At 40.8% G+C, this 144,179-nt stretch overlaps 4 protein-coding genes across 6 annotated transcripts; 1 reads left to right on the top strand and 3 right to left on the bottom strand.

Moving 5' to 3' along the window:
• Nucleotides 1-94: 94 nt before the first annotated feature.
• Nucleotides 95-5,131, bottom strand: dusp6 (dual specificity phosphatase 6). The gene is made up of 3 exons (XM_012863678.3): nucleotides 4,201-5,131; nucleotides 3,521-3,982; nucleotides 95-1,735 (listed from the first exon to the last, which is right to left on the bottom strand). The coding sequence occupies exons 1-3, from the start codon at nucleotides 4,601-4,603 to the stop codon at nucleotides 1,422-1,424; spliced, it is 1,179 nt and encodes a 392-aa protein (XP_012719132.2). The 5' UTR covers nucleotides 4,604-5,131; the 3' UTR covers nucleotides 95-1,421.
• Nucleotides 5,132-50,373: 45,242 nt separating this feature from the next.
• Nucleotides 50,374-117,017, bottom strand: poc1b (POC1 centriolar protein B). Its single transcript, XM_012863679.3, has 12 exons — nucleotides 116,895-117,017; nucleotides 115,676-115,760; nucleotides 114,098-114,269; nucleotides 113,774-113,953; nucleotides 109,783-109,890; nucleotides 109,438-109,553; nucleotides 108,283-108,416; nucleotides 105,416-105,484; nucleotides 103,875-104,027; nucleotides 103,347-103,424; nucleotides 53,592-53,831; nucleotides 50,374-50,959 (listed from the first exon to the last, which is right to left on the bottom strand). The coding sequence occupies exons 1-12, from the start codon at nucleotides 116,907-116,909 to the stop codon at nucleotides 50,834-50,836; spliced, it is 1,476 nt and encodes a 491-aa protein (XP_012719133.2). The 5' UTR covers nucleotides 116,910-117,017; the 3' UTR covers nucleotides 50,374-50,833.
• On the top strand, nucleotides 116,912-131,583 carry cep41 (centrosomal protein 41). 3 transcript variants are annotated; one of them, XM_021317068.2, is made up of 11 exons: nucleotides 116,912-117,077; nucleotides 124,222-124,285; nucleotides 124,841-124,888; nucleotides 125,190-125,251; nucleotides 125,427-125,499; nucleotides 125,581-125,725; nucleotides 127,604-127,764; nucleotides 127,844-127,911; nucleotides 127,985-128,099; nucleotides 130,594-130,809; nucleotides 131,047-131,583. In XM_021317068.2, the coding sequence occupies exons 1-11, from the start codon at nucleotides 116,937-116,939 to the stop codon at nucleotides 131,163-131,165; spliced, it is 1,212 nt and encodes a 403-aa protein (XP_021172743.2). In that variant the 5' UTR covers nucleotides 116,912-116,936; the 3' UTR covers nucleotides 131,166-131,583. The 3 variants fall into 3 exon arrangements, with proteins under 3 accessions (XP_021172743.2, XP_012719083.2, XP_021172744.2); XM_012863629.3 differs by lacking the exon at nucleotides 116,912-117,077 and adding an exon at nucleotides 123,803-123,945; XM_021317069.2 differs by lacking the exon at nucleotides 116,912-117,077 and adding an exon at nucleotides 123,980-124,067.
• Nucleotides 131,584-134,663: 3,080 nt separating this feature from the next.
• LOC105927040 (carboxypeptidase A1) lies at nucleotides 134,664-143,554 on the bottom strand. Its single transcript, XM_012863628.3, has 11 exons — nucleotides 143,345-143,554; nucleotides 138,812-138,893; nucleotides 138,598-138,720; nucleotides 138,388-138,483; nucleotides 138,145-138,246; nucleotides 137,879-137,980; nucleotides 137,673-137,783; nucleotides 137,424-137,514; nucleotides 135,476-135,675; nucleotides 135,284-135,368; nucleotides 134,664-134,937 (listed from the first exon to the last, which is right to left on the bottom strand). Exons 1-11 carry the CDS (start codon nucleotides 143,407-143,409, stop codon nucleotides 134,750-134,752), a joined length of 1,245 nt encoding a protein of 414 aa, XP_012719082.2. The 5' UTR covers nucleotides 143,410-143,554; the 3' UTR covers nucleotides 134,664-134,749.
• Nucleotides 143,555-144,179: the final 625 nt, after the last annotated feature.

Below are 144,179 nucleotides of genomic sequence, written 5' to 3'. Positions count from 1 at the left end.
ATGAAACACTTACATAAAAGTGTGACTGTGCTGTGCGAGCAGCAGAAACACCAACCAGCATGTCGGTGGAGAAAACAGACAGAGCAGGCAGAAACTGTAGACAAAATAGCAATTTATTAATAACTTATCTTTCCTTTACAATCAGAAGAGAGGAGTGTGGATGGGGGAGCAGAGATCACCAACATGGCGACGTCGTCCATCTTTCTTATTTTAGGCCACTTCTCTCATCTTGACAAATTCAAAACTGCATTTCAAGGAGTTTCCCCCCCGAAGAAGCTTTGACCACCCGCCCGATATAACTTGTGCACGGGGCGAGGTCGCCCGCATCAACCCCCAGAGATACAGACCATGTGGGTCTGTGTCATGGTCGGCCATCACGTAGCTCAGGATATCATTAACAATGGTGCCAGATGAAGAAAAAAATCTGACCCGTTTAGTCACGGCTTGGAGGATCGTAAGATATAAAGCAGAAAAAAGGAACTTCTCTGAAGGATAAAGTGAAACAAACCCCTGTGAGAGTAAGGCAGACGACCACTGTTTCGTGAAAGGGAGAGTGCAAAAAAAGACCCAAAAAAAAAAAAAAAAGGCCGGTTGGCTGAATTGATACATAAAGCAAATGTACATGTGTCTGCACAAGTCTTGGAAAGCCTATTGATTTTTGGCATAATCAACGTATGAATAATGATTAATATGCAGAGATGGTTTGCTTACACAAAACTAGAATATGAAACACAGATTCTTCAGTACCTACTTCCAAAGGTACTCTCTCTCTTATATTAAGATATATACACAATGTACAGTATAAATGTTTGAAAAGTGTAAAAATGAGTCCGGTATACGTTGTGCCTTCTAAAGCTGGGGTGCTTCAACCCCACACAGGCGATTCTTCACAGAAGATGAAGGGGGCATTGTGCCCTTAAGTCATGGGGAAGGTGACCCCAAAACCAACCTACAAAACGTTTTCGGTCCACTTTGAACACTCGGGTCTCTTTGGCACACCAGCCTAGAATCTTTGAAGCGGAACACACCGCTCTCTAAATCACTGCTCAGTTTCCTCGGATACAAGAAAAACAGAGGACACACCCGGAGAGTTGAACAGAAATATGATTGTAGAAAGTATCTGCAGTCTTTAAACGAGTCTCTTGCCTCAACTGTCCGTCCTCTTTCAGTCAGCAGCAGCTGTGTGCTGGCCGGGCTGCTCTGGCACCTCCAGTAAGCCCGCTCGGCAGCTGTCGCCCCCACCCAGACAAAAAAAAAAAAAAAAGCCCAGCTGCATCAGGATCGTCCCAGAGCCAGGTCCGCACACCAGATGACGGAAAAATGTAGAACTTCTTAGCAACTTTTTCAATAAGTAGAGGAGAATTTGGGGGGTGGAAACCCTACAACCCCCCAGCAACAAGAGAGGCACTCATGGGCAGACCTCACGTGGACTGCAGGGGGTCCAGCTGGAAGACGTTGTGGTTGGTGGGGGTGGTGAAGTAGAGCTGCTGGCTCGGCGGCGCCATGCGGTTGTCGCATGGGCTCTTCAGGCCCAGCGTGCGCTCAAAGTCCAGGAGCTGGCCCATGAAGTTGAAGTTGGGGGAGATGTTGGACTTCTTCATCTTGACGATGTCGTAGGCGTCGTTCATGGACAGGTTGAGCTTCTGCATCAGGTAGGCCACCGTCACGGTCACCGAGCGGCTGATGCCCGCCAAGCAGTGGACCAGGACGCCACACTTCTGACCCCGGGCTTCATCTGGTTACAACGAAAAAGAGGAGAAGAAATTCAGTCACGGTCTGGCAAATCTGTGCTTGAACTGCTACTCAAAACCAAGACCGGTTCAAATTGTACGGCTATGAAACTCCTGTACAACATCTCAAATGGCAGTTGCCATTGCAACATCGGTGTACGCAACTATCCCCATTGCCAATGATTTGCAATCTTTGACTGAGATGCGATTCAGTCACACTTTGCATGCTCAGGTGGAATCTCACAGCCCTGGATGCTTCCACCTGGCATAGCATTTTAATGACCAAGACGCATAAACTCACAGAGTGTTGAGGACAACATGATGATGGAAAAGAATACAAAGTGTGAATAACACCTGGGTTAATTTCAACCGATATTGTCCCTTTCCATGTTTTCCTGACATCTTGCCACCCTGGTCATTGGCTGCTCTGCTCTTCTTGCATCATGACTCCCAAAGTCATCTACCCACGCCCAGAAGAACTTGCGATAAACATCCACACTGTGCTAGAAGCTGGCTTGCATCCAGGGGTGGGGGGGATCTATCCCGACTATCTGTCAGCGGTGTCCATCAGCAACCAGGAGCGGCCGCACAGAAACCGAATCAACATTCCCCCTTGTTTTGTCCTGGAATAGCTGGCTGGGAAATTGACTATTACAGTCTATTAAAGCATTCTTCCGCTCGCCCAGGGTTGGTGTGACAATGGTGCCATTTGAGCGTGTAAATGTAGGAGTCATGAGGGCACCCTGTCAAGGCAAACAGGATGTCAACAGGCCCTGTAAATGGCTCCTTTTGTTATGCGGAGGAAGAAGAGGGATAGGGAGGGGGTGCAGGGGAGGGGGGTTGGCGATGCCGTGTCCTAGATTACTTTCAATGCCACTTCCTTCCTGTTGCGCTCAAATTACCGCCCTCCCTTTGCTCCCCCTCTCGCCCTCCCCCCACCACCCCCTATTCTCCTGTTTCAACGCTGCTCTTTGTGCCGCAATTACACAAGCCCCAGGACAGCAGATAGGCCAGGACGCCTCCCATTCAAGTCAAATCATTTGTGCACAGTGCATTTTAGCCCCATCGGAGGCACACTTGTGCTCCCGTGCTTCAGCACGTTGGCCTTAATCTGCCCGCTCTGCGTGTTCCTGCCTGATTGCCTGACAAGACCACGGCTAGGGACACCTCGTCTAATCTAAATTGCACAATAAGGGCCTCCAGACGGTGATAAGACATATCACAGTAATAAGATTACCCCCCGTTTGCTGTCTATTCCTTCCTCCTCCATTGTCCTCATATCTATTGTCTATTAATCGGTAGGTCTTCTCTCCAGGTTTTTTTCCTGTGTTGCCGTTTAGCAGACAAGAATTTTCTTCTTCCCTCCAATCCATGGACATTGTTTTATAGAGATTTAGGTTTGGCCGGTTACCAATGACAATGCTTCTAAATAAAAGCAAATGCATCGCTTTGTAAGCGTCTGATTTTAGGTTAATCAATTAATACCATTAAACGCCACATTTGGAAGGCCGCGAAAGCCTTTTTTTAGGGCTTCTTTTTGAGGGACAACATGGTGTTTAGACCGGAGGCCTTGTCAGTCTGGTCAGAAAAGTTTTGCTCATAAAGTTAGTTGGTGGATGAGGCAAACCCCCTGACACGAGCTTGGAGGGCTTTGATTATTTTCACCAACAGACACCCTAGCTCTGCAGCTTCTTGCCCCCTGGTCTATGTTTCTGACTCTTTCACCCTGCATCACCCAGCGCCCTGAACTGAGAGATCAAGGAAAGAAGCCGAGAAGCCGGATTACCCACCGATGAAGCTGATGGCCTCGGGGAAGAACTGCGAGAGGTTCTGGCTCCAGTGATCCGAGATGGGGATCTGCTTGTACTTAAACTCCCCCGCGTTCTCGAACAGGTTGGGCAGGTTGGGCGTCACGTTGAGGATGTACTTGATGCCGTACTCCTCCAGCACGTCCAGGTTGGTGGAGTCTTTGGCGCAGCCCAGGTAAAGGTGCGGGAGGATCTCCACGGGGAAGGAGGGCTGCGGGTTGGACAGCGGGCTGCCGTCCGAGTCCGTGGCGCTGCTCGGGTCGCGGTCGATGTCCGACTCGATGTCGGAGGAGTCGGAGCTGATGCGCAGGCCGCCGAGGCCCAGCACCTGGGTGGTGGTGGTGGGGGAGCTGCTGCTGCTGCTGTTGCCGCTGCTGTTGAACGAGCCGTCCAGGTTGGTCTCGCACAGGGCCGGGAACTCTGCCTGGAATTTGCTGAAGCCGCCTGGAGAACGGAGCAGAGTTACAATGAGTACGAGCCGGGGACGCGTCCCCAAGTATCCATACCGGCGCGTTTTACGCGCGTTGCTGAATGCACAACATACAGAATGTATGTTTGCGCACGAGTAAAAAACTGGATGCTCAACAAATAATAATAATAAAAAAAGTTAATGAAACATGACAGAGGCCCGAGGGTGAAAATCATGAATGAAGCCCACTCACCCTCCAGATAGAAGGCCTTGTAGCCCTCGTCCTTCATCTTCCTCAGCAGTAAGCCCAGCACCGAGCCCCCGTCCACGTTCTCGTTCCACTCGCGGCTGTACTCGTCGTACAGCACGATGGTGTCCGTCTTGCAGCGGCGCACGAACCTCTCGCGGTCCTCGCCGTCGGTGAGCAGCGAGCGCACGGGCAGGTTGCCCTTCTTGAGCCGGCGCAGCATCAGGCTCGGTATGGCCACGTTGATGGCCGTCTCGACGTGCGACGACTCGTACAGCTCCAGGGCCCGGCAGTCCATGACCAGCAGGCCGTCCCTGCGCGTCTCCAGCTGCTCCCGGAGCCAGCCCACCGTCTTGCTGATCGCCATGACCGAGTCGAGCTGGACGACGGGCTTGAGCTTGTCGAGCATTTATACGCAGGAGTAAGAAACGCGGCTTTCTTTTTTTGTCAGTCCGAGCTGCTGCTCAAAGGAATTAAAAAATATATATATATGTGATGTTCAATAATAAAAAAAAAAAATCGCAGAATAGCTTTAAATCAACTCTCCCCCGTAGATATTCCTGCGATCAAATACAACGCGGTGTTCTTCACGGATTTCCCGACTGCCAGTTGCCTTCAGCGGCGCTCATTCATGCGTCTGCCTGGAGAGCCCGAGTAATTTATCAATGAGTCACAGCGGCCCCTGCAACCCGGCTGCCGTTCCCTCTGCTCTTATATAACTCCACAGTTCCAGGCGCAGCTGCTTTCCCCCCACACACCTCCGTCTTTCTTTGCTGAAAATCCAAAGTGAAACTACGGCTGACCGGGAAGAGGGCTTTGTGTCCGGCGGATGCGGCTCGCTTCCTCTCGCTGCTTCGCTTTCTCAGCTCGGTGTGAATAAACCGCTCCGCAGGCTCCGGACTCACTGAGCTGACTGCGGCGCCGGGCTGCTGAATGGCTACAGACACGAGGCGTCCTCATTGGCTACGCTGCGCCGGCGCACCAATCAGAGGAGGCTCGGCGGCGGTCGCCCTGGAGACGGAGGCCGGAAGGAGCGGCCAGCGTTGATGAATTGTTAATGAGTTTGTCATTCACAAAAACGGAGAGGAATTTGGGCTCCGGATGGAGCGAGTACAAACAAACAGCAGCGCTGCAGGGAGAAGGAAGGAAGAGGGGGAGGGAGGGAGGTATAGAGGGGGGAGGGAGGGAGGGAGACAGGCCCGAAGCCGGACCGAGAGGAGGAGGAGGAAAGAATAGTGTTGTCTTTATAGGTGGCATGCCCTGGACTCTGGGCTATGGAGTCAGCTTTAGGGCCAGAAGGTTCATAGCTAGGTTCAAATCAACTTTGTGTGTGTGTGTTTGCCTACATGCAAATAGATTTTGTACCCCCAAAGCGAATTATTGTTTGTCCTTTCCAAAAAACTTTGTGTATAAATATAACCACCATGCAAAAAGCATACTGTAACAATGCCATCTTCAGGTGGAGATGTAAGGTTGTCACTGGAATACAACCGAAGGTGACTTGAGTTACATGACTAGGGCTCGAGTCAGACTCCAGTCGTTGATTTTATGACTTTAGACTTGATTTGAAAAAGTGTTCAGAGACTTGTGACTTGACTTGACTTGGGCTTTAATACCAATGACTGGAGACTTGGATTGGACTTGAACCTGTTTGCTTGAAAAGACTTGATATTTTACCCAAAACCTAAAGCTTAAGACATCTATGATCTAAAAAGTGCGCACCGTTAACTCATTTCACTCAATCAGTATCTACAAACGCAGACCGTCTCTCGCTTTCCCCTCTCTGTACGTATGTGTGCATGAGATGCAGCACAGCCAATCAGATTAACCAGATTCTAAAAAAAGGAAAAGGAAAAAAGCTAAGGACAAAAATGCTCCCAAGAGTAATTTAGTTTGGGTGTGAATATGAAGTTCTGTTGTTGCATTTTCCACTGAATATTCTGGAATATGGTTCAAAGGAGCACTATTCTTAAAGCTAAATTTAATTTTACTGTTTTGTAAGGTCAGCTGTTCTGATTTCATCACATTTTGAGATAAATACTGATTTAAAAAGAACACATGCTCTGTTGTTTACATTTAACATGTATATCAACACTGTTAAAGACTTGAAACGACTTGGAATTAGAAGCTTCATACTTGGGACTTGACTTGAGAAATATCTGTTTTGACTTCAGACTCGACTCAGGACTTGAGGATAAAAACTTGAAATTTACTTGGGAATTGTGACACAGTGACTTGGTCCCACCTCTGCATACAACCCATTTAAAGAAATCAGAGTGAGCACTGAATATGAATGTGAATATTGAATATGGTACATTACTGTGCTTTTCCAGGACTCAGAGTTAATCACAAATTTCCCTGGCCGATCAGACGTACTAACACAGCCGGCAGAATCCTCTGCCAGTGTACCTTTAATATTGTTCAGATGAATGAAAAGTAAGAACTTAATTACAGCCTCCTATCATAATGTATTTTCACCATTTATTTCTACATTCTGTTTTTGTGTTTATCACATTCTAAGTGTTCCTTGGTTTGCGCTGATGCATTTTGAATTTAACCCCCATGTTTATAACACTTACCTTTCCATCTGGAATTTAGCACTGCTTCAGATTTCATAATAAATGAAATGTAATTGCATACTTTATCTCTATTTGTCTTGTGGATTAACGTTTTAAGTGTTTGTAGAAGTCCAGTTTATTTCTGTCTGCTGTTCTAAAGTCTTACATGTCAATCTATTACAGTTGTCTAAAATGTATAATTTCATGTACTTGATTTAGGTGTGATTGTTAATGGTGGTTTGCATTCTTTTCTCTTTTATTACTCCAATTAAAGCCCTTCCTGTAACGTTGGACCGTATGAAAAGAGCTTTACAAATGAAGCCTGACTCATTGTCTGATCCCTCACATATCCAGTGGTCCAGGTGGGGTAAAGATAACTTTTAGAGCAGCTATGGTGCAACAGCTGGATTCATGCATCTTCATTTGACTTGCATCAATGTTTGATGCACATCATGATGAAACTAATGGCTAGATTAACACACCAAATTTAAATTAAAGAGTGAGCCGCTCTGGTAAACAGCTTAGCTCTACTGTTATGCAGGTTGGTGCAGTTTTTTTTTTTTTTTTTAAAGAACAGCAGCCAGTCTAAGCACAGCTCTGGAGCTATTTGTGTCTGTGTAACCTTCAGAGGCTCAGCTGTGTGGGTGCTGTCTCTATCTCCGCTCTCTCTTGCTAGTGAAAGGGCATTTGAAAAAAAAAAGAAATGAAAGAAATCATCTTTCAAAGGTATTACCTTCTATTTTCAATGTGCTTGTTTTTACAAGATAGAAACCTCATAATAATCCTGAATTAACCCAAAGGTGCTGATTAGTTTGGCTGGAGAACACTGTTGGATCTACTCGATGCTGTTGTGGTATATTTGTTTTGCATTAGCATCAACATGAGTGGTGTGGCCTTTTGTGCTGCTTCTTCAGACACGCTGCACTCGATGCAGTTCTCCTTTCAAGCAGTAGATCATACTGCTGAGAAAAGTTGTGCAAAGAGTTGCAAGTTCACGTTATAATACATAAACATCTCATTAAGCCATCAAACACAAACCACGAGGATAAGTCAAGGGGCAGCAGGAGCACCTGACCTTTCACGTGTCTTCGACCAGATGCTTTTGTGTTGTGTACACACGAAAATTCAACATGTTCTTAAAGTGCAAATCACTTTCAACTAATAACGAGTCTGACAACTAAACGTATAGCATTTTACCCCCAACAAATAAAAGGAGCATTTAGTACAGCTGAGTGTGCAGAACTTTGTCTGTGTTTGAATCCCTCCACTAAAATCTTTATGAACTGGAGGTCTGGATAGGGGATGTTGGCTAATTTAAGTACATTGTATTTAAACCAAAAGCTTATACTAAAGTATTCGACATAGTATACTTGCTTTTAGTTGAAACAGAAAATCAACAATTATTTTCACCAAAACCTTGTCTTTTTTTGTTTTTGTGTACCAGCGCCCTTTATTTGACAGTAAGCTGAGAGGACATGGGAGTTGAGAGAGAGTGGCAAAGGTCCACGGGCCGGTACTCAAACCCAGGATGGCATCGTCAAGGACTGGGGCCTCTGAGCATGGGTCCGTGCCACCGCCGTGTTCCTACCCAGGCCTTTTACTTGGCTCCCCCCCACTGTCCCTGCACTGCATGATCTCCACTGAGTCTTTTAAGAAGCAGTTAAAGACATTCTTATACAATTACTACATTTTGCTACATTTATTTCTAAGTATGTTGTTGTTTTTATGTTATTGTTATTGTGAAGCACTTTGTGATTTTAATGTCTGTGAACGGTGCTACAAGAATAAACTTTATTTACTTTTGGCTCTAATAAGATTATCTATACTATGCATACATTCATTTTTTATTATGATATATAAATGTAAAAGAAAACACATAGAATGAGCACCTGCTATCTTTAGTAGCAGTTTTCAAATGTTTATTGTGCAGAGTAATTTATCTTTTCTATAACATACACATAAACCACAAAAAATCATTAATGCAGTCTATAAGAGCTGTTGTTAGCTGGTTATTTAGTCAGACTATCAGCTAGGGCAGCCAAACTGCAGTCAGCTGTTGGGCCTAGATATGCGTGCTGGAAACCAGCTGCTGTTTTAAAACAGAATTATCTTCATAAGAGTATTAGGTGGTGCTTTTAGTAAAAAACTCAAAGAAGAAGAGGTCCTTATATTGGGGATTCACCAATTATTCTTGAGACATCTGCAGCATGTAGACCAATGCGGAGCATCTGGAAATCATCCCTTTTAAGCTTTTAGACTTTTTGCTATACTAACAAACCCAGACACCCGAATATAAAGATGTATAATCTGATTTTGAGTGACTGTTTTTACTTCAAACGTCACCTAAATTGTTGTACTTCAGGTGTAAGCACGAGCTGCAGGTCAGAATGAGGCGTTACTGTTGGCATCAGGAAGGGGAAAAAACATGTGATTTAAAACAAAGACTGAAGGGTGTTTACTGTGAGTCTACAACCAGTCGACTGTTGTCTGAAAGTCTTAATCTCCGTGAAGGAGTCATGTGCAGCTTGCTAAATAGTGAAATGTGAGCCCTTCGCTGACAGTTTAATTCCATTCCAGTCTTTCAGCAAACACTACCAATAACAGCTTTTGAAAGTAGAAAACAGTGATGATTAAATCATTTCTGCTGCTTCCAAAGTATTTAAGATTAAACGTAGGAACCAGGGGCTGTGATCAATGTACCTGATTACCAACAATCAGCAAGTGTGAACACCTCTATGTGGTTATAATGAACAGTTCCATGTTTGGTGAAAAACTAAAAGCCGCAGCTTCCATTTTCATCCATTTGTAGTTTTGGTCACTTTGTACGCAAATAAGTCAGGTACTAAAAAGTCTGCCACCAGTCGTTCTCTCTAATGGGATGTTTTGCAATTGCTTTGACAATTTACAACTAAAAGTAATTTTCCATTATATGCTCAACAGAATATGTGGCTATATGACACTGATAAATAATATGTACCACAGGAAGCTGTTCAGGATTATTTTGGTTTGATCAGGGGCTCCAAATCTCTCATTTCACACGAGTGCCCTGGTCTGACCAGGGATCAGAGCCAAAATAAATGGAAATATAGGTTAATAGAAACCCTTTAGAAAGTCATATTCAATTAGATTAAACTATTTATCTCCATAATTTATAAAAATGGTATAAGATAGACGTACAATGGGATGAAACGGCTATGTGCGGGTACAAAGTGGAAATGCCAATGGACAAAGAGCTAAACTGACCTGGAAACAGATAAAATATCAGCACAAAGACCTTATAGGCCGGTGTCAGGCATAGTGGTGGAGGGATTTGAGCTGGTTTTGCAGATATAGGTCAATTTGCATCAACCGTGACCCCATCTGCATACCAAAGTACACCTGAGCCAAATATAAGGCTGTCTGTCTGGCATCTGAAGCGTGGTTCCAACTGGGTCATGTAACAAAACAATTATATCTAATACAGCAGGAAATTCACAACAAATTGTCTGGAAATGAATCAAGGTGCGATGGAATGCTGCAGTGGGGCTTCAGACCCATTAAAAATGAAGTGAGAGGCTGACATAGTTGGACAGAGAAATTCATGTTATTGCTGACAGAGGTGGCTGCACAAGGTGCAACCACAAAACGTACTTACTTGTTTCCCGTACATTTTTTTAAATTTTGTATGACAATGTGCAACTGTGTAAAATAAAGCAAACATATAGGACACTGAAAAAGGAAAGATAATTGCCTGGACTGTTGGAAGCACTAAGTTGCAGCAAAACAAAACTGAAAAGGACACGGAAAAATGTCAACTAAGAGACCAATTCCAAATGTTAAAACTCTAAAACGTTCTACATCATATCTGGACAACAGCTTCCTTTTCAGCCTGAACTGGTGTGTGACTGCTGGGTGTTTTTTTTTTTTTTTTTTTTGGCATCCCCATCCGGAGGCTTTGTCGTTTGTTAGCATATGAAGCGTGTAGCGGCTCCACAGTTAACATTGGCCTCTGGCCCCCAAGCTGCCCCCACCACTGCCAGCTCCTCAGGCATGACAGAAGTCGCTGTGAAAGAAATCAAGCTGGTTCTATTCACCTTCAAATGAATTCTGGTCTCTTTCAGCACCCTGGCTCCCCCTCACTCTCTGCCTTTCACCCTTCTTTCCACCTCTCCCTCCTCCCTGCTGCTCCCCCTATTCTTCTGCATCTGCCCGTCTTGTTTTGCCCTCTGCCCCCTCTTTCTCTTCCTCTTTCATCCTTTGTGTGTTGTCCCCCCCCCCCCCCTCCTCTGGGCCCCAACTTAGAAATCTGGTGCCTCTATATTCATCATGAAAGTCTGATGCTGTCCAAATGCAACACCTGCCGCATTGTACAGATCATCCTCTTTGGGTGGGAAGATCAAAATACTAAGTTAAAAATAAACTTCACCATGACCTTATCTATCAGCCAAGTAAGATGAGTGTTGAGTCAATAACCCTTTCATTAACTGTGGTTATTTTATTGTGTTTAAACCATTACCAATTTAGTGCCATCTTTACATCTATTATTATGTCAAATGTCATATTAGTTTTTTTCCTAGAAGTAAACACAGAATATCTTTGAAACAAATGCAGCATCATGTGTAGTCTGATGTGTACACAATGTATTAAAGTTCCTTGTATCCGGACATAAAAAAATAATAGTTAAAACATTCTAAAAAAATATTTAAAATATTTCCAACTAAAGCTTAGCAGTCAGCGGTTGCAGATCATCTTCATCCAAGAAAAACTTCGGAAACTTCAGCCAGAATTGGCCCTTTAGAAAAAACATCAGACACCTTGAGCGTAATATACATGATGAAAGATTAATGGTGAGTTCTACCAGTACTTTGAGGTAGTATCTTTTGAAATTCCATTTTGAAATAAACGCCCTGAAGTCAGAATTAAAAGAAATAAAAGTAACAGGTGAAGGTGTAATCTATTTATTTGCCCTTCTGATGGTTTGTGGGTCATTGAACCAGTGGAAAAGTAAAATAAATATGTTATCATATGATACTGATAACAGTATGTAACGGAACATACAAGCGACGAATCATTGTAGTTTTCCACCTTACCTAGAGATTTGAGGTCTGATTCAAAGACAACTCAAACTCAGCAGAAGTTACAGGATCAACAATTGGTTGATTCCCACCTTAGACCTTTGGTGGACTAAGGTAATCTTTGGCTTCTGTCACCTTGCCCAACTTCGCGTACTAAACTGCTTGTTTGGGTTGAGAATTAAATGAGATCAAATGTAATATTACTTATGTAGCATCGCCAGCAGAACTCCTATGAATGCATTTCACACTTATTCATGATACACATACACAACATACATTTCCATTTAGATGAAATTTCCAAGCTATGGATCAGGCAAAGATTATAGCTGAACCAAAATCTTTCACAAAATTTCTGTCAGAATCTTTTTACTGGCAAGTGCTGCTTATTTCAGACCATCTCCATTTCTTACCTTTGCAGTTTGATCATTTTGTCCCAGACTTTGTGGGTATCAAAAGGAGTAATCTTAAACAGGACATTTCGAACTGACCATCGGTGAAATCGTACCCGTCAGCTTTGAAAAGTGATGACTCATTTTCTGTAATCTGTGCATAGTCGTCTGACTAGGTTTCTCCAAGAAATAGCTAGCAGCAAGAGAATAATTCACTCACCTTTACTCCAGCAAAACGAAATGTTGTGCTTTTAGCTGCTAAGATTTAATACTCAAAGAGAGATCACATCTTCTTTTTTAGGATTAGGAAAAAATCATGGCTAAACCAAACTCTTAAATGTAAGAAAACATGATGACGCTGGTAGTTGCTGGGTAACCATTCCACGTTCCTGTTGTGGTTATTTTGCAAGAACATGTAATCGCATTTACTTATACCGTATGTGAAGTTTGAGTATTTGTGTGCATTCTTATTCCCATGTTTCATCCAAAATACCTAATTATTCCCAGACGTAAACCGATATTGGGTTGGGTGGTGGGCGTTGTTTGCATCTGACTGTGGAAAAATGTTGGAAAAGGCTAAATAAAACAAAAGACACGTCAAATCTTCGCTGATGAGATTCTAATAGGAGAGTTGAGGAGTGACATCGTGACATACTCTAAACAAAATCCATCCGTTTGCACCGTCTACTTTTGCCATATTGTTCTGCTTCCCGTGAACTCTCAACATTTCTTACTCCAGCCCACCCTTGGTCACAGCACCAGCTGTGAAAGTGCTCGTCCAGAGCATAAACTCCTGCTGTGTAATGCATGTGTAAAGAAAAGAACTGAAATAGTCCAAATCAAATAGTTCCACAATTTTCTAAACAAGGGGGAAGGTTTTGAAAAGGTGAAGTTGTAATGATCCGTTGTTTTTTACAAGGATATAAACAATGTTGGCTGGTGGTAACCCATTATCAGGTCCTAATACCTTAGTGTTTTATTCCTAAACTCAATCTCTAGTCTAAAGTAACCTATAGTGCCTCTGAGTTTTTTCACATTTTGTTAAAACTGTAAATTGTATGTATTGTATTAAAATTCCAAAAAAAGTAAAAAACAAAGCAACTGGACTTTTTACTTTTTTTTACTTTTTTCGGAATGACCATGACCTGGATGACCGAGAATCTTCACCAGCATATTGTATTAAAACTTTTTGTGCTACACCAACTCAAAGCAGTGCATAATTGGGAAGTGGAATAAAAAGAATACATTTTATGTTTTTTTACAAATAAGTCTAAATAAGGTGTGGCAAGGTTTCTGTCTGCACTGGATTTTATTTGGTGTATCAAATTAAAAGGGTTTCCCTTCTCAGTTATGCACTACTACGGGATGGTTTAATCACAGAAAATCCCAGTTAAATAAACTGAAGGTTATTGTTGCTGTGTGTCAAAATGTGAAAAAGTTTAAGAGTGGTTTTGCAAGGCACTGTAACTTAACTAATGCCTGCTGCTGTTACATGTCATAGCCTAATACACTTTTTAATTACAGATTCCTGTGAAGACCGTCACCCATTGTCCTTCATTTTTCATCCTCGATCCAGCCAACACTTTACCCCTGAAGAGCTCTGCTCAACCCTTTGACCCCCCACCCTCTCCTGTCCTCCGTGCTTCCTTGCTAACAGCTGCTCGTTTCAAATGGGAAAACCTTTTGTCCTCAAACAAAGGCTCCCGATTGTGCACTAATCAGGTCTGGAGCTAGATCTTCCAGTGGGAGCGTTTGTGTGTGTGTGTCTGTGTCATGATGCACATGACACACTCTCAGGAAGTGAATCTGGCTTCTCGTGGTGTTTCTTGTCTGCGAGTAACCCAGAGACGGACAGAGGCGGACAATGAGAGAGCGTCTGGATACGTGGACAGGTTTTGAAACACAAGGATGTGGGTTAGCGCATGAGACACGGGAAGTCTGTGTTTAAACTTGAAAGAGGAACTAGGTAGTAAGTCTACTTACAGGGCAAAAGGAGAAGGAAAAGCAATTGCAAAACCCCAGCACTTTAGGCGCCAGGCAGGAACTTGTTTTTTTTTTTTTTGTGGAAAGTCACCCAGACTTGCTGGAACAGTTAGTTCATTTGTAGATCAAAGCCCAGAATAAGGAAGACGAGAGCAAACTATGCCTGGAATGTAATCACAAGTAGGTCTTTATCCGTCACAGCCCGCACCGTTCCGAGGAAGATGGCTCCTTTTTGTAAAAATATGTTGTTTTTTTTAAACTGCTATATTGATCAGGTAAACCTTGACAGGAATATCACACAATGATTAGATAATTTTTGAAAGACTGTCGTGATTCTGAACCTTTACACCATTTGCGAATACCATAAAATTAGGATTCTTGATTTTCCCCTAAATACTCCTGAACTCTTTGCTTGTTCCCACAAACCCGACATCGTAGATCGAGCTGAGCATATCTTTACACCCTTCCAATGTAGAAATTTCAATAATGTAAAAGTGGTTATATAGTGTACTGGGTGTGATTAATCACATTTTAGGTTCAGTTTCTTTAGCCAAGGGGGCTTACCACCAGACCTCTGGATTTAAGAAACCTCCTTAATAGAACCTGACCGACAAGATGAAGTGGGGTTGACAGTCTCACAAAGCAATCAGAACAAAATAGTGAAGTAGACATGAATCTGTGTAAAATGGAAGTACTTCTAAAATTACCAAGACCACATTAATGACTTATACATGTGGGTCAAAAAATAACCCAGAATAAATCATCTTAAGCTCTACAGACTTCACGTGTCTCAGTTCAGGATTCAGCAATAAGAAAAGACTGTGGAAATAGTATTCACAGGTGAGTTTTAAGGTAAAAAGCACAGCAGATCAAAAACAACACAAAGACCAGCTTAAGATTCCCAAAAACCATTTTGATGATCCTCAAACCATTGTTTTCCTCACCTTCTGTATAAATGGTGCCACCCCCTTGCCGAGGTTATAATGGTCCCTAAGGGTACACAGATATCTGCAAAAATCGATTTTTTTTATTAAAGTTACACCACACGGGCTTTGCAGTTGTATAATGTATACCATAGCAGACTAGGAAGTATGAAAAAGGCTTAACAGTTTAAAACAGTCAAACAAAATCTTTCAATGTTTCTGAATTAAAATAACGGACAATAAAATAATGGACAGGAGAGCTGACAATAGTCCTCTCTCTGTAATGTAAAAAGAACTCAATAGTACCGATCTGAACAAAAAATTATATCACGTAAACAAGCCAATTGGAATACTGTGATCAGGTTAATCTCAATCGGAATGAAATTGTAATCTGAATGAGATTCAGATTTCAATTTATGCCAATTGAAAATCCAGTCAACATGCATGGAAGGAAACCCATGTCAGGATCAAGTTTTGTTTGATCGTGGCAAACTGACCCATGTGTGCATTGTCTGCTAATTGTTTAAAGCAGACATTGAAAGCAATAAAGAGAGATTCTTTAAAGTCTCCCATAAGCAGGGCCAACACAGGAGCAGCTTCCAGGCTCCTGCTCCAAGATAACAAGTGCATGGATGCTTTTTTATCTCCTCCATTTTATCTGTACAGGGCATCAGAGCGACACACACACACACTGAGCAGCACAAGACCTGTGATAACTTATTCCTCAGCCTGGGGTCTTGCTTTGGCGTGCACTGCACAGACACAGACATTTCAACACGTGCAGAAGCAGGGACAGGAGTGGGAGCAGACTTTTTTATGCTTTGCAGTGGTCTTACTTGTGGACAAAAATACCGACTTCCATCACGGTAAAGCGTGGTTGTCATAGCGTGAATACAATCTTCCACGAACAGAGCTTCACTGTTTGAATTGTAAGAAGCAAAACAGACACAAAGCTTGGTTTTGAAGGAGGCTCCTTCAAGCTGTTTCGTGACAACGGCAGACACACACACACACACACACACACACACACACACACACACACACACACCAGCTCAAACCAGACTCAGCCCCGCGAAGACAATGGCGGCTCCAGTGTTATCACCTCCATCGCTTTGTCTCTGGTCTGGATCTCCTCACTGCAAGCCTGCCACTGTATCTGTGTGTGTGTGTGGGAGACCGAGAACAGACAGGAGGGGTCAGGGATTGTTGCAAGGGCCCACTCAGCTTCATTAAAGAGCCACACAGGCATTCTTCATTTGTCTGACACCCACAGAGAGGACTTCCCCCCTCAATGGGTGTCCGCATCCCTCCCACACTCATCCACTCTCACGTAGACAGACTTCTCTGCTCATACTCTTTTAGAATGCCATTTCAATACCACTTTAGATGATCTAAGTTGCTGAGAAGTTAAGAAGCTATCCAAACATCTATAATTAAGTGAAAAAATTTGGACATAGAATATTTAGGTCCTAAGAATCTTTGGAAAAAATGCAGAGATCCAAAAGTTTCTGGCACAAAGTTTCACCAACCTTCAAGGTTCATGAAAAGGGTAAACAAAGAGGGTCATAAATGCTCCTCAACCTTCAAGTGTTGCTGACGTTTTCATCTACCATATTTTTGAAAAAGAAGTTGATTTTAAGCCAAACATTCTAACATTGTTATAAGCATTAAACAACAGATATTGATAGATAGGTAACAGAAACATGTCAAGTTCAGGTTTCTGGCCCACATGCATAGAGAACGAAGTCACCGGCTTAGTTTAACAGAAACAGGTGGGTTCAGGTTGCTCGGTATTTGGGACAGGAAGTTCAGGGGTTGCCTGTCTGTCTGTCTGTCTGTCTGTCTGTCTGTCTGTCTGTCTGTCTATATATATATATATATATATATATATATATATATATATATATATATATATATATATATATATATATATATATATATATATAGTTAAGTTGGGTGAAGGTTGCTATGAAGAGAAAAAAATACAGTCTGGGTTTCAGATGAGGTGCAGGGTGTTATAGACCAGTTCATTGTTATTGTTTTGATGCGGGGTTTTCGCGGGTTTTCCGGACTGGTTGGCAAAAGACGAACACAATGGCGAACGCAAACAGCGAAACTGACGAGTTCTCCACGTATTTTTTTTCTTTAGATAACGTATCACAAGATCGTTTTAAGAGTAAATTGATGGTTGATGGTATCAGATTACCAGATCCACACAGCAAAAGCCTGAAGGGACGGAGCGAGTCTGTGAAATGCTGACCAAGTGCTCCGTACCGCGACATACAGCTGCCTTATAAACACGGCAGGCCAGTACAGACGAGAGAGCATGGAAACATGAAACCACTGGACGGCTACAATTATTTTATATCGGGAAAAAGGCTCCAGCAACGCCCGCGACGCCATGAGAGATTAAGCGGGTCAGAAAATGGATGGATGGATGTTCAGACATGTTTGTGCAACAGCACAAAGCGCCGTCGGACACATGCCGCGTCTCAGCAGAGGAAGACCCGCCCGGTAGGATAAAAAAACATGGTTTACTATGGATTATTTTGGTGTTTTTGTCTTGTTAAAATGGGTGGGGGTGTCGGCGACAATGCAGCGTAAACACAGAAGTACTAGCGCGCGTGAACCGGGGCGTAATGGAGCAGCAGCAGCTGCTATCTGAAGCTGCTGCTGCGGCTGTAGCTATCACTACACGGGCCGCTTCTGCGGCCCGTGTAGTGATAGCTACCTCCCCTCCGCCGCTATTTAAGTAGAACAATGACTAGAGCAGAATTAAGTTGTATTTACCGGAGATGAAGTGTAGACTGCAAATTCTGTCGTAGTATGATCACTCCCCCAGTCCATTGGGAGTGTCTGCCTGTGCTCTTTTCATTGAAAATATCAATTTTTTTCTTCGTCCTTCCTCCTTCGGTAAACGACAGAAACGTACATCCAACGATTTGGAATGCCTCTCTGTGCAACCGGGAGCACAACAAGTCGTAGGCATTGCTTAGATTCCAAAAATAAACGAAGTAAAAGTACGCTCTAAATCACCCGTTTTGTCATGTTGTAGACGAGAGCAGCTCTGTTTTTTGCCAACCACAGTGCCCGGATGTAGCGCTGACGTCACGCGTGAACTACCCTATACAGAGGGTGGCGTTTCCAGGAAGTGCAGGACATCAGTTGGAGAGCGGGCAGGCTGAGAGGTTGAGGGGGAAATGATGACAGCGGAGACAAATGTATGTTCCAGAGGAGCTTACGGGCTCAAAAGCTTCTTGGACCAGCAGGACATCCACTCAAGGATCTTGGTCGTGTAAGTACTCTCTCAGGTACGTTATGCAAAAGTGGAAAGGGCAAAGACATGAATATCCAAGAACAAAGAGTTTAAAGAAAATCTCCAAAAGGAAGTGTTTGGCTTGACTTGCAACCAGTAGTGGTTAACCATCAGGCACCGAATAGTCGTCAGACAAGTATTCTGATGTAGATGAGTTGATGGTAGCCAGGAGTGACTCCAGTGAGATGTTTCCGGTGTCCATCAACCGGTCTCTGAGCAATGTCTGAGGAAAGATTGCCCCATGTCTTCTTTTCAGCTGAGGTTAGAGGAATATTAAAGAACATTTCATTAAAATGATAACACAATCACATTTCAGTGGGTCAGGCTTTAGATTCAGTTGTGCAGAACTTCTTTGAGGGTCCTGTGTGTCTGTAGTCAATAAAATATTCTCTGCTCATCTCCCTTCTTCAGCTGACTCAAGTTGGACTGTTATTCCACATCTGTTTAGATATTACTGTTGTTGTTTACTGGTCGAATTGGTGGACAGTTACTGGTATCAAGGCACCAGTATCAGCTTTCCATTTAACGGTTTTATAAAAAGTGGCAAAGCTGGGTGTTAAAGGCATAGAGTGCACTTTAACAACAGAAATGATACACACAAAATACAATAAAATTAAATAAAACAATATTAAAAGTTAGAAAAACAGAGTAGACCAAATATAAATGTTGAAAACAGCAGCAGTGAATAAATTAGTTAGCAGAAACCATAAACTATACAAGCACACGTGCCTGTTTACATTTGTATATTTGTGTGCATATGTTAGACATCATTCTTATACTGTCAGACTCAGGTGCTGTACATGTAATGATGTTGTTCTGACAACCCGATATTCAGCCAGACAACAGAGTTACGTTTTAAAAGGCTTATTGAAATGGATGAGTAATGGATGAAAAGGCAGGCAGGCAGAACCAGACTTCACCAGATGCAAGCAGGCGGTGACCAACTTCAACCGGTGATGAAGGCAGGAGCTGACTTGAATAGATGACGCAGACTTGACCTGAAGTAGCAAATATTTCCTAGTAATGCAGATCACAGCACAACGAATCCAAGAGTGACCTTCACCAGGTGGAGCACTACTAAAACAGACTAGAGCTGGCTGGGCGAGAGCAGGTCCATGGAATAGTCATGGAAGGGCAACAAGAAGACACTGGGGAACAAAAACCTGCAGGCAATGAGACAAGGCGAGACGTTCTGGCAGGGAGTGAGTGAAAGAGGCAGGTATAAGCAGTCAGGGGAAAAGGTGAACAGAGTGGGCTCTAAATAGTGAAGCCGGTGGAGCTGATCTCACTGATCAACTGGTGACTGGTGACTGAGGAGTGGACAGAGCTGATAGGATAATAACTGGTGGCCGAGAGGAACGAAACAATAAACAGTCCAGAGTAGTCCAGAAATAAACCCAAAACCATGACAGTACGTGAATGTTTGCTCTGTACATGTGTCACCGCGTCACAGTAAATGCCAACTGGACGCATCTGAACTTCCTGTCAAAGTTGCTCGAGCCTGAAAATCTGTGCCAGTGACTGTCGTTCAGCGGTAAACACACGGCAACCAGCGACGAGGCTTAGCGTGTTTTGGAAACAGAGGAGCGTCAGCGTCAGTCGTGTGTTGTTATAAAACAGAAGCGGATGTTTAGAATGGGAACAATGATCCCGCTGAGTTACATAGCGCCGATAGCAGGCTATGGTGGAAACCTGAGAGGAATGCAATGGCAGATATATTTCTACTGCGTCAAGGACAGATTTCAGAGATCAGTTCAACAGTTACAAAAACAATCTGGCTACTTGCAACTAAGAACATGTTCCATGAGAAATCTAGAGGCTGTATTCCATCTTAAATGATATTTTGAGCTTATCATGGCTATGTTACTGTAAAGAACTGGTTGTACTTTTACCGCATGTTTTCGCAAGCAGCTTGGGGAAAAGTCAAAGTGTTTAGCTGCTTAATGAAGTGGACAGAGAAGTCCTGCTGCCTTGCACTTTAAAAAACAGAGGCAAGTGAAAACAGGAAGAGTCGCACCGAAGGGAGTCCTTAGAGAGCAGCTCCGCAAACAAACAGAAGCGCAGGAGTACAAGCCTGAAGAAAACAGGAAATGCAGGCGGGGGAGGAGTCGGCCGGAGCATATGCCTGTTTTTTTCTAGCATTTCCACTCATTTTTATGAGGAGATTTAAAACCTCAACTTAAAAGCAATGCTTTTGGAAACATTTTGCCTGCATGCAGATTTGTTCTGCTTTTCATGTTTTTGTTGCACTTACATTTTAAACTAATTTTAATACCAAATAAAGATAACCAAAAGTAATGTTACAAAGCCTTTTCTAAGACTTTTTGAACTCCAGCAAAGCCATAACCTGTACCCAGAACAACATCTAAGTTAAGGTTAGCATTCATGATTCAGCAATAACAAAAGAGACTGGGTAAAAACAGCACCCATGAGAGGGTTCCAAAGTAACAAAAGGCACAACAAGACAAAAGTGAAACTTACTGAAAGGTTTCTGTCAGGTTACACCGGTCTGGCACATCATGTGCAGCTGAGTTAATGCAGCATAAAACTAACAGCTTTTCAGAAACAGAACTTCATACATAATAGTGGTGGCAGTGTGATGGTGGTCGGTTGTCTTTGATTGCTCTCACTAATGTGCGCACACTCATATGCCAATACACAGATTGTCAACTTGGCCTACAGTGGCTGGCTCAGGGGCACATTAACATGTGGTAGGAGGAATTAGGAATCAAACCCTCAACTTTCAGGTCACAGGATAATTACTCTTCTCACTGAGCCACACTGGCCCTTTTGACTGGACCATCAGGAACATGACTAAAACTGAACTTAGGTATCACGAAAAACTTAGTTTTTATAACATATATGTAGCAAATTCTGCCTGAACAAATATGAACCACTTGTTTAGATGTATTTCCATCTAAAACTGCTCACAAAATTGATTCCCAGAGTTCCCCCAATTGTTCCTCCTAGGTAAAGAGAAGTGCAAGTAATTGTGTAAAACATGTAAAGAACAAACCGTAAGTTTGAAGGGGCAGTATAGCTTGTTTATTGGTATAAAATGGTGGCAAAGAAAGAGATGAAATAACAACCTAGATGCAAAAATTAGGGTAATAGCAAAGAGACAAATTGGAGCCTTCAACTGCACAAACCGGAGAAATGCTCAGCAGCAGTGTGATGTAATTGCGTTAGTCCTGCAGCTTCCTGAAAAACATCCAGGAAGACATAAACACAGGAACACTGTTGTTGAAGGGCATGTCTTTCAAATCCCAAGAGCACCAAAACATCCTCCCTGTGAGATCTGACATACTGAGCAGGATTGCATTAGTGTTTTTATGACTTCCTGTTTTTGTGTTTTTCGAACAACCAAAATTATTCTTAAGCCCAATTGAACCCAACTGTTTCAGTCAATCTACTGTTCAAGGAGACACCACTTCAAAAGCTTTCATTTCTAGAAAAAAAAAACTAAAGATGTTATACCCGGTAAAAAAAAATCTTGAACAATTAAGATTTTGTCTTTAATTGTGGCCATTGCAGAAGACTGTCTTGTTAAAAAAAAAGCTGTCTGGGATGGCCTTAAAAACAAAAGTTCAGCTTTGTTTAGGATTTTTTTTTTTTTTTACTCTCCTTAACATCCCAGTATTTTTTTTGTTTAAACCCCAACTAGGAAATGATTCCAGACGTACATGTTCAGGCATGACCCTTTACTCCGCAGCAGCTGTTTCAGTCCCGCACACAAACAGGAGACACGCAGCCACCCCTGTTTGAGTCTGCAGCTCCCCATGCAAGTGGAGCTGAAGAATGGAAGGAATGTGCTAAATGCTGGGAAAGGAAAGAGGCCCAGAAGCAGCATGGGTAATGACACCCCCCCCCCCCCCACACCCCTCTCCTCCAGAGCCGGAGATGATGGGATATCAAGCAGGAAAAGGATAATTATGTGGTTGTTCAGTGGAGATTTGCTGGCTGTTGTGTGAAGCGTGGAGGCCCCTGTAATTAAGCCACTATTGCAGTTATTACTATCAGCATCTGGTTGGTGGAATAAGCCACAGGAGGAAACTTGTGTGACCTCTGATTAGAGATTAAAGGTAGTGCATGTGTGGATGAGTTTGAACAGAAGTCTTTAGTGCATTGATGTAAACAGAGGTGTTTATATTACTGGACAATAAAAACATTACCTTGCAAAAATTATTTCTAGTCAAACTTTTCCACATTCTGTCATGTAACAAGCAAACATTTCAACAGATTATTGTGATTTTTTTTTTATTTGATTGAACGCTAAGTAATCTGTTATTGTGAGCTGACACATGGAAGAAAGTGCGCTGGTCAAATGAGACCAAAATTCAACTTTTTGTGGCAGGAGAAAAATACGGCATGACCCTAAACACACCATCTCCATTATGCTGCCACTTGCTGCTGGTTGCTCAGTCCATCCCTCTCCAAAGTTGTAAAGATGACCTATTATGAAAAATGCACTTGCTGAACATTTTTGTACTTCCATTTGGGTTTTAACTGCTTCTGGAAACAGTCTCAATTGCCAAAATAAACCCATTCAGCCTTTTTTCTTTTTTTTTGTAAATATTTTTTTTGGTGTCTGGAAAATGAACCCTTTCATAAACCTCTCAATTATTACGTCACTATCAGTAAGGGCTCAGGCCCTCACGTAGCAACGCCAGCCAAGCCCCGCCTCTCACTTTGCAACCAAAGCCAAGCTCCTCCCACTTATTTCTTGATCGGCTGGTTTTACCACTTTATGCGCTGCTCGATGGCTGCAGAAAAGGACAAATGTTTTGTTGTTGGTTTTAATAACCAACACGCGTCCATTCACATTCTAAAATAGGTTTTATGGATTAAAGCAGGGATGGTCAACTACAGTCCTCGAAGGCCGGTGTCCTGGAGACTTTAGATGTGCCTCTGATCTAACACACCAGTTGGGATGATAAAGCATCCATCTCTCAATCCATTCCTAGCTGAAAGAGAAAGCAGAAAACCCAGGGGAGAGCTACGGCAATACCACAAGAACTCCCCATTATAAATACAGATAGCCGCTCTGATGACCAGTCGTTACAAGATGAAGACATTGAGAACCTCTAAAGTACAGCTTAAACTTACTCACCAGCTATTTCTTAAAATTACAAAGACTTATCGATAAAACAAACTGTAACAAAGTAATTTCATTATTTCTACCTAAAATCTCTTAGCTTTAGCAACTCTTAGCTTTGCCTAGAGCAGCAATCCAAATATCTTTCATGGTTTTGCCTCTCCAGCGTGCTTGGCATGCATCTGTGGAGTGTTTCTAGTACTCTAAATGTTAGTAAAAGGTTAAGGATTTGCTCTGTGCACCAAAACAAGAACTGTCTGCACTAGTTTTAACCCCGCTACTCCCCAGCGTAGGGTAGCCATGGACCACCCAGGTTGCCACTCGGTCATACAAAAACACACAGTGGGCCGCTATTGTTCTGAAGTCTGGAGTCAGTCCCGGAGAACAGGCCCTGCTCCACTCCATCTCCTTTGGAACAGTCAGCACAAAGGACGGCCTTTGACCGACTGAGCAGAGGAGATGAAATGAACTTCAAGGAATTCAGACGACACAAAGTAAGGAGTCTTCCACCCTTCTACAACCGAACAATGAGCAGGGTTTTTAAGAAAGTGGTTAATTAGCTTCAGCAAAGAGCGACTGGTTTCCGTTTAGCTGTTCCAAAGTTGGGATCATTCATTGTCGCTAACCTTTGCAACAACCTGCTGAAGGAAATCCTGTCATAAAACACAGCCTCTCCTCCTAACGCTCATTTTTATGAGCTGGCAGTTTAATCATAAACCTTTTCATTGCTGCTTCCCAAACTAAGTGTAACTCTGTTGGTGGAATTCATTCATGGTTTTGAAATTGCCTGCGACTGCACAAAAGACTAGTTAATTTTTAACGTGAAGAGTTTAAGGGGCTTTTTTTTATTGAAACAGGCGTTTGAGAGGGCTACAATAAATAATTTACCTGAGGCTAGCCTGTGGAGAATCATGATTCTGACACGTCACATGTGATTTATTGAATGGAGATATTCTTTGTCAACCAAGGGATGTTTAAAGGACATGACACTCAAAAAACTGAACTGGGGCAGTTAACACTTCACTTCTTTTTTTTTGTTTAATAGTTTTTTTCTAGTAATGGTTACATAATTGTTCTGAACGCAACACTATACTTTTTTATGAGCAAACCGGAAATGAAATGTTAACATAAAGTGGACAGCTGAGTGTATGTTTTATATCAGTGCATTCTCTTAGGAAATTTGACAACCATTGGTTTTAAGGTAGATGTTACAGAGATCAGTACAATGACATCACTGCCTTATATTAGTAGGTTCCTCTTTTTGCTTCCATACCTAACCCACTGTAGACCTCAGGAACAAGCTGTCAGTGTCAGATAGTTGAAAGTCTTTTCATTTATAAAGATGCACAATAAGCTGAATGGCAATCGTCAATGCATTAACATTGTAAGTGATTGGATGCTATATTTCATGTGGCATGCATTCAAACTACTTGAAAATCTTTGGCCAGTTGGATTTTGGTGGCCAAGATGCCAAAGCTCAGAGTAGTGAGGAATATGTAAATATGGGTTAATGGTAATCTATGTGATCATCACAGTATTCACAAACAGTATCTCAACATCTTTGTTTTTTTTACACCAAAGCCCCTGTGCACAACAACCATCCATTAAAAATATTTTTTCCCCGCATTTTCCGAACAATAGGAATGCAACAAACTTTTGTTATATCAAAAAAAAACTATAGGTGTGCTCTATACGTGTGCTGGTTTGAATACTTACCACTGATGTATGTCAGTGCTATGCAGTGCTTAGCCAATTGTTTGATTCAAAAGAAAATTACATTCATCAGACCAGGTCACCTTTTCTGTTGCTCTTAGGTCCTATTTAAAGCACCCTCCATACTTTTTGGCACCCCTGGTAAAATGTGTATAAAAGGAAAATGTTAAGGGAGTTAAAACGTCACCAAAGGTCGCTGTTTGCATACTGAAGCAAAGACTGGCTTCTTTACCAGGTTTCCATAACAACCGTTGAACAATGTTTAATTACCAACCAGTTGTCTGTAAGGCATACTTTTGCAATCCCAAGATCATAAATGGAAACATGTAGTATTTGCAAATCACTACAGGGACTTTAATTTGAACTCCAGGAGGGCTTGGCATGAACCAAAAGATGCATCAGAAATATCTGGCTTCTCCAGACACTAACCCCGGGCTCACATTGAATATGGAGCAGACACGGTTGCCGCGCCACAAGGAACCAAAATAATTAAAAATCATTGCGTCCACCCACATGAGTTACCTGCGGGTACGGGTCCAGTTACTGAGGTCGTGCTGCGCTACAAAAAAGTCAGCAAGAAGGAAGTTTGACCAGACGACACAGTGGTCACCGGGTCAGGCTTCATAATTCGATGAACCTAAGAGAAAACGTTGGGCGCTAGAAAGGATGAAGTTCAGTTGAATTTCAGAATAAAATCACCTCACCTAGGTTAGCTTGATTAGTGTAAACAAAATGGCGACACAGAAACACGAGGAAACAGAGGGGCTTCATGAGGATGAAATACAATATTTAGACGGATAATGAGTTTTAACCCAAACAAAACCCAAACAAAAGGAAACCCATGCCTGTTTTTTTAATCATTTATGAGGGATTGCAACAGAAAGGACATCATGAACTTGTTCTCAGTGCTTTTTCTGCAGCCGGAGTTATAGCTGGCCACTGCTTCCCTGGGAGCAATGTGAGTGGGTTTGGATCAGGACCGCAACCGGCACCATAGTCAGTGTGAACTCTGGATAAATCAGCTTTCTTCAGTGTTGATTTCAGTACCCAGATTTCCAGAGAAAACCTACTGAGGAGAGGACCCAGGACTCAAGAGGATCTAGAGAGGTTGTACAAAGAAGAATGATCAAAGATCCCTTTCATTATATCTTCAAATCTTGTCTAATGTTATTGGAAAAGACTAAAGCTACGTTCACACTGCAGGGAAATGCGACCCAAATTCGATCTTTTTGCCGATATTCGATCCACATCTGTCTTTTTCATGGCAGTGTGAATGACCCAATTTTGATCTTTTCACCCTCCAAAAAATCCGATTTATGTCTCTTCCACATGTGGTACTAATTCAGTTACGTATCAGATTTTTTTCAAAGCAACCGCAATCTAAACAATCATGTCACATTTTATCCGCCTTTCACGTCACTCTCCTGTCTCTCACTCCACATCCACACACAGTAGTAGCAGCTAGCGCTCCATAAAAGACCATTGTTGATAGTTGTGCTGCTTTCTTCTTACTTCTTCTTGCTATGAGGTGGTCTTAACAATGTCGGCTCCCATTGCTGAGCAGCTTTTGAATAATAGCAAGGAGAGACACCGGCCAGAATCCACGTTTTTTTTTCTTTTCTTCTAGAAGCAATTAAGGATTTGCAATTGTGCTTTTTTGTCTCTCTTGTTGTGTCTCTGCTCTGTCTTCTCTAACCCCCAGTTGGTCGAGGCAGATGACCGTTCATACTGAGCCCGGTTCTGCTGGAGGTTTTTCCTTCCCGTTAATGGGTGGTTTTTCTTCCCACTGTCGCTTCATGCTTGCTCAGTATGAGGGATTGCAGCAAAGCCATGTACAATGCAGACGACTCTTCCTGTGGCTCTACACTTCTCCAGGAGTGAATGCTGCTTGTCGGGACTTTGATGCAATCAACTGGTTTCCTTATATAGGACATTTTTGACCAATCTGTATAATCTGACCTAATCTGTATAATATGATTGAACTTGACTTTGTAAAGTGCCTTGAGATGACATGTTTCATGATTTGGCGCTATATAAATAAAATTGAATTGAATTGAATTGAATTATATTCACCATTACTTCTGCAAACTTCCGCAAAAGACGTCCGCTGTGTGACGTCTCCTTCTGTTATCTACGCACGCGGGTCGATTTGCGGTCTTAAATCGTTCAGACAGCAGTATGGTGGCTGTTGCATTTAATAGTGGTATGAGCAGCCACCTAAAAAAAAATTGTATTTCAGCAAAAAAAATCTGAATTGAGCATCAGGACCCGCAGTGTGAACATGGCCTATGAGTTGTTAGCAAAAGAGGTTGCAGCAGTATTAACAGCAAGGATTTTTGGTGAAAACATTATATTTTTTTATTGTAAAATGTGCAAAAACAAGTGTTATTCATCCCTATGTTATTTTCAACTTAAATTATTGACACAATAAATTCTGATAATCTCCAACAAGTCACCTGTTCTTTCAACACAGTACCGCAGCTTGTGGGCACTTTCATCGGGTGAAGCCTTACCCAGTCAATGTATGTTGTTTCTAAATCCACTGCCAGATTTTCCTTCAGCTCTTTAGCAGCTGTGACACTGACACACTGTGACAGTGAGCAGACGGCCGTGGTACGCTAAGAGTGGCCTCTGCCAGAAGCCAACTGCCTGAGATGCAGCGATTATCACCATCACCACCCAACAACCTGCACCACCAACTGTTGTCACATTCGTGTACATCCCATATGACGGAACAACAGCAGACAACAAAGCAGCATGCATTCCACCAGGGACAGCAGAAATAGTTATTGAGCTCTCATCAGCTAAGACTTGAAGGTAGAACTTACTTTCTATATGTGTTTTAAATAATACTTATATGTGGCTCCCTAATGTATTAGAGAGTTGGTGTTGTCATTGCCCCTCATTTCCAAACCCCCCATAACCTTTCTCTGTCTTTCTTAACCTGCCATGTTCCTTTCTGACCTAACCCCCGCTATTTGTCCCGTCTCTAGCCACGGTCAACATTCCTTGGCTTCTTCAATCCAAATCCGCTCTGCAGAGGGCCAGGTGCCAACAGGTCTCGTGCCTGGCAGCACAGTCTTAAAAGATCTCCATTGCACTAATTCCGCTTAACCGCAAAGCTCTTCAGTTGCGGAAGGCTCAGTGCTGATGGTTTCTTCCAGTGAAGATCAGACATTGCCATCACACAGACAGATGCTCGCTGCCCTACAAAGCTGCAGCAAACTAATGAGCCAGGAAGGATGGGGGTTTACTGTCCGAGAGCAAGTTTCTATAACAAGTTTAAGAGTTTAGAAGTAGGAGATTAGAGGTCCACATGCTTTTTTCCCCAACAACATCTAATCCGTCCTGTTAAAAGAAAATAAGAAATGAAACAAAGACATGTTCTTGGTTTACCTGTTTTAGGTGGGTCTGATATTTTGCTGTTCTTAAGATAATCGGTGTGTAGAGGTCATACCTTTAGTGCCACATTTAATATAAAAATGACCTAGCTTGTGTTTATGATTGATCTTTTTTCTACATTTTGGCCCCCAAAGACAGCCCTTTGCTTCAATGACTGAGTGTGTTTTAGTGAGTAGTCACAGTGCCATACATACGTTAGAAATACTGAGCGCCCATTGTTAATATGGATGTCCTTTATCATCTTTGGTTCTCATGAGTCTCATGTAAACCAACAGTTTCACAACTTGCTTTAAAAGCAACAATTTTGCAGTGTACATGTGGAAAGTTCCCTTCCTGCCTTTCTGGCGCCTGAGTATGACTTAGACACAACAAAAGTCCTCTTCCCCACTTCCCCTCCTTTCTGCTCAGGAAGACTGGCGACGAGGTCATGGGGTTACAACCTGTTTAGCTAATAAGTCCTCCACTACATCAAAGGCAAGAAGAACACCTGGTTTCTACTGAGGACCTTGACCTAGCCTTTCTTGACTCTTTAGCTGACCACATAGCATTCTTTTATCTGCTTTTCTACTTTTTGAAAGCTGCAGTATTGTTGATTAAATGTACCTTATAAAATAGTTGGAGTCCTACAGCTTGATAAATTTAATGATTTTAAGTAAATACAAAAAAATTATCATTGTTTACCTTTTTAAGAAACATTATCATATACAACACATTGGAATATGCAGATTAGCCATCCGTTTAAAGCTCAAATCTCATATTCATAAGGCTGTAAAAAGTAAAAAGAATTTTGATTCCATCAACACAGAGACCTGGATTGTGTTAACACTCTTGAACTTGAGAAACAAAACAAAAATACGACTGAATAATGGTTTACAGAGACCCATTTAGGTCAACAATTAAAGGACTCCTAGACAGCAATGCAGTACGTGACTTATGAGGTCACACAATGCATTAGGAGTCTTGCCATGATACTCATGTCATGCTATTGCATATCTGCCTTACATTTCAATTACTTATAGTGATATCCAACACTATATAAATAAAGCTGCAGCAATGCGTTCCAACATGTTTGACACAGTGACTTATGAATTTACATACCAACCAAGCCAGGCTGCCATGAATTCTCTGGACATGTTGAAAAATTCTTCAGCATGGGTCTTGCAACCCTGGGAGGCTATATATATATATTGCACAAATGTGTCAATGCAATGGAACTGACACAACTACTACTCCAATATCATAGCCATGATGTGAGAAGAACATTATTTAATCTCATGGCAGAGTAAGCAGATGCTTTGTCTGCGCTGATGAATATTCACTCATGGGACGTGCTGAATATTTGGTATGGCTCCATCTGATCTGCTTTCTGATTAATTTAATTAATGATTACTTTAACACAGACTGTTTTAGAGCTCTGGAAATTTACCTCCCAGTAGTTCACTGATTGTTAGGAATGGAAAAGAGTTCTGATGTCACGGCAAACGTAGTAAACTCAAAAATGCATTTTTAGATATGCCAACATACAGTGACTTGCAAGATATGAAACAAAGGCAAGGCAAGACAAAGCAACTATATTTGTATAGCACATTTCCATCCAAAGGTAACCCAAAGTGCTTGTACATAAAATTTAATAAAAACAAACTTAAAAACATAAGACACTTAAAAAGTGTATAGATAAATAAATTAATTAAAATTCACTAAAAATAAACAGTGGCAAATAGAAAGGTTTTCAACCTTGTTTTATAGGAGCTAAGGGTGGTAGCAGTCTTACAATTCACATGAAGCTTATTCCAGGTTTTTGGAGCATAAATACTGAAGGCTGCTTCTGCATGTCTTGTTCTGATTATTGGAACAGTGAGTAGGTTTGATTCAGACGATCTTGAGTTGTGATGGTTTATAATATTGCAGAAGATCCATGATGTAGTTAGGGCTCTGACCAGTAAGTGCTTTGTAGACCATTAATGACATTTTAAACTCTACCCTCTGAGCAATGGGTAGCCAGTGTAAGGACTTCAGAACTGGACTAACATGATGATAGTACTTTGTTTTTTAAGGACTCGAGCGATAGTATTTTAAATACGTTGGAACTGTCTTGTTGATTTTTTTGTAAGTCCTGTAAAAATAGCATTACAATAGTCGAGTCTGCTGAAAACAAATGTATTAACTAATTTTTCAGCCTATAAATCATCCTATTCTAGCAATATTTTTTTAGATGGAGATATGCTGTCATTATGATAAGTTTAATGTGATTGTTAAGATTCAGGTCAGGTCATGATGATGCCAAGATTTCTGGCCTCATCAGAGTTCTTTAAACCAATGTACTGGAGGTGGGCACTGCCTTGTAATCTATGCTCTTTTGCCCCAAACATTAAAACTTCTGTTTTGTCTTTATTTAGCTGGGGACAGTTTTGAAACATCCAGGTGTTAATCTGTTCACAATCGATGAGTGATTGTACAGTACTGTAAGTATATAGTTGTGTGTCAGCATAGTTGTGATAGTGTATTTTATTGCTGTGGAGAATCTGGTCAAAGAGGACTTTTGGCCTGAGCAGTCAAAAGTCCAGCTCCTTTTTTTCTTCTTAGTCCCAGTAAAGGCCAAAACCCACCGGATGTCCCCGACTGTTCATGCTCCGATACGATTTCTTTAAAATACACAGGCTCGGACAAGAGGTTCCCTCTATGGACCATTGGACTAGTGATATCAGGTATTCATGCGAGAGAATATAACGGAAATCCTGACAGCATAAACAGAAGCTGGTTAGGCTGCAGTTGCTGCCCTAACAAGAGCAAAGAAGGTCACCATTTCCCATTTTACTTTTTGTTCTATTTGTAAACAGACCTTACCGGTCTGTTGCATACTGTTTCCATTGTGACTCAGGTAAACAGTAGAAGATTATACTTAGATTTCTTTCCCCAATCGGTATGCGTTTTACTTTCTATCGTGTCTTACAACCTGTCTGACTTAAGACTTTCCCATCAAACTGATGCGTGGATCCAACAAAAATAAATCCCTGGTCAAAAGTCCAGCCGCCTTTTTTCTTCTTAGTCCCAGTAAAGGCCAAAACCTATTAATTATCTACATGCTCCCTCTAGCCCAGATAATAAAAAATAACAACATCAGCTACCATAACTATGCAGACGACACACAGCTCTACATCACCATGTCACCAGGTGACTATGAACCAATTCAGGCACTGAGTAAATGCCTAGAAGAAATCAATGCATGGATGTGCCAAAATTTTCTCCAATTGAATAAAAACAAAACTGAAGTAATAATATTTGGACCAATAGAGGAAAGATCAAAAGTTAGCACACAGCTTCAGTCACTTCAACTAAAAACCACCAATCAGGCCCGAAACCTGGGTGTAGTGATGGACTCAGACCTGAACCTCCAAAAGCATCTAAAGACAATTACAAGGTCAGCTTTCTATCACCTGAAGAACATTTCTAGGATTAAAGGACTGATGTCTCAGCAGGATCTGGAAAAACTAATCCATGCGTTTATATTTAGTAGAATAGATTACTGCAACGGTGTTTTCACAGGTCTGCCTAAAAAGTGGATCAGACAGCTGACGCTGATCCAGAACGCTGCTGCCCGCGTCCTCACTAAGACTAAGAAAGTAGAGCACATCACACCAGTTCTAAAGTCCTTACACTGGCTCCCTGTATCCCAGAGAATAGACTTTAAAATACTTCTGTTAGTCTATAAATCCTTAAATGGCTTAGCACCTAAATACATCACAGATTTGTTATTAGTGTATCAACCCTCCAGACCACTAAGGTCTTCTGGCTCCAGTCTACTCTGTATACCTAGAACCAGAACTAAACATGGAGAAGCAGCATTTAGTTCCTATGCTCCGTTTATCTGGAACAAACTTCCAGAAAACTGTAAAAGTGCGGAAAGCCTGAGTTCTTTTAAATCAAGATTAAAAACACATTTGTTGGGCGGACTTCCTGTTTGCGGTAAGGCGTATTGCGTCACTTCCTGTTGTTGCTGTGTGAACGACGGAGCTTTGCTCCAGGCTCTCTCGCTTTTTATCTTTAAACCTCTTTGCTGTAACATCTGTTTCCAAACATAAGCACTTTTAAAACATTGTCTGTGGCTGCTCATCACGTTTGGGAACTTCTCGTGTTTCACACGGTTTGTTCTTTGGCGTGATAATAGGGCGTTAGCCTAGCTTTAGCCTAGCGCTAGCCTAGCGCTAGCCAAGCCTTAGCCTCATAATGGCTTCTCCGTCCCTGACTAAGTCTCCTATCTGCTGCTCTCTGTGTCAGATGTTCAGTTATTCCTCTGCCTCCTTTAGTGATGATGGTACATGTAATAAATGTAGTGTTTTTGTAGCTTTGGAGGCGAGGGTGTCAGAATTGGAGACCCGGCTCCGTGCTGTTGAAAAACCAGCTGATAGCCGCTCTTTTGCTAGCGCGGAGCCGCATAGAGTAACTTCACGTAGCGAACCTAAAGCAGTAGCACCCGAGCAGCCTGGTAACCAGGCTGGCTGGGTGACAGTTCGTAGGAAGCATAGCTCTAGATTACAGACCCCAGATCACCACCAACCCATCTGCGTTTCTAATAAATTTTCCCCTCTGAGCGACAATCTCGCCGAGGAGCCGACCTTAATTATTGGCAGCTCCATAATAAGAAATGTGGCACTAAAGAAACCAGGGACCATAGTTAAATGCCTACCAGGGGCCAGAACAGGCGACATAGAATCCTACCTAAAACTACTGGCTAAGGATAAGCGTAAATACCGCAAAATTGTTATTCACGCTGGCGGTAATGACACCCGGTCACGCCGATCAGAGGTCACCAAAGTTGGTGTTGCTTCGGTTTGTGAGTTTGCCAAAACTATGTCGGACTCTGTAATTTTCTCTGGTCCCCTGCCTGATCTGACCAGTGATGACATGTTTAGCCGCATGTCATCATTCAACCGCTGGTTGTCTAGGTGGTGTCCAGAAAACGACGTGGGCTACATTGATAACTGGAGAACTTTCTGGGGAAAACCTGGTCTGATCCGGAGAGACGGCATCCATCCTACTTTGGATGGTGCAGCTCTTCTTTCTAGGAATCTGGCCGGATTTATTAGTCCTCCTAAATGCTGACAACCCAGGGTCCAGACCAGGAAGCAGAGCCGTAGTTTAACACACCTCTCTGCAGCTTCTGTACTGTTACCCACCCATTACCCTATTGAGACGGTGTCTTTCCTACGGCCAAAACTTAACAGATCAAAAACTGATCTAAAAGGAACAAATCATAAAAACCTAATAAAAATCAATATGGTTCACCTTGAACCTAAAAATAAAATAATAAAATGTGGTCTATTAAATATAAGGTCTCTCCCTCCAAAGACTTTGTTAGTTAATGAATTGATTTCTGATAATCAGATTGATTTGTTTTGTCTCACAGAAACCTGGCTACAAGAGGACTACGTTAGTATAAATGAGTCAACCCCCTCCAGTTATTCAAATTTCCACATTCCCAGATCTGTGGGAAGAGGAGGAGGAGTGGCAACTATCTTTCAGTCTGATTTATTAATTAGTCCCAGGCCAACTAATAATTACAGTTCTTTTGAACATTTAACCCTCAGTTTCCCTCATCCAAACTGCAAAGCAATAAAACCTCTTCTGTTTGTTGTTTTGTATCGTCCACCAGGCCCTTACACTCAGTTTTTGGATGAGTTGTCAGATTTCTTATCTGATTTGGTGTTAAATACTGATAAGGCTATTATAGTGGGTGATTTTAACATCCATGTTGACACTGAATGTGATAACCTTAGTGTAGCCTTTAAAACTATCCTAGATTCAATTGGTTTTGCTCAAAATGTGCATGAACCGACGCACTCTCGGCTCCATACTTTAGACCTTGTGCTGACATATGGCATTGATTGTGAAGAATTAACAGTATTTCCTCACAACCCTGTCCTGTCTGATCATTTTTTAATAACATTTGAGTTTAATCTAACTGAATTCTCCACCCCCAAAAGAGGGTTTCATTATAGTAGATTTTTATCGGATAATGCTGTATCAAAACTTAAAGAGTCTGTCCCCTTCCAAATATCCTCAGTATTGCAGAAATGCCCTGTAGATGGCAGCATTGCTGTTTCTTCCCATTCACAAATCGATACCTTTGGTAACAGTGTGACTTCCTCATTGCGTTCTGCATTAGACAATGTAGCTCCCTTGAAAAAGAAGGTGATTATTCACAGGAAGCTGGCTCCTTGGTTTAATTCAGAGCTGCGTTCCTTGAAGCACAATGTTAGGAAATTGGAGAGAAAATGGCGCTCTACACACCAAGAGGAATCCTACTTAATCTGGAGGGACAGACTATTGTTGTATAACAAGACCCTCCGCAGAGTTAGAGCAGCATATTTTTCATCATTAATTGAAGAGAATAAAAATAATCCTAGATTTCTCTTTAGTACAGTTGCCAAACTTACCCAGAGCCACAGCTCTGTTGATCCATCCATTCCCTTAGCTCTCAGTAGTAATGATTTTATGGGATTCTTCATAAATAAAATTGATGCCATTAAAAATAAAATAATTGGCATCCTCCCAAACATGATTACCTCGTCCTCAGTAAGTGAGGCAGCATTGGAGGAATCTTTAGAATCTGCGCAGTGTTTGAACTGTTTAGAAGCAGTAGAGCTTTCTGAGCTATCTAAAATTTTAGCTTCATCTAAACCTTCTACCTGTATGTTAGACCCAATCCCAACCAAGTTGTTTAAGGAGGTATTCCCTCTGATCAGTGGTCCTATTTTAGACATGATTAATCTATCCTTAGTAAATGGATATGTACCACAGGTTTTGAAAGTAGCTGTTATTAAACCTTTACTTAAGAAACCTTCTCTTGATCAAGATGAGTTAGTAAATTACAGACCTATATCTAATCTTCTTTTCTTATCTAAAATTCTTGAGAAAGTAGTTGCTAATCAACTTTGTGAACATTTACAAAGTAATGACCTACTTGAGGAGTTTCAGTCAGGCTTCAGAGCTCATCATAGCACTGAAACAGCTCTGGTGAAGGTCACTAATGATATTCTCATGGCCTCAGATAATGGACTTGTGTCTATACTTGTCCTGTTAGATCTCAGTGCTGCGTTTGATACAGTTGATCACAATATTCTCCTACAAAGACTTGAACATACTGTAGGGATTAAGGGGAAAGCATTAGGCTGGTTTAAATCTTATCTGTCAGACAGATTCCAATTTGTTCATGTTAATAATAAATCTTCCTCAAACTCTAGGGTCACCTGTGGAGTACCACAGGGTTCAGTCCTTGGACCAATTCTCTTTACTATATATATGCTTCCGATAGGCAAAATTATCAGACAGCATGGGATTAATTTCCACTGTTATGCTGATGATACTCAGCTATATTTATCCATAAATCCTGATGAATCCAATCAATTACTTCGACTGCAGTCTTGTCTTGATGACATCAAAAGCTGGATGTCTTTAAATTTCCTGCATCTAAATTCTGACAAGACCGAAGTTTTAATCTTTGGGCCAGAGTCCTCAAAAAATAAACTTCTTAACCAATCACTTAATCTGGGTGGCATTAACCTGGCCTCTGGTAATAAAGTAAAAAATCTTGGTGTTATTTTTGACCAAGACATGTCATTTAAATCCCATATTAAACAGGTTTCCAGAGTTTCCTTTTTTCACCTCCGGAATATCGCCAGAATTAGAAACATTCTGTCCAGGAGTGATGCTGAAAAACTGGTCCATGCATTTGTTACTTCAAGGCTGGACTATTGTAATTCTTTACTATCAGGAATTCCACAAAATGCAGTTCAAAGCCTTCAGCTGATCCAAAATGCTGCAGCAAGAGTTCTGATGAAAATCAACAAGAGGGATCATATTTCTCCTATTTTAGCTTCCCTTCATTGGCTTCCTGTTAAATCAAGAATAGAATTTAAAATTCTTCTTCTAACATATAAAGCCCTTCATAATCAAACTCCATCATATATCAGAGCTCTGATTACCCCGTATGTTCCTAACAGAGCACTTCGCTCTCAGACCGCAGGTCTGCTGGTGGTTCCTAGAGTCTCTAAAAGTAGAATGGGAGGCAGATCCTTTAGCTATCAGGCTCCTCTCCTGTGGAACCAACTCCCAGTTTTGGTCCGTGAGGCAGACACCCTGTCTACTTTTAAGACTAGGCTTAAAACTTTTCTTTTTGACAAAAATTATAACTAGTGACTCATGTTACTCTCAGCTACCTTTATAGTTTTACTGCTATAGGCTTAGGTTACTGGAGTATATCAGGATCTAATTTTCTCACTACATTGAGTTCTACTGTTCTTCAATTATGCATTATGTGTTGTCATTTCTGCTTTAACTTTCTGTTCTCTCTCTTTTCTCTTCATAGTAGGTACACCTGGTCTGGCGTTCTGTTAACTGTGACATCATCCAGAGAAGACGGCTCACCCGCTACTACCATCTAATGTAGAACAGATTACTAGATCAATGTGTGCTTCTGTGCTTTTTTGTTTCTCTTGTTGTGTCTCTGTTCTGTCTTCTGTAACCCCAGTCGGTCGAGGCAGATGACCGTTCATACTGAGCCCGGTTCTGCCGGAGGTTTTTTTTCCCGTTAATGGGTGGTTTTTCTTCCCACTGTCGCTTCATGCTTGCTCAGTATGAGGGATTGCAGCAAAGCCATGTACAATGCAGATGACTCTTCCTGTGGCTCTACGGTTCCCCAGGAGTGAATGCTGCTTGTCGGGACTTTGATGCAATCAACTGGTTTCCTTATATAGGACATTTTTGACCAATCTGTATAATCTGACCCAATCTGTATAATATGATTGAACTTGACTTTGTAAAGTGCCTTGAGATGACATGTTTCATGATTTGGCGCTATATAAATAAAATTGAATTGAATTGAATTGAATTGAATTGTTTAAAATTGCCTTTGACTGTTCTAGTTAAACAGTTTTACTGTTTTTAATGTTCTTTTTTGTTACTACATTCTATCCCTACTTGCTTTTATTCTATTTTCTATCTACATTTTATTATTTTGGTATATCTTAATCATGTAAAGCACTTTGTATTGTCTTGTACTGAATTGTGCTATATAAATAAATTTGCCTTGCCTTGCCTTGCCTTTGTGGGTCGGACAGTGGAGAACACAGTTGCAGGGAATCTGAAGTGGTGAGCATGGTCCCATTCATTTTACTGCATTCTAACATCATAAATAATCTGGCATCATACGACCCAATTTTCTGTTGGATCAGATGCCAAATCGGATCTGGTGTGTTTTGACCCTAAAACGTTTGTAGCCGATGTGTAGGATTCATCTTTAAAAAGTTGCTCTTGACATGCCGACTCCAGCCTCAGTCCGCTCCTAGTAAACCTCCCCCAGATTCTTCAATGAACTTTTGCGTTGCACCTTTTCCTACTACACTCTGTCCTTCCACTCAACTTTCTATGGTTATTATTGGATACACCACTCTGTCAACAAACAGCTTCTTCAATGCTCTTATTTGGTTTACCCTGCTTGTGAAGGGGGTCAGTCTTTAATTTCTGGACATCTGGCAACTCAGAAGTCTTCTTTGGGAACGTGTTGCCTACTGACCCAGACAGAGACCATTTAGAGCCTCAGGGAACCTTTGCAGGTATTTTCAGTTAATTGGTTGATTAGGGTGGGACACCATGATTTTTCATTATTTACGTTTTTCACAATATAATTGTTTGAGATGCTATATTTTGGGGTTTTATTATCAGTATGCTGTAATTATCACAATTACAAGAACTAAATGTTTGGAAAACTTCCCTCTGAGTGTAATGAATCTATGTCATATATGGGACCCCTATAAAATGAGTGGCACTCACTTTTGAATATTGTGAAACCTTTTCACCATATTATTATTTTTGCAGATTTACCTGTATTTTTAGGACCTACACAAACATCTGATGGTATGGTTACTAGCCTCGTGAGACCATCCTGATCTCGCGAGGTTTCAAGGTTTCACTCGCAGATCAGTCTGGATACTCTCCGTTAAAGAAAATTTGGAGCCGTTCACCAAACGAACGTCCAATCAGCGTTGGCTTTGAGGCGGGTTGAGGTGTGACGCAACGGGAAGCGCGACAGTTCAGTCTAAAGAACATGGCGGCTTCAGCCGATGAAACTAGCGTTAGCGTGGCTATCGAGCAAGTTTTATCGGAATTACAGAGTATTTCTCTGCTGAGCTAACGAGCCTTTACTTGCAGCAGCAAGAGTAGCTTGGCTTGTGGTTGTGTTTTCGTCGTCGCTCGTAACAGAGCGACGACAAATCTGATTGGTTCATTTGGCCCGTCTATCACCAACATAGGCCAATCAGCTGACCAGTATTTTCGCCCCTTCCCAAAATTACTTCAACGGAAGGTTTCCAGATGGATATGCGGAGCAAATCTATCTGGCGGAGTCAGGTAAATGGTTACAACACCAATATGAAAATAAATTCGAGCAAACACATTACTGCACCACTTTCTATTATGTATTAGAGAAACGATACACATTGAGTAGAACACCTAACCAACATGAAACATGAAAAAAAGAAGATAATTTGGTGTCCACGTGGATCGTGAATAGCAGATGGAGAAAATAGATCTACTGCATGTCAGGAAGGAAGTGTCCAAATCCAATCAATCACGTCACCAAAGAAGGGATTCCCCTCCTTTAGACATGGTATTGATGGGTATCCAAGTGGGTAGAATCCATTTACTCTATCAGTTGCTGATTGATCTCTGGTCTGGGGGGGATCTCTTTCATGCGGAGAACAAAGGGCTCCTGTTGGGTTACACAGGTCACGATTGATGATGCGTAAAATTAAGGCCTCTGAGGATGAAAAAACCGCAGCAGACTCTTAGCTTCGCATCAGAAGTTTAGCTTTTCCCTAATACTAGAAAAATGTCCCTGAAAAAGTCGATGAACAGAAATTTAACAAAAGCAGAATGTTATTTGTTTTTGGGGCAATAATAACCAGTACAGTATTTCTTTTTTCTTCTGTTTTACAAATGCAGCTTCACATCACTAGTTTAAGAAAATACATCATTTATCTTTCCAGGAAGCACATTGGACAACATGGAGTGACCCTTGCACTCCTTTTGCCTTCTCTTGTCTGTCATCTTCTTGCCCTCCTCCGTTCCCTCCTTTTCCTCTGTCTGGAGGGAGAGACATGCTGACAGATGAAGCTTGAACATTTGGAAGTAGCAGCAGGGAGGGTGAAAGGAGTGAAAGAAAGATGAGGAGAAGTAGACCCCAAGAGAAGAAGGGCAATAATGGGAAGAATTATTGCAAGATTGAAAGTGTTGTTGTTTTTTTTCTGGCAGACTAGCAAAGGTGTTCAGACTATTGGTACCTGAGTGAATACTGAGTGAAAAGGGGGAAAGGAGAGGGGAGGTGTATGTGTACTTGGAGTAAGGTTGCTGCGTGGCAGCTCAACGAGCAGCTGGGAGTGGGGATTTATAGGACTGTGATAGGTGAAACCGGACTAAAGAACCTTGTTTTTCCTTAGGCATATTGCAGATTAAAGGTCTGGAGCAGAACATGAGGATGAGCAGCTTTTGAAAACACTTCCACACATACACACAAAAATCAGGGAGGTGATCTAGTGCACCCAAAGGTCGCACATTTGAATAAATGAGAAAATACAAGTCTATATTTTACAGGCCTTATAGCTGTCTTGGTTCTGTAGTAATACAAAGCAAAGGTATAAAGGGAGTTACCAGCTTTGTCCCGAGCTACAAACAGATGTGTGTTTCCCAGGCAGAAAACACAAATATTGTAATATTTACCAGCCTCGTAGCAGAGGAGTATCCCAAGGTGTGTAGAATATGGAATCAATCCCTGCAAAAGGTATTTAAAGACAAAAGGTGTGCACAGTTTGAAGCAATCCAGACTGTTTGCCATGGCTGCAGATAAATGAACAATATTCTTTGCAACCCCTTCTCTATGGATCCAAGACCTGCAACATTTTTGAACAAGACTCCAATAAACCGAAGGTTTTAGATGTAATCTCCATCAGATTACTGGGGTCTCACTACACGATTCAATGACCAAATACATAATCAAACAACAAACCCAGGAGCATACGACAGCTGAAAATGTTTCCAGAGAAACACAGGGCACAACCATTCTGCCACATCTGCAGAATGAATTCTTGTCTGACCACTGAACAAAATATTAAATATGGGTGGAAAAACATCATAGACTGCATCCAATATCCAGTGACAATCACACCAGTGTGATGGTTGCGGGAACACATTTCCCATCTATTCACATGCTACCAGGAACAAAGCAAAGAAGAAGCGATCAATCCAGCCTTTATTAAAGTGAGAATGGGACAGATTTTATTGTGCCATGACATATGTATCATGCCATAGGAGTTTGACATTTTCTAACTGGATTTCTATGCCGTGTTATTCCCAACTTCAGCAAACAAATTCTCCTTTGTATCCTGCCTGTTTGGTTCATTCTTGTTCTAACGGGGATTGAGTGAGACACTGTTCATCTCATTGACTTCCACTCTGTGCCGAACATCACACATGGGATGAGTGTGAATGAAGTAAAATCCTCACATCTTCTTCTCATACTTGTTGATGAAAGCGACTGTGATTCCCTGGCATATAGGTGAAGTCGAGGAGAGCGCTGTGTGAGAGGGCGCAGCCTGTTGCAACAGGGCATGTGTGATGTCCTGGCATCTTCAGAGACCGGCTGTGACAACAGGCTTACGGGGGAAAACTATTAACCAGAAGATCCTAGGGTTTGAAGCCAAACACATGACTGTACACACACATGGAGACCTGGTGAGAGACAGAGCCAATGCCTCGGTGACTCACAGAGGGAGTCGCACTCTCCCAGGATGAGCCAGGCTGTCACACAGATGAAGTGTTAGAGGGCTACGCCAGACATTAAGCTAGGACCCAAGAACCAATTTAATAGCCCAGCCGAGCTGGAAGTGTTGCCTTTAATGTCGCTGAAGACAGACAGCCATTCCTCCGTGAACTCTGAGTTTAAGCAGCTGAGCATGTTTACCTGACTCTTTAAGCCTCTTAGTCCAACCATCTTAAAGAGAGTACTACCGGATCTGTGAATCACTTGTTCCATGTGATTCTTTCCATCTTCCATTCAGTCTGTACAGTGATGGCCACATAGGACCCATGATAAATATGTGTAAAAGGCCTTAAAATAAATAAACAGAAATAATCACAAAATAAAAAAAATATATATATTTTTATCAAATCACCAGTGGAAATGTTACTGCTACCCCTGCTTTAGGTACTTTACATAAGCCCTTCTGCCAATCAGACAGCACGTAGCTTTTCTTTTAACACTATACAATGCTGGATCTAACACACACACACGAGATCTTTGACCGTTTCCCTTTTGCACAATCTCTCGTCTACGTCTTCTACTCTAAAATATATTCTATTCTCTTCGGATCAAGCCACAGGTATTCTATTAGGTTTAAATCTGTGGATTGAGTCTTATATTGAGGAAGATGATTTTGTGTCTGGTGAACCAATTCTGTGTTGATTTGGCCACATCCTTGGAACATCATCCTGTTGAACGACCCAGTGAAGACCAAGTTTTATTTTACCAGTCCTTGAGGGCACTCTATGGCCACAACATTGCACATCTTCCACAATACTTAACCATGGCCAGTAGAAGCTGTTGTTTTTGTAAGCTTTGGAGATTTTAACGCATCTTTAACATGGGTGCTACATGGTGTGCAATGTATTTTAAGGGAAATGGAAAATATTTTTAGAAAACATTTTGGCAAAAGATTGAGTTGACATTAATGAACCTTTTCAGAAATTGGCTTGCTTATTGGACACAACATCGTTCGTAATCAGCATGCTTGTCAACACTTAGTGAGCTCTTATATTCTTATATTAGTTTCAGATTTTGATTACAGTAAACACTCTTTGTGGACAAGATCCCATAATTTGTAATTTATCTGTTTGTTTCAAATTTATTTCAACATGGAAAGAAACAAATCTCCTATCTAAAAGCCCTTTTGCTGAAGGCTAATTTGGCTGCCCAGTTCATGCTTAGGCTTCTGGAAGTTAACCTTTAAAACTAATAATACAAAGAAACTTTTTTTCCAACAGTAAAATAATACTTCAATACAATCAAGAAGTCAACCCGTAAAACTACTACTAAAAACCTGTTTAAAATAATAAAATAATTCTGCAATAAAGAAAGGAGGAAAATGCATAAATGGTGCTGATCAATGTAAGATGCAGAAGTGTTCACACATTTGTTTCTGTTTGTGCCCTTTTTTTTTTTTACATGCGATATAAAAGTTCTAAGGTTAGTAATTTTTTTTATTTTTTGTGGTAAACTAATCTAAATCTGGGTTCCTTTAAACGAGAAAGATGATTGTACAAAGAATCTCTTGCATCGTATTAAATTGCCATCTCTGTTTAAAGCTCTCCTTGTTATGACTCCTGCTGGGGTACTAAAAGACATAGTAGCAGCTAGATTATTAGTTGCCACGGGATAACAAGTCAGATGCTTCTTCTAATACTGGTGTTTAATTGGAGTGGATGTTCAGGATCGCATGTAGTAATTTTTGCAAGTCTTTTGTATTTTATTTTATTTTTTTAAACTCTGAGGTTTATTGAAACTTGATGCTTTCATTAGCAGCACTCCAGTGAGCAGCAAAGAGACATACAACGTAAGACTATGGGAGATTTTCAACAGCTTAGTGTTGCTAAATGTTTAGCTGCCGTTGTAGATAAATTTATGTCCGATGTTGATATGCTAAATATTAACTCACAATGAAGGATACCAGCCAGGAAGGATGGGTGTCATACTACACTGACCTTCGACTGACATGGGCCACTAACAGTCCAGGATGCCAGGAAGTCCGCTGCTTCCTCAACTAAGGAACAGAGATGACCTGCTAAGATGTTTATTCCCCTATTCCACAGAAAAAGGACACAAGATCCATAAACAAAGCCCCAAAGGAAGTACAGAAGTCTCAAAGGCACTGTGTGTGCGTGCGTGCGTGTGTGTGTGTGTGTGTGTGTGTGCGTGCGTGTGTGTGTGTGTGTGTGTGTGTGTGTGTGTGTGTGTGTGTGTGTGTGTGTGCGTGTGTGTCATGTCCACACTTTTTCAGTATATGGGCAACAGATCAGCTTATATGGGTCAGTGCAGGTCAGCAAACAGTTAGCCTCAATGCTGACCATGAAACTTTAAAAGTAATGAAAAATTTAAAAGTGCTTCCTGTAAGAAGTTAGCCCTTTAAATAACCATCATGCCTTGTTTTTGCATTTATTGAACCTCCTGTCCTTTAAAAGAAAAATAGTTCACTGGTAGAAGAGACAAAAAAAAAATGGAACAGGCTGTTCATCTGTTCATCAGAAGATATAAAACTATGATCCAAAAAAAACTGAACCAAATGAGTAAATTGTTTTACTCAGTTTAAAAAATCCTTTAGAATTGATTTGAGAGTGTTGCCAATAGAGTCCACAGTGGCTTCATTAAATCTTCGGTCTAGAACTGGCATCATAAAGCTTCTCTGCCGTCTATCCCTAAATGTTTTCAATGGGATTTATAGAATCAGGGAACACGCAGAATGGTTTAAAAGAGGAACATTAAGGAGATGTGTTCTTTGAAGGCATCTGTTCATTAAGCCTTTATTTCAGCTTGTGTCTGTAATATCAATCCTTTGGATGCTTTGGCTCAGTGTAGGGAAATTCTTCTGGTTGTTCTTGAAACCCTCAGGATCTTTTAAGAAAGTATTGAGTCCAGTCTTGGCAGGAAAAGGTGCTGTGCAAGAGGCAAAATGCTGCTCCATTTAAAGTCAGCTAATCTATTAGAGTTTGAAAACTAAGTTTATTTAGTCTCTTGCTCCATCTAATTTTTCTTTGTTTGTATTTTGAAGTTCCACTGGTGGCACAAATCACAAATACCTGTCATTTCTTCACTGCTGTTACAATTTTGGATTTTGTTCAGGACTATGTTTCACAGATTGAAGTAAATACAGGTAAAATTTGTAGCCTTGAGAAACACAAGAAAACTGACCATGAACATATATACATTACATACAGATAGACATCCTTTACTATTTTGACCAAGAAGGTTTAAAAGGCTATTAGGTGACACTACAGTCAACTTAATCATCTTCTACTTCACACATTGTGCAATGTTTATGACTTTGTAGTTATCATGACCTGTTTTATTTAAACGTATGTCTAAGCTTATATGCTCTTTAAATTTATTGGCCTAGCTTCTATGCTATGTGTCTTCCTAGTAAATGAAGTAGCATTCTTACCCAGATATCGGTATCTTAATGTTGTACAATTTGTGCTCTCTAAAAGGTAAATTTAATTCAAATGGTTTGAAAGAATACCAATTCTCTTTTGGCTTTGGCATGATAATGTGTTTTGGAAACACATGGTAACACACTCCTCTCACTTCTGTGTGCTGATTAGTGCTGAGTGAGTGCAAACGGTGTGATGGTGGAGCAAGATGGACAGCAACAATGGATTGACAGGTGACAGCTTTTCCAGGAATGATCCTCTGCATGAGCTTAATTGATGAAATGTATATACTGTTAAACTTAAACCTTCAATTAGCTACTGGTTGTCTGAACTTTCATTCTTAATACCACCCAGATTTCTCTTGAAGTAATTAAATTTCATGTTTGTGGTTATGTTCTTCTTCTTTACTCTAAGCTCACCTTATAAAGGGCCTTCAGACAAACTGAATTTAAATATTTGAGAAGGATAATATATACATGAAAAACATGTACATATACATGATAGTGTATACATGAAAATCAAAAACAGACTTAAAAACAGCTTCTTTCCCAAAGCTGTGAGGGCTATCGCCCCCTGTTGAGAATCAACAAACCATCAGTCTAATTCATAATCTGTTACACGTTACAAACCCACTACTGGTTACACAGGTTTCTGATGTAAATCATTTGTATCCACTCTCACTTGCAAATGTGTATTTGCACATTTCAGTCTCTCAGGGAATGCCTGTTTAGACAATTATGCCTGTTTGCACAATTCTGCAACTAAATTTATTGTAAGGTAACCTAGACTGCTAACGTTTGACTTGGCTGCTAAGGACTATATGCATGCTTAAGCCTTTAAGGGAGTGTTGTTGTTGGCCGGTACAAGTAACAGTTTAAAAAAAAGGAAAGATCATGTCTTGTAGTGTGTGTGTGTTAATTAATTAATTAATTATGATTACAGATAATGACAATAAAGCTTCTTGACTCTTGATTCTAAATGTTGAGGGATCTGTATACCTTAGACATACAAGTTAAATGTTAAAGGTAAATGTCTATAAGACCTGGGCTTATAGTAGTAAAACGCCTTTGACTGTTAAAGTTCACAAGCAACGAAAGCTATTTAAACTTCTCCAGACTGTGTTGTACAGCGTGGAAGGTGTTCAAAGAAAAAAACATTTTAGACTAGAAGAGAAAAGGTTGAACATATGGTCTGAGGCATTGGGTATATCCGTGTCCGTTTCCTGTGAGCCGAAGAGAGGAACAGGAAGGCTTTAAAACAAAAACAGAGAGATGGAAAATCAGCTCAGAGATCAAATGAAAACAAACATATGCAGTTGGACGGATATTCCTTTGAATTTTCTCGACAAGGAAGTCGACTATTTTTCCTGCTGAGTTTGTGCCCGTTTTCGCTTGCACTTCAACCCCCCGCCCCCCACTCCACCTCCCAGTCCACCAGCGATAAGCTTTCAATATACTAAGCCCTGTAAAAACAGTCCACGAGTGTTTAGACTGACACCAGTCTGCAAAGTTGTTCTAACAAGCTATGCTGCATGAAGCTGCTGCTGCTCAGGACCACGTGCCAAATACAGTCCATGTGACTCCCTTGTTTTGTGACCCAGACTTGTTTTCATTGTATGTTCTGGTATGGTAGTGTTTAGCATAAGGTGAACAAAAATTAATGTAAATTTTAAGAAGACTAAGAACTGTTGAAAAAAATCTGGTTCAAATCATGGTACACTCAAATGAGTGGCCATTACTGGGTCTACGTAGAGCAGCCATTACCCACCCCCTCCAGGAAGTACCTACGTTGACCACGCCACTCCAGCCCAGTGTGTCTGCTGTCTTGTCAAACCCCGAACTGGTCGTGGCAGATATCAGACAGCAGATATGGTCATCTTGAGTCTTCAAGTTAAAACAGTCATTGCATTCCACCGTCACCAAATGCTAATTCAGGAGGAGAAATCGCCGCAATGTCGTGACTCATTAAAACATTTTTTTACCAATTTGAATAATAATCTGAACTTGGCTGCAATGTCTCATAACTACAATCGATTGGAATTCACATAATTGACTGAATCTGTCGGTGTGATTGAATAGAATAGATTTTATTTCTGTGTATAAGATTTTATTTTATTTTATCAACTGCTTTAAAGTTACATTTGTTGTAAATTGACACTATATAAATAAACTGAACTGCTAATTATTGTGATGATGATAAAAGTGATGGTAAAAGGTACTACACGATGCAGCGCATTCTTTTTGGCTGTTGATCTTTCACATTACAGTATTGCTTTTTAACCTGCTTCTCAACATGTAATCTACTTTAATACATGTATTTCCTCATGCAATCCAACTCTTCAGCTGAACACGCTGTAAATATTACCTTTTGGTATATTTTGAAATACAGTAGCAGATGTTACTAAGTGAACCCCCAGCGGAAACAAGTGTTCAAACAGGAAAACAAACAATCTTGAAAATGTTCAGTTTTGGTGGTTTGCAGACACCATCACTTATAGTTTACAGTTAATTTTCCAGATCGATATTTCTCATTAGGGTTGTTCTTTAGTTTAGGAATATCGCCCATCCCTGATGAATTTCAACAGATAATAATTTTACATTCATAGAAACATCCCTGATATACAAACTGAAATGGTAAAACAGTGGCTGGATTTCATTGTTTGCTTCTCACCTTCTGCTACCTTCAGAAGACATGTTGATGTATCTTTAAATAGGTGTAAACGTTGAATAAACTAATCCTGAGTTCATAGTGAGACTCACTGTAACCCAATACAGACAATTGTATTCATCCTTTTCACCCTCTGCTCCTTTGTGCCTCACATGTATCACATCAGTCCCTGTAGGGGGTTGAGAGGGGAAATTCCGAAAAGATAATCCCCTTGTTTTTCAGAGACGGATGGGAATCTGTGAAAAAAATACGAAGACGAGAAGGCGGAGGATGAGGAAGGCTTTGTCAGCTCAGCTGGGAGCTGAAGATAATGTTTACTCTCTGTCTTGTGCTGGCTTTGTATTGTGACGATATTTTGAGCTTGTGAAGAGCTCTTTCTGTGTGTGTGTGTGAACACTGAATATCAACTGTTCCGGCGACTTCTGTGGACTGCACAAAGAGACCATTATTCACCTGTTTTTTGACTGTATGTATTGTAAAATATTTTGGATTTATGTTCAAAATTATATAATTAGAAAATCTGGTCAGTTAATAACTTTAAATGTTAGTATGTATCTACCTCTATAGAAAATTGGAGAATGATGTATATTTTGTTATTCAATTCCTTATTATAAGTGGAAAATATCATATACACAAAATTAAATGGGCTGAACAAAAAACACATTTTAATGTTTTTCTCACTGATATAATTCTATATTTAAAATCTATAACAAATCTGAAAAATAAGAAGGTTGGAAAGGCAGTCAACATTTAAAAAAAAAAAGAGATTTGACTTTAGCGACTAACCTGGCTCCTCCTATTATTGTAATTTAATGTGGCAAATCTTCTCGTATGTTTTGAATGTTTTATTTATCCCTGGCAGCCATTGGTGCAAATGTCTTCTTGTTGCTTTGGCTGACTTGAATTCTGGGCTTTCCTCAGCTGGCTGAAGCACTTGCATGTGACCATAAAAAAGAAAAAGGAACACATAGAAGGGGGAACAGCAAGTCAGGGAGGAAATGAAGGATGTGGTGGGAAAGGCAAGCGTCAGTGAGTGGAGAGCTCCCCATTTGTGTGGCTTTTTTTTTTTTTTTTTACTGCTTCCTCCCGCTTCAGCCACACAGCTCAAACCTCAGCTGCCGGAAAAAAACACAAACAGCTGGAATCTTTAAGAAATGTAACAGCTAGCCAGAGCATGTCAGTGTAAAGGGCGTATAGCAAACCAGGTTACAAATACACAATAGAGGCATGGCGGCCATCTGCTAGTGAAAAAAGACAAATCGGGGTGGTATGAGCTCTGGCCATATTCAAACATATTTTTTTGTCAAGAGTTGTAAGTGTTTGCTGCCAGTATGCGACTTCTTGTGGAGAAAGAAGAGAAAGTTATTATCTTAGCATATGAAGGTTTGCGTTAGTGAAATAAAGCTGGTCAGGCAGGTTGACAACACTCCGTTACAACACTGGAGAAGCCTCCACCACTGGTATTGCAGCAATTTGGGTACGCGGCTGAAAAAAGAAACCCGACAGAGAAGAAAAAGTATTTGTCAGTTCAGTGAGATGTCAGTGACTGGTAAACCATTCGCTGCCAACAACAGTAAAGAGGACATGTGTTTGGTAGATTGCAACTGGCCTCAAATGTGAAGGATGTTGGAGGCTTAGCAAGGACATACCATCTTAAAAGTGTTTTGTTTTATCAGTTGCATAGGTACAGTTTTAAAAATGAATTGAATAGTTTGTGTAAGTTTAATGACTATGGTTTACGGGCAATGAAAATCACAAATTCTGTGTCTCAGAAAATTTTAATATTGCTAAAAAGTTCTAGCATATTTATAGAAAGTTGAGTGGAAGGAAAAAGTGTGGTAGGAAAAGGTGTACCAGCTACAGGGATAACTGGAGTCCTTATCAAGCATAACCCATTTAAGAATTTGGGGATCTTCACAAGGAGTGGACTGAGGCTGGAGTCAGCGCATCAAGAACCACTACGCTCAGACAAATCCTTAACATGGGTTACAAATATGCCACTTCTAGAGTCGAGACACTCCTGGAGCAGAGCCAATGCTGGAAGTGTCTTACCTGGGCTAAGGAGAAGAAGACCTGGACTGTTTTTCAGGGGTCCTGTTTTCAGATGAATGTCAAGTTTGCATATAATTTACAAATCAGTCTTCCAGATTCTGGAGGAATGGCAGAGAGGCCCAGACTCCACGTTGCTTAAAGTCTAGAGTGAGGTTTCCACCGTCAGTGTTGACTTGGGGTGCCATGACATCTGCTGCTACCAAGGCATTTCAGAGCTCTTCATGTTAACCCTCTGCTGACAAGCTTCATGGAGACGCTGATATCATTTGCCAACCAGACTCAGCACTGACCCACAGCAAAGATACCAAAAGCTGGTTCAGTGACCACGTTACTGTTCTTCATTGGCCAGCAGACATGCCTGACCAGAACATCACAGAAAATTCATGGAGTATTGTCAAAATGAAGATGACAGTCACCAGAACCAACAATGCAGAGGACTTGAAGGCCACCATCAAAGTAATCTAGGTTTCCACTACACCTGTTTTGGAGCCCCTCTTGCAATCCCCCTGATCTTTAGTTTCTCCAAAGACTGTATCAGAATGAAGTCCATTCACAAATATTAATATTACTTCAAATCAGAAAAAAAACTTGTTAGTAATGTTAAAAGGTTACACTAAACCTCAATCTGCCAGGGGTTTGAATAATTTTGGGCCTGACTGTATAAACACATTCTGTAGAATGGGGTGTAGAACATAGAGACACAAAGCACTCTTGAAAAGGTGCAATATAGTGTTTTATTGATCAACACATGAATAATATTCAAATAAGGAGGCAATATGTGTAAAGCTTGACATTTATCTGAATTTTACAATAACGGATGCAAATAGTTTGTGATTTTAAAAAAAAAGTATATCTGAAGCAGCAAACTGCTAAAACTGATTTTGACTGGAGGTTATACCGCTACATGTTTGCACGGTCACAGATGGAATGCTGCTCGGCTGTACAGCTGGATCTCAGTCAGAGGCGACGAAAGATCCAAGCAAACGTGTTGGTGACTCGTACAAACAAGCAGATGCACCATAAATCCCTCTGACTGCTGCCAGAATCCTGATTAACCCAACGAATGACCCCGCACAAGGACCACCATGGTGTTTATTTTAAAAAAAATATCACACACATACCATTATCCATACGTTCTCAATAGTTATGAGATGAGCAGAGAGCCACTTGGTGAGTTTATGCCTGAGACAAGGGCTGTCATCCTTAAATGAAATTAACTGGGGACTCAACTGTCCCTTAGCTCTCCATCCTGTGTCTCTCTCCTGATGCCTGCATGTCCTTCAGGATCTGAGATTGATGCTGGAGACACTCCTTCATCTTGTCCTCAGTTAGGGTGAGACGCTCCTCCAGCACAGAAACAGTCTGCATGGAGAGCAGGAAGGGGGGGGGGGGGTGATGTTGGACACAATAATTATACAGCAGTCGCAGAATAATTACAGAGGCAGAAGCAAGTCTGACGGCCTGTGATCAGTCCTATCATCGCTCTGGAAAAATAAAGCAAAAGCCGCAGAACACAGAACAGACTGTGGACAGCAGGCTCATGGAAGTCATCTACAAAAAACTGTCACCTGATTTTTTATTTTTTTTTTCATTTACTTCCTTTTGTTGCCCAAGTGTTATCCAATGAGACTACAAGCAACAACGAGAAAAACCAGATCAGTTTAGGATCAATACCTGGAGTAAAAATATCCTGGACAAAAACAAGGAAAGAACAAAATGGAGACAAAGAATAAGATAAGGCCTGAAGGAGGAGAAATTAACCTGTTATAACGTGAAAAAGTCAAACATGCCAACGTACTTCCAAACAAAACAATGGTAAGGCAGACGAAAGTATTTGGTTTTCCACATTTTATCAAGTCACAACCTTGGATCCAAGTGCGTTTTAGTAGGTTTTTATGTGAGAGAACAACACAATGTAGTGAATAACTAATAAGTGGAAGAGAAAACTAAGCATGCTTTAAAACATTTTTACAGCATCAATATCATTTAACTTTGGTATGATTTTGTCTTTAGCTCCCTCTACTTTGAGTCCAACTGTGAGCTATTTGATCTCAGTGTAAATCAGTGGAAGCCTCAGGGGTCTGTCAGACAACATTGATCCACAAACAGCATCCTGAAGTCAGCAGATAGGTCACAGATATAATTGTGGAGAAGTTTAAACCAAGATTATATTATAAAACACTATTTTAAGCTTTGAACATCTTACATGAGAAACTGAAAGACAATAGCACGACTATAGACCCAATGAGACCGACACCACCCACTTATACTGACAGACTGGGTAGGGAGAGTCTTTTTCATAGAAGCAGCCAAGAGGTCCATGGTAACTCTGGAGGAGCCACAGAGATCCACGGCTTAGGTGGAGGACTCTGTTGACAAGATAACTATGACCTATGCATTTAGCAGCTCTGGTCTTTATGGAAAAGTGATTTGAAGAAAGCCATCTCGAGTTTGCCCAAAGTCACCTCTTTAACATTGGCCTGACCAAGGAGCAGGTTCCAGTGTTGTGGAAGACCTCCTGCATTGTTCCAGTACCAAAGAAAATTCACCCATCAGTCCTCAATGACCCTAGACCTGTTGCCCTGACATCCCACATCATGAAGGTCCTAGATAGACTCCTGCTGGCTCACCTGAGTAAGCAAACAAGCAGCCTTTAGGACCCTCTGCAGTTTGCTATCACCATGGAGTTGCAGTTGAAGATGCTTTCATACACCTGCTTCAACAAATCTACTGTCATTTAGACACGGCAGACAGCACTGTGAGGATCATGTTCTTTGAATTCTCCAGAGCATTTAACACAATTCAGCCTGCTTTGCTTTGTCAGAAACTCCTGAAGACTGCAGAAGGTGGAGGTGTCAACAATCACCTGGATCAGAGACTACCTGACAAACAGACCACAGTTTGTGAGACTGAAGGGTCATGTGTCTAACCAGGTAGTCAGCAGCACAGGAGCATCACAGGGGACTGTATTCTCACCATTAATTTCACTCTTTACACCTCAGATTTCCAATACAAGACAGACCCCTGTCATCCGCAGAAATACTCAGATGAATCTGCAGCCGTTGGATGCATCAGAGATGGACAAGAAGCTGAGTACAGGGAGCTGATGGACCACTTTGTGGCATGGTGTGAAAACAATCATCTCATTCTAATTGTGAATAAAACAAATGAGATGATAGTACATTTAGCAAGAAAACAGGAATAGGTTCCATACTTTTAGCATCCTGGGAGAAGAAGTGGAGGTGATGGAGGACGATAAATACCTCGGTGTTCATCTGGACAACAGACTGGATTGGAGACGCAACTGTGAAGCTGTCTGATGATTCGTCATAAAATGAAGAACATTATGGACAAGCCTGAGGATCCTCTTCATCAGACTGTTGTAGAACAAGAGTCTTCATATAGAGGCTTCTCCCTATGAGCTGTAAGACAGACTGCTATGGGAGATCCATCCTGTCTGCAGCAATCAGTATCTACAAACACTAGTTGAAGAAACTCCCATGAATTACCTTTTCATCAAATACTTTGATTCCCTTTGGGATCAAAGTATTTTGGAATTGAATTGAATGTAGGGGACACAGCAGACATGTGGATGTTGTGTACTACATCCTGAACACACTACCCCACCTTGAAACCTGGCAATACTTTTACAGGGAAAATTAACCCTGTCTTGCATTGTTACTTTTCCAACAAGACAACAGCGCTAAACAGAGTCTGAGCTGTAAGGATATGTCTTCGATCAGGGGTTTCAGACAGTCCTTCACATTGGGTGTGCTGCCACTTTTACATGTGTCCCCAATCCGACATGGCTGAATCAAATGGCTTTATTATCTTTCAGCATGTAGTCCAGCTCTACAGAGTCAGGTGTGTAGAGTCAGAGATGTTTCTAAAAGCTGCAGGACTTGAGTTTGAAAGACCTGGTCTAGATCCAAGCATATTCATGAGTAAGAATTGGTCAGTCAAAGCCCCCATTAAGATTTCCCCCATGGCTGACCTGCGTGAGAACATCCAGCTGTTGAACAATGTGCTGCAGGGTGAAGTCCAGACTTGATGGATGACCGGAGAGGACTTCCAGTGGGTGGCTCTGCGCTGTGTCCTCTTCCTCCCTCCTTCCTTTTCCAGCACTGTCTGAGCCGGTCTGGTTCCCAGAATTTGACCCTGTCCAGTTGGTACTTTCACCTCCAGTCCACTCTTCCACTCTTGAACTTGTGACATGACGTGGCAGGAAATCAGCCTGTGGGTGTATCAAAAGTGGAGAGATTTTTAGGAGTTGGCGACAATTGAATAATTAGGATGTCTTCTGCAGACACTTTGATGTGCGTTTTGCTCACTTCTGTCCCAGAATATTCCGTTATTTAATACACTGAATCCAGGAATCACTTTTGGGACATTTTTCTGAACCATACTCTGTGTCTAAAACTTTGTTTAAGCTTTTTGCTAAAAACAGAAATGTAGGACCAGGGTTCTTTAGCTTTTAATGGGACTAAACCTAAACCAACGAAACCAGCTTCAGCAGCAGCTCTGCTTGAAATTACATACAGCTCTACAGTTTTAAAGTATAAATGCAAACCTGTGTAACGGTAGGACATAAAATTATATTTTCCCAGTAGAACCACTTTTGTAACTGTTACTATGCCTCATTTATTGGTGTCTGAACAAAGACAAATCTAACCATTTAAGCCTCACTCAAATTCTTTTCTAAATAAATATCACAAAAAATTCTAAAAACCCCTTTGAGATATATATATATATATATATATATATATATATATATATATATATATATATATATATATATATATATATATATATATATATATATGCTCTCCTCTCTCTCTCTCTCTTCTTGTGTCTCTCTCTCTCTCCTCTCTCTCTCTCTCCTCTCTCTCTCTCTCTCGAGAGAGAACCCTCTCCTCTCTCTCTCTCCTCTCTCCCTCCTCTAGAGAGAGAGCTCTCTCTTCTCTCTCTCTCTCTCTCCTCTCCCTCTCTCTCTCTTCTCTAGAGACCTCTCCCTCTCCTCTCCCTCTCTCTCCTCTCGGAGACTCTCTCTCTCAGAGAGCTCTCTCTTCCCTCTCTCTCTCTCTAGACTCCCCCCGAGAGAGAGAGACCACGAGAGAGAGAGAGAGAGAGAGAGAGAGAGAGACACTCTCAGAGAGAGAGAGAGAGAGAGAGAGAGAGAGAGACCCCCACACCACACACTAGAGAGAGAGAGAGAGAGAGAGAGAGAGAGAGAGAAGAGAGAGAGAGAGACCCCCCACACAGATAGAGAGACACACAGAGAGAGAGAGAGAGAGAGAGAGATATATATATAGATAGAGATACATATATATATATATCTATATATATATATATATATATATATATATATATATATATATATATATATATATATAGCCTGAGGAGATTTGAAAAGATATAAGGGTGGGTGTGCTTTAAATCTATGCCACAGCCACCAGTTTTTCTCTGCAGGTCTCTTCTTTGCAGCTAGTTTTATGAAGTGTCTCAGTCCAATCCCATTAATCCAGCTGCTAAAATGAACAGAGAATCTCTGTGGGAATGTCTGTGGGCCTTTGACAAAATTCTCACACGAAATTATACAAGTTTGTGTTGAATTTAACTAATTAGTAAAGTCAGTACCAATCGAAGTGAAGAACGGGATAACCTTCAGGTGAAAAAGTCATGCCTGGACTGAGATATAATAGGCAAATCATACTTCCTAGTGTTAACTCCTGCCCTGTAGCCTTAATTTAAAGCCATGTGGGATAGTAGTTAAAATATACCACTCTTTTTAAGAAGCCAATATGCCATCAGTAGCAATTATTTTATTTCATAGATATGAATGGCAGGATTGGAGCTTGGCAGATGACTAAATAAAAGCAGTACTTCATATTATTGTAATCACTAAATCAATCACAGCCTTCTCATTAGTCATCTGGATCAGCATCCAGCTCAGGTTGTGATGGCCGGATAACAAATGTGCAGCCAGGCAACAGGTTTCTCCCAAGAAAGATATTTCAGCATAGGTGGGACCTTGTAATGCTGCCAGTCCTCTGTGAGGTCTACATCACATTTATGGACCAATTGTATGACTGAGGAGGCTTTTAATGTTGTAGTGGACCATCTGAAAGTGCAGATATTGACAACGTCACCTTATCTTGCATGTTTCTATGTATTTATGTAGCCATACATCAGAGTCTGCAAAAAAAGTTTGGTTTTTATGCGGAATGGAAACATGCTTCCACTCCTGCACGGGAAAAGACTTTCATTTGATAGACTGGAGTGAGTGAATGTTTTATATTGCTGGATCACACTCTGAAACAGAATACCTGAGGCCATTCTATTATAATACTTGCTTAAGAAAAACTGACAAGGTCATTTACTCACATAGGCAAGAAAAGATAAGAGGCTCAACTAAGCTCAATGTTATTTCCATTATATTTGACCTTACCTTATAAGCACATCAGAAAACGTGATTTCCTCAACAAAAAAAACGTGACAAGTGCAACTAAACAGCAATAGAACATTATATTCAGTTTAACTAGAGCTTGGTTTCTCTATTTACCATAACAGAGACAACTCTCAGCACGTTGCCATAGGACATGTAGATTTTAAATGCATCCATCTGAAAACGCCAAAGCTTTGAAACTATTCTCAGGGAAATGTGGCAAAATTTAAAAGACAGAGATGCTGTCACATTAACATGTAGTTGTTTCAACTAATTATTTTAATTATATTGTAAAATCTGTTGCTTCTGACATTTGATACTTTCACTGGTTTGTAATTGCATATGTTGTATGTGTGGATGAATGTTGTAACTGACATGTAAGCCTGTTGCCTGTCTTGGCCAGGACGCTGTTTAAAAGAGATTTTTTGATCTCAAGGAGACTTTTTCCAGTTAAATAAAGGTTAAATAAATAAATAATTCAAAGTAGCAATTTTGTGTTAAGTGTTCTGTTATGAATCTGACCAGGTCTTTACAGGCACAGAAAGAAAAGGATTCTGCTGCTTTACTAAACTGTTTTTTTTTTTCAAACTACATGCAGCACATTGCTTAATAATTCTTGCCCTTTCCCAGGTGTCACGTGTTATGGACACAAAACTATCCGACAGATCGATAAGGTAGAGCATCAATGAGGTAAAAGATATTCATGGATTTTAGAATTAATCAAAAACAAAAATCATTTTCATGCATTTTGAACAACCTCATCCTGAACACCTGCAAGACCAAGGAGGTCACAGCGTACAACAAGAGGTCCAGAAAGACTGAACACACTCCTCTATGCATACAGGGTGAGGGTAGTGCAACTCGTCTTTCTCAGGACCCTGAAACAGACTGGACTTTCCATTAAGCTGTTAAAAAATCTCTGCAGAGCTACAATAGAAAGCATTTTGTGTCTCAGTGTGACAGTGGGGTATAGAAGCTACAGAGTGCATGGGAGGAAGGACTTAGCACCGGTAGTGAGGACAGCATAGGGGATTGTGGGATGTCATCTCCAGGACCTAGACACTGTTTATGCTGCATAAGTCCAGAAAAGGTCCAGATGTATTGCCACAGACCCAGGCAATGCCCTGTTTGACCCACTTCCATCAGGGAAACAATTCAGGAACATTAAATCAAAAACTAACAGACTTAAAAACAGCTTCTCTCCCAAAGCTATAAGGGCTAAATAGCCCCCTGCTTAAAATCAACAAACCATCAGCCGAGTTCATAATCTGTTACATGTTAAGGCTGGTTCACATGCTAGGATTTTAAAACAGACCGACGATTTTCAAAGCTTGAGAGATATCACACGTAATGATAAAAAAAAAATCGTAGATAAAACAGGTTTGCACGTACACAGTGTGGTGTCTTGTCAGACGGTAAGGACACAACACCACACACGGACAGATTTTACTTGGGATCCTTCAGATATCAGACGGGAGATCTCACGGTCAAACGTGAGTTTAGCGTAAATAAACATGGACGACGAGGAAGAATAATAGCGATAGTTTATGGACTGATTTTAATGGAGAAAGAAGCATAAGAAAAGGCACTGGTTAAAGGAGTGGAGACCATGTGACAAGGAGCTCTACGTTTGCTGCACTGTAATATGGAGGTGAGTTGGTCAGATTTTTTTCTCTCTCTGGGTTTCGCTCACCTCACTGTCTGATTGGTTAAACATCACATTCAACAGGCTGCATGCTCGTTTGTCTATAAGGGACACCACATACGCTAGTATATTGGTGCAAGACAATCCAACATATTGAATATCCCCAATTTGAGGTCGGAGTGGTCCTGATGTTCTACTGAGTGGACCAGATCACTCTTAACACACCCCAGGGCAGGAATATCTCTTAAGATTATTTAGTTAGGCATGCCGATAGTCATGTTGGAAAGGGAAGATCGGAGCAAAAATCTGGCTAAAATTCCTGCTATGTGAAACAGTCGTTTCACACTACTGGTTGCACAGGTTTCTGATGAGATGAAAAACATTTATAATGTCTCTCACTAGTCAATCGTCCGCCTACAGCCTTCGAGCTTCTAAAGTTATCAATTTGAGTCTTAATTATTTCTGCAGAAATAATTACATTAATAAAAATCAAGTGTCCTAAAGGTTGTTGATTGTTATTTAGCAAATAATTCTTTAAAATGTTATTTTCTTAATGTTTTATCAAACTTTGAGTTGCATTGTGAACGGGTGGAACACATAAGCAAATGTTGTTCTAAATGAGTTAAGCTAATTTAACCTCATTCCATCTTGTTTAAGGTTCTCTAACTTAGATCTGCAGTGAACCCAAGATTCTCTGAACCATTCTTATGATGATGGTTTTCAACTATCTTTATTTGTCCTTTTATGTATACATAGTTTCTATAATCTTAATTTTGCTTACTAGTTTAGTTACGTTTCACTAGCCTAGTAGAAGGGATTTGTTGATTGAAATATAGTGTTAATTCAAATTAACAACATTCTATATTGGTGTTTCTTGGAGGTGCATTTATTTCTGTTAATAAATTCTTAATTCTAAAAATTTATAAACATTAAATAACTTAAAAACATGCAAAATGGCACAACAACTGTCTGTTCAGACATCTGAGCAATTTTCACAATTCTGCAACTAAATTTATTGCACAGTAATGCAGACTTTTTGACTTGAAAATGAGTCTAGCTGCTAAGGACTATATTGCTGTTGTTGGCCTGTACCATCAACAGTTTAAAAAATGAAATAGAATAAAACATGTAAAAATCTTGTCTTGCTGTGTCTGCATTTTATGTGTAATTATGTGCATTCTGAGCCGGTGTTTTCCCCATCAAAATGTAATTATGGCAACACATAATGACAATAAAACCTCTTGATTCTGGTCTTGTTTCTCAGAAGGTGTTGAGCTACAGTTGAATTTAGCAGCACACACATCTATAGAGTGAAACTCTGCTTGGTTCATCCTTTGTTGGTCACTTCCTTGGTCACTGCTTTGTTTATGGAGGCACAACGAAGAGGGTGGGGAAAAATGAAAGAATTATTTTCTTTCATTATTTTCATTTGCATTAGATTTTAGGGTTAGTTGCTTTAGAAATGTGAGAAGTTCTGTTTGGCTCACATACAGTACAAGAACATGTGGACAAGGATTTTACCTTGAGGTTTAAAAAAAAGCTGTAAAAATGAAAAAGAAATGCCTCTTATAAAGTTGTAGAAGCCGTTAGTCTAACCATCTATTAGATTTAAAAAAGCTTATTTAATATAATAAACTGAAAGATTGAAAATGTTAGTTAGAAGTCATCAAAGTACTCAAGGTTATTCTGCAGACTGAACCTAGAAAGGACTGAAAAGATTTGATGGAATCCATTAAAGTCCATCATGTTTTGTTTAAACTGGTCTTTAAAAATGTGGGGAAAAAAACTGTTGGCAGTCTGGAGAAGCCTGTGTTTGGTATTTTATACAACAGTCCATACTTGTGTTTAAGTTCTAATCCTTTAATCTTTTACTCCTTTACTCCTTTTATTGTTCTCTAACGTATAGAAGGTACTCCTGGATCAGTGCTTCTCGTTTTTCTTCTGTGTGTGTATGCTTTGTCTTCTCAAGCCTCTAGTAGGTCATGACAGAAGGCCGTTGACACTGAATTTGGTTCTCGTTCTGCTGGAAGTTTTTCTCTCCATTGTCGCTACATAGATGCTCGGTATGAGGGATTGCTTCAACGTCAACTACACTTTGATTGTTTGTGAGGAACAAAATGTAAATGTTGCTTTAAAAGCTTTTATTAAATTAATGAAACTGGTTAACAATCGCTGTTAACAAACAAGGCCAAAACAGTCGCTCAAAACTCAGGACGTTCTGAGGACAGGAATACATTTTACAAAAATAATAAGAGAGCTGCTGCAAATAGTCAAAGTATGAGGTCTTACTCAAAGTTGCTGTGAGTAGCAACCATCATGAATACATAAATCGGGTACCATCCTGTTGCACCGAGTTTACGACTCGTAATACTGACTTTAGGGGCCGTTCCAGTTAAATTTTCCGATCTGGAGGTCGAGAATTCCGACCACCAAGAACAAATGGAAAACACTATTTGATATATGTTGAGTCGATTTGTATCAGATTTATATTGACTCAGGTGTGTTGAAGCAGTGACATATCTAGAAGTTGGAGGACACCAGAACTCGAGGACTGCAGTTGAAGACCCCTGGTCTACTACTTATGGTACTGGTTCTGCACTTATTAGGCCAATGAAAATATTGTCATACCGTAACTGATTATATTTTTTCTGATTATCAAAAACAACCCTTTCAAAAATTCTATAGATGCAGAAATTGTAAAAAGTTTTCGTTTCATGACAAAAACCTAACAAATGAATTTTGAGTTGGAGTTAAAATTTTAGGGTCGGTTATCTTTGTTAATCAGCTAAAACTAAGGCAACGTTGGGGGATAGTAGTGTTTTCTGATGGTGCAACAGGAGTAAAAGAAAGGGAAACTAATGAAGGACGGGAAAGGAAGGAAGAGGTGGAGGAGGGTGTCACACATTCCTGGCCTAATGCACGGAGCAATCAATTCCGACTTGCTTCCTGCACGCTGTCCTCACTTCAAAGAGAGATTGTAAGGAGTGAGGAGAGGAAGGCTGATGGAGGGAGGAGAAATGTGTTTAAAGAAAGGAGGAGGAGGAAAAGCTCCACTTAAGTGAGAAGAGGAGAACAAAGCTGTCAGTGTGTGGCAAACAGTCTACTTTGCAATCTGGGTTCATTTCTTTTCCTTTCTTCTCTCCATCCTTCGTGAACAAACCTCCCCCTTGCCTCTCCTCAGCCACATCTGGCCAACATCTGCTCTGCTCATTTACGCTCAGCAGATCCAGACCTCTGTACCCCCACCACCCGTCCCACCCTCTGCCAGGAAGTTTGGGTGTAATCAAACATTTAACAGGCAAGGCACCCCAGCTGGTTTTTGTGTCAATCAGCACAAAACACACACACACACACACACACACACACACACACACATGCCTGTTCCAACACACACAGACATTCAGTTTGCGCTGTATTAAACAAACGTGCAATATTATCACAATTGCAATGCAATTATGTAAAAAAAGAACATTTTGCAAGATGATCCCAAATGTAAAGCATATTGGGAGCTAATTGGAAGCACCGTGGACAAAACGGATGTGAAGCGCCACGGGAACACACAGGAACATAGTAATACTTTTAATTTTATGACACATCCGGACCCCGCTACACTGAGCAAATACTGCTTTACCGCATCCCCAACAGAGCTCAATTCTGACATAGTCGACAAAACCCTACAATTTAGAGCCGATAAAATCTTCCCTGCAAGGCTCCGCAGGAAGTCCGGAGTCACGGTTTGCTGTAATTGCAGTTAGTCGTGGCAGGAGTGTCGTGTTGGCGTACTGCAAGTCAGGTTTCAAATGCAAAGGTGGGTGGTTAGGGGCTGGAATTTACTGCTGTAATTACAAGGGGTAGTGGGAGTGACATGCAGAACCAATTGCAGCAACACTCCACATTCTAGTAAAACAGAAAAATCACAAGTTGTCAAATAAATGAATAATGCAATGCAAAGCTCAACATAATCACTTTTATTGTTCTGACAATTTTAGGAAGTTCACCTGACCCAAGTAAATGCAACATTGCAGTCCTGTACAGGGGAAGAGAGTGGGGGTAGGGAATTAACTTGGAAACAAGAGTGTTGGTTTAAAACAAAGCTGATTCAAGTCAAAGTTTCTTTGGGCAGAAACCTTAATGTTTTCTATGAAGGTCCCTGAAATGGGATATTTAGCTCATATGTATAACACATCACAGTAATCTGGTTAAATGCGTATGAAAGAAAATAACACCATGGCATCTGTGTAGGTTTCAGTTGTGTCATGCACAACTGCAAAAGTCTTCCATCCCCTGGAACTTTTTCTACATTTTGTCACGTTGCAACCACATATGCGACAGACCAACACAAAGCAGAGGACAATTCTAAAGTGATTAGAAAATATAGATCTTCTTCAAACAATTTTACAACAACAACAAAAATCAAATTTAAAAAACGTGAGGTGGAGAATTGTATTGTGCCCCAATTAGTCAATGAGCCGCTAATACCTTTTAGGTGTAGTTACATTAAAGAAAGGAAGCCTTGAAGGTGAAAGCACTGTAAACCTAAATAATCAGAGTGCGGTAAGGAAATAGCAGGTGTACCTGAAATTGTTGTCTTCCTGCATTATCAGTACATTAAAAAAGCAGGAAGTTGTCAACACTTAGCACCTAAGCGACCTCACATGCAAGAAAACTGCTGAGTTGTGGAGAAAACGAACGGGCAGCTTTCTGGGTCAACAAGAGCTCCGAGGAGAGAGGTTCAATTGCAGTAAAGAAGACCTAATCAGGACTGCTACAGAATGCCCTTTCCACCACTGGAGAGCTAGTTCAACACTGACAGCAGGTGGGCATGACTCAATCTGCATGCACAGTAAGAAGATTATTGGATGGCCTCGTGACAAGAAGGGAAAGAAAGAAGTCATATTAAAGAATGCAAAGAAATTCTGCAGGAAGAACAAAGAACAGAATAAGTCAAGTTTATTTGTATAGCACATTTCAGCAGCAGAGCGGTTGTAAGGGCTTTACATCATGAAAACATAGAAACATCACACACACATCGAAACGGTCACCGGTTGTGAGACTACACAGGAAAAATGAATTCTGCTTCTATGAGGAAGCCCTGGTACATGTGGATGTTTGCGAGTTTCAAAGAGTATACTGCCTACTAGTGGCATGGCAGAAAAACTACAGTTTTTTATTAGTGTCTGGTGAACAGAAATCACATTCAAAACGTTGCCATGTGTTAACAGAAACAGGAAAACAACCCCATTTTAATGCCTCATTGTCCTGTGCACTGGGCCTATGCCTGAGAATTAATCAACAAATTGGAACTACTTAAATGCTAATCAGTGATGCAGTGTTGCTGTTAAAGGCTTGATTGCAGCAGATTTACCTAAAATGGAATCACTGCCAGAGAGCATGTTCACACAACAACCTTAAGTGTGACTGTGATGTGTTATGATCAAAAGGATTGCAAATTGCCTGCCCTCCATGCCCAAATTAAATCGCAGATGTCCGATCAAAAACGTGATTACCATGAGGATCACATTTAGCTGAAACCTTCAGTGTTCTAACCCCTACATAAAAAAAGCACTTTGATCTTAAGTGAGGAGCTTCTTTAATGTAGTGCCTCTTCTCACTACCTCTTGGTTCCACCTGATGCCACACAACAAATTTACAGTTTTGTTACTAATATTATTCAATAGGTCAATTTGAAAAGTTCAAACGGTACAATTTTCCCGATAATCTCTCCAATTCCTTTCATTTAAAAATGGTGAATAATTACCACTGAAACTCTTAGATATACACTCGATCAAAAAATGAACCCAGCTCTCTGAGATTCTGGTCAGTGCATCCTACCAAGAGAGAAAGGACAGAATTGAGTTCTTCTGCCTTATGATGCTCAGTATTTTTTACAGTGATACACTCCTGGTCTTTACACGCAGATCATTCTAAATATGGCAAGCATTTTGCATCATCTTTCTTAATAATATAAGTGACAGTGGATTCTTTTTATTAACAAATGCAGTGCAATTATGATAACATTTAGGTTTTATAAAGTGAGGATTAATAGGATACTGAAAGCAAAAAAAGTGATAAAAAGGATTGATGGGCTTAAAAAATTATTTCTTCCATACTTTAAGAACACATACGCCAATGCTGTTGAAGCCTTCCACGGTACTACAGAAAATCCTCTTGCTAAAAAGCAGTTTAGCAATTCAGAGCTTTTGGTAGACCAAATTGGGGATGTTGAAGTGGCATTCCAAAACAATAATATTCAGTCAGGCAAAACGTGTTGAAAAATTTAGAGATGACTTCAAACCTGAAGTCTATAAGTCCCATGAACAATTTGGGCCTTCATTGTACTAGCCTCTGACGTCAATCTGGGGAAGTTTGGCCTCTCACTTACAGGTACAACCCTTGTTATCTCACTACAATTTCTTCCATTTTGTACAATGGAAAATTTTAGGTTGTTTAAAAAGCACACATTTTGTTCTTTTTTAAATTCATAGTAAATAGGACAGCTATCCAGTGACTTTTACTGAGAAGCAAACAAATCATTAATTTATTGAATTTGGCTAAATGCAGCAAAAAATTGAAAAGAGTTACCAAAATCATTGCGACAATACAGTAAAAATCCATCACTTATCATTCTCCAATAAAGCCCAAAACAATTGTGAATTCATAATGTGTAGCAGCCAAGTTGGGTTTTGAGGATGATTACTTGTTGAAAATCTCATAGTTTTCATACTTCATTGTTTTCTCGGTTAATAAAAGTGCTATTACAAGGAGAAGAATCTAAAAAGGCTTTATTATTCAGCGTAGAACTATCAGTTAAATGGCAGAACATCACTTTGTTTTTAAATTTAGGTGATATAGCCCAGAACTGAACTATGCTTTGCTTGGAATTAGATGAAAAAAACATATAGATCTGTGTGGGATAAATGGCGTGCCTGTGTGTGTGCAGCAGCCAGAAGGGAAAAAAATCCACCCTGTTGTTAATGGTAGTCCACTGCTGAGCAGGATATTTTGCTTTTAACGTGTGGGTGGCTAACATGCGGATGTGAGAGGCAGACCGATAGTGGAGGATGAAGGCGGGTGACAACTAAAGTGGATGTATTCACTTCCTCAAAACCACATGAACCTCCTCTCTGTTCACTGGCAGTCTTTGAGCTGCTGCCATTGAAAAACACCAGCAATGGTGCACCACTGAGAAAAGCATCTTTAGATAAGGGTTAAAGTCTCCTTGTATAATCAGCTGCAGGAGCAGATACTGTAAACTGGTAGATAACAATTAGGTGTGGCATAGAAGAGTGAAAGACAAATCCACTGATGTGGTGTTTTTGTGGGACTGGGAGGAAATGGAAGCTTTAGATCTCATCCCAACCTTGCATCTGACTTCCTTTTAAAATGTATTTTATTCATCCATGTTAAATACATGCTTTGTCCTGCTCTGGATTGCAGGCGAGGGATATCAACTCTTTATATCTCTACATTTTTATCTATGCATGGTGAGTACAGCACAACTGTAAAGAGCACATTTTCCCTGTAAAGTTTTATTTATCAGATTAACAGAGAATTGTTTTCTTGTAAAATCACCTCAAATGGCCGTTTATCCCACCAACTATTTTAGCTGTGACTCTAAGCCTCTCTAATTTCTGATCATAAAATGCATTGAACACTCTAAATCTGCAAGAACTTTAAACTTGAAAAACTTAATTACCTTCAGGCCTAAACAAAAAAAATGTGTTTTAACCTATACGTATTAGCAAACGAAGCATACATTCAACTTAAGATGTGCATTATCAAAAGACCTGAGGTAAGACTTACAGATACAGAAGAAATAAATTAATGTGGGAAATTAAACTACCTAACAACATAAGATGCCTTAACCTAGGACTCTATTCAGTTTTAATTTTTTCACTAATCAATTCAATTTGATTATTTTCCAGATTAGATTTTTTTTTTTTTTAATACACATATTACAGACCAAACACATTCTTTAACCCTAAAAATATTATCAAATCATATGGTTAATCAATTTCAGAAGTTTAATAGAACTAGCCTCGTGAGACCATCCTGATCTCGCGAGATTTCAAGGTTTCCCTCGCAGATCAGTCTGGCTACTCTCCGTTAAAGAAAATTTGGAGCCGTTTACCAAACGAACGTCCAATCAGCGTTGGCTTTGAGGCGGGTTGAGGTGTGACGCAACGGGAAGCGCGTCAGTTCAGTCTAAAGAACATGGCGGTTTCAGCCGATGAAACTAGCGTTAGCGTGGCTATCGAGCAAGTTTTATCGGAATTACAGAGTATTTCTTTGCTGAGCTAACGAGCCTTTACCTGCAGCAGCAAGAGTAGCTTGGCTTGTGGTTGTGTTTTCGTCGTCGCTCGTAACAGAGCGACGACGAATCTGATTGGTTCATTTGGCCCGTCTATCACCAACATAGGCCAATCAGCTAACCAGTATTTTCGCCCCTTCCCAAAGTTACTTCAACGGAAGGTTTCCAGATGGATATGCGGAGCAAATCTATCTGGTGGAGTCAGGTAATAATAGAACTACCCAGACAAACTGATTGGTATTTTTCTGTAAAGCTGCTAAAACACCCGACAGTTATCTCCAAGTATTTCGGCAATAAAACAGAAGAGCACACATTTCAAATTATGAAACAGCCCTTCCCGTAGAAAAAAAAAAACTCTTCAAAATAAATAAATAAAATCAGTATGACACCATCTGTAGTTTAGCATGTGTTCTAACTTCTGCAGGACTAGTAATTAGCAGTTCACAATTTTTTTAAAGTTATATTTTGTTCCTTCAGAGTTCTTTGTTCCAACTCGGCGTTAACTTGGTTTCAAAATGCTGCTTTCTCAAACAACACGCTTCATAATTAATTTTTATATGACGGCCTGGCACATACAGATACTAAAAGCCAGTAAACAGGATCTCTTCGTGTGAAAACAAAACTTGCCATCGGAACAGTTTTTCAGCTTTATAAATGAAGCACTGCATTGCAAGTTGTGGTTATTAATAAACAGTTGTGCTGCAGTCAGGTCTCCGTCAGTCGGCTGTTGGTCTGAGGAAGAGCTGAGCTTCAGCTGAGTTGCTGACAGAACAGACAAGCTGAGAAATCGCAGAAGATGAGACATTCTCTCTATTACTGATCTTTCACTGTGAACATCAGTGTACATTTACAGGACTTACTGATTTTTGGACATTTGATACATAAAATGCTACAATTTTAAAATTTCACATTTTTTACTGCTATTCAGTTCGCATTTTACACCCCTTAGTGTAAAATAATCGGGCAAGGGATTAATGTGGCATTTATATAATTGGTCTAAACTCTTATGCGCTCCAGGCAGCTATGAATATGAATGCTTTACACCTGAAAGCAATATTCCCCTTTGGGACTCCTACTTTGAAGTAGGACAGGAAGTACTTTTTCCACTGTTGATCTGATAGCAGAATTGATTAAAAGACTGCTAATTAGGATGGCTGACAAAGTTCATTAACAAAAGCTTTGAAGGATCCTCCAGCATCATTTGTATGGCAGCATTGGGGGTCCTCCGTAGAAAAACTAAAAGATGACAGAGTGACATAAGATTTATTTCATTGTTCTGTGATATTACCGGAACGTACGATAGCCGGAACCGAAGGAAAAAAGGTTTTTACAGATTCATTTCAAAGTTTGACCTAATTAACTTTTTCTCACAGCTTTAGAAGTTAACTGACCTAAAAACATCCCTAAAAATCAAGTTTTATCAAGTATCTTTTAATGTAAAATGGATTTGTATTACTTGTACTATTGTTGCTGTTGTTTTTGCCTATGTAACACTAGTGCAATTCAGCCTTGTGTTTCAATTATGTAGAAAGACAGTGCCAAAGGAAAATAACATTTCAGCATTGCCTTAGAACCATTTAACACTGTAGTATTCATACATTAATCCCCAGATAAGATACACTGCCCTGGATATTTTTTTATTTTTTTTTAATTTTGCAAAGTTCTAACTCGAGCTTTCACACCATGCCGGGATTGATGATCACTGGATTAGTTGATCGTCGAATATCAGAAAAAAAAAAAAAGTGACATCATGACAAATCTCCTGACATTAGCATTGAATTCCACCCTATCGACTGCAGCATTCCTGCTCTGTTTAGAACTAAAATGCATTGAAAATGACACACAGAAGCTTAAAGGTATATTGATTCATGCATTTTTTTAAATAGTTTTTATAATCTTTCTGATCGTTTTTGCCATTTTATGCAAAGCAATTTGGTCAATAATGTTTTTTATGAATATGTTTTATGAATAAATTCAATTTGACTTGATTAATGTATTAGCTAAGAGACAGTTAACGGAAACAACGCTGCTGTAAATTTTCTGTTAAATGGCTAAAGTTTGGTTTAAACATGCCTTATAGCACATGGGAAAACAGCTAGTGGATCATAAGTATTAATTTGAACACGGTATTACTCATCGAGATGGGAATTTCCGAGTGCTTCCAGCTGGGTGAGCTGTTTTTGGGCAGTTGCTGCTAATTGACATGATGCCAACTGGAAGATTGCTTTGCTCACGCAGAAGTGACTCCTAGGCCGATCTAACCTAACCTTGCCGGAAAGCTGAACTGTCGTGGTAGTTGGACGTTCGCAAACCCATCTTGTGCTGCTCCCACCTAAAACGTTTGAGATGTGACCCAGCACGAGTAACCCAATCGCATTGCAGTATTATGGTTTAAGGCGGGACATACAGCTATGACAAAAGAAAGCGGTGACGAGCCCATATATAAATATGGTAGCGCTCGAGAATGCATGTGTAGCTGCTGCTGTCACATTTATGCTGTCAGAATCCACAATTTCATCTTTGAAAGAAGAACACCCAGAAGCCCTTTGTGCATTTTTGGATGGCAAAGTAATTGTGCCTGCTAACAACACTTTCATTTGATACCGGTTTAGCTAGAACCAAACTTTGGTTGGCTGACACCAGGTGTCGCTTCACCCAATCAGCTCGGAAAGTTCTGCTGAATGCGCCTCCTTTCCCCGAAAAGATTCAATGGGACCAGGCCCAGATTGATGATGTGCAGAACTAAACCGAGGGTGCTACACATTATCAATCTGGCATTGCCAGGTTAGTGCGTGCCTCTGATAACAAATAAGTTTTAATGGTGGTGATAGTGTAGTTCACAGCGTTAACAGAGGCTTTTGCTGAAGCATTTGTGCCTTATCTACCAAGATTGAGGCAGAGGACAGGAAGAAAATGTACAAACAAGCTGTACATCAAGTCAGTGAAGTTATATCAAGGTAACCACAATCGTTGTTAAAGCCCAAGTTTGAATAGCTAACTTACACCCAACTTAAAATATTTATCTGTTTTAGGAGTGCAACGTTTACATTACTCTACCTATTAAATGCATTGTGCAAAATTGGAGTCCTGCTAACTGATCATCGGTGATAAAGACTCACCTTATGCAAACAGAAGTTGCAAGATACCTACATGTAGAACACATACAACACAGCACAACTACATACCGATACGCATTACCTTTTAATCTTTAATTTAACCACCAAGCACACAATGCAATTATGAACAAACCTTACTTTCATACAGACGAACATGCGGTAGTTCCCAACGATCACTTTGTGTTCAGCTGCTCATGAGGTTAAGCATATGCATTTATCCATCGTTTACATTTTTCTAGACTCCTTTTTGGTTTTGGGAAAAAGAAAACTGTATTCCACTCTCTAAACATTCAGGGTACGGCATGTCTGAATTGTACTGACATTTAACCATTTTTGCAGATTTTTTTTTTTTTTTTATATTTTTTTTCTGTAAACAGTGTGCTGCTGTGTGACCCTAATCCTTTAATCAGAAGTATAACCAAGCTTTCTGGGTTTGTTACTGGCACCGCATGTGGTGGAAGAAAAATTAACTCGGAGCTGGGCTTTTGGGCCACCGTGTTGCTCAGCGGGACCCTCTTATTTTTCCAACACTTCCATACAACATGCCGACTGGCTTACTGCCTACCCCGCTGCAATCGTCGAGGGACATTTAAACAGAATGTTGGTTAAGAAGATGGATAAGAAAATGTGTTTCAACAAAGCACTGATGAAACCAATTTTTATTTATGCTTTTCAATTAAATGATAGCACAGCTTAAATTTAACAATACTGATATTATTGATGAGCAAAAAGTCATGATTTATTGTACGTTTGTTAAAGAGGCTGGTGACAGAGGAGTAAAGGAATTTCTGGAAATCTTCAGCACTGTGTACCAGGCTTCTAGCAGTTTTGCCACATCCGCCTATTATAGGCGACTTTGGGCTTGTACATTTATACTGTTTACAAGTTAAAGATAATAGAGCTGGTTGTTTCTCTCGCAAGAACTGGCAACACTGTCTGCCCACACTCATGCTGTCTTTTCTAAAATGCAGCTGCCTGGGCACAGGGGGATGGAATATTCTCCTTAAGCCGGGCATACACTGTACGAGTTTTTGCCCTTTTCGGGCCGATTCTTCAGTCGTGCAAGAATTTTTTGGATCTGGCTGAGTTTCAGCTTGACCGTGCGTCCTGCAGTATACAGGGGGTAACGAGGGGCGATTCGCCTCTCACCACCACCTCCCGATCAGGAATCGGACGGTCGGATGAAAATCAAACATGTTTGAAATTCAGTCGGCATGGAGTCTAACTACGGAGGAGCAACTTGTAGAATTGCCAAGCCAGCGTGTTTTGTTCTAGTAAGCCTCATGTTTAACAGTTAGCATCAACACTTCCGCCTTTTTCTTCTTCTACTGTTGACATTTGGCTTCTGGGTAGACGAGTCCAAATAGCGCAGTCTCTCTACGGGCTGAGTCCGATGTGTGGTTTTTGAACATACTGTGTGAGCAGTCGAGTCGCATCAGTGTCCTGCCGTACAGTGTAAGAACAGATATCGTGAGCAGTGAACTTTTTGTTGATCTGTTTGAGCTGTATACGAGTACCACGATTGAAAATATCGTACAGTGTATGCCCGGCTTTAGACACAGCTTTCACTGCTGTTTAAGAGTTAAAGTTAAAGTCATTGATCCTGAACTAAAACAACTATCCCCTAAAACATGAAGCACTTAGCATGTTCGCCATGTGTGAGTGCAGCATCTTTTATCTGAGAATGTGTGACACAGACCAGCAGCCGTCGGCTAGCGGTTAGAGGCTAATGTTAGCTTCCTCAAATTTCCTTATTTATCATGAAGTAAACGGTAGTGAAGCAGAGCTAGCATTTTCTTTAGTAGAATGTGAGTGTGTGAAGCTATCTTTTTTGGTTAGCTTTACAAAGAAGACCGATGATGAAAAGCAAGCTAAAAAGAATTAAACCGAGCCCGAAAGGTTCTGCTGTGGGGGAGGAGCTGTGGAGGGAGAGCTGTAGTGCAACAAAGAGCAAGAGGGAGGGACCTGTAAGATGTGTTTGTTCAAATTTGCAGGCTAAGTTCATAGTTTTGTCTACATCTTTACTACATCTTTAAGCAGATAAACAGTTTGGAGGTGGTTTGAGGTGTGGTGTTTACAGTTGGAAGATTTTGCTGTGAACAGACAACATGTGGTCCAAGGAGCTCTTCATGCTGGTAAAACAAGCCATTCTTAAGGCACAAAAAAATTGGGAAATTCCTACAATATTAAGAATAGCAAAAGCTACAGTTTGGTACATCATTAGAAAGAAACTATGTACATGGCATACTGTCTCTAGACATCAGTCAAGTCGTACAATCTCTGTCTAGCATTGGTGCACACATAAGCTCACAAAGCACACATACTGACCAACACCACCCACTCAAAAGCCCCTCACTCTGAGACCAAATTGAACAGTGTTCCACACCGGCTCAGCTATTGCATAACAGCGTCAGCTTTTATTGGAGAATTTATGCAAAAATGCTGCTTCTGGCTCAAGGTGAGGAATCATGATGGCAGGCAACACTGATTCCTGAAAATGTCGGAAGTGTGGGAGATGGCGTAATAAGAAGTGAACGTGTGAATGAGGAAGGGAGACAATTCTATCATCTAATGGATAGATAGAGATATATTATCATTTGAACAAAAACTTGTGCAGTGAGACTGTAGAGATTTAAATGACAAAGAAGATGTCATGCATCTACAAAAATCTGGATAAGGGTTTTATTTGATTTGCTTTATCAATATTATCAATATTAATGTTCTGTTCATAAGCGTTACTGCCTTAGAGTGTCACCAACCAAGCATATGTGCATTGTTTTATACAAAAATAATAGGTGTGCATTATTTGAGATTTATCTCAAGCCACCAGTCATCCATTGCCCTGCAGTCTTGTTAGCTTAAATCATTTAAAATTATTTACAAACGGACCATGTATAAGTTTTATATAAACACACTGTTGAGAAAAAACAAGAAGCACATCGGTTGGGAATAAGCATAAGCACCTCTCTTCTAATCCAGATATTATATAAAAGATATTTTCCCCTTTTGTTTGCACATCATGCCCACATGCAGACTTCTTTTGAAATTAAAAAATATATCCTGACATTTGTAAAGAAAAGAAAGAGAAAAAAAAAGTTAAAGGAGAAACCAGAAAACTATGTAGTGTGTACAGGGCCTATGTGCTTAATATCTAGAGATTAATTAAAGCAATGACAGAGAGGCCAGCTTTGCAAATGCCTACTCTGGTTTTATTTCCTCAGCAAAAAACTACCACAGTCAAAATCAATTTTATGTTTTTTTCTAACATCTGCCTTGCTTTGTCAAAACTCTGTTTCCCTTAAACTTGAAACAGAATTAAATAGAAAGGTAAATTATTGTCCCACAATAAATTAAATTCAAGACGTATGTATGTAAATATGAGATGTGTATACTTATTTCTTACTTAATAAGATAGTAATAAGATAATACTATTAACTTAACAAGAAGTTAATGACTGAGAGGAAAGGGTAATCAGTATGAAACAGTCAATCATTTTGGAAGAATGTTTTGCTGACCTGCTGGTGCACTTCGCTTTCTGATTGGCTACTCGTCACATTCAACAGGCAGCATGCTCGTTTGTCCTTGGAAATACCACACATGCTAGGATATCGAGCCTAAGCATTATTCTTTGTCATAAATTACCACAGCGCCGGGGCATATTTCTTAAAAGCAGAGGAAAAGCTCCCTGTTTGAAAAAATATATCCAAAGCAGAGCCTCTTGGTCCATAACAATGCCAACAGGATTAGCTAGTTAAAGTGAAACCTGATCTTTTCATTTGAAAAAGTACAGCAAAGCGAAATGCAACGATTGCATGGGCTCGTTTTGGGTCATTGGATGGAATAAGCACAGCAAACTATATCTGCTGAAAGCTAGAGAGTGTCTCTAGCCTAAACTAAATTAAAAAAAACGAACAACTTTACTCATATCTCTAATTCAATCAAACTGTCACAGAGTACAATCTGCTTGACAGAAATTAAGCAAGAACTCACAAATAATTTCTCAATGGGATTTCTCATTTCTCTTTGGGATTCTACTTTTATAATGTAGCCGATGCAACTAAAGCTAACAAGGGTCAACTAACTGATATAAAATCTTTAAGAAAAGAATGTTTGACAAAGCTGAATCTTTTTTAAGGGTCCACGATTAGTTGTAACAATAGGCTTTATTTGAGAAATATGTATTTTAGATGTAAAGTAATAATAGTAATATAGTAATATAATCTTTATTGTCATTGAAACATACATTGAAACATACATTACAACGAAATTTGTAAGAAATTTGTTAGGGTTAGGGTTAGGCTTAGTTAAGGGTCTTGCTTAGGGACCCAGAGTGCAGGCGCTGGGGATCGAACCGGGTACTTGCATCCTTCTCTGAATGCAAGCACGCTGCTCTAACCACTCGGCCAACACTCCCCCAACACTTTTACTGTAAAAACAATACAGTAAAAATCCTGTAAGATATTATGGTATATATGGTTTTTATACATTTTAATAAAATATTGTCACATGGTTGTCGACATGTTGTTTATGATGCAGTGCATTCTGGGTGAATGACGTATACTAAGTTCCTTAGTGCTAGCTTAGAGCAATGTTAAACCTTTTCAGTTTGAACCGGAATGTGTTGAAATTGATGACAATGTACAGTAGTACTGTAATAATAATAATAATAATAATAATAATAATAATAATAATAATAATAATAATAATAATAAATAATGCCCTGCGACAGACTGGTGACCTGTCCAGGGTGTACCCGACCTCTTGCCCATTGAATGCTAGAGATACGCAACAGCAACCCCTCATGACCCCACAAGGGACAAGCGTGATGGAAAATGGATTAATGGATGGACGGATGGATAATAATAATAATAATATTGAAATTATGAATGACACAGACCACTCGTAGGACTGTGTGACCCGGCAAGTAATCCTCTGTGTCCAGCGTCAGGTTTTTAGGATCTGATCGGTCCGTTAACATCTGTTTAGGGTCTGGTCTTCGGTCCGGTGTTACGTTTGTGATTTTACATTCTGTACCGACGGCAGTGGCAGTATCTTTGCTATTTAAAAGGGCTTCCGAGGTTGCCCATCTAAGATGTTTCCCCCAGCATCATTCGCTCAAAAGGCGGAGGGGTTTAGGTGCTTTATGGATAAAAAAAATAGTAGGCATGGTAGCTGGTTTTAGCTTGCGAGGATAATGTCCACCTGTTAGCGTCTTCATCAATTCGGTTTGTACAAATGACTCAAAGTCTTTTGGAGAGAAGTGGTGAGAGCCCAAATGTAGGTCATTCGGAAGTCGACTTCTTCCCATTGCGCTTTTTTTTTTTTTTTCACGAGGAAAGGGATGACGACTCACCTCACTTTTTCTGTTGTTTTTTGTTTTGAAATTACAGCTGACAGTGACAGAGTGTGGTATTGTCTAAATTTACACCAGTCAAGCGCAATACAATAAACAACTTGGTTAACAATGTAGGTTCCAGTCCAACTGGACCTAACTGCATCATTAACCAAGCATGCATTGCGCAGGTGAAAAAATGGCAAACTCCATGGGTGAAAAATCTAACAAAAAAAAATATAATTTCTGTAGGAAATATAAGTTTTTACGTATCACAACCTAGAACTTTTAAGTTAATAGGAAAATGACAACATATTTAGGCCAACATGTTCAACTAATCAAGGATCCCTTTAAGGTACTTTACCACTGTGCTTGGTTCATCAGATGGTAGCAAAAATATGTTTTTTTTTTTTACATAAAGCACTATTCTGGACTCTGTTAAATGAGGGATATTAGATTATGTAAACCCACCGCCACATATAGCCACACTTTATTTGTTGCCCATGTGCTAATTTGAACTGTGGAGGTGGACCATTAAGGGTGAGAACACATTACCTGCATTGGTGGGGTTACAGGTTACCATTTAAGCTAAAAGGAGAGACAATTTAGACCAACAAGGGCTTGGATAAGAGTACACTCCAAAAAGAGGTTGCTCAGCAGACTTTTCATTTGCAAGGTCCTTGGTGCGTAGGTGTAGAAAGAGCTTTTGTTGGCCATGAAGTGGATTTATCACCGTCCTCTGATCTGAAAATGCATTCAGTTTATCCACTCCTTCAAAGAGGATGAGTCACAGCGAACAAAAAACAAGTCATGAACTGGCAAAAAGACCCTCATTATCAGCCATTGTGCGCTTTAAAAGCAATGCTCTAATGTCCTAGAAAGAACTGGGTACAAGCTAATAATAGTCTAAACCAGTGTTAACAGCAGCTGCAAATGACTAAACAAAAACACGTTGTTTCAAGAGCATTTCAGGCTAAATGGTGATTCTAAATAAACTGTAAACATCACTGTGGATGGTTGTCTAGCTCTTTGTTTTAGCCGCTACTTTTTACTCTCATGATATCCAAACCCATGTGCACACTTGTTGCCATGAGACAAAAGTTAACTTGTCCTCTTCTAACCTGGCTACAATAAAGTGTTTAAAGACGATGAGTAGAAGGAAAGGATATTACTGTCAGTATACAAGTCTGACTGCTACAAACATAAAACCAACAGCTTAGGTATGAGTTTTCAGGATTGCGATTGTTAGCCTGCTGTTGTTAGCCACAGCAGGCTAAAAACCCACTAGAATGTCTATGAATGTTACATTTTCAAGTTTCCATCTGACATAAGTGAACCTACAGTTTTGTAACCTCACTAAAATGTATTCTGAGTGGAGTACTCTCATCAGCCACTTTATTAGGTACACCTGTTCAATTACGTAACACAAAAACGTGGAAACATCTTATCTCATTTCCCAGATGCCTGCTGTTAATTGTCAGGGTAATGGTATGAATGATATTTGCTTGGCAAATTTTGGATGAGCAAAGTTGAAACAGTACAGCCTAACTGAGTGTTGTACACCAACTATGTAAAATCCTGTATTACCACACTGCATCCATCTTCTGACGGCAACTCCCAGCAGCATAATGTCCCACATCATACAGCTTATATCCTCTCAAAATGGTTTCTGGAACATGACAAATGAGTTCACTTTAGAGCGCTGCAAAAAGTGGATTTCGGCCCTGTTGTTTGGTCTGGACCAGGGTTTGTTTGAGTGCATTTACACCTACACTAAAAGGTCCGGACCAAGGGGGGAAACAAACTTTGGTCCCCTTAAAGCAGACCAAACATGGCATGTGTAAATACACCCTAAATAGGTAAATCTACTGCTTACAGCTGATTATTTTACCATGAACCCATAAATGTGATTTCTCAGTTAGTTCCAATGAATCCAACTTATATTACATGACAAAACATGTGGTGTGTTTCATGTTATTAACATGAAACACGCTAAGGTCTTGTCACAGCTTTCTTCAAACGAAAGATACGAGTGCAAACAAAAAATAGCCTGCAGCCACCTAGATTATAACAATGTCAGCAAGGAGGCACAAACGGTTCATTAAGAAAGACAAACAAATTAAAGCACCTTAACAAAAATACACCCTTGAGGTTTTTCTTTGATTTTCAGTGTAAGGAACATGTTTCATTTATATGTTTGTAGTTTACCACCTGCTCCCATGGCAAATATACTTACTCTGTGTGAGCATATGGGAGTAATATCAACCCGGTTATTTGCACCTGGACATCAGCGCACACACTTAGACATGATAACACCAGTGCAAATACACCCACACACATCCACCTCAGAAGTTCATTAGCTGTGCTGACTTTAACAAATGAAGGCTTTGGAAATGTTTTCGCTTTATTTAAGTATTAAACGTTATTCATGCTTTGTTCGAGATAAATTATGTTCATTATTAAAAGCATTCATTTTAGAACATGGACTTCTGTCATTACCCTGTGATGGACTAGTGACCTCCTCAGAGTGTACTAGGCTCTTGCCTATTGACAGCTGGAGATAATGCTACTATGCAAGCATAAGCAGAAACAGAAAATGCGTGAATGGATAGATATATGGATTAACTGTTTGTTCTGTTGCTTAGCTAGATGCTAAGGGCTACCCTTAACAGCTAGTTTCCAGAAGCAGAACAAAAGTAAAGGACCTTTACCTTTCAATAAATCACGTCAATAAATCAGTTCAAGGGTACATCTGCAAAACCCTGTTTCATGCATTCAGAGTTTAATCAATATTTTACATGTTGACAGAATCAAAACATTTTTTTCTACTAGATCCTGAACATAAAATGCAACATGGAGCAAAAAAATTCACCCTGACTTTAAACAAAATGTATGGCAATCAATAGTTCTGGTCACTAAAATAACATGTTTTTACCTTTACAGTAAAGACACATCTAAAACATATTTTATTTGGGTCTACATCTGAAGAAATAAAGCTCATTTAGTTTGCTGTGACATCTCCATCTTTTTCCCCTCCATACATGACCATCAGTCAAAGCCACTTCAATTAAAAAAATACTTTATTAATCCCAATGGGAAATTAAATGCTGGTGTAACTCATGGTATAGGTGCTTCTACAATTAAAGATATAGTAGATAATCCTTTACAGAAACACTTTTTGTTATAATGGGTAAAATAGTCCTTCCATCCTGGAAGCAGTAAATGAATTATATATTCAGAAAAAGGAGGTTAAAAAAATTATCTCTGAGAGATGCAGGCCCGTAAAAACTCTAATCAATCCCTGTCGTTCAGTCCGAAGGACCACGATTTGTCAGAGTTGAGGTCCTGCTCTCACCTACCCCTGTCCCTCAAGTTCTGTGGGTATCACCTTATCTATTGGTTATCCCACATGCCAATCATTTTCATGTGCTCACGTATCGGCAGTGTGCGTGCACGTTCGTTTAGTCGCCGCTTGCTGGCTATGCATGTTCACTTCTAGTGTTTATGTACCCGGTTAGCTTAGCGGTTAGCTTTGGTGTTAGCCATTTATTGCTAACACCAGTTTACTACTGGTTTACTACAGTTTACTTTGAACATGGCTGAGAATGGCATGAAGCAAACAAGCATACAAGTTTATGAGAAGAAGAGCAAAGCCTCAGTAAAAAGAAATAAGACCAGGGTGGATTTGGGAGACAGTCTTGCGCATGCGCAGTTTAAAAAAAAAAAAAATCACAGACCCTACCTTTAATAGTTATAGATGCTGGTGGCTGCTGGCAGAAAGGATCTTTTGTAGCGGTCTGTCTTATTGTGGATCTGGAGACACCTCTGACTGAAGACACTGCTGTTGTACAACAGGATGCTCAGGGTTCAGTGAATCTTAATCAGTGCAGACAGAGTGTCGGTATATTGTATCATGAGAGTAAGTTAAGTTGCTATCTAGTCTAGACACTTTTCCAGATTTCAGAGATTGATTTTTGTTTGAAAGCATATTATGCATATAATTTTTTTTCTTCATATCAGGACCTGGGAAATGCTTCAATCAAATTCCATACTTTTCCAAAATAATCTGCTGGCAAATTGCTACAGCTTTGAATAAGTGTTATTTCAAATATGCTTTTAATGGATTAAGATACGTCAGCTTCTTAACTCTGGTTTCCTATTGGACTTTTATTACAAGTTTCAAAGGTTTGTTTTTCAGCTGTTTCTTTCCCACCAACACCTCAAGAGAAGGCAAATCCCTTCCCAGTGAGGAAGTGAATGAGCGTCATTGTGGCTTTGCAAGGGATTAACCTATTTTAAAGCTCCTTAAAAAGATTTACTGACATTATTCACATTTTATTAGACATTCCCACCAACATATCCACGTGTTGGCTAAAATCTAAACCCCAGCAATTAAAAGAGATGGAATAAATCTTAAGGTGGAGAAATTTTAAAAAGTCTAATGGTGCGTTTACATTGAACATGATTCAGGCATTTTGATCGAGTGATTTACATATTATCCCTATGTAGAGGCGCATTCATCAGTGAAGAGAGGCAAAGGGGGCGCTTGAGTGACGCGATGAGGTTGAATCAAGTGAATGAAAACTGCGGTGAACACAAACCAATATTCAGTGGAATATAACGCAGTGGAGACAAAGCTTTTTAAATCAAAATGGAAGATAGAAAAATATATGTTTCAGTAGGATGATTTGTGTGTGGCTTTGAGAAAAGCTGTTTAAATTTAGCCCTTAAAAGGACTGTTAACTGATTCCTCATTCGTCCTCCTCTTGTAGCTCCAGAGCTGGTCCCAGCCAGTCGCCACCTCTACCCTGCTCTAGCGCTCTCTCTGTCTGGCCTCTTGTTCTGATATCCCGCTGTCCTCCCTGAGCTCTAAAGCGCCTCCTTGCCTTGCCCCTGTCGTACGGGTGATCAGTCCCAAAGCAGAATAGCAGTGTCAGATCCTGGACAGACAGAAGTACCGTGGAATGCGACCGTGATCCAGCCATAGCTCCTAGACTCCCTGAACTGGGAGTATCTCAGGAGGATTTGGTGGACCCAGGGACGGCGACAAAGTTGTTCGGCTTTCCACATTAAATACAGCACCGTGACTCGCTCGGGTAAAATCCAGGTCTGATGATGAGTTGAAACCTGCAAGCAGCAGATAGAAGGTCCTACTATTTGAGGATGCTGTGAAGCGAATGGAGCATTGTCCCCGTTGGCCACACTATTTGCCGCCGAAATGTCAAACGAGCAGCAGCACGTGAATCAGGTGAAAAATATGCTGGAATCATAAGTGTTGGAAAACATACATTAGGGGTACAAAAATTATCTAAATGAAGAAGATGATATAGAAATGGGGAGCTGCGCAGTATTTTATAAAGACATACTACCGTGGCTTTAAATAAATTGGGAAATAACTTATATGATGTTCAGTCAACACTGAATATCACATCTGAGTCGTATTCTGGCGCAGACATAATTGGAAGCTCTTGAAACTGGAAAACTCATGCATATCTTTCTCCATCTGAGTTGTAATCCTCAAGGTAGTCTCCTTTTAGACCAAGAAAAAATTATTCAAAATTCACATCAGAATCTTTCAAACGCTTAACCAGCAAATCACTTGGCTGGTTATTATGATGCTCACTGACATTCACTCATCTAGACGTTTACTATGCATTGGGTATCTGTTTTCTATGCTTTATTTTACGTCAGCTATAGCTTTTGTCTTTTCCATTTGAACTAGATTGGCTCTTGAGGAAATACATTCTACTTTGAATAGAAATACATTACTATTACTACTATTACTACTTTGATTAAATAAGGGTAACAATACACTAAGCAGTATTGAACAAGGCCTTGCAATCTTTTGAGAAATTACTGTACTCACACAATTATATGGTTACAGAAGTCTCACTAGGGTACGTTCAGATGAGCACAGTAGATAATGCTGCAGTGGAAATTACTGTAAATATGTTTGTTCTCCATGTAAGCAGCAATAAGTTACACATTGGCCTTGCAAACTCAAATGTCTCGAACAACAAACAGTTATATGGCAGCAGGTGGCTAAATCATTGCCATGAAAAAAGGCATCTGACAGGGCTAAAGAGGATGCAATTAGTGCATCCATCATTGAGCAGAATCATAGAGGGAAAGACTAAAGGAATTGCTAAAGGTTGTCTGCTTGATTGACAGTATGAGCGGTGGGAGGTTGGAGGTCATGCTGAGCCTTTGCCCTTCACTGTACAGGCAGGAGGGAGCAGAGAAAGCTGCTCCAAGCCGCACCACCCACAGGTGGGCTTTGTGGTCAGTCATCATGAGTTCTATGGCGCCAAGATTCTGCTATGTTCCCCAGCACACAAACAAGAAGCAAACTTTGATGGAGATGCAGGTGCCCTTTAATGATGTTATCTTCACTATTGGTTTTGCATAATCAACAACTTTTGTAACATAGTAGACGGTCAATATGTCAACATAATGCATGAAGTAGCAACAAGGTGTAATAGGAAACTGGCCTTGTAAAGTCAGGGAAATGACCACAGAACGTGACACTGTAAGGGCCTGATTTTCAAAGAGTCCAAATAATGACCGCTGAATTGCGTTGAACTGTGAGAGCAAAAAGTGGGCGTGTTGCTCCTGATCATCAAAGATTGCGTCTCTAGTGGATTAGAAGTACACCACAGATTCGGTCCTGCCCATTTAAATTAGGAAACTGCATCTACTGCTGGCAGTTTGGGACCTGCTGTCAAATGAAGAGGAAGCTCAAGTCCTTCACATAATCATGATCACTCCAGACATTCAGGACGCACAAACAGTTTTAAATCAATGGAGAATTTCTGCTGTCGTATTTATTCGGTAGACGCATGCAACGAACAGACAAGCCTGTACTTGAGATTTTCGCTATGAATAAGTGTATTGTTACACCCTTACTGGCTACTTATCAACATATAAACTAGAGCTGTGTATACCAAGCTCAACTTTTGAACATCTTCTAAAAATTACATAAGAAATGGCGACGGAAACTTTAGTACTTCATCTGTCCCTCTCCTTTTGCTGTTAAAACTATGTAAAACTAAGTGTTTTACAAAGTTGCCAAAAACAAAGATCCACAACTCATTGGTGTGCTGAGCTGCAATTGATCCATAACAGTAAAATGCCATGTTCAGCTCATTTGCTGGGCATCATTCCCACCATCCAGACAGGGTATTCAGTAAGTTATGGTGCAAGAGAGATCACTCATACTTCCCATCTGGGACATGTACTAATGAGTCAGAAGTTTAAACAGCATTGTGCACTAGTAGGTCTATGGTTAAGCCTAAACCAAGTAGAGCTAAGAGTGGGTGTTGAATATGTGGGAGATTCTTAGAAACTAAAGTCTACTTCAGTCTTTTTTTTTTTTGACAGGATTATCGGGCAGATGGGCTGTTGATTTGGTAAAGCCAGAGTAATACCTATGCCAACTCAACTCCTTAAACATAAAAGCCAGGTTTTCTGTAGGCGTTCAGTCTAAAAAGCACAAGGATTGTGCTTTTTAGACGCAATGTGCAACGCTGAAGTATATTGTTGACTTCTTTCAACCACTCAAGACAATTAGGGTTCTTGACTTTAACAATGTCCTTAAATTTAAGACATTCTAAAATTTTAATTTTTATTCATCTGTGGTACTACTTTGATTGCTGATGATATACTAAGAGGTGTATGAGAGTTTTTTTTCATCGATATCTGTGTAGTTTGAGGATTGCATTCAACAATTTTTTTTTGATACCAAAGAAGCATGAAACTGTCATTTTATACGCCGCTCAGGTCAGTCATAATCTGTCAAAATGTATCTGTTTCTCTTGGCATCTCAAGAGAGGAATTCTAAATGTATCAGAGACAGCAAAATTGCTGCAGGGTTTCCACACATTTCCCTTGCTAAGATTTTTATTTTCCAGACTCAAAGTATGAAGATAGGATTTCACTACTAATTTACGGCAAATATTTCTACAGATGCCCATGTCTAGACATGGGCATCTGTACACAATGTACACATTATTTTATTTTGGAGCTGTTCAACTTGGCATTAATCTGACATTAAAAGTGTAACTCACTTTTAATGCAGTGAAGGCGGTGAAAGCCTCCTGGGGGTGCCTTTAGCCCAAACTCAATATTTTTTAAAGATGAGATAATCCACCGGGATAAATATCTGGATGACACATCAGCCTGAACCTATAAAAAAGGCCCAGCTTTGCGATATGAGGATGTTTTAGCCTGAGCTAAAACATCCTCATATCTGGTGAGAGCGATGATAAAGACATTAGAGCTCAATACCATGGACTTTTTGACCGCAGTGAAATCATTTTTATAGGTTGAATATTCGCGCTGCGCTGATTGCCTTCTGCCTTCTTCCGCTTTTTTCCACTAATGCCACGGCATTGTTGTTCCATCAGTGGCCATACACTCTTTGGAGACAAAACTTAATACCTTTTAGTGTGTGAGAGAATGCCTCACTAAACCACAGATCTGATTTAGATTATTAAATACAGAGCGCCTGTCTGCGTATAGAAAGCTGAGGTATCATTTATCTTTTCTTTTTTTCCCCTTCAAGCATGGTTCATGGTTCGTAAATAGTAAACTTATATTTTGGTTTGGCCCACTCCGTTCGTGGTGGTCATTAATATTAATTTCATCCCTCTTCAGTATAACTTTTCCAACAACTTCCCAGGAGAAAACCTTCTTGTTTCTCCCTTCTCTTGGCCGACCCATGAACAGCAGTCTGCTCACCTCACAGCTCGGCCCTATTCTGCTCTGCTTGACCCTACACCAGGAAGGGCTAGGAAAAAAAATGTTGTAATGCTCGCAAGCGGGCGGGGCCGAATAGAGCTTGGCCAAACTGAGCTGTTGTAAAAGGGAGTATAGTTTTCATTTTATAGTCTTTTGGAATTGCTGATTGCAGAAACAAATGTGCAATCAATTACAAGTTTTAACTTAGGGAAAATATGTCATCACAGCAAGCTGTTGCATTTACTGGCATCTTTTGATTTAGGTTTAGGTTATGCAGTAACAAAAAAAGCTAAGCCTTTATTAAAACGATAATTGAATGCACACACTATTCAAATAATTTTCCTTTTTGAGTGGTAACTAATTTGTACTATCCATGTATGCATTTTTTACATGTAATCTTCACTCTATACCATACTTTTACATGGTAAGATGCTTAATAAGTAGTCTAAGTGTCTGTCCTAAAAGTCTAGACAGACTTGTTATGTAACGATAGCACCAATATCCCATTACACAACTGGATATCTGCCCCAGGTTAGAACTATGTAGGTTAAATACACAGCCTTGGGTAAATAAACCTCCGGTATAGTTTTCCTATGCATGTGATACAGCAGCTTATGAAATCATCACAGTAAGTAAGGCTGTCATTGAAGTTTTTTTTCTTTTTGCTGTGTTGAATATATCCATGTTGGGATTATTGCAATGCTGAAATGCCAGATGTGCTTTTCACATAGTACTACTGTTTAGAAATATGTGTTGCTGCAACTCCAATATTGCAGCAATGAAGTAATAATAACATTACTAAATCTCATGCTATGCAGGCACTGTCTGCAATAAAGAAGATTCACTCACCTCAAACTGAAGGCAGCTGTTTTCTTATTGATTTAGCTATGACAGAATTTAACCTTCATACACAGATGATCAAAGAAGAGTTTTGTATGTGTGAACAAGGGCACATCATAAGTGACACACACAAAGATGTGACAGAACTTCGGATTTCACAAATGTGCTTCATTTCTCGACATTTAGACTTGAGTAAAAAAGTGTTTTGTACATGTGGAAAGAGGAGGAGTGTGATAGCGGCGGAACTGATACAAAGTTAAAATAAGCCATTAATCTATATCCACATAGCAAATGGAGTAAACTTGTAGACTGCCACTAAAACTGTGTTTATGCTAGAGTCCCATTCACCTAGCTACACTTACAAACACACATTCATATACCAATGTACAAACCGGGGGATACAATTTGGGGCTAATTGCCTTGCCAAGAAGCACATGGCGATTTTGTGGGAGTAAACTGAAATCAAACTCACAACTTTCTCTTATCTTCCCCTTGAGCCACAGCAGCCCCGTTGTTTAATGCAACAATGGTCTTCCTACAAAGGTCAGACTTATCAAACTGAAAGGAATTCATGTCAGTAGGTGTTGCTTCTTGAGATTTCTCTTGCAAAAACTTTGAGATGACAATGACACAGTCAGCTTGTAGTCTGCTTAACGAAAACAGGATAAGGCCATAAAGATAAAATGTGAACCAGTTGTTGGTCTTATTGAATAAAAGTACATAATTAAGGACACCAAACCAACCAAATGGAAAGTTGCAGTAATTACATTCTCCTAATCCATTTTACCCATGCAAAAGTCAGAGATCACTTGTTGAACAGACTTGTTTTCAACTGCCCTCATATGAGCGGTTCCAAACATAGCAACGGCTGTGTATCACAAGATCATAGATTTCTGACTCAGGTCTTAGATGTCAGTTCAGACTGAAGCTTTTGAAAGAGCGTAATAAATTAATTAAAGCAGCACTGGGACTTTCTAAATTGCTTTACTGTCTAGAAGGAAATGAAAGGGTGACTTCCCTTCATTAGGCATGAGATTTCCCTTCATTATCTTCATTTAAGTGTTCAAATATAGCTGGTCTCAAGAGAATTTACAAGACATAAGTATCATGGGGAGATAATCCAAAGTTATCTATTTTTTTTTTCAAGATTGTAGAAATATATATGAAAAATGTTTACATATTTTGCAATTCATTTTAAGCAAGTACATTGTAACTGTGCAATTTTAGCAGTTCTAGACCAATCCATTTTGTTTAATGAGAAATTTTATAAAATGTCATGAAATGACTTTAAATCTTCCATATATGGTCATTCAGTGTAAAAAGCTAACCGAAAGCTGGTACACACAACCAAAATCAATTATTAAGCCGGGTCCAAAAATCTTTGAAAAATGCTTTAGTATTTTGTAATTGGTCCTAAAATGTACAAGTTGGCACTATAGGGTTTTTACAGACAATGAATTGCACTTTTTTTATAGTTTGGCCAATCCAGTGACCTATAGTCAGGTGCAACTTGTATATCAATTTTAAATGGTAATTCATATTGACCAACATGAACCAAGAAGTAAACATTACCATCTATAGGCGCAAGACGACTCTCTAGGCTTGTGAAAACTACATGCTACTGTTGTAACACTTAAAAATGCATTGAAACATTAATTTATATACAAAAAAGAGTGAACACATGTTTGTACGTTGTTTCATTGTTTCAGTATGCATTCGTGCTGCGGAACGTTACGTGGTACAGCTCGAAGGGCCCAGAAAGCGAATGCTGTTATTGGGCTGTCCATGAAGCTAATAACAGCTAGCACTAGCTTAAAGGTCTGTTGTCTGGGCGGGTTACAACTTCACTGATGCACCTGAGCTTTATGTTGTTCTCAAACATCCGTGTCATACTGTTAGCTTAGCACGTAGCACCGCTACGCTCATTTATAAAAAGCATTATAAATGAGCTATCATCTGCCCCCTCTGCTTCAGATGACTCCACAAATGAGCCCCCCTCCACCACCCTGTCCTTCTCAACGCTCCAAGTGAGGAACGTGCTGCGAAAGACCAAAGTGAGGAAGGTTAGAGGTCTGGATGGCATCAGCTCCAGGTTCCTGAGGTGCTGCGCAGATGAGCTGTGTGGTATCATGGGACACATCTTCAACATCAGTCTGAAGCAGAGGAGAGAACCACAGCTGTGGAAAACCTCCAGTGTGATACCTGTGCCTAAGACCGCACACTTCAAAGACTTCAACAACTACAGGCCGGTAGGACTAACATCACACCTGAAGACCTTCGAGAGGCTGATTCTCAACCATCTTCGCCCTCTGGTGAGGTCTTCACTGGATCCTCTGCAGTTTGCCTATCAGCCTGGCATCGGGGTGGATGATGCCATTATCTACCTGCTACACAGAGCTCTCGCTCACCTAGAGAATCCTGGGAGAACCGTGAGGATCATGTTTCTCCAGTCCTTTCAACACAATCCGCCCATGACTCCTGAAGGACAAGGACAGGAGTGGACCATTATGATCCTCAGGGTAGAGCTGAGCTCTCTTCCTGTTATGTTTTGTGTTGTCTTGTGTAACTCTTTTGATATGTGCTGCAGACTTTCTGCCCAGGTGTATTTGCTGTTACTTCAGATTTTAACTTTATCTTCCCTCTCTGTTATTTCTCTTCACAGAGGCTACATTTGCCCTAGTGTTCAGTTTAGGTGTGACATCCCCAGCATCAGCTGAGCCACTGCTGCCAACAACGTCATATTGTCCTTTTATAGATGATACAGTTGGCCCTGTCTTTCAGTAATTAACCCTGTCTCTCCTAGACATAGCTATTGTTTGAGCCTTTGATGACCCGGAACTTATCTGCTTGTCTGTGTTTCTCTTCTAGAAGAAGCCACTAAAGGAGCTGCAACTGCTACTACAACATTACTTCTTTACTTTTCTTTAACAAATAAACTACTACTGGATCCATGCTCTTCTCAAATCCCAGTCAGTCATGGCAGATGGCCATTTACACTGGGCCTGGTTCTGCTGGAGGTTTCTTCCTGTTAAAAGGGAGTTTTTCTCTCCACTGTCTCCACCTGCTTAGTCAGTATGAGCGACTGCTCCAGGGATTGCTGCAAAATCAAAGACAGGAAGCAAGCAGCAGTCCAGTTCACTGCTGCACGTCAGTAACTCAATGCAATCTGTTGGGTTTCCTTAAACAGAAAACCTTTTAACCAGTTTTACTAACAAACTGAACTTGAATGCATTGTTTGATAGCTTGGATCAATTTGGAATGTAATGTAACTGGCTTGGTATTTGTGACTGGATAGAAGTGACTTTTTTGTAAAGTGCTTTGAGACAACGTGTTGGGAATTGGCCCTGAATAAATCAGGTTAACTGATAATGAATAGAAAATGTTTTTTTTTTGTTTTTTTCAATTATCAGTTTCTCTCATACAGTATATACAGCTGGGTTACTGACTTAACAGAGCTGCCAGCTTCATTGTGTACTCTTAACGTTTCCTTTTTAATTATCGTATAACTTTTATGTGTCATTGCATATGATGCTTATGTATTCCTGATGTACTTTGCCTTTTGGCTACATTTCTGTTTAAAAAGAGCCATATAAACTCATTTTAGTTGATTTTATTATTATATGAATTATGTTGGTCCCTGAATTAGACAGGAAAAAAAGAATCAAACTCAGAAACAAATGTAAGCAAAACTACCATTTTCTGCGCCTCTTACTGTGTAACATTTTACAGAAATAAAGCAACCCAATATAGAGTGAAGCCACAGTTTAAGAACAAGCGGACAACTTTAACACTGGCCTTTTACAACTTATATCGTTTCTTTAAAGGATAGTTGGGTAATTTTATGCAAAACAGACAGCTGACCATTAAATTGCTGTTGTTTAAATAAGAATAAAAAACCTGCTGGAATACAAAGAAAACAGAGATGCCATAAATTAGTTATTAAAGTAGGAGCTTTTTTCTTTTTCTTACAAATGTCACATTGCCCAGAAAGACTAAATTTTTATGAGATCAGTATTTACCATTCAGAAGAGGTATATGTGGCCATATTGAAAACTTTGGTGAATGCTGCTCGTGTAGGAAAGCAGGAGGAAAACATGTCTATGCAAGCTTTACACAGAGTATTCTACCATTAGCATGACACATATCTGTTTACCAGAAAAAAAGCCCACCAGCAGGTTTGATGGGCAGGTAAACAACTTATAGGAAGAGAAAAATTAAAGTGTGACAACAGCAACAAAAGCACATGGTGAGGAAACGTGTTGTGAAACATCCCTCAATTTCATGGTGACATGCTGCAGTTGCAATGTAACTGATCATGCAACATCACCAATGATACAAAAAAAGCAAACAGAATTCAAAAAAGCATGAAACATCTACAGAAAGAATACCATTACTTGTAAAAGCCAAAAGTAACTGGTATCTATTAGAAACATTGGAATGAGCTGCATTGCCACACAAGTCTGCTAATCACCTTTGGCATTCAAGCTAATACCAGTAAGACTGCAAAGTACCTGTGGGAAATGCATTCGCCGGGGAGAACAACCCTTTGCTAATTGCCATGTAAGCTTTCCAACTACGCTAACCACCCTACCTTTCCGTTCCCACGCAGACCAGACTAAAAGCCACCCTGAAACCCTTTCAGGATCTTTAGCCAAGAACCTTCTGAACCTTGACGAACAGTCAAACAAAGGTCCTAATCACCCAACAAATCTTCAGGATCTTACGGTCTGGCAATTTGAAAATCAGTGTATGGTGACCATAATCACAGCTTTTGGCATAGATGTCAGCAATTCTTGGCTGAATTGTTTCATATATGATTAAAGCAGACATTGAGATATTTAAAATTCCTAAAACTTCAAAGGAAAAAAATTTGAATTAAATCCCTAAGAATTCCTAGGAAATCCCTAAGAAGAAACAAACAAACTACTGTTTCTGTGCAGAAAACATCCAGGTCACAGGGCTCAAAAGGTCTGAAAGCTGATGGCGTGATTAACTGTAAACCCTCCCGTTTCAGGGTGGTTTACTAAACACTATGCTGACCAAGCCGCTTTTAACAGAGTCCAATGTGTATTCAGAAGAATTTCACCCAGTCGGACAGACGTTTTACTTGAGAAACAGTAATGTAGATCTGTGGTTCCCAACACTGGTCCTCTGTTCTTGACCACTGCCCTGCATCTTTTAGACATGTCTCTGTTCCCACTCATCTGATGCAAATGATTGCATGACCTCCTCTGCAGGCCATCAAGTGCTGCAGAAGCCTCTTAAGCATTCATTCAATTGAGTTAGGTGTGTGGCAGCAAGGAGACACCTAAAACATGCACGGCAGGGGTACTTGACAACTAGAGTTGGGAACCACTGGTGTAGAAGACGCATTCCAGCTCCATGCATCTCACCGTTATAGGTTTCAAATGATCACTGAGCCTCGACTGAGGGTAGCATCAGAGGCTGATGATTTCTTCATTACAACATTACCATCTCTGTCCAGGAGGCTTTGAATCATTGATACTGTTGACTAAATCCGGTGTTGGCACATTCCACAGCGGGAGTCGAATATTAGAATTACAACTGAATATCCCCACTAGGGGTACAAGAAAGGGTATTTCTATTGTATTCTATGCTATATTCATATTATAGGTGAGCAGGGTGTGAATGTGTGACAATTTCAGCGTAAACACCAACCAAATATAGCAGTTCAAGCAAGTATTTGCACTATTAAAAACACCCAGATATTGGAATTTGGTTTACTGAAAAAAATCCGAATAGTACACAATTGTCCCCCAGAATTTCCCACAAGGAAGTTGCGGGTCAAGTAAGCTGACTCTCACCAAATGGATTTCATTCTGCAGAGCTCCCCACATCCATCTGGGATTGCTCCATTGGAGATGTATTTCAAAAGGAGGGGCCTTATCAAAAACCATTGCATCATTTGCATACTTGTCCATCATATTTACCGACGTGCTACTTTAACCACACACATCAAAACCAACCCATGACGCTGACGAGAGCTCTGGTGTTCTTTTAAAGAATTAATATTCAGTAGAATGGGCAACACTAAGGAAGTAGCAGCATCAATGTGACCGCTTACTTCCTCGCTGCGAGCCGCCATTGTTGTCTGAGTCACTTCGCGGATACGTCACATTTACGAAAGGCCCGCCCGGCGATCCTTATGGACCCATCCAATTTATATGGCATCGAAAGCCCTCCCAATGGCAGCGATTCCAGATGGATGTGTTGACACCATGTGGAGCTCTGCGGAATGAAATCCATCTGGCAAGAGTCAGGTCAGGGGTCAAGTGGAAATCATGGATCCATCTAAATGAAAACTAAAGTTCCCAGAATCCATAGCGAAATTGGACAGAAAATCTATTGTTACTTGAAGAGAGCTGTGAACAAGAATCATCGTCACAAGCCGACAGATTTGGAGAACTTGTGCAAACTTGTGAAATCCAAGTGAGCCAATATTAAGTAATAATCAGTCAAGTATAGGTCAAGTCAGGACGTGGTGTGCTGACTTTGACCAAAGAAGTCTTCATTCTGAAATTTGATCATAAATTGCTTCAAACAGTGTGCACACTTATGCATACAGGTTATTGGAATTCCTCTTTTTTTAAACAGAAGTCTTACTTTTTACTTACAAAACATAGCATTGTAACAGGAATGTAAAATTTTTAGATCCATTCTACAGACTACTCTACAGACTAATTGAGGATCAAATGATCCTTTGGCACGGTTCAGATAGGTGAATGACTTCCTTGGAGCTTAACTGGAAGGGGAAAGCAGTAAGTGGTGTTTGGGTTTAAACAAACTGAGACTGTGTTGGCTTACAGCTCAACTTCCCAAGAAATGAATTTATAATCTCATGTAAAAGATTCATTTTCTTAGTTTATTCTTAGGAAATTAACTAAATCAATGACATTTTATCCATTTTATCCTAAAAAAAAAAAAAACATGGCAATTTACTATGACCACATCAGCAGAAGTCCTCAAGAAACAGAATTAAAGAAATCGGAATTGACATAACAGATGCTTTAGACGCAATTATTTATCTACTTGCCATCAAATCCCAAATGCCTCTGGAGGAAAACAATGTTCATTTCTACAATTCGATTGAAGGTACAGTCGTGCCTTTGCTAACCTTTGCCCATATAAATCAATGCTTACAGGTGAATCCCTCTCAGTGTTGGGGAAAAGTAAAAAGCTCAGAATCAATGCCTTGTTTTTCTGCAAACCTAGATGAGCTGTACAGAAATAAACCCGGCAAGCAGAGCCATGAGGCGTCTGATCTGCCTACGCGGTTCACCGGGCCACATCCTCTCTGCCTCCACTAAGGCAGAAAATAGCATCAGCCAGCCACCCTGCCAGACATTAAGGTAGCCTGTTATTTCCACAGGCAGGCTTCTTTAACACTGCAACATCCTTCCAGATTCATTCTGTATAAATACCTGTATAAACAAGTTTTAAATAATAAGCGTCTTCTTGAACTGAAACTAAATTCAGTACTGATCTTTTTGCCCAAAACATGCAGAAATTGGATGAATAAAAACATACCTACAAAGAAATGCTACATTAATGTTAAAAGCATTGTTTTCTTCATTTGTGTAAAACGGGGACTACTAGGGTTTGTGTGAATTACAAAGTTTCTAATCACAAGTATTAGGAAATATACAGCAGTGGTTGTCAAACCTTTAGCTACTTACCCAAAATAGTGGGGGAGAACTTATGAGCCCCACACTACCGTTTGAGTGTACTGAGAAGCAAATTAAACAGGTAAAACAAATTTCTATTATCTGCTGGTACTGTTGCCATGAGTATTTTCTGTCCCATGATGACAACTGGTTAAGCTTTTAGTATTCGGGAGTAGTCCTGTTATAACTGTGCTTGGAGCTGGAGCCTGTCTGGGAGCTCAACACGGAAGGAGCTGTGGATTGCCAATACCCACGCAGTTGCCGGTCGTATTGTAGTCCCCAGCAAAAGAGCCATTTCAGGAGGAGATGGCAAGCTGACTTAGAATGTTTCCAGTTGACCCTGTAGGAGAGCCAAATTTATCCAACTCCCATAAAAATCACTTTTGAGAAATCTCCGTTTATCATCCCATTTAAGAATAAAATGTAATTTCTTCCCTTGCTGTTGTCCTAAGAAGAATACTATAATTGATCCAAAACATCAAACCACATTCATGTCACAATTACTATTCATTAGTGATTGGCTTATTGTGTTTGAAACTACAGTTTCAGTGGGTTTTACCAAGTCCCTCAGTGTCTTTGTGTCAGTAATTATGACAAAGTCAAAATGTCTCAACGTTAACCGTCTCCTGGTGGACTTCTTCATTCATTTAAAATAATATAGCATGTACAGGAATTCATGTAAGCGGTGTATACCATTAATTTAGAGTCTAATTTAAATTAGTCAAATCCGTGATGCACTCTTGTCTCATTCAAAAGCTTTTCAGGTTACTTTCTATAATAATCCGGTTCTTCCAACATTCATACGAAATGTTTGATTATGCGGAGAGGAAAGTAACCTGTGCCAGTATATTTACACTTGAACGCCTGTTAAATGCAACTCACTGGAAAGTTGTGCTATTTTCTTGAATAGGCTTGTGGGCACCACGTATGGCCCTTGGGGGCTGATCACTTTTACCAGTTGCCAGTCTTCCGACTTGCCAGAACTAGTAAACAATTGAAAAAAAAAATAAATCTAGTGTCTTTTCCTCATCGCATCCAAGGTCTGTTTTCATCACCTTGACCAAAAAGCATGTCCCTGAACAGAAAGAGAGTAAAATACAACACAACATTATTTCACATAATTTGCCTTTCATGTGTCCCGGTAATACCTGCAAATAAACCTGCCTGTCTATTTTTAGCACTCTGCATGAACTCACTGTCAGCACATTCCCACCAGAAGTCCCAGAGGACACATGCTGTACCCTTGAGAAAGAACAATCACAGGGTCTTAGTGGCTGATCGCAAGAACAGGGATGGCAGATGACACAGGCAGGAAGAAAAGCCCTACGAGCTGAAAAATATGCTTCAAAATACACTGCTAGAAAAATTTAAGAAACACTTTAAAAACACATCAGATCTCAGTGTGGAGATATGTATTGAGAGCAGGGACAGTATTATTAAACAGGTTTCCAGAGTTTCCTTTTGTCACCCGAGGAATATTGCCAAAATTAGAAACATTCTGTCCAGGAGTGATGCTGAAAAACTAGTCCATGCATTTGTTACTTCAAGGCTGGATTATTGTAATTCTTTACTATCAAGAAGTCCACAAAATGCAGTTCAAAGTCTTCAGCTGATCCAAAATGCTGCAGCAAGAGGTCTGATGAAAATCACCAAGAGGGATCATATTTCTCCAATTTTAGCTTCCCTTCATTGGCTTCCTGTTAAAATCAAGAATAGAATTTAAAATTCTTCTTCTAACGTATAAAGCCCTTAATAATCAAGCTCCATCATATATCAGAGCTCTGATTACCCCGTATGTTCCTAACAGAGCACTTTGCTCTCAGACTGCAGGTCTGCTGGTGGTTCCTAGAGTCTCTAAAAGTAGAATGGGAGGCAGATCCTTTAGCTATCAGGCTCCTCTCCTGTGGAACCAACTCCCAGTTTTGGTCAATGAGGCTTAAAACTTACCTTTTTGACAAAGATTAAAGTTAGAGTGGCTTAGGTTACCCTGAGCTAGCACTATAGTTATGCTATCATAGGCTTAGGCTGCTGGAGGACATCAGGGTCCATTTCTCTCACTCTGCTGAGTTCTCCTACTGTTCTCCAACTTGCATTGTTTGTTGTTATTTCAACGTTTAACTTTTTGTTCTCTGTCATTTTTTTCTTCATAGTAGGTACACCTGGTCTGCCGTTCTGTTAGCTGGGACACCATCCAGGGGAGGCAGATCATCCGCTATTACCATATAACATAGAAAGTACTCCTGGATCAATGTGTGCTTCTGTGCTTGTTGTGTCTCTGCTCTGTCTTCTCTAACCCCCAGACGGTGGAGGCAAAGGACCGTTCACACTGAGCCTGGTTCTGGTTCTGCTGGAGGTTTTCCTACCTATTAAAGGGGGGGGGGTTCCTCTCCACTGTCACTTCATGCATGCTCAGTATGAGGGATTGCTGCAAAGCCATGGATAATGCAGACGACTGTCCACTGTGGCTCTACGCTCTTTCTGGAGGAGTGAATGCTGCTTGTCAAGACTCCAACCTGTATGATTTGATTGAATTTGACTTTGTAAAGTGCCTTGACATGCCATGTGTTGTGAATTGGAGCTATATAAATACAATTGAACTGAATTGAAAAAAATAAAAACAATTTTTATTTATTATCTCTCAGGTACATCAAGGATTTAAAAAAACCTGCACTGATATTCTGGTGACAAATCACTTATTTTTCTCCCTTCTGATCCTTTTGAGTAGGCCGTGTTTAAACCAGGTCATTGAAAATCCAACTCTGAACAGGGGTGTTCAGCTGAGCTAAAAATAGTATAAAAAGAGGCCCGTGGTTGTCCATGAGGTTCAACCAGCTCGCGCACACTAAGAGGAAAATCAGGGCGTTAACAGGGACTGAATACCAATGCATGGCACAAATTTCCGATATTTCAGGCATTTATTTTTCACTTCATTCTTAATTAAGATAAAATACTACATCCTAAATAAAACACATACAAAATTGTGATTACAAGTTGACAAAACTATACAAAATGTCAGGGGGTGAGAATATTGTAACTTCATCCTTTCTCGTAGTAAATCACTGGGCAGACAACAGCTCCAGCAACACAACCACACATACATTGATATGCATTGCATGTTTATGTCCGAAATCGTTTGACTCACTCCCATCACAATTCATATGTAACACAGTAAACATGCTAAGTGCCTACAGGTTTACATCTATTTTTAAACTGCTAAAAATAAACACACTGCAGGCTCAATGTAAGAGACAGTGAGATTATGTGCATGGGTATTTACTGTGAGAGTGTACACTGCCTGGCCAAAAGAAAAGTCGACTCTAAAAAAAAAGGTCACACGCTCTAATATTTCATTGGAATGCCTTTAGCTTTGATTACGGCATACATTGCTATGGCATTGTTTCAATGAGCTTCTGCAACGTCACACGATTTGTTTCCACTCAGTGTTGCATTCATTTTTCACCAATATCTTACATTGATGATGGTAGAATCTGCCCGTTGTGCAAAGCCTTCTCCAGCACATCCCAAAGATTCTGAGTGGGGTTAAGGTCTAGACTCTGGTGGCCAATCCATGTGTGAAAATGACGTCTCGTGCTCCCTGAACCATCCATCCATTTTCTCTGAACCACTCTTTTACAATTCAAGCCCGATGAATCCAGGCATTGTCATCTTGGAGTATGCCTGTGCCATCAGGGAAGAAAGAATCCATTGATGGAATAACCTGGTCATTCACTATATTTAGGTAGTCAGCTGACCTCATTCTTTGAGCTCATACTGTTGCTGAAGCTAGACCTGACCAACTGCAGCAACCCCAGATCATAGCACTGCCCCCACAGGCTGGTACAGCAGGCACTAGGCATGATGGGAGCATCACTTCTGGACACATTTTTATCCTCAATGGGTCCCCACTTTCCTTCCAGTTTTTAATAATGCGTTGGACAGTTCCTAACCCAATTTTGGTAGTTTCTGCAATCTCTTTGGATGTTTTCTTTGCTTGACGAACTTGACCCTTCGGAAGCAGACTGGCATATTTTCCACGACTACGGGATGTGTCGTTCGACATGGTTGTTTAAAAAAAAATGAGAAGCAACTCATTGCACTAGTTGAGGTTAAATATCTTGTTGCCAGTAATTATACAATGGGAGGATCAAACATATTTGCTTAGTTAAATCCGGGTGGCAAGTTATTTTTCGGCCAGGCAGTGTATGTGCAACATTGTAGACATTGTAGGTCTGAATGCAACATAGTGTGGTTCTGTGTGCAGATGAATGAGCGAGATGGTGTTATACAGCCTCTGGTAGATTGTGTGGAAAGTGAGCCCCCCGAGCTGTTACTATCTTTATCTCATTTCCGTCGTGTCTTCTCACTCGTGATACTCTCCACAGCACTTAAATGTGGCGTCTAAACCTCTCAGTCATCAAGTATCCAATACTTCCCCTGCACAGGAAGCTAGAGAGGAACAGGGTCATCTGTGTTAATGTAGAGCCACACACACACACACACACACACACACACACACACACACACACACACACACACACACACACACACACACACACACACACACACACACACACACACACACACACACACACACACACACACACACACACACACGTTTAACCTCACAGCTAATGATACACCTGAGTGCAGTCATTAAGCATGAGTAAAGAGTAAATCTACCAGATACTTGTATTTTGATTAGGCATGTCCTATAATCTCATTTATTCTCACAGCAGGGAATGACATGTCGCTACAAGCACACACATTGATAAGAGGCGCACTGGTAGAGAATACCTTGTCTGGTCTAACTGGCGTCACTGCTAACGTCGGCAGGGATACAAGAGACGCCACAAGTAACCCAATCTAACCACCTGCTATCTAATCCCCCTATGAACACACACACATGAATACACACAAATATTTGCTTTGGGAACACTTCATCATCCACACTATTAAATAAACGTTGATATAAAAGACAACCTACAGTGTGAAAAACTATAAGACAAACTATAAAACCTTGACAACTTTAAAGCTTAATATTAAATTCTAAAGACATTTTAAAATGTCACACCCCTGGGTCTTTCTGCATGGAGTCTGCATGTTCTCCCTGTGCATGCGTGGGTTCTCTCCGGGTACTCCGGCTTCCTCCCACAGTCCAAAACATGACTGTTAGGTTAATTGGCTTCTCCAAATTGTCCAATAGGCCAAATTGCAGCTGCACTCAGGAATCTCATGTATAAATGTATGTGTAGATTATCTGTGTCATACAATAATATAATAGTAATTTTAGTGAACCCTGTTTTTAGTACAGTGAGATTTTTCTCAAGATTGTGGAAACATTGGCGTCATCATTTATTTGTGGCTCAGTGACTGTCATATTATTCTCTGTTTGTCTTTTTCTTTATCATTTGTTTTTTACTATGGACCTCTTTTGTGTCTGAAATAAAGATTGATTGATTGATTGATTGTCCTTAGGTGTGAAAGGTTGTTTGTCCTGTTTGTCTCTGTGTTGCCCTGCGACAGACTGGCGACCTGTCCAGGGTGTACCCTGCCTCTCGCCCAGTGAACGCTGGAGATAGGCACCAGCAACCCCCGCGACCCCATGAGGGATTAAGCGGTTTGGAAAATGGATGGATGGATGGATGGATTTTAAAATGTCCACTTAGGTTTAGGGATAATGATTTTGTCTTCGTTTTAAAATAAAAGTAAGATCCTGTTGACACCATCTGCTCTCTTGCCCATGCAGCGTGATGTCACCTCTGCTCCTAATATGAATAGCTAATGACCGCTCACAGCATGAAAACTGGAAAACAAATGAATGCTGTTCTTGTACGTTCTCATAATTTTGCCCTTGAAAAGAAGCTGTATCTTATAATTCTATAAAATGTATACATTTAGGTTAAAAACACCCAAGTCCCTTTTTGAATAACGCATTTGCAAGACCGTCTTATCTGCTCTTCCACTCCTCAGGGAGATTGCCTGAAAAAAATCTCCCAAATCCAGTCCAGTCTTTATTCTTTCTTCTGAAGTCTTCCTCCTCTTCTCATAAACTTGCCAGACAGTTTGCTTCTTGTGACTCTCGGCCATGTTCAAAGTATACGGTGAGAGCAGCGGAGCAACAATGAACGGCTAACACCTAAGCTAACCGGGTACATGAACACTAGAAGTGCGCAGCCAGCAAGCGGAAACAAACAAGGAACGAGCATCCACACTGGCGTTACGTGAGCGTGTAACAACGTTTGGCTTGTGGGACAACCAATAGATAAGGTGTTCCCCCAGAACTTAAAGCCGAAAAAGATTGTCCACTATACATTTTTTTTTAGGTTTTTACGGCACTGGCGGCTCGTTTTTCATATAGTTGGCTGACAGGAAACGGGGTGTGAGAGAGGAGGAGAGACATGCGGCAAAGGATCACAGGTCGGAGTTGAACATGGATCGGCCACGCCGAGAACTAAGGCCTCCGTGCATGGGCCACGCCGCGCTAACCACTGCGCTACTGAAGCACTCCCTGTCCACTATACCTTAAAATGTTACATTTTCCATCAATACAATTAGAAAAATACTGAACAAGTATGATCTATTTGGAAGGGGGTCTAGGAAAAAGCCACTTCTCCAAAAGAAATAAAAATACAGCAGCACTGATAAGGCTTCTAAACTTGTAAGTGAATTAAACAATGTTTAATACACAACGTGTCTATAACACACTCCCCATACCAGGAGTTGAACATGGCGGTAGAGGGGTGAAGTTCTGGGCCTGTTTCGTAGCCACAGCATCTGGACACCTAGCAGTCATTGAGACGAGCTTCAACTCTTCTGAATGCCAAAGTGAAGCCATCTGTTTAACAGCGCCATTTTGGTTGGCCTCCATTAACAGAGTTGAAAAGTATTCAGCAAAACAAATGCACATTTACTAAAGCTATTACCCATGGACTTATCTAGCAACTAGGAAAGGAGCTTCTTCTAAAATTAAAATTAAAAATAAAATAAAAAAATCATTCAATGATAATTAATTGGGGAAACTTGAGCCCGTCTTTAACGTCTAATTCAAATGAAAAAGGATCTGCTTGAAGCAAAAACTGTTTAAGAATTAGTGTTCATGTAAGTGTAAACCACCTGCAAGTTAGACATTAATTTTATGGGGAAAAACAGTGTCTTTGCCAGACATTTTTTAAGCACATGACTTTTAGACACAGTTCATCAGCTGTGGATAACTTTTAGGTCAGTCAGTTCTTTCTCCCTCCACACAATGAGATGATTCAGGCAGTTCAAGAGAAGCATTTTTCCCTTTAATGTGGTGTTTGACTCGCAGAACGTCATGAAATGTTATGCATAAAAACATTTCATGCACTAAAGTAAAGGGAATATTCCAAAAAGAATGATGTGTCTTGTTTAAGAGGTCACCGATGGTCACAGAAATTCCTAAAACAGGAACATCCCAGCCTAACCACCCACACAGTCGCATTAGGCTTTCTGCATTTCACAGCACCCTATTCCTCTCTCTCACTCTCACCATCTATCTTATCAAGCTCTCTCAGGCCTCATCTCCATGCTTCCGCCTCCGCATGAACCCATTAGGGTGATGGGGGGGGGGGGGGGGGTGGCACAGATGCCAAGCGGAAGGGAAAGCACTCTGAGTCCATGCAGCACAACAGTGGGAGGGGATGGAAACGACCGGAGGGAAGGACGAGGAGGAAAGAGTGGGAGAGGATGCGAAATTCCTCAGTGATGGATTTCACTTGATAGGAGCTGACTGGAGGAACAGAGCTGGGGGCTCCCTGCTCTAAACCAATCTAAACATGAATGACCCTCACATGCATTCACACCCATACTCGATGAGTCATGTTCAAGCATCCCAGACCTCCACATAAACACACACACACACACACACACACGTTGCACAGCAATTCTTTAACCTGGATTAGAACACTGAGTTTGACTTCAGATCATTATGTTCAGTCAAACTTTGAACGGAAAATTGACATGCGCCTCCTTTAGTAAAGACTTAAACACAAACTCACCATCCTGCTGACTTTAATAAAACTCACATGTAAACATAATGATGATCATTAGCATAAACAGATAAGGATGCACGAGCAATAAGTTAATGATGGCTTGTCTTGTCAGGGTGAACACCCAGTAGAATGACCACAGTTCACTGAGGTATTTAAAGTCGGAACCCAGGGCCTTAAAGGGAGCAACATTTTGCTGCTATATTTAGCAAAGACAAAACCCGATGCATGTGCAGTAACTGCTGTTGTAACAGTGAGCTAAACGGGCAGGCACCACTCCTGCTCGGCTATTATTAGAAGCTCCGCTCCCTGGTAAGGGCCCCTAGGGGCCCAGGAACTGGCACGTGGATTTCTGCTCTCTCTCCCCATCTTTCTTGGACCACACAAATAAGCACGCCATGTTAGGGTGATTCTTACAGGGAGAAAAACAACAAAGAGAGAAGAGGAGAGAAAAAAAGGAGGAGGAAACATAAAAGATAGAAGCCACCAACTCTGAAATGCAATAAAGTTTTAGATGAAAAGCCCTCAGTTAAACATTCATTAAGCGCTTAATCTGACTGTGTTAAACAAACAAAATCCGCACCTATCCACTGGTCATAGATCGCAACTGCCAACAACTGATCACCATCACCTTTGATTCTTCAGGTGACTCTAATAACTATGAATACTTTGCAGTTCATGGTTCAAGTGCTTGGAAGTTTCTTTTATTTCCTCAACTGTCTTGCCCTTCTGGCAATTTGATCATTGTTATTGATGTGATGCTAATTAAGAATAAATCTGAGCCTTTATGCTTCCACCCTTGCTTCAGCAGCACAGTCTTGTGTTTGCGGTTCACAAACCTTTGAACAGGAGGAATCCTGGAGATAAACCGCCCATCATTCTGAGGATGGCAAGCTTCAACTTGGCACCTTTCCAGCACAATGCCTTTAGACTCCAAAACGCAGGCAACGGTCAAATCAAGCCTATAATGACTAGATTGGATTTGAAACAACTGAATGTGGGAAAAAATGACGCTGGAGTTTGACTAACACTGTGGCAAGACAAGACAACGCAGCAAATCCAGAGCAGAATGGTTGGAAGAAGTATCTCGGTGGCGTCAAAGTCCAGACCAACCTGTCTGAAATGCTGTGATGGGACCTTATGAGCTCTGTGGAGAAAAGAACGTCTGCAAAGCTCAATGAACTGAAGAACAGTTGTACAGAAGCTTGAGCTAACGTCCCTTCACAGTAATGAGAGGTTAATAAAGACAGGCAGGGGCAGCAGAGTTATTACGCTTAAAAGTGATTCGACAGGCTGTCGAATCACTTTTGGGCTGTTCTTCATTTTTTTTTTTTGTTCTTGCTTTGTTTTAGTTCCATAAATACAGACAGTAGGAAATTAGTGGGAGATTTGCCGTGTTTTTGTACACTTGAGGTAAGTTTTAAATCATTTTAGAGGAAAGAGGGCGAGGATAAGGGCCTCCCACGACTAATAAGTTAAAGGTTGAATCATCTTTAAATACATAAGATAAAAGATAAAACTTACACAAAATGTGTAAAATGTATGGATAGCTCCCTTAAAACCAACATATGCAACAAATGAGATCTTCCTGTGCTTATTCACACACTGTACAGTTCTGCACAGAGTTCTCCTTAAGCTCACGGCTGTCCAAATCATGAGCTGCTGATTTACGGCGGTGTCCTTAATGGAGACTTGAAGTAAAACCACATATCCGACTTGGCCGTCCTCATCATAAATGACTTCCACTTGGCTTCGGCGCATTCACCATTTTCCTCCCCCGCAGGAGGTAATTGCAGGGAAAGAGTTACAATTAGATGTAGGGCAACACACTACTCGTAAGTGAACAAACCAACAGAACTGTAAATGTCAGGATTGGCTCTAAAACCTGGATAAAAAGCGAGCCTTTGCTCCAATCACCTCTGAGCCCATGAAAACAGAGCGACTATGTGAAAACACTGTCAACCTAACCAACCAAATGTGGCATTTCTCTTAAATCAAAGCAAGGAATTTCCAGTTTGGTCTTTCTACTGAATAGTCAGTATTATTAAAAGTACTCTAACTGGTCTCTTATTTACAGTTGCAACAGATTAATAAAGCAGATGCTGTAAACTCATGGGAATATGATCTTTCATACAATATTTCCAATGGTCTATAACTTTAGTCCCATTTAAACTACTGTTGAGAGTTTGAATCCTATGAAAAGGTATTTGCCTCCTCCTCTGGATATGTGAAATTAATCTACCAGCATATATGCATCAGTTGTTAGAAAATAAAAAAATAGCAATGCACCGATATGAAAATTATGGCCAATACCAATATCCAATATTAATATTACATCTATGGCTGATTTACCAACATTATTTATATTGTATGCATTTCGGTATCCTTTCGACATAGTGAGATCAACCCCCCCAGAAACACATACACAAAGAGCAGCGTATCGGAAATAAACATCAGTGTTTAATAATAGCCCAGTTTTATTTCTCGGACCAATATCATGTGGTCCGAGAAATAATGATTTAGTAACATCTTCCAATAGCAATGTTAATGCCAATATACACCCCATCTGAGAGTTAAATACACAGCAGATGAACAGACTCGCTTAGTTTTTCGACTGCTAACATTTGTTTACAACCTAACCTTTCTATAAAATAAGATGAGACTGGAAAGGACTAACAAATATTGGTCAGATTCTTTTCTTGGATCGGGGTTCAGCAGTCATGATAAATCTTCTACCCTGGAGTGGATAAAACCTCTTACCTATAGCTTCCTCTAAACTGGGCAGCTACAGCTGTAGGAAACAGCAGTCTTACACTAACACTCATCAGACCTATACAGCATGACTAAAGCACATACTCCTCATGTTTCCAGCCATTATGTGGGATCAACCTTTGTAGCGTAAGCGGATAAGACCGATACACTTCCGGTATTTTATGCCTTGCAAAACCGTGAGAAGAGGCTTTTGAAATGTAGTCGGGCCACCAACCTGCCCCCCCCCCCCCGTCTGTCTGTTATGATGCGACTGTTGGAAACTGCAGTCAAATTCCTTCTTTGTACTCAAAAACTTGCCGTATAAAGTTGATTCTGATTCTTTAATTAGTCGTCATAATGGAGCAATCATTTTAAACACTGCCAAAACATCAATGTATAGAGAAAACCTGGATTGTTTTGTGGTGAATCGTTATATGAATTAAGACCAGACTGGAAACCTGGAACAAATGCCCTTATTTACCCCTTTTAAATTTAGGTCACATCATCACTACAACACAATCAAATTGCAAATGCTGTTGTTTTCAAAGAGCCGGAGTGTCGTTATGTGATGAATATTCACAGAGCAAAAATACTGAATGAAGGTGCGGCTTTAAGCAGGGATAGAGCAGCTGGGCAGGTGAATGAACTGCCATTTATCAGTCTAACTTAACTGTGGTCTGCAATGCCACCTAGTGCTGTCAGGGTAAAGCTGCCCCACAACCGGCAGGCACAGCCTCCCTAAAGCTCACCCACGGTTACAAATCAAGGCACTTCAAACAGAGGAGAAAGAAAAAAAAAAGCAACAAGTAGATCAGAGAAAGTAATGTTTCCTTGTTTGGCTGTGTTGGTGCAGATTCTATTTGTCGGTCACCTTACCTTGTTGTCATGGAGAGCTTGGCCCAGCTCAACAACAGCAGGATCAGCGGACCGAGTGTCTGTCACAGTTGGATTTATCTGCAAACAAAAGGAACGGCAACAAACTTCTTTCATCAAAATCGAACCTCATTAAAATAATTTGTTGATAAGAAGAAAGAAAAACTTTGAACGATACTATGCTAGATCTGTCACAGCTTTTTCCAACTTAAACATCAGAAATAATTGCCCGAGCAAATTCTGTTAACCATGGCAACAGCAAACGGGCTTAAATCTGAGGTAACTGGTCTTAACGAGCCAGATCTGACTTGCAATGCGCCTAAGAGGATGGGCCTCCATGTGCTTAAAAACAGCAGCGCTCCAGCTGCAGGTTGCTCTAGTGCGAGACACCAGAGCTGACAAACACTCCTGGATGGGTGGCGAAACGTTTTCTGAACAACTGAGTGAAAGTCCGGTTGCCTCCGGTTTTGTCCGGTTTGCTATAAGAAATAATTCATTGTGTTTTAATGCAAGAGGTGAAGTAAAGGAGACCTGAATGGCTGTGGGCTGTGGGTGGTGGAGGTGGGGTGTCCTGGGGTGGATGTCCGACAGGTGTGGCGGAGGATCAGGGGTGGATCTGCGGCTGTGCTGTTGCAGGACGTCCTGATAAGGTTTGCCGTCGAAGTTCGTCTTCCACAGAAGCACCTGCAACACAAACCACGTGTGTAACAGACGTCTAGAGTATGCTGGTGAAGACTCTCAGTCATCCAGCTCATGGTCATGGTCAAGTCTTCAACTACGGGAAACAAGTCCAGTTGCTTTGTTTTTTACTTTTTTTTGGAAAGACGTCTAGAGCCTACAGAGCCATTCGGTGCTCCAGACTAACAACAAACTAACGGTTGGGGTGTTCTTGTATGACAGAGACACAGACAATAGTAACCGCCAAGTACAAATCTGTCACTGCTGCCAAAGGTTTTGCGGGTGACACCAATGTTTTGTATGACAAATTTCTATTTTTTTGTCATTTATTGTCAGTATTTGTCAGAACAATCAGCTGACTTTATTTCAGTAAAGTCATCAGCAGAACTGAAGCTGTGAGAGTCTAATAGCAACCACTAACTTGCAGGAATATTTGTAACAGTGAGACAGGTGGGATTTAAGTCATCACCTTTTTATGTTAGCAGCAGTTACCTCATAAGTAATGTGCTGTCATTATTAGTGTTGCACCGATACCGATACCAGTATCGGCCGGGGCGCCTGATACCGCACTAAAATGGTGGTATCAATATCGGCGAGTACCAACAATTGGTCACAGATACCATTTTGATGTTTCTATGTCACTTGAACGCAGCCTTCTCTCTCCCGCCACTCACTAGTTCTACTGGATTCACTTTGTATTAGTCTTTTTCCTGCTTTAATAAGGTAGCAGCTTGACAATGCCATGATAGCAATTATTTTACATCCAAGTAGTGTGCTGTTCTTTATACACACACATAAATTTCAAAGTAATGGTATCAGTATCGGCCGATACTGCACAGCCAGGTATCGGGTATCGGTATCGGGGCCAAAAAAATGGCATCGGCGCAACACTAGTCATTATGGCTGTCCACCAAAGGAAGTTGCACATTTGGTTTGTTCGGATGACAGATATCCAGAAGCACAATAGGCTCCTGGATATCTAAAGAACATCACAAGGCAAGACGCCGGCATTTGGCCAATCCGCCGATCCTTTACAAACCATTTTGTCCAGCAAACAGAAGAACTGAGCTGAGTGGACACAGAGAGATTACAATCTCTCTGATTATGAAATCAGAACACACCATCACCACAGTGGTGCCAATGTCATACTGTGGGAATCCTTCTGTTTGACAAGGTCAGAGTTGTCAGAAAGGTCGAGGGAACTAAACGCAGGAAAATCCTGTTGAGACTTCCCCTTCAAGCAGGACGACAACAACCTTAAACATACTGCCAGAGCTACAATGGAATAGTTGATCTCAAAGCATAAGATTAACTGGTAAAATCCACTCGTAAACACAATGCAGAACTCCACTGCAGAGCTTTTATTAAAACTTTATGAAAAGAAACAAACCAACCTGACAGTCGGCTCCCCCAGAGGCAAAGAGATCTCCAAGGCGTGAAAAGGCCACGGTGTTTACAGCACCCTAAAAATCAAAAGAATTAAGCATAAAGACACAACAAAAACACCTGAAAGGACTAAACCTGAGGATTGCTCAATGTTTAAAATGCCCTGATCAGATTGTAACTAGGGCTGTTATAATTAGGCGACATAATCGACAACATTGATTATGAAAGAAACAACATATCACAATATACATTGCTGCATCTCTCAATATTTCACTCAGTGGTTACCATGTTATATCACATGCAGTTCAGTGTGGCGGCTGCAGAGGGCAGTATAGCAAAGCAAAGGGGAAATTTGTAAATGAACATTCTTTAAGAAAACATTTTGTAAACAGACAAAAAGATGAATGCACAAATCCAAAGATTTGACCATTTCACTAAAAATGATACAAAACTTTAAAATGAACAAAAATGTGTGACAACAAAAGGTGTAACATTGAAAAGCTGTAAATATTATCTGTGCTTTCATCATTGACAGTCAGAGCAGTGTCAAGGTATAACATTGCTGTAGTAAAGAATAATCTCCTCGTCTTCCATTCCCTGTGAAACCCACACAGTTTTTGTTCTGTCTGTTGCAGGAATAACATCTTAAAACAGCAAAGGAAGTCTTTTTTTTCTGTGCATGTATGTTTTATTTATATGGCCATGTGTTTTAATATTTTTGTGTTCTACAATGATTCTATTGTTCTGGCTCCTCAATTTATTGTATATATGGTGGCAGAATTATTAGAACTGCCTTCTAATATGGTTTAGAAACAAAATGACAAACTAGAATCTTGCAAAAGAAGAATTCATTACATTTTGTGTTGGCTTTCATTATATTTTACTTTTAAAAAGTGTCCAATGAGTGTATGATTATGAGACTGTTCAGACCACCTAAGGAAGAAACACTACTACTGCGAAAAGTGAAATCCCCACAAATAACCAACATATCCAGGGTCTGGGGTTGTGTTTATTGTTCTTCCAGGTGGTCACCATGTTATCAATGGTGTCACACCTCCGCCCACGCTCTCCAGTTTGCTCCTGTTCAGACCAGTTCCTCTATCTTTTAAAAACATTTTTAAACTTCCTCCCTTCTCCTGAGAGTAGTTTGTGCATGTGGATCAAAAACCTTAAAACAAGCATAACATTTGAATATGACAGTGTGAATCAGCAAGTTAATAAAGCAACATTTATCTTTAAATTTTCTCTCCTGCTAAGTTTGCACAGGTTTTAAACCAAACCAGAGATCCGGGTAAATATGTTGCTTGCGTCGATGGGTAGATACTGACTCAAAGATAGCATACAGATGCAGAGTGAGTACAATCCGTGCTCATGTGACAATAATTTAACTGACATGAGCATGTCATTGGATCTTTATTAAGTATAAAAAACAATAACTCTGAACCAGTATAATGTTCCTCTTGTTCTTTTCTCTGCAGGGTGAAGTGAAACACCTGGTTTCCAGCTCTTTCACTTGACCCAACACTACATCTCCCAGTACATGTTTCTGAATAACTTACTATCTGCTCTGCAGCTCAGTTTCATCATAATGTATTACATTTGGAATATTATTTAAAGTCGCACGCATAAAAATCTGGACTGGATCCTGATTCCTGTGGCGTCCTTAACTTTGGACACCATTCTTTCAACACACATTTGTTTTTTATATTGACATTCATTATTTCTGCATTATATGTTAGACCTCTTTGTCTATTTGATTTAATACTGTAGTAGCGTTCACCATGAGTGTTACATATTTTTGAGATTCTGAAACCTAAACATAGGTGGGATTTTTTATCTATCTATGACACTGCATAAAACCACATAAAACATTAAGGTTTTATAGAGATAAGTTGAACCATGGGTCCAGTTGTGTTATGCAGAGGATAAGGTTCAGCCCACCCATTCATCCATCTTCTAACACGTCTATCCCTCATGGGGTCATGAGGGGTGCTGGTGTCTATCTTCAGCTGTTAATGGGCGAGAGGCGGGGTACACCCTGGACAGGTCGCCAGTCTGTCACAGGATAAGGTTCAGCATTAATCTTAATTTTTGTGCCGCAAAATACTTTATTGATTTTATTTGCAGGGAAGTCTCACAACTAATGCAGAAATAACGAAGGTTATTTCAGAGCAGTGGCCAGCATACCCGGACACTGCTCTGATTGTCAATGCTGAAGGCACTGAGAATATTCATAGCTTTTCACGCACTTTGTTTCACCTTTAGCTGTCATAAATTTTTTATTTTATTTTTTATTGTTTTCGTTTTTGGTGAAATAGATGAGCCTTTTGGATTTGTGCATTCATCTTTTCGATTGTTTACAAAATGTTTTCTTAAAATATGTACATTTACAAATTTCCCCTTTGGTCCAGATGACCTGTACAGCAAAGTGTTATTTACTTCCCTATACTATCATATTAATTTTTTTCACCAACATGGTAAGTGGAGGAAATTTTGTCCAAAGCAGTTGCATACAGACGGCATAACCATCATGTTCAAGGAAATAATGAGTTCTAGGAAATTATTTAATCTAGGTAATTAAGGTAATGGTGGGCAAGCGGTTGGGAGGTAGAGAGGGAAGGAAGGAAGGAAGGAAGGAAGGAAGGAAGGAAGGAAGGAAGGAAGGAAGGAAGGAAGGAAGGAAGGAAGGAAGGAAGGAAGGAAGGAAGGAAGGAAGGAAGGAAGCAAGGAAGGAAGGAAGCAAGGAAGGAAGGAAGGAAGGAAGGACGAAGACCCAAGAAGGTAAAAGGGAAGGACAAAAGTAACGGAGCAGGAAGAACATACAGGAAGAAGGAAAGAAGGGGGATAAAATCTTTTCCCTGTGCTGCAGCATCACCTTGTGTCCATGCAGGGTGTAGATGAGACGCCCCTCCAGCAGGTCCAGGATCTTCACCGTCCTGTCACTGGAGCCAGTGATGAGGTAGTTATCGGATGGATGAAAGGAGAAACCATTGATTCCTGCACTGTGGACTGAAAATGGAGCAAAACTAATAAATAAATAAAAACAAAAAAACAAAGCAAATTGCTGCTTCATACAGGCAAAAACAAAGTCCAAATATCTGAAAAGCATAATTACAGCCGCCATTGGAAAAACAACGCAGAGCAGATGAGAAATGTGTGTAGTTTTCATGAATGTCATTAATTTGGGTTTTTAAAATGTAGCCGAGACATTTTTCCAGGCCTGACTCTCTTTATACAGAGTCACGCATTTCTAAAAACAAGTACACAAGCTTAAATTCATTGGGCATTTTCTCCAATCCACAGATGTAAAGTGATGATTTTTACCTCTGTGGATTAGAGAATGGTTTAACAGTCTCAAACTACAAATATATCCTTAGCTATGTTTGTATAAATGTCCCTTTTTAGGATCCCTGAGCAATCAATTAGCTGGATAGTTGACCACTCTTCTTTGTTTAAGCATGATCGGCAAACTCAAGGTGTGGTTGGAGTCAGACCCATTCCAAAGGCCTAATGTCATTTTGCTTTATCCCTCCAAACAAAATATTTAGATATTTTTTGGGTTCATTGTGAAGCTGAAACAACCAAAAATGACCAAGTCTGAACCATCCAGCTCATGTTATGAGCTTGACGTTTAAAACTGTGCTGGTAGTTCTCCTTCGTTACATCATCCAAGTACGAACCAGTATCCCTGGTAACGAACGGACCCACACCATGATGCTACCACCTCCATGGTACAGAGTAGTTTTGAAAGAATTACATGCACACTTTGTTTTGCTGGCTACAAAGCTTCTAATCAGGTATTTCTGTCATCTAAAGCTAGTAAGTTATCTTTTTATTATTCTTTTTATTCATTTATAAAAAAAGGACAATAAATACTGATGAATATATGTGAAAATATAGCCTATGGCTACCTTTCATCTCTGCAGACCTCTGCGATTTGGAAATTGTGTTTATTAAAATTGTGATTTTAATGCAAATGCGATTAATTGTGCAGCCCTAGTTTCAGCCCTGACGAGGGGATTCGCCGTACCTTGATAGTGCTGAATGAGCTTATTGGTCCGCAAATCCCAGATCTTAAGCAAACTGTCGGCTCCCGAGGATGCAATGCAGGTGCCGCTGGAGTTGAAATCAACAAATGTGGCAGAGCTGGAAGAAAGAAATAATTACTCAGTGGCGCTGGTGATGCTGACTAAAACTAAAAACGTTCCACACAGTACGTTGCTGGACACTCTCCCTGGGGAAGTTTTGGTTTCCTTCATAAAATAATCAGAGAAGTATAAAAAACAAACGTGCAGCAACTCGGTCACCTATGGAGAAATAATAACTGCTTTCAGATGCAAACCAAGCCATAGACGTGTAAAGTTAGCAGGATTACCCTGCACAGTCGGTGAAGCAGTTGATGCAGTGTTTTGTGGATGTGTCCCAAAGACGGACAGAGCGATCATCCCCACAGGAAGCTATGAGCCTTCCATCTGGAGAGAATCTGAACAAACACACAGAACAAGAGCATAACACATAGTCAGACTGAAGCTTTAATAAAAATGTGTCTACCTGCCTCCACCATATGTAACAATGGGCCCATTTCCATTACAAGCCCCAAGATTTAAAGCCCCAGACTGGTTTCCCAGAGTAAACCAGTCTGGGGCTTTTTGGGTTTTTGGTTTTCCATTTGCTAAGGACCATTTATGCAAAACGGGTTAATGACGTGGGCTGATGCTGTGAGGGAGACTGCAGTACCACTCTGGTCCAGTGAGTAGCAGCAAAAAAGCAGATTGAGAAGCTGTATGAGCTTTAGATTTAGAAATTTATGAGTATGGTTTTTCCTCATCCAAGGCAAAAACAACCAGGAGGATTTTACAGTACAATACCACAGACTTTTGGTGGGAGCAAAATTATATTTATAGGTAATAGGATATACACGCTGCACAGATTCGGCTCCGGTTTCTCTACTCTCCCAGCATCGAAACAAAAGCTGCACGAGCTTGTTCCGATCTGATTTAGGTTATTAAATACAATATACTCATCTGTGGTTTGTAAATAGTAAAGAAGTTCCCAGTTCACCAATTTAGGTTTAGTCGAAAAGTCAGTCTTAGGGACATGTGGGTTTTCTGTGCACAAGGAAAATGAAATCTAATGGTTTGATTATTAGTAGTAAAATATGTTTAATTACCAAACTGTGGTAAAAACGTTTATAATTGACTTAAAACGCAGTTTAAGAAATAAAGAAAATGCCATGGTGAAACTTTGTAGTGACAGGATGATGCTGTGGGGATGCTTTTATTCAGCAGGTACAGGGAAGCTAGTTCACGCTGAATACATGGGATGATGGATGGAGCCAAATACAGGGCGACCCTGGAATACAACTACTAATGTAGCACCGATCGATACTGTAATGAAAACTACAGGTTACCAAAGCATAGAGCTACATCTGGCCGAGCTTTATTTTCAATAAAGTGGCAATAAATGCATCTTCATTAAACATGTAATAACCGTAGCCAGTAAGGTATTAATACATAAATAGAACTACATTAATATCCATCCATCCATCTATTCTTTTCCGCTTATCCAGGGTCGAGTCATGGAGGTAGCAGCTTCAGCAGGGAGGCCCAGACGTCCCTCTCCCCAGCCACTTGGGCCAGCTCCTCCGGGGGGATCCCAAGGCGTTCCCAGGCCAGCCGGGAGACATAGTCCCTCCAGCGTGTCCTAGGTCTTCCCCTGGGTCTCCTCCTGGTGGGACGTGCCCGGAACACCTCACCAGGGAGGCGTCCAGGAGGCATCTTGACCAGATGCCCGAGCCACCTCAACTGGCTCCTCTCGACGTGGAGGAGCAGCGGCTCTACTCTGAGTCCTCCCCGGATGACTGAGCTCATCTCTAAGGGAGAGCCCAGACACACTACGGAGAAAACTCATTTCGGCCGCTTGTATCCGGGATCTCGTTCTTTCGGTCACGACCCAAAGCTTGTGACCATAGATGAGGGTAGAAACGTAGACCGACCGGTAAATCGAGAGCTTCGCCTTTTGGCTCAGCTCTCTCTTCACCACAACGGATCGGTACAGTGCCCGCTTCACAGCAGACGCTGCACCAATCCGCCTGTCGATCTCCCGCTCCATCTTCCCCTCATTCATGAACAAGACCCCAAAATACTTGAACTCCTCTACTATGGGTAGCACATCCTCCCCAACCTTTTTCCGGCTCAAGACCATGGTCTCGGATTTGGAGGCACTGATCCTGATCCCAGTCGCTTCACAAACTGCTGCAAACCGCTCCAATGAGAGCTGTAGATCACGCCCTGGTGAAGCCAATGAAACCACATCATCCGCAAATAGCAGAGACGCAATCCTAAGTCACCAAAATGGATCAACTCTCACTGGAAATGAGTCCGACTTACTGCCGGCAATGGGGACCAGACTCTGACACCGGTCAAACAGAGACCTAACAGCCCTTATCAGAGGGTCCGGTACTCCATACTCCCGGAGTACCCCCCACAGGACCCCCTGAGGGACACGGTTGAATGTCTTCTCCAGATCCATAAAGCACATGTAGACTGGTTGGGCAAACTCCCATGCTCCCTCCAGGATCCTGCAGAGGGTGTAGAGCTGGTCCAGTGTTCCATGGCCAGGACGAAAACCACACTGTTCTTCCTGAATCCGAGATTCGACTATCCAACGGACCCTCCTTTCCAGAACCCCGGAATAGACCATACCAGACTACATTAATAATAAAAAAAATGACTTCACAGTTTTTATACTTAGCTCCTCAAACGGTGGATTTTATAGTTATCAGTCACTCATCAGCAACACTACACCGTGCTCTCTTTCTTTAGTTATTGTTGTGAAAGTCAAGCAGAGAATTACTTGTCATTGAAATAATATCATAAACATCATTTGATTATTCATTTAAATATGTAATTTCTTATATGAAGGAATACTAAGTAATTTAGTAGCTCGGTTTGTGCCCTTATTTGATTTTAACATTTTGATAATTTCCTTGTATCACTAGTGTTTAAATGTCTGTCTTTGTGTTTTGAACCCCTGTAAGGTACTTTTTGTTAGACTTGACTGTGTGAAAAGTGTTCTACAAATACAATCTGATGGATTGATTATAGAATCTGAAAAAATAAAACTCTCAAAGAACAAAAAAGCCAGTGAGTGGAACAGTGGTCCTGTGACCTATATCTGCTACACAGTGATTGCTTTTTGCAATCACTGTATAGGATTGCTTTTTGCAATCCTATTGCTATTACTCTGCTAAGGCAGAGTAATAAGACAATAGGTATGATAAACTATTACATTATTGTCTCAATAACTTTGTTCCTGGTGTTATTACGTTTAAAACTGACAAAACTATGTTATTGGCAGGTTTTTACATTACTGGTTTAAAATGAACCTGATGGAGCAAAGAACAAGGAAACCAAAAAAAAAAATTAAATGACTCAACACATCAAGTGTGTGGTGTTTCATAAATTTATCTTTTGAAATCTGGATGTTCTTAAAAAAATAAGTATATTGGTAACATCTAATGCAATCTTTCAATCCTCTGTACTAATCTGTGTTCAGTAGATTAGGTTTTGAAACATCAGACCTGCAAAAAACTAGCCAAGGAGAGCCGACGGCTTGTGTGAGGAGACGAGAGAGTACATCTTTGAAACAGTCAATGGTCTTTTATATTAAGCTTATAATCTAAAAGATATAAAACTGGTTTACATAATACCAAGAAACGGAGGAAAACCATCCAACAAGACAGTAACAACGGAAATACAAACAGAGCTACAATGGATGTTTTACATCAAAGCCTATTCATGTGTTGGCCTAGTCAAAGTCCAGCCTTAAATCCAAATGAGGTTCTGACGAGAATAAATTTCAGCTTAGAAGAAAGGGGAAAAACTTGAACCCTGTAGATGTACAATGCTGGTTGAGACGTACCCCCAAAAGACTCTTATTGCAACAGAAGGTGGTTCCAAAAAGCATTGACCCAGAGGGGCTAAAAACAAACACAAGCCAAACCTTTCAGATTTGGATTTGTACTTTTTTCCCCCTCCACTTCATTAATATGCGGCTCACTGGGATGAGCATTCTGGCATTCAGTCTGGCATTCACGAGGCTGTGAGTCTGATGCCTTCTTGACCCACCACATGTCGAGGTATTCTCGGGCAAGCTAGTGATCTCCAAGCTGCACATCAACATGCGAATGGGGCTGGATCTAAAAGCACCTTGAGTGCTATGTGAGATAAATGCATTTATCATTTCAAATACATTGAAGTTTAGGGTTCTAACATGACAAAAGGTGGAAAAGTCCAAGGGGTATGAATACTTCTGCAAAGCACTGTAAGAGAGAGTTCATTAGGGGAAAGAGTGCAGCTGGGTACCTGGCACAGCGGACCCAGTTAGTGTGCTGGTTGAGGGAGTAGACGAAGCACTGCCGATGGACACTCCACACTTTAACAGACTTGTCATCAGACGCAGTGACCATTCTGTGGCCGTCATGGGAGAAAGCAACGCTGCGGACTGCTGCGGTGTGGGCTTTGAACACCGTAGACTCTCCTTTCCTATCCCCAAAACACACAAACATGCACAATGAACTGAGGTCGAGACTGCTTTATGGTCCTACTTGAATTTTGATTTAGCATAATATGCATGATTCATCCCCCACAAACCCTATAGAAATATTCAGCAACTTGACAGGCACTTACATGGAAGGGGTCCACAAGCGAACCGTTCTGTCTTTGGATGAAGAAGCCACCAGGGCCCCAGACGGAGAGAACTGCAGCCCGGTGATGGCATCTTGGTGTCCGACGAAGCGAAAGGCCCTCGCCTTTGGAGCCAGATTCCAGATCATCAGCGTCTTATCCACCGACCCTGTAGCTAGAAGGGCACCAAAAAAAGAACATGCGATAAGAAAAATACTTGTGTCTATATATATATATATATATATATATATATATATATATATATATATATATATATATATATATATATATATATATATATATATATATATATATATATATATATATATATATATATATATATATAGCCACTGTATGCATAAAGTATTAAAGAGAGCAGTCTACACCATTGGGTTAAAACCTCAATATGTTATGGGATTTTAGACAAAATAGTGAAAACGGTGAATAACACATTAATTTAGCTGTGAGGCCAGGCAAGAAAATGGAAATACATTCAGCGGGCACTTTATTAGGTACACCCATGCAATTGCTAGTTAACACTAGTCAGCCCATTACACTGCAGCAATTCAATGAATTTGGCCAGACATGACAATGGCGACTCGCTGAAGTTCTGAAGGTAAAACCGGTTCCAACACAGTACTTGCAAGGTGTTCCTCATGAAGCTGCCAGTGAGTGAATATGCACATGACATGAATGACTTCAGATTAACTTGTAACCACAGCATTAAAAGTCTAAACTTAATACATACTATGGTATTAACCTGAAAATAAAACAGGTTGTAACAAATTAAATACCGTCAAGGTAAAAAGAAAGTACAGCTTCTATTATTTGTAGAACTTTAAACATGGGTCCCAGTAAAACTGAGCACACTGAGTATAGTGTGTGCATGCCATCCCTTCTTGTGTGTTTTTACGTTGGGTGTGTGGGGAGTGTCTGTGTCTGTCCACACGAGGGTGGAAATGTGTAATTGTGTGTGCCTGTTTATCTGTCAGGTTGGTGCCTGTAGCCAGGTCCATTGTTCCCCGCCCCCCCGCCATTGAAGATTCTTATGGAGAAACCTTATAAACACAGGCATGCTCACACATACACACACAGGTGTTTGGATTCAGGTGCTTACTGATACATAAATATACAGGTATACTCTATACAGGCCACATCTTGTGTTAATTAGCACTGCATACTTTTCAGTGATGTTGTTGTTGTTTATGTGTGCGTTTATGGTTTGTCGCTGTGGTTTTTCTTTTCGTTCTTTTTCTGCAGGTGTAGAAGCAGACTCCTAGGGTGTCATATTCTTTTTATCCTTCTTTCTTTCCTCTATTCCTTTCTCCTACTCTCCCTGTTAACTTTTTACCCCACCTCTCTCCCTATATTTCTCCTCTTTTTCCCTATTGTTTCTGTCTCAGTGTGCATTGCATTTAAAAAAAATCCCAAAGCAAATGCTAGATACATGTTTTACATGTATATCAAGCAGAGCAATAGAGCAAAATAGAGCTGTTGGGCTTTTTCTTGGCACTCAGACAGCAATTCTAAGGGCTACACTGCCAGACAGGACACGTAAAAAAAGAAAAGAAAAGGAATTACCCAGCTGTTTTTGGTTTGGATTAAAGTCTGCACAGGTGACAGCATCTTTGTGCCCCTTGAAGTGTCTCTCCAGAGTTGGATCTTCCTAAAAAGACAAAGGTCAGAGACACAACATCTCATTTGGTATTTAATCAAAAAAATAAATAAAATAAAGTTGGGTTCATGGATTGGTATAAAATCTGCAACTCACAGGTAAATCTCACTCACAGGTAAAAGTCAGAGTAAATGTAAACCAGTTACATTGCCTGCCCATCTGTGTGGTTCAGTCTTCTTGTTCTAACACTTTTTATTTCATAACTGGGAAAGACTGAAACTGACAGATTTAAATAAAGGCAGAACTATATAAATGGACCAATAAATAAATACTCATAAAATGTACTAATTTAAAAACTTTTTTAATCATATTACTTTTACTAAACTGACTTTACAACGGTTTAAGATTTAATTGACCTACACATTTTTCTTCTATTTCTTTACATTTTGTCACATTGGGTATGTAGGCATTTGGTTTCGATTTTACTTTTTTATTTACTGTTTAAATAAAAAAGCTGACCCAATGAAGGACAGTCCACCTTTTTTGCATAATGAGGCAGAAATGATAAGGAATTGTAAAACAAAAAGAAAATTGTAAAAAAGACTAAATAGAAGGGAAATAAAGGCTGGTGGGAAAAATCAAGAGAGAAGAAATAAGAGACAAATGCATCTATCAGTAAAGACATGGAAAATACAGTCTGAATCAAATAATCTGCTGGAAAGAAATAGAGAAAAAAATTTGAAGGTCAATAAATCATAAACCATGGTAACATAAATGAATGGGATATATTTAAATAAAAATATAACTTTATTTTATTTATTAGTTTGCACATTTTGCGTGTATTGGTTATTTTTTGGACCATTTACATATCCCCGCTTTTGTCTGTAATTCTGTCAGTTTCGGTCCTCCATACTGTTGTCACAATACTTTCTATTTGAATACATGGCGGTAGGTTTGATGTCAGCAGAACTCCTTTTGTTTTCCAGTGAAGACACAAGCATGAGAAAGTGGTTTGCAAGCGGAGTTCAGAGACTTCAGAGCGTAAAGATGTGCTTCTGTCTGGAAATCCTCTTAGCGGTGCTAGACAGAGCTAGAAGACTTCCTGTCCGCCGCCGGCGACACTTCCCAGTGTCTGCGCTAACATCTCTCCAAGCTGACAGAACGCATTCAAACATACACACTCACCAGAACAGATGCCATTATGGCCGAGGACCGAGCCAGCGGACGATGCTATGTGGGGATTTGAACAGCCCCGCTGCGCGGCTCCTCCATGACAGCGCCCCAAAGACCGCCCCAGACCTGACAAGTCGAGCTCAGAGGCGGCTCAACGCGATGCTTTCGACGGAGCCTGCAGGAATCCGCGTACAGGTACACCAGAATGTAAATATCCCAGATCCCAGAGCCCAATTCGAAGCAAACGCCAACTTTTATTCCGAGTTTGTGGGGGAAAGATGCCTTCGCGGTATCTGTGACAAAGTGGGAAATTTCTGTGTCCGAGCAAAAAAAGTGTAAGGCGCAAAAATAAAGTCATAATTTTCACTTAAAACTACTGTAACAGCTGCTGTGTGGTCAAGTACTTGTTTTGATGTCTTCAATTAACTGTTGGATTAGTTATTTCAAAAGAGTTGTTCGAAAAACGGGTGTCTAATATTTTTTATCTCTAGCAGTTATTTTGGTTACCACAAAAAATTATCTACTGTTACTCATCAAAAAATATATGAATTAAAAACGGCATTCTAACTGAGGAAAATCTTAGGTCATTTTACTCCCTTCTAACTAGTTTTGGGTCCTTTGGTTGCGATAGCTTCAATGAGACACTTTGGGAAGTTTTCCCTGCACACCTTCTCTGCTGTGATGTGTTTGAGGGGCTTCTTACATATTTAAGATGTTTAATGTTCATCACCCATACCAAATCGGTAAGCTCAAGATCTGAGCTTTGACTGAGCCCGGGACTTTCCATTTCATCGCTCTCAGCTGGTCCTTGGTGGATTGACTGGTAAGTCAATGTGATGCTGCTGCTTTATTTGTTTTATTTTATTTTTTGCAGATGGTCTTAAGTTTTCCTTAAATCCCCTTTGATACGTGGTAAAATTCATGGTCATGTCATGACCTTCATCCCTAAACTGTAACACTTTGTAGTTTCATGCTTCTCATGTGGTATGATACATTTTTATGCAATACTGTTTTGGTTTATGCTAAACGTGTCCTCCGATTTAGACTCATCTGTCCAAGGAACATTACTCCAGAAGTACTGTTTTTTGCGCACACTCTCTCCGGCAAACTTTAGTCTTTACTTTCAGTTCTTTCAATTTTATTAATGATGTTGACTTTCACCTCAGCAGTCAGGAGCAAACTTGACTAAATGTGTGACTAACTACATTCTTAAGTGAACCTGATGTGAAATTCCCCAGTCCAACTGTAACCATTTTAAGTCCAAATAAATGTGGGGGTGCCCTAAGTTCTTTCACACCAGAAAACAAAGTTTTCTTATTGAACTTTAAATAAAAATATCAAAGGTATTTTCTTCTGTTTTTATTGTTTATATTACTTGAATCTTGATAGATAGATAGATAGATAGATAGATAGATAGATAGATAGATAGATAGATAGATAGATAGATAGATAGATCTATGAAGATTCATCTTCATATCTTCCTGTCAGTTAATTTTAATTTTAGTTTATGTTTATTAAACAATGCCGATTTTGACACAATGACCTAATTAAACCATATGGTTTATTTACTCTGAGTTTGTTTGTGACTGCTTTACAAGAGGCTGATGTATTCTGGTTGATGTTTCCAGCTAATAGAACAAAGCAAAGTAACCTTTATATGGTTGTTTAGTTCTTTCTTACAGGCCACCTCTTTCAAACCTCCTGGAGACACAGTTGTGATCAACATGATTAGGGAATTCCAGAGGACATCACCTGAGCATCGTCAACCGTTCAGCAGAGACAGTGGACCGCATTAAGTTTTGATCGAAGGTCAGGACTCGCTGCTGCTGTTTCACCTGCCTTAAGAACTCCACCAAGCACATGAAAAAAAAAAGCCCAGCAGAGACGGAACTTTCTGAGGAAACTGAAACAAACATCCCCACCACACCACCATCTTCACAATGTTCCACGGGGCTGTGGTTGAGTGCGTTGATATAGCACTGCATGAGCATGCAGAGTCAGTGAGGGGAAAACTGGACTGTCCTTACCCTTTCCTCAGGATTTTAAATCCTGAATATTGTCAGAGAACTCAGTCTCCGCATGAACGTTTTGTACTGTTGCCATAACGATAACGTAAAAAGCAGAACCTCCAGACTGCTGCATAGCATCCTGCCTGAAGCTGTTTGCACCATTTTTCTGTTTTCATCTATTTTGTGTTTTTATGTGTTTGCATTTATCTACTAATTATTTTTTCCCACACAAATCTGTTGAAGATCCAGAACTATGGAGAGAATTTTGTCTCTAAAACATTTGAATAAATATAAAAAAGATTTGAATAAATATAAAAGGATATATATACATATACATACATTTATAAATATCCAAGTACAAAATACAAATGTAAAAATGTGACATAAAAATAAATAAACAAAATACAAATATAAAAATGTGACATACAAATAAATAAACAAATTTATACAAATAAACGTGTCTTTGTAAATATATTTTCGAGATTTGAAAATAAATATGCTTGACTTTGTATGTGGAATCTGCATTTGTGAATCTCCGTTTTGCATTTGTGAATCTCCGTTTTGCTTTCATGTCGATGACGTAATTTTGAGACATTCCTACTGCAGACCTAGATCCAAATATAAATGCCACTAGATTTGAATGCGAAGACACCCTCCACTGAACAACCAGCAGATGGCAGTGTTGTGCAGCCACAGCTAGTCTGGCAGAGCGGTCTCGTGACACGTCATCAGCCTCAGCCCGCTTGCCCAGAATGCACCGCGGCCGCAGCTTGATTCCAGACAGCGCAAACAGAGCTCACAGCGGTAAGTTAAAAATTCCCTTTTCTGCTGCTGTTGTTCTTCAAAAGTACGTTTTCAGATCGGCTGAAGCGAGAACATTATACTTTTAATCTTCCCTATGTGGCCTGTTTACAGAGTTAGTGCGTAAGTTTAATAAAAAGTCCGACGTTGAGCGGAGCAGAGAGACCCGCAGACCTCCGAGGAAAACCGCAGCCAGGGCTGATGTTAGACCGTTTTTAGGACAATTCTGTCGGCCAACTAGTGTGCGTAGAACCGCTGGTTCTGGTTTATTTGTCTTGTGTTTATCTGACTGACGTGTGTTGCTTTATTAACTCAATACTTGCTCACCCATCTATTGCCAACTGGTAGGCATTTTAAGATTGACAGCCTATTTCCTACTTTTATCTTTAAATATTGAAGATGGTATTAAACACATGATCAGGTTGAAATTGTTACTATTTTTCTATAAATAATTAAAATGAAAACCCAATTTTAACATTAGTAACAGTATGGTTAAGCTACTTTATTGCACCTCCTGACCTTCACAGCATTGATTTAGAGAAAGGAAAAAAAGAAAGGAAAAAAAAAATTTTTTATGTCTGCCCACCTTTACAGTGATTAATCTATAAATTATGTGCAGTTAGTTCAGCCCATTTTTGAAATGGGGGTTTTTCCGTGCCTGAAATGGTAAAAATACCAGAGAAGGGAAGCCATTTGTTACATTTACTATACATTTTACCTTTTCTTTCTTGAGAACTATAATAATCTGCATGTTAAACAGGTATAGTTTTATGCATAGAAAAGGTGACAAAAAACAATTATGGTAACATTTGGCATTTTTTATTTACAGGAAGAAACAGAAACAAAATATGTGAGGATAAACACCTCTGTGCCAATCCTCCAAATATTTTTCATGAAGGGGACCTGAAACCAGCCGTCAGGCTCAACAGGTCCACCATCGTCCTCCTCCTTCAGCTGCTGCCCATCAGAAGGTCCATGAATGGCCACAGGAGATAGAGGTGCTGGTGACCCTCTGCTGGCTGCCCTGTGGTGCATCCTATAGGGAAACAGCTTGCCAGTAAGATCTCTTACCTTCTTGTCCTTAAATAGAGCCAGCAATGACACACAATTGATACATAGATTATATTAATTGGATAGAAGATTAAGACATATCAGCATATTACCTAAATTACAAATTATTTTATATTTGGTACAGGTCAAGTGGAGGCACGCTACAACAGGCACCACGCCAAGGCTGATAAACATCATTGAGCGTGTTTTTGGTGGTCTGAAGACACGGTGGCGTTCCATCTTCTTCAGGGTGCTGGAGGTCCGCCCGACGTTTGCCCCAAAAGTAATCGCCGCCTGCTGCATCCTCCACAATATCAGTATAGCAGCAGGTGACCAGCTGGACGTGGAGGATGAGGAGGTTGATCCAGAGGAGCACGACCAACCTGGCTGCATCAGTTCTAGTCATGTACACATGCTGGTTCATCTCATTGTTTTCACTACCTGTAAAAATAAATTAAATAATCAGTAAATTAATTTCCATTCCAACTATTTTTAATTCTAAGTTTATAGGCGTTGTCTATTTGTATAAGATCTTAATAGGAGTTATTTCTTTGTTTTAAACCATGTTAGTAACTGTTAATCATTTGTTGAATATATTACACCTTCATTCTGTTCCAAAGATAAAATAAATGTCTGTTATTTTCATATACTATTATTACTATTGTTTTCTTTCCCTCTTTCTCCTCTCAATTATTCGTGTCCTGACTCAGAAGAAACTCACTTAGATAGGAAAAACATTTATAGGTTTTATTTATTTATTAATAGGGCTGTCAAAATAACGCGTTAATTTCGATTAATTTAAAAAAAAAATAACGCAAATTAATCGTATAGGGTAGTTCACTGCTATTGTTTTCATCCGGGTTTTTCCGTGCCTATGCGCCGGACTGGGAGGTAGAAAAGGCGAGCACAGCGGCAGACGCAAACACGGCAAACAACGAGTTCTCGACGTATTTTTCTTGACTACCTCCCGATCAGGAATCGGACGGTCGGTTGAAAATCAAACATGTTTGAAATTCAGTCGGCCGTCGTGAGGTTTTCGTGAGCGCATCCTGCTGTTCAAGCAGAGCTACGAGGGGCCGCCCTCCCCTCCTCTCCCTCCCCGAAAGGGGAGGGAGGGGAGCGGGCGTCCCCGAAGCGACCTCCGCGGGGCCCGGACGTCGGCTCGCGGGGGGGTTGGGGAGGGCGAGCGTTCTGGTCCGCGCGTAGCGCTGGCCGTCTGTTTCCGTACGCCTCCGCTCGCGGGGGGCGGGCGGTCTGCTGTGCCGCGCGGCCGCCGGGGCGTCTTTCCTCTCCCCCCTCCGTTCCCCCCGACACCCGGTGCCTCCCGTGCGCCGGCGGGTACTACCCAACTCTCCCCCCTCTTCCGGAGGGGGCACGACACTCCGGTCGCGTCCGAGCGTCGCGCCGTACAGTGAACACAGATCTTGAGCGGTGAACTTTTAAACCCCGCGGTTCCGTCACACAGTTTGAGATGTATATAAGTACCACGACTGAAAAACTCATACAGTGTATGCCAGGCTTTATTCACCCGTTTTGTCACGGTGTTTGGCGAGAACAGTCCTGCTTTTTCCTACCGGCGTAACCCGGAAGTAGCGCGGACGTCACTTTACTGTTGTAAAGTGTTGATATTGAGGGGAGTGTTCATTTATTTCCATTGTGTCCCCTACATTACTGTGTGCCACATATGCCACAACGACACATGTTAAAACGTCTGAAGGCATGGAATGTGAATAAGAGTTTTTGAACTTTAATGTATCTAATACTGATTATTAATTTAATCATTTGAATTTAAATATTTAAAATACTTTCACAGCAAAAATTATATGCAATTAATTTAGATTCATTAATTACAGAGTATGTAATTAGATTATTTTTTTAATCGATTGACAGCCCTATTTATTAATTTTATATGCTGCAATTTATTCCAGCAAGTATTGAGTTAATAAAGCAACACACGTCAGTCAGATAAACACAAGACAAATAAACCAGAACCAGCGGTTCTACGCACACTAGTTGGCCGACAGAATTGTCCTAAAAACGGTCTAACATCAGCCCTGGCTGCGGTTTTCCTCGGAGGTCTGCGGGTCTCTCTGCTCCGCTCAACGTCGGACTTTTTATTAAACTTACGCACTAACTCTGTAAACAGGCCACATAGGGAAGCTTAAAAGTATAATGTTCTCGCCTCAGCCGATCTGAAAACGTACTTTTGAAGAACAACAGCAGCAGAAAAGGGAATTTTTAACTTACCGCTGTGAGCTCTGTTTGCGCTGTCTGGAATCAAGCTGCGGCCGCGGTGCATTCTGGGCATGCGGGCTGAGGCTGATGACGTGTCACGAGCACACGAGACCGCTCTGCCAGACTAGCTGTGGCTGCACAACACTGCCATCTGCTGGTTGTTCAGTGGAGGGTGTCTTCGCATTCAAATCTAGTGGCATTTATATTTGGATCTAGGTTTGCAGTAGGAATGTCTCAAAATTACGTCATCGACATTAAAGCGAAACGGAGATTCACAAATGCAAAAAGCAGATTCACAAATGCAAAACGGAGATTCACAAATGCAGATTCCACATACAAAGTCAAGCATATTTATTTTCAAATCTCGAAAATATATTTACAAAGACACGTTTATTTATATAAAATTGTTTATTTATTTGTATGTCACATTTTTATATTTGTATTTTGTTTATTTATTTGTATGTCACATTTTTACATTTGTATTTTGTACTTGGATATTTATAAATGTATGTATATGTATATATATCCTTTTATATTTATTCAAATCTTTTTTATATTTATTCAAATCTTTTAGAGACAAAATGCTCTCCATACAGAACACTGTCTCAGTTTAATGTTTTCTGTTAGACAGACAATACATTTGGTTTGATCAATGAAGCCGAAACTGTAAAATCAATGAACTCTTTATGAAACTTTTAATTCCACGTAAACAGTAATTTATGTGTAAAACCACAGAGCTTTAAAGACCGAGGCTACTTGAATGCCGCACGTCACCAAAGTGGAGCGTCACTCGTTGCTTAGCAACTGGTCGGACAGCTAGAGCGAAGGAAACGATGCAGATTCGGCTTCTGTGATTGGCTTCTGGAAAGGCAGCAGCGAATCAACGTTGGCTTTACTAAAGGAGGAAGCTGCTGCTTGGTGTTTCGGTTCAAAATATGTCGCAGAGTCGGAGCATCGGCAAAGATGAGGTAAAGTCAGAAAATACGAAATTACGGGCCGTTTGATTCAATAAACAAACATAGACCTCGCATTTAAATCCCGCAAATCTAGAGCAGGAAGAAATAACGTAGCTAAGCGACCATGCTAACAGGTTAGCCAGCTTATGTTTCCATATCAACGGTGGCCGCCACCGTTTTAGCTTATTAACATTTCATGGACTTCTGGATTCTCCTCGAAAGTGCTCTAATGCTATGATTCGCGGTTAAGCTAAGCCAATAAACAGCTCACGTCTTTCCTTCGTGCAGTACATGAAGAAAAGGATCCCCAGAAATGCGAAGTATGATCACGTCAAAACAAGGCTGGACACAGGTACGTTGGTCACCTTCTCCGGTGTGTAAAACATGTCAGCGCTGTGTGATCGGGCCTCTCCTCGGGATGCTGTGCCCGCCTCAACATGGAGGGGGAGAGACGTGGTGCAGCCGATCCTCAGCCTCCGGTAGATTCCTAGTTTGGCATCTGTCTCATAAACAAAATGTGCATTTTTTTTTTCCTTTTTACTCAACAGCAGCTTAATTGGCATGCTGTGCAGAGAAAAAATTACAACGAAATGTTTTTCAACAGATTTTTATAACTTAACTCAACTGAATCCATTCTGCTTTTTAGTAAACATGAACAAAGTCAAATTGACAAACCTTTAGCAACAATAACTCGACGTGGCTGACTTAACCAGTTGTTGCTGTTCGGCTCTGTTAGGACCCCACCACAGCATTCCAACATGTTAGTCCCGGCCTTTGACTGGGCCATTGTCAAACCCTGATTCTTTTCTTTTTAAAGCATCTTTGTGAGATTTGGCGTTGTATTTGGGGTCGCTGTTGTTTTAATCAAGCCAGTTTATTCTCTAAATGATGCTGTTGTCACCTTCAGGATCCAGCAAAACAAAGTACATGGAAAGGCTGGAGGAGATTAGAAAAAGTAAGAAATTATCTTTTTTTTTTTTTTTTTTTTTTTTTTTTTGCAAAGCTCATACAAATTAAAAAAAAAAAAATCAAGAACAAAAGAAGTTGTAACATGTTTTTTTTTTTTTTTGTTTTTTCCTTCCTTGTTTTTCTGTAATGTTTTCTGCCTGGTTTAAAGATACAGAATTATTATTTCTAGTATTGTACTATCACGGCACCTGTCGTCGTGGCTATTTTAAAGCTGGGTCTTTCTAACTTATTAGACTCATAGTTGTGTTATGTGTCTCTTTCTGTTTTCTTTCTCTCCTCTTTTTAAGACTACAGGTATAAAAAAGGCGAAATCTTCAAACGCTTGAAGGTGACAACGTTTGCGCAGCTGGTAAGCGTCCGTGTTTGAATCCCTGCAGTGGAGCGTCGGTCTGCGACAGCTGAGCCGGCTGCGTACCAACTCAGAGAAGGCCGTTGGTTTATTTATTTATTTTTGTCAGGCGATTGAATGAGGTCTTCTTCCCTCTTCGCCCTGTGGGTATCATTCTTTGTGTTTTCCCGCCCAGGTTCTTCAGGTGGCTTCGGTTTCAGACAGTAGTCAAAGCGAGGCTGATGACGAGTCACCCAACACCCAACAGGGTAACGTTTTCGGGTCAACGGCACCTGTGTAGAGGCCTTTTGCTCAATAACAGCTGTGTGATCTTTCAACCTGCTTTGCAGACGGCCTGTCAATCATCTCGGAGGCAGAGCTGGAGGCTGAGTCTGAGCGCGTCAACGGCTCGCCGCTGGAGCTGCCTCTGTCACACCGAGAGGATGCAGGAGACTGCAAGGATTCCTGCCAGACGGCCAGGTCAACACTCCTCAGGTAACAGGCAGCCTTATGGAGGCTCTAAGCCGTATTTCATATCTGGGGCGGCTGTGGTTGTCAGTCCTGGGCTGATGTTAGGCTTGTCGTTCATAGACAAGTGTCCCAGCGGGCCAGTAGTGGCACCGAACCCTCATATAGAAGGTGGCAGATTTAATCTCTGAACTAAACTTTGTTCCATTTGCCTTTAAAATAAGGTTTTAATTTAGTAAACGATAGTAATTATGTCGGTTACTGAAAATGGCTTAGAAAACAAATTGAACACATATAGACAGAGCGAAGTCCTATCGTGCACCTGTGAGCTGCTTCTGTGGTTGAGGTAGATCAGTTCTCACGGCGGCTGGTTCAACTGGATTCTGGTTCTAGGTGTCAGAGTAAATGGGGGGGGGGGAGATATGCACTCAGAAAACAGAAAACAATGCACCGTTTTTTTCTTTACTTCCCAAAAAGTTGTTAAATTATGTCGGTCTGTGGAACAAAATCTACAAAATACAGGAGGTTAAAACTTTTGGCCGTAACATGACAAACTGTGAAAACGTTCAAGGAGTACTGATACGTTGTGCAAGATCGGGTTTTGTCTTCTTGGAACTGCTAAAGCCGTATTAGCAGGTTGTACCTGGACCCTCAACATCAAGCATCTGCTGCTGTCTGGTACTGGCCTGTGAGTCAGTGGAGTCTGCTAATCACAGCTGCTTGATGTGGAGTAGTTGGTACACCTCATTGCATCACTATTTTTATGGACATTTTAATGAAAATACATTTTATGTTTGGGGGAAAAGAGGAGGAAAAAGTCCTTCTGGCATCTAAGTGGGCAAACGTGGCTGTAAAATCAAAATATTCAAAATTACACAGCCCCCCCCTCAACTGAACCTGTCAGAGCCATCATGCAACCAACAGCTACCTTAACCACAGGTACGCCTGTAACCCTACACCGTGTTCGCAGCACGACGCCGCAGGCTGGAGCTTTTCTGTCCCGTAGAGACCATCTCCTCCCAACAACCCCCCCACCCCCACCCCCTCAGTGGACTGCCTCAGTCTCTTCTCAGAAGCTGGTCTTTCTCACCAGAACGAGCGTCTCAGGAGTGTAACTCCATCTGACACCTCTGAGGTGGCGACAGACGGGCCGTTGTCTGTCGGTGGAGCTCTCAGGTCAGCGTCACCATGTGGGAGAACAGATGGAGACAGACAGTAGGGCAGTTCAGGGGGGTAAAGGTACACTGGGGAGGGGGGGGGGGGATATTTAATGTACTGACTGACTTTTTAAACAGGAAGTTTTAGAAGGTACAAGAACCCAAACCTGTGCACTCTAAACAGTGCCCTCTGGTGGCCACATTTTACACAGGAAGCAGAATGTTGAAGAAAAGACAAAGATTTTACCTTTTTAATCTGAGTTTCTCTGGTGCTGCCACTAAATTGTCCAGTAAATACCTGCCTTGTGTTGATGATTGTGAGGAACGATGCTCAAATGGAAAATAAGAACCTTTGTTTTACATCAACTTGAACTTTTCCAGCTTTCTGTGACATTACTGCTACAACTGTCCGTCTCTTTCAGTAGGATTTTATGTGATAGACCAACACACAGTGGATCATAACTGCGAAGTGAATAGAAAAATATAGCTGTAGGTCAGTCAGATAACATGGAGCGGTTATGGGAATGTCTTTTTTACTGCCGCGCATTCCCAGGTGGGTTTATGTCTGGACCGTACTAACACCTGAATATGCACCGTGTTTTGTTGGTCTGTCTCAGAAAATCCCGAGAAAATATGTAAAGCTTTTTAGTTACAACGCATTAAAAAGGCAAAAGGTTTTCACGGCGGGAATAGTTTTGCAGAGAGGCGTGAGCGTGAAACAGCCTCTGACTGCGCGGTCTGCTCTCAGCGTCATCAGTGGTGTCGGGGAGCTGAACATGGAGGACGGTCAGAAGGCGGCAGAGCCTGAGCCCAGCCCCACGCCTGCTGACGCGCCCTACCCAGAATGCCCCTACCTGCTGCTGGATGTGCGCGACCGCGACCAGTACGACTGCTGCCACATCATCGGCGGTAGGTGGCGGGCGGCGATGCGCTCCGTTTGTGGAGCTTTTTTCTGACGCTCACTTTCCTCCATCTGTCTTTCCTACAGCTCACAGCTTTCCCGTGGCCATGCTGTCCCGAACCATGAACCCTTACACCAAAGAAGTGCTGGAATATGTATCCTTCTACAACAACAGCACATTTTAATGTCGCCTGGTATTTCCATTTGACACCCTAACGGAGTGTGTAGAAAAACGCTCTGGGGAAGATCATCATTGTGTACGATGAAGATGAGAGAATCGCCAGCCTGGCAGCTACCACCATGTGTGAGCGGGGATTTGAGAATCTCTTTATGCTCTGTGGGGGTAAGATCTGGCAACTTTAGTTTTTCCCCAAACTTTGTCTCACAATCACTGATGACCTCTGAACCTGTTATTTGCTCTTAGGCTGATAATCTGTTCCTGTTTAGCTCAGACGATGAAAACTTAAGCTACGTTCACACTGCAGGTCTTAATGCTCAATTCCGATTTCTTTGTGAAATCGGATTTTTTTGCGTGGTCGTTCACATTTCCAAATATATGCGACTTGTATGTGATCTCCTTTGTGAATGCGTTCAACCTAAGTGTCCCACATGCGCACTCGAGGACGCGATGACGTCACACGTAGCAAGCGTCCTCAGTGTTAAGTAAACATGGATTATAATTCTGGCGCGCATTTTGTAGTCATTAATTTATTTTCTAATCAGAGCTTTCCGTCCACTGACTGCTCTTCTCATTGTAGTCCGCTATGGGTGTCGTTTTTCTTCCTGCTTCTGCATAGCAGGACGCAGAATAGTGACGTTTGTCGAGTATCGTGACGTACAGGTCGGATAAATGCGACCCGGCCGTACAGACACAGGTCGCATTTGAAAAGATCAGATACGTATCGGATTCAGGACCACATGTCCAAGCGGCCTGGGTCGCATTTGAAAAAATCCGATCAGAGTTGTTCAGACTGTCATAAAAAGATCAGATCCGAGTCGCATATGGGCAAAAAAATCGTAATTGGATCACTTCAGGCTGCAGTGTGAACGTAGCCTTAGTGAATCGCTGCTTTAAGCTTCCGTTTACTGTAACTAAGTTTTAAAAGTACACAAAACCAGATAGAAGCATAGAGACTCTGTGTGGAACTTTAGGCCAGCTGATGACCAGACTGCAGGCTATCTGAGACTTTATGGAAATGTACAAATGCTTTTTAGAGCTGGTGTGAATGTACAGTCGCTCTGCAGCCGCGTTAAAACGTCAAGGTTTTGGGATGTAAGAAATGAGGCTACAACAAAGAACTAGAAAACGTTTTCTTCCTTTAACGTCACATATATGCTTTAATATGAAGGGATTAAAAAAACTAAGAGGAAATGGATGAGAATTAAGAGGTGCATTGTTTTGGTTGCATAGGTGTACTCTCAGAACCGTCACTAAATGCTTTGCTTAAAGGACCTTTTGATTAAATTTCAGCGTGCGGTCTTCTTCTTCAGGTGGCTGCAGCTTAACATCGGTATTTTTTCCCCTCTGCCTTGTTAAACATTTGGTAACTCACCGGATTTTGAGGCCAGGTCTTGTCCTCAGCCCTTTAAAGGTGACTAGGCGCAGATTTAGCTCTGGGTTTTGACCACGCCTTTCAAAACCAGAACATTCTGGTGACGATGACGCTATTGTTTTTAACTGGGATGGATGATTGGACTCTTTTGATGCGGAAACATGAAGTCCTTTTTTATCATCCAGCTCTCTTCCAGCCATCTGAGGGTTTCAGCCTAAATTTAGCTGCTATTTTGTACTAGTTGCAATTTTCTGCAGTGTTGAAACACCCTCATCCGTCTGAAGGCAGGTTATCCCAGAGCATGATGCCGCTACCACCATGTTTCACTATAAGTACGGCGCTCTTTCAGTGATGTGCTGATGGAGTATTTTGCTCTGCTTGAACCGTGGCTCAAATCATCCGCTTTAGTTGGGAGACCAAAGCACGTTCTCCCGCAAGGCGTCTGGGGATTTTGGTCAGGCAGGCCTGGAGCTTTTCTTTTGGAGGAAAACGATATCCTTTTGTGCAGCCGTACGCAGGTCATACCTGAGGAGGAGACTGGGGATTATTGTCACACGGAGAACAGAACCAGTACCCACTGGAAGTTCCTGTAGCAGCTCAGAAAGCTTCAGGCTCTGTACGGTCCCTGTTGTCCACATTTCCCAGTTTATAGCTGTCTTCACTGAACAGTATACAATGCTGGTGCCTTTTGTTCAGTGAGCTCCTTTTGATCCTTTGTGACCTTTTTACAAACAATAGCTAAAGGTGGGATTTAGTCTGTAGATTTAGAAGAAATAAACATCTTTCTGATAATGCTTATTGTTACCAATTTGGGCCATTTACACATTCTACTGAAGACTTTTTGTGTTTTATCGTCAAGATGAAGTCAGCGCGTCGTTTTTTTTTTTTTTTGCACATTTTGTCTCCGAACCCTGAGTTTGCGAAAACCGCTTTTCAGGAAATGATCAAGCGGTTCTCTCAGCCCAGCAGAAGCACGTTTACTCAAGGGAAGCCTTGTCAGAGGGGAGGATCATGTAGCCAGAAAGATGTTGACTGTTCATGAGATCTAGAAAGCACAATCCATCAGTGCCAGGCTGCCAGGACCTTAGTGAAAGAGACCTAAACATCAAGACTTACAGGGCAGAGCGAGTTATCGCCGCACCATCTCGTGTGATGTCACACAGCTCTCTTGCGTGACAGCGCGCGGTTTGACCAATAGCCAGCAGCTGTTTCTCAAGTTCCTATTTTTAAATCGGCAATGTTCATCATCAACAGCCACAACCTTTCTCTGTCTTCCTCTCCAAGGTCTCAAGGTGATCGGGCAGAAATTTCCGAGCGGAATGACGACGGGCTGCCTCCCATCGTCGTGCCGGTCCTCTCCCACTTCATCCAAGGGCGGGAAAGGCCCTGCGGCCCAGCAGGCGGCGCCGGCCGCAGAGCAGCGCTGGAGGTTCACATGGGATGAGCTGGAGAAGATCCAGGAGCAGCTGGATGAGATATTCATCCCCAGTTACCCACACAGTGAGAGTTAACCCAGTCAGAAACTAAAAAGCCTGAGTATGATTAGAGATGGGCGAGCGTTTAAAAGACTTCGCCTCTCCGGTAAACTAAGAATATCTTGTGCGGCGTTTCAGTTAATTTGGATCAGCTTAACGGCGTCAGTAATGGCCGGATAAAAATGAGCTTTTGCATTTCTGTTTTCACCAAAATGTCTCCTTTTCCTCTTCTTATTCTTTGTCTCCTGCGCGTATCACGCAGGTCAGCTCTCCAGTCGCACGGCATCCAGCAGCAGCCGGTCGACAGCCTCCGGTCGTCAGAGTTCCTCCACATCTGGCAGAAATGGATCCAGAGCCCCGAGCAGCAGACCCTGGAAATAAGCCCCAGCCGCCGTCCCCCAACAACACGTACCTCCATCAGAAAGCCTCCTGACTGTCTGCAGCTTGAAACTGGGGACAGCTGCTCCAGATGTTGCTGTGTCTTCACCACCATTGGTCATTGCATGATTGTATTGTAATGTATGATTGAAAATAAATTTGCCTTTTCACTGTTTTTTTTTGGAACAAACCATGCAAGGATAAGTGAGAATCAGCTAAGTTGAATCAGGGTATTGAGATATAGACAAATGATGAAATTGGCAGTGAAAATGTAGCCAAACTGTTTTTTTTTTACCTGTTTAAATGACTAATCTACATTTCAGTTTTTGCACAGTACCTGATCGGTGGACACGCATGTTTGCACTCTAACTTTAACCTGCAAAGCTTTTAACTTTAGCTTTGCCCCTGACTGATTCAGATTTGGCCTGAAGAAATGCTGTGAATTGCTGTATTATATAAGATGTACATATGTTTTAAGAAGTGCCGGTGCTGCTTGCTGAGAAAGGTTGAGCTGCTCGATGATGGTTTGTACCCAACTCTTACCTGGTTGGACACCACCAGCCGTGACAAGCGGCAGCTGCAGCCGTTTCTGTGGTTGGTGTAACACTGACTGAGAATGAGAAAATGAAAAGGCCTGTTGCTTTAAACTGCAGGTCCGTTTGAACTACAGTATTCATCATCTGTGGCCTTCCTGGGTTTTTTCCACTCAATGTGTGCGTCTTGTTTTATTTCCTGTAAATACATTCACCCCAATTCTTTTCAGACAACATTTTGTTAGAAATCTGCCCCCCCCCCCCCCCCCCCCCCCCCCTCTGCTGGAACCAGTGATGTTTCATTAACTTAATGAGAATGAATGTTAAAGACTTTTAATTTGTGCAAGAACGAAAATTGTTTCCTTCCATAATAAACGGGATTTGAAAAGTAATTATTTTAGGTGGCTCTTATTTCAGCGTTGGCATTTCTGTTTTCACCAAAATGAGACAAGCCGCATGTCTACTTACTCATTTTGCACCAAATTCTCTTTATGATTAAGATTAAAGTCTTCAGATCAAACTTAAAGGTGCATAATGTCACTTTTTACCCACAGGAACCCAGGGGTCACCAACATGGTGCCCGTGAGCACAATCCACCAGTGAGCTGCATAAAACTTTATTTTATGCCGTCACTCTTCCTGTTTATTCACACTTGCATTTATATAGATTTAAAAACAACAATATCTATAACAAAGCATGAACATTTTTTATTTGACATAAATTTAGCCCTTCATATGACACAGTACCAATGAAGTAGCTCTCAGCTTCTAGAAGCTTGGTGACCCTGGTCTGCACACATTCCTTTTCTCCTGCATGTATTATGCAGGTCAGCTGTGCGGTCGCTCGTCATCCAGCAGGGCCCAGCCGCCGTCCCCAAACAACACAAACCTCCATCAGGAAGCCTCCTGACAGTTTGTGTTTCTGCCTCTGGCTACAGTGTGCAAACTATTTCAAGAGTGGGACAACTGCTCCACACGTTGCTGTGTTTTCACCGCTATAGGTCATTGCATAATTTTAGTAAGTTTGCTATTAACAGTTTTTAGAACAAACCATGCAAGGATTAGTGAGGATCAACTGATAAGTTGAATCAGAGTACTGACACTTAAGCCTCATTTACACTACCCTCGTTTAACCGATCCATGCCGAGTTCGGACCGAGCTTGGTTTTTTTACCATCACGCTAGCACGGTTCCTCGCCTCCTATTAACGGTCTACGGTACTACTGCTTTCTAGGATTGAAGGAAGGAATCAAGCAAAAAAAAAATGCGCCCGTAACATTCAGGAAGTTATGCTTGGTTATAATTGTATTTCGTTGTTTGCGGAGAGTCAGGCGAAGAAGGCAACCTTTGGTGAATTTACTTGACGGAGTCGGCTTTTGGGAAGTGGATAGGACAAACAAACGTCCAATAAGGATTTACAGACGCAGGAAACAAGGACAGACATTGAGGTTCATCACACTGCTAAGCAGAATCATCACTGGAAGCTAGTATTTTTATGAATGTCTGAAATGTCTGACTGTAAGGAGATGACGCGGTCTGCTCATGCACTCTTTGTTATCAGAGAACTGAGTCGCTGATGAACCGTGCCGAACCCAACTACCATACTATGTTTCACCAACTTAATGAGATCACCCCATGAATTTTTGCAATAACAAAAATTGTTTCCTTGTATAATAAACGGAATCTGAAAATTAATGATTTTAGGTGGTTCTTATTTCAGCGTTGACCTGACTGTCTGCAGTTTGTTGTTGGAAAGTTTTAGAGTTAATAGCACTTGAAAAGGATATGTCGGACATTTTTGAAGTGGGGTTCTGTTAAAAGGTTAAACGTCTGATCTGTGGTAAATAGGCTTCCACATTAGCGTATGTTAAAGGCTGAAGCTACCAGCTTGAGAGGATTCATGGTCAAACCAGACTTTGACCTAAAATAGCTTCTACCGTAATAATGGTGCAGTGCTTCGTGTAAGCTCTGTTTTATACAACTTTGAAGCAGATTGCACATTGCGTGGTTATTTACAGAAAAAATCTCATCGATTACACCTCAAATAAAGAAGGGAGACTGGGCCCCACCAACAGCTGTACCGCGTGAAACATTCAGAAGTCCCGATGAGAGAAAATAGAGTAACAGACAGAAGAAAAGCTCTTATATTTAGTAGTATTGTAATGCAAAATATAATGCATTAATGGACGGACGGACAAATAGGAAAGCTGGCAGCCTACATGTGCCAGTGTGTGTGTGTGTGTGTGTGTGTGTGTGTGTGTGTGTGTGTGTGTGTGTGTGTGTGTGTGTGTGTGTGTGTGTGTGTGTGTGTAACCCATCAACCTGACAGCAAGACCTCCCAGCACCAATGAGGTGATACATAATGATGCCGGGTAGGGACCAGCTCACCGTGGCAGATGGAACCCAGGAGAACCATGGTAAGGAGGGGACTATTGCCATCAACCCAGTACACCCCCACAGGACACCAAACAATAGTAGCAATACTTCATTTTTTGCCTTTCAGATAAGTTTAACTTTAGAACTCAACTTTAATTTAGCTTGTTAGTTATACTAATTTAGTGTATAACTGTCTATGTGTTTTGGCTACTGTCATGCCTGAATTTCCCCCATTGTGGGACAAGAAAAGTATTTCTTTTCTTTTCTTTTCTTTTCTTTTCTTTTCTTTTCTTTTCTTTTCTTTTTTTTCTTTTTTTTTTCTTTTCTTTTCTTATCCTATCTTATCTTAAGCTTTTTGTAATTAACATTACAGAATGAGTCCTTGGAGATGAAAATGTACAATATCTGTGTCTTATCAGACATTACTGTATTAATAGTATATTAAATATATTAACAGCCCAGATAAATAGCAAAAAATTACACATAAAACCATGTTACATAAGCTAAAATGCAGAATAGTTGTTTACTAGACTTACTGCACATAAGTAAAAAGCAATAACCTTCAATTTTCCAATATGCATTTTAATTTTTTAGTCATGTTGTTTTTGCATGCGATATTCAAAAAGCATATCTGCCAAAAACAGGATAGCCACATGTCTTTGCTTTCAGATACTTTTCTTTTAGTACAGGTGCTCGAGGGTGTAATGCATGATGACCTTCAGAGCCAGCCATGTCTCATTGGCGGTTGGACCGATTTGCTTGGCAGGGAGGAGGAAACCAAAGTGGCCGGTGTCCCTCAGTTCAAAGGTGTAGGAGTACTTGATGCCCCGGTTGTACGTCCAGTCAATGGAACCACCACTAGACTGGTCTGGAACGATAATAAAGATTGCAACTGTACACACATTCTTGCCAAATCTTCAGGAACTCAGGTAGTATATGCCTTATAACACTGACTCTCACATCAAAAGTCATTTTGTTGAACTCTACTCTAACCAGAAAAGTTTTACACAAGCTGTTTTGATACAGCCAAACACTACTACTACTGGTCGTGCACTGACAGTTGTTTCTAGTCCTGTGTTGTAAGTGAGGGTGAGTTGTTGTGTACACCAATTTGATCAGAAGGCATGTTCCCTTACATTTAAAAAATGACCCTAATTTCAGCAAAGTCACAATGAAACTAGTCCGCATTGTGGTCTGATGTTTTGGAGACTCACAGATAGTGGTGATGATGCTGCCATATCTGTAGGGAGTGCCATACAAGGAGGTCAGAGCAGCAACTGCCTGCTGAGCAACTTGGTCCTGCAAAAATAAATGACTGAGGTTACCAAACATTTCTGATGAACATTCTTTGAGGGATTATGAATTTTAGACTTTAGTGCAACGAACTAGACCCGAAGGGTTTTTACCAGCTCCTTCTGGTCTTTGGCAAGAGTCTTGGTGTAGCCATAGGGGTACAAGAGCATCTGTGAGTAGGAATGTATGGAGATGAAGGCCTTGATGTTACCGTGTGATCTCACAAACTTCACAATGGACCTGACTTCAGGCTCAGAATGAGCCTTAACTCCATGATAGGTGTTTTTGCATGGGTTGTTGCTGGAACCATGTCCTACATGTTTAAAGTGGTAAACAAAAGGACAGACAACAAGTTGGAATTTTTCTTACCAGAAAGATTTGAAATAAGCTAAAACCAGCACCTGTGAATTTAAAGCAACAACACTGTTCTATGTCACACCACTGTATCCATGAAACATTGAACACATCAGTGAAGCGGACTAAGATGTTAGAGACTTAAGCAAAATACGAAACAAATAAAACAAGCACGACAAACAGTAAACGCAAACTCAGACACAGTCAGTATGTCAGACTGGAATGAAGGCCTGGGAGTAAAAGTATGTTTTAAAAAGCAGAGCCTTCCTAACATGTAAAGGTGAAGGGTTCCGGAGTTTAGAGGCTGCATAGAAAAAGATCTGTCACCTCTACTTTGTGTCTTTGGAACCACCAAAAGCAACCAGACCACAGGGTTTTATGATGAAAAGGGAAATAAATAGGAAGCCAGTGAACGAAAGTTTGTGAAATGTTTCACATTTTAAAACAGAGCGGCAGCATTTTGCATCTATTGTAGGTGAGCAATTTTAATGAATTTCAATATTTTATATTGTTTTAAAAACAAAATAAATATTTTAGTCATACAGCAGTGTGGATGACACTGATGTAGTGATGGCTGACCTAGGAAACTGCTTGTTTGCACCTCTTCTGGTATTTAAATCAACAATTCACTTAGACATTCAGTATTGTGCAAACTCTGTTAGTGAAAGAGTTGTGGAAATGTGAGAAAGCACATAGCCCAGTCATTGTGCACAACAAAAGCCCACTGGTTTTCCATCTTGCAATTGAAACATGATTAGGTTGAGTGGATAATGATTATAAAAAACAAGTTCTGACACCTGAACTAAAAGATAACACCTAAGACCAGGTGTGTGGAAGTAAAAGGAAAACCACAAAGATCTAACATTAGGCTTAGTTTAATGTTGAGCCCTGTTAGCTAACAGAAATTATGGCTCTATCCGAAAACATCTAATTTACAGCTCCTAGCTCCTGTTCCTTGACCTTCCATGAGGTCAACAGTAAGAACACTATCGTGGGTAAGAAAAGAACATCGGACCGCTGTGCTGATTTCAGACAGCCTTTAACTGCGACGTCATTATGTGACGGAAACACACATGGATGATGCAAGTCAAATCCGGGCCTATAGCCTTCCAAAAAATAACGACAAAGTGCGTGGTTTCTTCTTCCTGGACATTTATGTTAACTTCCGTGAGGTGACTTATAACTCCTCAGCTACGGTAAGGGACGTTGCAAGGTTCCTAAGCTAAATTAGCTGTGAGAGGAAGCCTACAGGCTCCTTTTCCTACCTCTTTCCTTACTGACGGCATTATTCAAGAAGCACTAATGGTGACCACTGACACACTTCAGCTTTGGCTAAAGATTCCTTACCCAATAGACATATTCAGATGCAGCCTATGACTAAACAGATTTATCTGTGATATTTAAAACTAAAGCACAGGTAAACAAAAGCAACCTGGAGAATTCATGACGAATGAAATACTAGTGAGATAGCTGCTTAGTAAGGTCATTTGGTGCCTTCCACTGCAAATAAAGCTTGTAACATAATAATTTAAAAAAAAGTGACATTGTTTTACTAGCCACCATTTTTTATTGTGTTAATACTTTTTTAGGTGTTTGTAGACTTTCCCCCTTTAATGCCAACCAATGCCTATAATGAGTGATGACATTGAAACAGCGTTTGGTTTAACAGTACATTGTTTTGTTTCCCTTATGGACAAAAAGCAATACCTCCAAACCCAGCATTCCAGTTTCTGTTGAGGTCTACACCAACACACCTGAAGCCCGGGTTTGGTCTCCTGTTCTTACGCCACATTCGGTTCTGGAAACATCAGAAACACTGTTTAGCATTCTTATTGTTACAGTTGTCCTCTGCTTATGTTAACCTGATCAGACTCATTAGTGAAATGAAGAAGTTCTTAAGCAGCACATTTTCAGATGACTAAAATCGTTCTGAGGTTATTTGTGTGTCCATCTCACTTTAGTGTGGGTGAATTGGTATCCATCAGGGTTGACCACAATCTCTAAGAAAATGTCCATTTTGTTGAGGATGGCAGTGAGAGCAGTATCCTGTCCATAATCAGTCACAATCTGTGGGCAAAAAGCAACAAATTAACAAACATTACCACAGTTTGTATCACAGAGGCTACAGGTACCTAGAAGCAAAATGTGAAGTATCAAAGTACCTTCTTGGCAAACAAGATGCCACTGGCGTGAGTGACCCACTCTCTGGCGTGGATTCCACAGTCGATCCAGATGGCCGGACGGTTGCTTCCACCAGTGCTGAACTAAACAGACAGGAAGCAAAACTCAAGCAGAATAATACACAAATGATAAATGTGCTGGTTTTTTTTATTCTTCTTTCCACTTAAAACAATCAGTTGTTTTGAATAAGCAATTGTTTAATAAGGTTTATGGTTAAGGAGACTGGATTCTCTGAACTGTCCTCTACCTTGAGAACATTAAGTGGACGACCCTCGTAGCTCTGACCGATCACTATCTTGCTGACCAAGTTTGGCTTCTCGGCCACCAGCATGTCCTGGAAACTGTAGATCTGAAGGGAAGATAAAATAAATGAACCATGACCCCAAATTTTAGTTTGGTGCCAATCATATGACATCATAAAAATGTATGTTCAGTGTCCAATATGAAACACTGATGCCAAACATGGAACCGGAGCTCTTGTTGTACTAACGTCACTGAGAGTGTGGTAATTGTTGTAGTCAAAGCTGTCGGTGTTCCAGGCATAAGTGGCAAGCTTCATCTGCTTTTGCTCCTCGTCCAACAAAGCCTGCAATGTAGTTTGCTGGTTAAATGAAGCCTCTGAACTGAGTTCACAAAACAGCACAAAAAGTGCCGCTCGTCTTGTTGCAGGTCAGACTATGTATCGCAGAACATAGCATACCTGTAGGTCTTTAATCACGGTGTAGTACTTGATGCTGTGTCTCTCCAGGTAGCTCTTGACCGCCTGCAAGCTGTGAGAGGGAACTCTGACGTCCAAAGGTGTCACCCATCTCCAGAAGTCCAGCTGAAAATTCAGTCAGAAGTTTGACGTGCTGTATTAAATCTGTATTGTTTTTAGTTTTACGATCAAACAGAAATTCCAATTGAAGAATAACCTCCAACTCCAACATGTCTTCCAAAAGTTTGATGAGAGACAGCTGGACGTCATCTTTTGGCACAATCCGGAACACCTGATGTCTACAATGAAGAGCACCATCATATTGTTATAGCTTTTTTATTAAATAAGAGGGTAACACACAAAAGTATTAAAGAAATGAAGCAACCCAATGTTGTCTGGTTCTGCTTCTACTAATAAGTATTATGCAAAATAGACTATTTTTCTCAGTCCATTTACAGCTTTCTAGTCTCCCCCTCATCTCAGATTCAGAGTCTGGGTGTCCTCATTGATGACTCCCTAGCTTTCACCTCTCACATTTCAATAGCATTATGGTTGTCTAAAAGACGCTCTTGATGAGCCAGAAAATGAATTTCAAGAAAAAATATGTCTCTTTCTGGTCTATTAGTAGTTTCCTTATATCTAACATGCTTATAATGCAAATAACTGGTGACTGCACACTTTTTTGAGGTAACCATTGCCAACACAAGAAGACAAGACCTTAAGCACACATGCAGTTTTTTTTAGCACGAAATGGAGAGATTTCAGCTTGACCTCGCTTATCTCTGCTTATGCCATGACTACACAGAAGCAACTACTTACAGCAACAACATACAGTGAGATGGGATGTTTATTGGAGCATAATACTTTCAAGCTAATGAAGCAATTTGCTAGTGACCAATTTGCATCTGATGACTCTACATAATAATCTAAAACAGTGTGAGCTGTTCACAAGAAGTGAAGCCACAAAGTTAGCAAGGTAAGTTGCAACACATTTGTGTCACTGCCAAAATGATTGCAACAATATATATATATATATATATATATATATATATATATATATATATATATATATATATATATATATATATATATATATATGCCGTTTTGCTTCCATGTAAAAATGCAATCTAAACACTGCTGGGTAAACCTGTAACCTGTTGCTGAACCCAGCATTCAGGTTACTTTGTCAGTTCCTTAAGGCTGCTTCAGCGTCTTCATGTTGGATGGTTTTCACTTGTGAGCAGTGATCTTTAACTCTAACCACAGATTCTCAATTGTGGTTAGAGTCTGAAGTTTGGCAAAGCCTTTCAAATATATTTAAATCTTTCCCCTTAAACCACTTGAATGTTGCTTTAGCACAATGCTCCAGGTCATTGTCCCACTGGAAGGTGAACCTCTGTCCTGGTCTCAAATCACTGATGGACTGATACAAATTCTACTAAAGAATATCCCTCCATCCAGCTTTCCCTTGACTCGAACCAGTTTCCCGCTCCCTGCTGCTGGAGAACATCCCCACAGCATGATGCTGCCCCCACCGTGTTTCACTCTGGGGATGGTGTTCTTAGGGTGATGGCATGTGTTAGAAGTGCTCCAGATAAAGCATTTTCCTTGGTGGCCGAAAAGTTAGATTTTAGTCTCATCCGACCAGAGCACCTTCCACCACACATTTGAAGAGTTGCCCATGTGTTTTGTGACAGCAAATGCAAAACATGCCTTCTTATTTTTAACTCTACCTAATGTTTTTTTCAGGGCTTTGAACCGATTTTTTTTCCCAATCGGTTCGTTCCGAACAGAAAGGGAATTATAACGTTTCCGGTTATGAGTTCCACCAATAAATTGACGTTCCCGAACCGGTTAGAACAAAAAAATACTGTTCCCGGAACGGTTAATTTCGTTCCTTTTGTTTGACAAATATAGCTATTGATATTGCTGGTGAAGATTCTCAGTCATCCAGGTCATGGTCAATCCAAAAAAGTCGTTACAACCCTAACGACCCTAACGACTCCTCGTTACAGAGGAGTGGACCAGTTTCGGTTCAATCTGCTGTCTTAAAGACTTTAACGACCGCCCATTACTAAGGGGTGGACCTGCTTCTGTTGAATCTAAGCTATTACAAGGCCTTTGTTTGATAGGAGTATAAAGCTTGGCACTCCACATTACTCCAGACTTTTTGAATTGAGAAAGCTTCCTGGAGAGGAAGCGAAACGTCTTCAACTACGGAAAATAAGCCCAGTTGCTTTGTTTTTTACTTTTTTTTGGATTGAGCTATTGATATTGTGTTTGGAATGAGCGTTTTACTTAACGATGGATCGTAATTTACCTCTTATTTAAGATGTGTAGCTCTAGTGGAGACACCGCTCTCTCTCCATTCAGTCAGCGAATGTGTGATGTGATGTCACACAGGAAGTGAAACCTCAGCCGTCATGGTAACGTGTGCTAACCTGACTCCGCCAGCTGTATGTCGCTCCGCCTAGCTTCACTCACATACATCTGGGACCTCTCCATAGGAATTGCCTTTATTGAAGGCTGGGCCTTATCAAAAATCCTTGCATATGATTGGATAAACCACTTGTCTGTCATCTTTATCGACGTGCTATTTCAACCACTCACACTGAAGCTAACCCGTGACGCTGTGAGAGCGACGCAGGAAAAAAATACTTTTTAAAAAAAATTTTATGCGTTTGCGGCTCTAGTGGCACGCGTTTTATTGACAGTGAGCTGACAGGAAGAGGGGGAAAGACAGGCGGCAAAGCACCGCAGGTCGGAGTCGATCCCGGGCCGACCGCTTAAAGGACTAAAGGCCTCCTAACATGGTTTGCGCTAACCGCTAACCGACAACATGTCCGCTGCGGACGCGCCCCGGAAAACAAAACTTGCCAAATCCGGTCGGGAGAAGGGCGAAAACATGGTTTCCACCAACAAAAGCCTTCAGAGCCGTTCTCTGATGTTCTTTTAATGAAACAATATTAGGTAGATTGGACAACACAGAAGAAATAGCAGCATCAATGTTAACGCTTGCTTCCTCAACGAGCCGCCATTGCTATCAAAACAGTCTCACGTCACGGTCGCGTCTCCACTACGTCACATCTATGAAACTCCAGCCCTGCGTCCTGATTGGCCAGACCATAAAATTGGTTGGAGAAATCACTCTCTATGGGCGATGTCCCAGATGTATGTGAGTGAAGCTAGGCGGAGCGATATACAGCTGGCGGAGTCAGGTTAAACGTGCGCAGGAAAATAATTACTTTTTCGTTTCTGTTCCCTGTTAAATACAAAAAGTTCCCGGTTTTCGTTTTCGTTCCTTGAACCGGTTCAAAGCCCTGTTTTTTTTTCTGGATAATCATCCATAAAGCTCCCCTCATTGAGTGTATGGCTTATTGTGGTCCTCCGGTCTCTGCTGCGGAGCTCTGCAGCTCCTTCAGGATTACCTTTGGTTTCTGTGCTACCTCTCGGATGAATGCTCCGCTGGCCCAGTCTGAGTTCTGGTGGGCGCCCCTCAGGTTTGTTATAGTGTCATGTGCCTATAAAGCTTTGAAGACAATGGATCTGATGGAGCTCCAGGGGAATATCAGAGATTTGGATATTTTTTTATAACCCCACCCTGACTTCTACTTCTCAATAACTTTGTCCCTGACTTGTTTGGACGGCTCCTTGGTCTTCATGGCTCTTGCTTAGTGGTGCTGCAGCCTCTGCTGCTTTTCAGAAAAGGTATGTTTATACTGACAGATGGGCTTCATGCTTTTTTCTAGAGTGCAACGTTTCCCCTTGCTCACATACAATGAAAGTTTTAGTCTATTTCTGACTGCACAGATAGCGACTTTCACATCAACAGCAGCAAACAGTCTGCTGTGATGAGATTTTATTAATTCTCTTAAGTATTATTTTCACAGTAGATTTTCTCAGAAGGCCAGATCTGGGCATGGTGATGGGCAGATGTCATATATTTTGAGACCTTGGCAAAGCTTCCACAGTCTCCTTGTTGAAGGTCAAAGGCATCTCTTTACATCTCAACATGGTGTTCACTCTCATTTAAAAAGTCAGATCGCAGCAGACTGAAGGGCTAAAGTTTAAACAGTTCAAACCTACTTCAAAATGTTGAGTAACAAGGCTCTCATCATTTGTTCCTGATTTGATATGTATATGTGTAATATTGCCATTATTGTGTGGAGATGTTTTAATAAATTCCTCACAAGACCCTTTTTTTCCATTTTACGTCAAACACAATTTTAAAAGGCATTTTTGTGTGTTTTATTTCTTTTGTTTATTAATATTACTTGAAAATTGTATTAAAATTGATATTAGATATCCATATGTTAAAACTTGTAAATAAAAAAACAAAAAAAAAAACAAATACGATCCTTTGTAGGGTGTCCAAATTTTTTCATATTACTGTAATCAGCAGTGAAGTAATAATCTGGAAAAGAAAAAAACTACTATGAGCATATTTTGAGAACTCAGTCCATTTTGCCATCACTTTCATGAATTGTTTCCACCTGCCTCAGGCAAGTGCAAGCAGACAAACATAAACTTGAAAAATTACATTGCTCCATGATTGTTATTAAAGGCCTATAACATATGCTTCACGTTTTGAATCTGTATACTCTTTATACATGCGCATGCCTCTCTTGAATTTGTTAAAAGTAAGCCAAAATAATAATAACATTCTGTCTGACTGTGTAGTCACAGTGATAGAAACATTTGCACAATGCCATGTTTACACATCACAGAAAGGTTCTGCTGGATCACTTACCCATGAAAGGCTTCCTTGCTGAGAACGGCAGCAAACAGGGCAGCAAATGTAATGAGCCTCTTCATTATGACTGAGTAATAAACACTGTCTTAGACCTTTTTAAAGGTGGGGGTGGGCCAGATCTCTGCTCAGTCCATGCTCAGGAGTACATCTGGGTTTCTCCAGCTTGACTTGCACCATGCAGTTGAAGTTAAGTTTTTCACAAACATATGTTGCGTCCAGTTTACCAAGAAAGAGGAAGCCAGTTCAAGGTTTGCTGTTTCCTCATTCATCTATATAACACAGTTCCTTTACTTCCTGGTGCATCTGTACTTTCTGTAAGAAAGTTGACTTGGGCATGGCCCAACATGATTGATCTGCAACTGTATGTAAAAATATTAATTGATAAAGAAATAACAATTTTAGGTCTTCAAAATACAAGTTCTCTTTGTCTGTCTGTGTAGCACTAAGAATTGCTGTCTTAATGCCTCAGTCTCACACTGGATCAGCAGGATCCTGGAGGGTGCATGGGAAGTTGCCCAACCAGTCTACATGTGTTTTGTTGATCTGGAAAAGGCATTCAGCCGTGTCCCTTGGGGGTCCTGTGGGGGGTACTCCGGGAGTATGGAGTACTGGTCCCTCTGATAAGGGCTGTTAGGTCTCTGTATGACCGGCGTCAGAGCTTGGTCCACATTGCCGGCAGTAAATTGGACTTTTTTCCGGTGGGAGTTGATCCGTTTTGGTTGCCTTGGGATTGCATCTCTGCTATTCGCGGATGATGTGGTCCTATTGGCTTCATCAGGGCGTGATCTACAGCTCTCACTGGGATCAGAGCCTCCAAATCCGAGACCATGGT

The sequence above is a fragment of the Fundulus heteroclitus genome, chromosome 2 (genome assembly GCF_011125445.2).
Source record: "Fundulus heteroclitus isolate FHET01 chromosome 2, MU-UCD_Fhet_4.1, whole genome shotgun sequence".
In the NCBI taxonomy this organism is placed as follows: Eukaryota; Metazoa; Chordata; class Actinopteri; order Cyprinodontiformes; family Fundulidae; genus Fundulus; species Fundulus heteroclitus.
The sequence above is the reverse complement of the archived record's forward strand: the minus strand, read 5'-3'. Positions and strand labels throughout refer to the sequence as shown.

What these genes read in the sequence shown, in the direction of transcription:
- poc1b (XM_012863679.3), bottom strand. An exon ending in AACTGGGTCCGCTGTGCCAG is followed by an intron (nt 109,891 to 113,773) that starts GTACCCAGCTGC and finishes GTGTTTGTTCAG; the next exon opens with ATTCTCTCCAGATGGAAGGC. An exon ending in AGCTGGATGTTCTCACGCAG is followed by an intron (nt 50,960 to 53,591) that starts GTCAGCCATGGG and finishes CTCTCCATGCAG; the next exon opens with ACTGTTTCTGTGCTGGAGGA.
- LOC105927040 (XM_012863628.3), bottom strand. Translation starts at nt 143,409, where the DNA reads ATGAAGAGGCTCATTACATTTGCTGCCCTGTTTGCTGCCGTTCTCAGC. An exon ending in GTCCACTTAATGTTCTCAAG is followed by an intron (nt 137,981 to 138,144) that starts GTAGAGGACAGT and finishes CTGTCTGTTTAG; the next exon opens with TTCAGCACTGGTGGAAGCAA. An exon ending in GCATCTTGTTTGCCAAGAAG is followed by an intron (nt 137,784 to 137,878) that starts GTACTTTGATAC and finishes TTTTGCCCACAG; the next exon opens with ATTGTGACTGATTATGGACA.
- dusp6 (XM_012863678.3), bottom strand. Translation starts at nt 4,603, where the DNA reads ATGCTCGACAAGCTCAAGCCCGTCGTCCAGCTCGACTCGGTCATGGCG. An exon ending in CAAGGCCTTCTATCTGGAGG is followed by an intron (nt 3,983 to 4,200) that starts GTGAGTGGGCTT and finishes TCCGTTCTCCAG; the next exon opens with GCGGCTTCAGCAAATTCCAG. An exon ending in CGAGGCCATCAGCTTCATCG is followed by an intron (nt 1,736 to 3,520) that starts GTGGGTAATCCG and finishes CGTTGTAACCAG; the next exon opens with ATGAAGCCCGGGGTCAGAAG.
- cep41 (XM_021317068.2), top strand. Translation starts at nt 116,937, where the DNA reads ATGCTATGTGGGGATTTGAACAGCCCCGCTGCGCGGCTCCTCCATGAC. An exon ending in TCTCTTTATGCTCTGTGGGG is followed by an intron (nt 128,100 to 130,593) that starts GTAAGATCTGGC and finishes TTCCTCTCCAAG; the next exon opens with GTCTCAAGGTGATCGGGCAG. An exon ending in CATCCCCAGTTACCCACACA is followed by an intron (nt 130,810 to 131,046) that starts GTGAGAGTTAAC and finishes CGTATCACGCAG; the next exon opens with GTCAGCTCTCCAGTCGCACG.